This window comes from Equus przewalskii, chromosome 2 (genome assembly GCF_037783145.1).
Source record: "Equus przewalskii isolate Varuska chromosome 2, EquPr2, whole genome shotgun sequence".
NCBI classification, from domain to species: Eukaryota; Metazoa; Chordata; class Mammalia; order Perissodactyla; family Equidae; genus Equus; species Equus przewalskii.
Genome location: NC_091832.1, coordinates 50,923,566 through 51,045,461, shown reverse-complemented (window position 1 = coordinate 51,045,461; position 121,896 = coordinate 50,923,566). Strand labels below are relative to the sequence as shown.

The 121,896-nt window shown below is 54.2% G+C and overlaps 1 protein-coding gene across 4 annotated transcripts; it reads left to right on the top strand.

Moving 5' to 3' along the window:
• The first annotated feature begins 1,016 nt into the window (after nucleotides 1-1,016).
• On the top strand, nucleotides 1,017-80,847 carry GFRA2 (GDNF family receptor alpha 2). 4 transcript variants are annotated; one of them, XM_070611218.1, is made up of 10 exons: nucleotides 1,017-1,113; nucleotides 2,076-2,150; nucleotides 7,304-7,618; nucleotides 13,132-13,215; nucleotides 33,230-33,584; nucleotides 68,569-68,678; nucleotides 69,446-69,586; nucleotides 71,469-71,641; nucleotides 78,600-78,653; nucleotides 79,494-80,847. In XM_070611218.1, exons 2-10 carry the CDS (start codon nucleotides 2,111-2,113, stop codon nucleotides 79,614-79,616), a joined length of 1,395 nt encoding a protein of 464 aa, XP_070467319.1. In that variant the 5' UTR covers nucleotides 1,017-1,113; nucleotides 2,076-2,110; the 3' UTR covers nucleotides 79,617-80,847. The 4 variants fall into 4 exon arrangements, with proteins under 4 accessions (XP_070467319.1, XP_070467320.1, XP_070467321.1 ...); XM_070611219.1 differs by lacking the exon at nucleotides 1,017-1,113 and adding an exon at nucleotides 1,435-1,528; XM_070611220.1 differs by lacking the exons at nucleotides 1,017-1,113; nucleotides 78,600-78,653; nucleotides 79,494-80,847 and adding an exon at nucleotides 72,031-72,096 and having other exon boundaries at nucleotides 1,964-2,150.
• Nucleotides 80,848-121,896: the final 41,049 nt, after the last annotated feature.

The following is a 121,896-nucleotide window of genomic DNA, read 5'->3' as shown; positions in this document are numbered from 1 at the left end:
CGCGCGGAGCTGCGTGCAGGAATGTGTGCGCTAAAGCCGAGGGATGCAGGGCCGCTCCAGCGTAGCTGAGGATGTGTCAGAAGGGAGCAGGAGACTCGGGTGCCCGGTGTGCGCGGGTGTGTGCCCCATGCGCACCGCGGCGTGTGCTCCCGCGTGTCCACAGCCCTGCCACCTTGCCCCCTCTTGCCCGAACGTGTCAGCAACCTCACCTCTTTCAGCCCTTTCTCAGTCGGACGCTTCCTTTTTGGTGCTTCTGGGCATTTATTGTAAATTCCGTGACTAAAACACGCCGGTGAGCCCAGCCCATCGACAGATGGATCAATCGCCCCCTTCCTGGCTGAGGGAGGTGGACCCCACCCGAAGCCTCGGAAGCAGGAGCTGCCGCCTGCCTTGGGAGAGCTCCCCGGAGCCTAGCCCCAGCAGAGCCCTGGCCCGGGTCGGTTTCGGGGCGCTCTCGCTGGGGTGGGGTGCGAACCCCCGCCTGATCTCTCCAGCGGGGTTCCAGCAGGTTCGCCGGCCCGGGAGGAGGCGGTCAGGGCGCTCCGGAACCGTAGCCTTTTTCCTGCGCTGGGGGAGGGGAGACGAATAGGGAAGGAGAGTCTCGAAGGGCTGCGACGCTGGGGCGTTAGGGGAAAGTTCTCGGGCTCCGCGTGGAGAGCACACGTGTATGCCTGCGCGGGGACAGACCTGGGCGGGCAGGCTGCGCGGGGACGCTGGAGGCTGGCGCTGTAGGGGGTCCTTCTCTTCTCTTGCGCCTTCGGGGAGACGCTCTGCTTCGGCTCCCTGGCCAAGGACGAATCCGCCCGCGGAGGGTGGAGCCCCCTCGCCAGACTCGGGCCATTAAGTCGGGGTTTTTCTAGTGCCCGTCCTCCCCACGCCCCCGGGATGGCTCGGGCGCCCTGGACTCCACGCCCTCGGGCCTTAGCTGAGCCTCCCCAGGCCTCCGGGAGCCGGGGCCAAGGGCAGGGGCGGTGGGGGTTGGAGGGTGCAGCCCGCCCGCGGCGGGGGAGGGCGGCGGGGGGCGCGCTGCCGGGGGAGGAGGAGGGTGCCGAGGCCTCGGTGGGTTTGAGCCGTAGCGGCGGGGAGCCGGTCAGCTTCCGGCCAAGGCAGCAGGTCAGTGCGGGGAAGGGCAGGCGGCAGAGCAGAGGGAGCCAGCGGCGGAGCTCTCCTCTCGGCCAGCGTTCCCCAGCGCCACCGCCACCGCCGTGTCGCCGCCGCCGCTGCAGAGCGTCGCTGCTCCGCCGCGCTCCCGCTCCCCGCGCCGCCAGCCGCCTGGGAGCCGGAGCGCCGAGCCCCGGGCGGAGAGGGGCGCGGGCGCGAGAGCCGCGGCGAGGGAGCCGCGAAGGGGGAAGGGGGCGGGCGGAGGGAGGAGCAGGGAGAGAGGAAGGGGGGGAGGGAGTGAGGAGAGCGAGGGAGAGCTGGCGAGAGCGAGAGCAAAGAGCGAGAGCCGCGGAGAGGAGAGGAGGGCGAGCAGAGGGAGAGACACACACGCAGAGACACACGGCCACTGGAATTCCATTAGCAAAAAGTGAGACGAGCAAGGGTTAGCGGGAGAAGATTTTTTTGAATCTTTTCTTCGTCTTGGTGCGAAAGAAGCGACTCCGGTCTCTCGTCCTCGAAGCTCCCGCTGGATTGTTCCTTGGCGCTTATACCCGTCGGTGGATTTCTTTCCTATTTGCATTTTATTCTGACCCCCCCCCCCCCCCTCGCCGCCTCCTTCCAGCCCTCGCTCTCACCGCGCCTCTCCCTCACCTCCCCAGTCCCCTCCCGGGAAGCGCGGGGGAATTGGACCCGCGGGGACTCGCGCCTTCCCGGGCGAGCGAGGGAGGGCAGACCTGAGGACCCGGCTGCCGGCTTGTCAAGCGGATACACACACAGCTACGTGTGTGTTGGTTTCAGTGGGCGGGGGGCGTCGAGGGGCAGCCCGCCGCACTCCTTCCCCCACCTCTCCAGCCAGAGGCGAGAATCGCAGGACTCGGATCTTCGCCGGGTGGGCTAGCTGGGATCTCCGCATTGGATTTGGGGCTGATTCTCTCTGCTTGGCTATTATTTTTCTTATTTTTTTTTTACCCAAGGGAGAAAGACAAAAAAACTGTGGGATTTATTTAACATGATCTTGGCCAACGCCTTCTGCCTCCTCTTCTTTTTAGGTGAGTACCTGCGGGCGGCGAGGGCAGCTTGTCCGCCGGAGCCTGGGGGCCCGCGCGGGGCCGCGCGCTCGGGCGCCGGCGAGCAGCCGGGAACGCGGGGGGCGAGCGGGGCGCGGGCGGGCGGGAGACCGGCGGGGAGGGCGCCGCGGCTGGCTGGGTACGCACGCGGGGGATTGGGATAGAGACCTAGAACGCCCAGACCATCCCCGCACACGCTCACTCACACACACTTGCTCACTCACACAGTGATAGCGCTCATTTCCCTCAGAATAATGGGTTCAAATTGCGGCAACTTAAGAAAAAAAATCCAACTCTAGATCTGGAGGAGGGGGAGGGGAGAGGCTCAGGGGCAGGGAGACAAAAATCCTGGCAGTCCCACCTTTCCGTGGGCTCCCGAGGCACTCGTGGGGGAGGACGAGGGTTTCTCCTGTCTGCACGTCTGTGGGGGGTGCGCTGACAGCCATCCCCCACCTGCCAATCAACCTCTTGAAAATGCACCCCGATTCCCATTCTCCGACCCCTTCCGGGCGGCTCCACCCCCTGGAACACTTCTCAAGTTTCTCCCCACCGTTTGCCCTCCCTGTCGCCCAGACCCGAGGCAGATGGACGGGCGGGAGTGGAGGGTGTGAGCAGCCCTTCACTGCCTTCCCTTTGCTGCCTCTGCGGGGCTGGGACCCGTAGGCAGCTGGTGGAAAGAGGAAGGAGGGAGGCCAAAGTTTGCTTCCTCGGGTGAAGAAGGAGAGGGGTGAGGGGAAAAACTGGATCTGAACAAAGCCCCCTGCTCATTCTGCGAGCCCACTCCTCCAAGCGGAGGGAGGAGGAGCATCCTGGCGCCCCTGAACCAGGGCAGTCTCTTTCCCACCCAGAATTCCCAGCCCCTCGCCCCCTGTTGTGCTATGTGAAATCTCAGCTGCTTGGGAAACAGTGGTAAAGAGAGCATTCTGGGAGTGGAGGTGAGGAAAAGAGGGTGTTTGCAAGGTTGTGTGCTGCCCAGGAGTCCCAGGCACGGAGCTGGTGGGGAGTAGATGCTCCAGAGATGGAGGGGGGGAACTTGTCTCTGTGTGTGTGCGTGTGTGTGTTGAAGGAGCACACATCTGCTTCAGGGTGGGTGCTGTTCCAGCCTACCCTGGCCTGCTGTGTAGCCAGCGGTGAGCCAGGCTGTCCAGCTGGGTCAGGAGCACCCTCTCCCTCCTGGGTGAGGAGAGAGGGGAAGGCTGGGGAGCTAAGTGCTTGTCGCAGGAAGATGTGGATGGTCTAAAAAGTGCCCTCCTGACTAGGGCAGAGGATTCCAGTCAGTGCTGGTCAGCCCTGGCCCTTTGTCCGCCCCTTTCCTGTTCCCCTCCCTAAGGCCTAAGATCCCCAGCGGGCAAGGCCCTGATTTAGGGTGTGGCCTTCACCAGCCTGCCTCCCTCAGCGTGAGGGTGCGGGGGGCCTGAGGGGGGCAGCTGGGAAGGCGCTGGGGGCCCATGGGGTCCACTGTGATCCTGCAGCCTTTTCCGGTAACCTCTGTGAGTGGACTCTCATTCTGAATGGGCTATTACAAAACCTGACCTTTTCTCCCACTGCTGGTTTGAAAACCTAGCTTTCTGGGGCCAACAGTAAGCAGGACCAAGAAAGAAAGAAAACTGTATTTCAGGAAAAGCAGCCAGATTGCCTGCTGCTGAGCTGCACACATGCTGGCCAACAGGGCCCCCAGGATGGTGCCTTCTGGGGTCTCGTGCGGAGGAGGGCAGCGTGGGCCCCTCAGGCAGCTCCAGGCCCGGACCCCCAGGTTGCAGGCAGGCTTCTCCCAGCTGAGGGGGCTGAGGTGTGGACTCTGTTCTCTGGTGCACGTGTGGGTGTGTGTGGGGGTGTGGGCAGAGATGCCTGCCCGGGGTCTGCCACCCTGGGGGCTGAGTGGTGAGAGGAGGGTGAGAGCAGGAGAGGAATAGGGGCTGGTCAGCTGTCCCTCTGGTCAGAGCCCTTCAGTTCCCTTCCCTTGAGAAGCCCTTTCCAAAGCTGGGGTGAGGGGTTAACTGAGTGACCACAGGATATTGAAAGGCTCCGGGTTAGGCCCGCCAGGAAGGAAGGGGTAGGTTGCTGTCAAGGAAGCTTCAGCCTCAGGGCCCCTTTCCCAGCAAGGAGCCCACAGATGGGAGTCAGGTGGAGCTTCCACTTGGGGGAGAGGGTTTTCAGGAGCTTGAGACTTGGTGGGCACTTCCAGTTCTAGAAGCTTGTTCCCAGGAGCAAGGGTCTTCAGTGTGCCTCTCCCAAGGTGCTGGCTGAGGTCTGGGGGTGGAGAGGCCTCTCGGGCCCAGCCGTCCTGGCTGCCAGTGTTGACATTCTCGGAGAGAATGAGGTGGGGAAAGTGATGGGGAGCAGGGCTGGTGAGAGGGCCCACTTCCCACTGTAGCTCTTGGGGCGACAGTCGGTGCAGGAGGGCGGTTGTAGCTCTTTGTGGTCTCTCAGTCTCCCTGTGTCTTTAGAAGCTGTTCTCCCGGTGTCTTTTCTTGACGAGCTTGAGATTTCCCTTGTCTAGAACTTGGGAACATCACCAGGATACCTTCCAACCTTTACTCTCCTGGAATTCTTGGCCAAAGGCTCCGAGTTGCCATGATTTCTTTCTCTGGTTGGCTCGATTGGTTCCGGGGGTTATGATGCCAGCTCAAGGAGTCAGGGACAGGTGGCAGTCAGGGAGCTTGTGCGGCGAGAGGAGGCACCAGGCTTCTGCAGAGCGTCTCCCTGCCCTGGTCACGTGTGCCCACTGGCAGGATGGGGGAAGCCCTTGCTTTCGGCACAGGAGTCTAGGCTTCCGCAAGGACTGTCCCTTGGGGCTGTGGACCCTGTAGAGCAGGAGTAAATGTCCTCATTGCTCCAATCTCCTGGGCTGACCTCCTGACCTTTAAGCCAGCCAGGATGCGCCTGTCTCAGTCTGCTTCCGACAGACAGTGCAGACTCAGGGGCAGTCAGGGCGGGAGGGGAGAAGGCAGCTGGGGTGCTGGTGGGCCAAGTCACTGGAAGGCCCGGGACTGGGCCGTGCTTGAGGCTTTAGTAGGCTGCTGGCAGGCTGGTTAGGTGGGGGCAGCAGGTGCCACTGAGGCCGGTTAGCTCAGCTGTTCCTGGGTGGCCCACATGCACCCGAGTCCTGCTCGGGGGCCTAGGAATTTGCTGAAGCCAGGAAATAAAGGTGCTGCCCCAGCTTGGGCAGAGGACATCTCTCTAGCCAGTGCCTGGGCAGACGCCCTGCTGTCCATGCCCATACTACATGCTGGTTTCTTCTCTGGTCTCCACTCCGCCTGGCCACAGTCTTTAGCTCCTCCTGTCCCGAGGCAGAGGTGTGTCAGTGGGAGAGGGAAATGCCTTTTGCTCTGGACGCTGAGGCCTTCTCCTTTCCAGGCCCGCCTCTGCTCCTCTTCCACCCCTTCTCGTAGGGTAGGCCTGGTGGCTCCAGGAGTGGTTCTTTTCCCCTCTTCGGGTCTGTTGGGAGTGACAGGGTCGCCGTGCAGCCCTTGGCCTCTAGGTGTCGCTGTCTCCCTGCAGTAGCTCCCCCCGGAGCAGGGCCTCCTTGGGGGAGGAGTGAGAAGTGGTGGTTCTGGGTAGAGATGGGGGGATTCTGAGGGATTCTGAGGAGGGGACTTCTAGTGTAGGATCTTATTGTGTTTTGGGACAGGATGGAGTGGAGGAAGCCCCCCGGATTACTCCTTGGGTCTTGGAAGAGCCAGTCTTGGCTCTGGGCTATGGTCTGGGTCTTTTCTGGGGCAAGATCTGGAATGAGGGGCTGGGAGAGGGCAGGGAGCCTGGGAAGAAGTGTGTGTCTAGAGGGAACCATTTTGGGGTTGATGCTGAAAGGACCAGGCGGGCTTCTCCCTGCCTTTCACTTATGAATCTTCTTCCCCGACCCCTCCGCTCTGAGGACTGTGGGTTTGGGTGGGCTGGGGGCCTGGGGCGATGGATGAGAAGGGTGGACCGGTTCCTGCTTGCTCACTTTTGGAGGGGGAGGCTCCACGAGTGAGGCCAGGGGCCGAGGAGGAAAACGCTTTCTCTTTTGCAAGTGACTTATTATTTGGGTTTGGAAAGAAGAAAATAAAGGAGAGACGGAGGGGGAGAGTGTTTCAAGGGAGGGCAGAGAGGAGAGGAAGGGAAGAAAAAAGTAAGTAGGAGGGGATGGAGAGAGAACACAAGGCCATTCAAAGAGAAAAGGATGGCGAACTAGCCCTCTTAGGTGGAAGTCTGCAAGAGAAGTGTGTGCGAGAGGCAGGGGAGAGGCGCAGTGAGAGGCAGTGGAGTTGCTGGTCGGGCATCTTCTACAGCACTTTCTTTCGGCGGGCACTGGGTAGACCTTGTCCGCGGAAGGCAGCTGGTGTGAAGCTGGGCAGGAGGGTGTGGAGGGGCTGGGCGTGAGAGGTAGCTCCTCCCTCCGGGGGTTGCCTCAGACCACAGAGTTAGGCTGCTCTCTGAGGGTCTTCCCTTAACCTCTCGGAACTCTGAATGAATAGGCTAGGGGTTCGAGGGGCCTTTTCAGCCCGATGTGTGATCTTGAGTTGTCATCTCCCTTCTTTGGGCCTCAGTTTCCCCTGGGGTAAAATGTGGGGACTGGATTCTGTGTCTCTAAGGTCCTAGCAGGCTACGAAAGTTAAAATACTTTCTGTTGCTTTCAAGGCTCAACCCTGCGCCTTGGCCAGCCCTCTGGCTGGAACTGAGGTTGACAGGAGGCCTGGGTAATAGGAAGGTGAGAGTCCCCCGTGCAGCCCCGCGAGCCCTGCGGCTCCTGGCCCTCCGCTGAGGCTGTGACACTCTTCTCTCGCCTCCTGGCGCCTTAGATGTCTGTGGTCTTGAGCGACGGCTTTCCAGCTTTACTGTGCTGTGCTCCTGGGCCCAGGGCCGGTGCTGAGGAACCGCGGGGTGGAACCGGGGGAGCATCTGATAGAGCCGGGGCAGAATGGCAGCTTGACTCTGCTTTGGGTTTGGGGAGGGGTGGTGGTGTTTTGGGATCTTTCAGCAGCCCTTCCTCTGACCTGCTCTCTGTTGGGGAAGGCAGCATTGAGCTGGCCCTGATGTGCTTTGAAATAAAACAGGTATGAAGTTCCCAGAAGGGCCCGAGGCCCCAGGCCTGCATCTTGGGTCTGAGGTTGTGGCACCCTCATTCATGCTTGTCTTCCCTCCCCACCACCCAGACGAGACCCTCCGCTCTTTGGCCAGCCCTTCCTCCCTGCAGGGCCCCGAGCTCCACGGCTGGCGCCCGCCAGTGGACTGTGTCCGGGCCAATGAGCTGTGTGCGGCCGAATCCAACTGCAGCTCCCGCTACCGCACGCTGCGGCAGTGCCTGGCAGGCCGGGACCGCAACACCATGCTGGCCAACAAGGAATGCCAGGCGGCCCTGGAGGTCCTGCAGGAGAGCCCGCTGTACGACTGCCGCTGCAAGCGGGGCATGAAGAAGGAGCTGCAGTGTCTGCAGATCTACTGGAGCATCCACCTGGGGCTGACCGAGGGTAAGCCTGGGTGGGCCTCCCGGGGGAGGCGTGGTGCTGGTGGTGAGGGGTGTGTGGGGCCCGAGGTTCAGAGGGAGGACTGGCCAGCTCTCTGTCTCTACCTGCCAGGGGAACCGAGAACCCAGAGGGAGTAGCTGCCGACCTAGGAGGGCAGCTGTTGCTGGAGGAGGCTAGGAGAGACAAAGAAGGGGGAGTGGGGACAGCTGAGGAGGAGGGAGGGCGAGGTAGTGAGAGAAGGAGAGCAAGGCTGGAGAAAGGAGAGCGGAGCCGAAGTAAACCAGGGAAGGACGGATGGACGGATGGACGGATGGACAGGTGGAGGGAGGTGTGAAGTGGTAACCAGAAGGGGGATGGGGCGACGAGAACGGGGAGAGAGAAGGACGGGCTATGTGCATGCAGAGTGGGGCTGTGAGGGAGCAAACTGGCCCCCCACTCTCCCCACCGGGCACTGAGCTGAGGGCTGTCCCTTCTCATTCTTCCTGCTCCCAGGAGGCCTGCCTGGCTGGTGGCTTCGTGACCACCTGGCTGGCTCGGGCACCTTCTGTGGGGCTTGGAGCAGTGTGAGGGCAGCGGGTCCCGCATCCCTTGGCAAGCCTACTCCAAGTCCCAAGGCAGAACCTCACACCCCCTGCCCCCCAATACCCACCTCCCCCCACTTCCCCCCCTCCAGACGGGAGTGTGGAGGGTTTGCAGGTACTGTGGGAGGGTGGCCGCCTGGGCCAGATGTTCACTTTGTTCACTTATTAATTCAACAACTTTCATTGAGAGTTTACTGTCTGCTAGGCATTGTGGGAACAATTGAGAAGAAGCTAGGGCAGCCTCCGCCTCCGTGGAGCTCATGGCCTGGGGATGCAGATGGCTCAGGGACTTTTTGTCACCTGGGGGTGCAGCACTGGGTGCTGTGGGGGCACCGATGAGGGGCGTCTATACCCTTGTTACAAAATCTGAAGAGTCTTCCTGGAAGAGGCAGCCTCCAGGCTGAGACGGCAGAGTGAGCTGCAGTTGTGGTGAAGGGACATGGGGCGTGGGAGGAGCAGGGAGAGCTCGGGCAAAGGCCCACGTGTGAGGGAGCTGAGCTGGCTTACAGATGTGCCAGGAACTCAGAATCCAGGAGGGGGAGTTGGGAGTGGGGAGGGCTGAGGAGAGGTGGGAGGGTGGGGCGGGAGGGCGGCAGGGAGCCCTGAGAGGTCTTCCGTGAGAGGACCACTCTATGCGTCGGGATGACCTTCATGCGGCTGCAGAGGAGAGTGGACTGGGGAGGCTGGAGGCTACTGCTGAGAGGTGGGCCGGGGGTAATGGTGGCTGGAAGGGCATGGAGCAGGAGGGAGGAAGGGTGTAGAAGCCCTTTGGGAAGTAGAATCAACAGAGGAAGGGAGAGAGGAGCTGAGGACTGCACCTGTCCTGTGTATTGGACCGCTGGGTGGGTGATGGGGCCGTTCACAAGAAGCAGGGAAGTGCCAGGGGGGAGGGTGGGAGATGCCGAGCTTATTTTGGGGCCTGTGCCTCTTTTTGGCCGTGCCCTGTAGACAGCTGGGCATGCAGGGCTGGAGCTCAGGAGGGGGACCGGACACGGAGACTTCAGAGTTGCCAACAACCTGTAGGTGCTGCCCAGGCGTCGCACTGGGAGGAGGGCAGGGATGGAGCCCTGGGGCTGCCGACATTTACAGATGGGCAGGGAGGAAGGGAGCCTGCAAGGGTGTTGAGGAGGCTCTGGGGGAGAGGGGGGAACAGCGGGAGCCCTGGGGGGAGCTCACTCGCTCACTCTCACAGGGAAGGAGAATAACAGCCCCCAATACTTCAAGTCCAGCAGGAGAGGATGGCAAAGGGTCCCTGATGCCATTGGGGTGAGCTGCTTAGGTGGCTGCTCAGAGCAGAAGCCTGGTTAGGGCGCGAATGGGAGCTGTGGATGATGATGTGGACAACAGTGTCTAGAAGTTTGGTGTGAAGAGCAGAGAAGAACAAAGAATGCTGGTTTTTTTTTGTGAGGAAGGTTTGCCTTCAGCTAACATCCGTTGCCAATCTTTCTTTTTTTTTTTTTGCTTGAGGAAGATTAGCCCTGAGCTAACATCTGTGCCAGTCTTCCTCTGTTTCGTATGTGGGTTGCCACCACAGCATGGCTGATGAGTGGAGTAGGTCTGCACCGGGGATCCAAACCTGTGAACCTGGGCCACCAAAGTGGAGTGCGCGGAACTTTAACCACTCGGCCACAGGGCCAGCCCCGACTTTTTTTGTGAAGATGTGAGAGGATTGAGCAGTTTAAATTCTAAAGTAGGACAGTGGTGATGGAGATGCTGAGGTGAGGAAGGGCGAGGGGTGGGCCCAGGGCCCGGGGAAGGGGCTAGCCTTAGATGGCAGGAGCAGCACTGCCTCCAGGGGCTGGAAGGGAGGGAGAGAGTGGATCAGCAGTGGAGGCTGGAGGGTGAGGGACTCCTGACCAGTGGCTGAGGTGGTTCGAATATGCCCTGAGTAGAGGAATCAGCCAGGCATGTAACTGTTAATAGTGTCACCACCACTAGTAACAAAGTAGCTCCTCCGCCCACTTCCGGTGACCTGGAGTCCTAGACCTTGAAGTGAGCCAAGAGGGAAACACTGCCCCAGTGCCCTGCACTTTGCTCTTGGTGAGACGAGGAGTGTCTTCACCCCGAGGCTGACTGTCATGCACGGAAGATGAAGGTCCCTGACTCAGTGAGCGGGCTTCTTTAGTTTCTTATCTTCTTCCCGGCAGCCTTCAGTTTCACCCCAGGGCGACTGGGCACCAGGGTCGGGGGTGGCCGCATGCTGCAGAATGGACAGGGGAGGGGCCAGAGGAGCTGCCAGCTAGAAGAGCAGGTGGCCGCCTGAGAATCTGCCCACCCGAGCGGCTCCCTCGGGCATCACCGCATCCGAGCACACAGGACTTGCTGGAGAAATGAGGCGTCATGGGGGTGACAGTAAGCATACTGTGCATTTATGCTGCGCATTGCCGTGGGTCTTCATCGTCCTTTCCTCCAGGAATGCCTGACCGAGATGGCATTCCGAGTCTTGAGATGGTTTGTTGGCTCGTTTACTCCACAAACATCTCTTAAGCTCTGACTATGTGCTTCAGAGGGTGAGAGCACAAGACGCCGTGCTCCCTGTGCCGGCCAGCGTGCGGCTGGGGGACCCTTCCCCTGGCCCACTCTAGAAAAGCAGACGCCTGCTTCTCTCCTTCCTCAGAGCCCTGCCCTCCCCTGCCGGCATCCCACAATCCCCTCCCCATGGATCTGGGGAGGCTGGAGGTAGCTTCTGCCCAGGGCTGACCAGGGGACCCCCAGAGGCCTTTTAACCGCAGAGGGTGTTCCTGCCAGTGACAGGATCTAGCTGGGGGTGACTGGTCATGGTGCGGGGAGTATCCCCCTGGGGCAGGCTGCGGGCACTTCCTCCCTGCTCCTTCCCGGTGCTCAGCAGCCCGCCTGGGCCTGGGCTGGGGCCGGCTCTCCCAGAGGAGAGAACAGTATGGGTTTGCCCTTGGATCCGGGCTTCTCCTCGGCTCGACTGGAGACTGGGCCCCACCTTCTCCCTCGACCTGAGGCTGAGCTTGCTGCGCAGTGCAGAGTCTGAGGACCCGAGCATGTGGACAGAGCTGGTGGTGGCAGGAGTGTGGCCTCTGCTCAGCTGCTAGACAGTCCCAATTGCAAGAGGCCTCGAGGTCATTTGGTCCCACCTCCATTTGGGTGGGAAGCTGAGCTGCAGGGAGCTGGAGTGGCTTCCTGGGCCGCAGCAAGCTGGTGGTGGACCCCGGACTCCTTATCCAGACTCCCTTCCACTGCCCTGGGGGACAGCCTGTGGCCTTGGGCCCATCTTCACCTTCTGTCATCGCTGCTACCATAACCACCATGTGGTGGGGCTGTCACTGTGGGACTGGAGACAAGGCTTCTTGCCTTCTCCACAGGTGACACTGAATTTCAGCGTCACCTTGGTCCTTCAGAGGTGAAGAGCCAAGGGTTCTCCCCTGTGTCCTCTCCCAGGTCATAGGCCAGGAATCTGACAGCTGAGGTTTGGCGTCAGTCTGGCTGCCGGGACGCCCAAGTGGCCAGGTCTCGGATTCCCCAGTGGGGCGTTCTCCCGCGGGAGCGGGGAGTGAGGTGACTTAAATACGATGGCCCCTCCTAACCAGTCCTGGGAGAAGATGTTTTCCCCCAGAGACGCCCCTTGTCAGCCACACCAGCTGATCTGTGCTCAGGCATGGCCCACCAGATGCTGGAGGGAAGGACCAGCCCTGCTCTGGGCGAGCGTCCAGCGGGCAGAAGGCTGATGCTGTGAAAACTTAACCAACAGCAGTGCTTGTTTAAGAACAATTTGGTTTCAATAACACTTTTTATTTTCGGCAGTAGTATTCATTGTAGTTAAGTACTTGGACTCTGGGGCCAACAGCCTGAGTTTGAAACCTCGCTCTGCCACCTACTAGCTGTGTGGCCCTGGGCACGTTACTTGGCATCTCTGTGCCCCAGTTCCTTGTCAGTCAGATAGGGAGAATCATGGTGTCTACCTCCTAGAGAAACCCAGAGGATTAATGAGTTGGTACATCTAAAGCACTTCCACTAGTGCCGGCAGGTAGAAGGCACAGTGTGACGTTGTTTTTATTATAAAAGGGCTTCCTAAGCTCTTCCGTTATTTGGCCCCTAAAGATGGTAGTGGCTGGTAACCCAGCACAGGCTAGTGTGTAGAGTGGAGGACACTGAGACGTCCAGGCCCGTGAGGCCCTGCAGGCCTCGGGGGAGGTGGGACTGGAGAATGCCTGGGAGGACGGGTAATGGTTGGAAGGGCAGTGGAGGCTGGGGGTCATCACCTGTCTCTGTGCCCCCTCGCCAGGTGCCTCCCATGACTCCACTGAATTCTCCTCAGGGCGTCTCAGGGGTGTCTCCTTTCCCACTGATGCGTTGGTGGGGGGGCGGGAGTCCCTATTTGGTGCTGGGGCTCTGTGCCACTTCCTCTAGTCGCTAGCTTGCTTTCTCATTCGCTGAGCCTCTGATCACCCCGAAGCTCGAAGCTCGCAGTGAGGTGGAGAAGCCAGCAGGGGGTGGGGAGGGCAGGTGGGGGGCAGGAGGGGCCAGGCAGTTAGGAGCTGGGCTCCTGCCTCTGTGCAGCGGACCTGTAGCTACTCGAGCCAGGTTTTCTGGTGACACGGTGGAAGCAAAGAGGCCATTCTGTGGTGGGAGAGGATGCGGGTGTGAGGGCCAGGAGACTGGAGTCCAGCCCTAGCTCTGCTGGGAATAGCTGTGTGATCTCAGCAGCTTGCTTTGCCTCTCTGGGCCACCTCAGAGCCCTCCTGTGAAATGAGGAAGCTGCACTGGGCGGCCGTGGAGGCATCCCAGGATTCGCACCTGGCCTTCCATGGGCTATTCCCGGCTCCCCCCGCACCTTCTTCCAGAAGCCTGAGGAAGTCCTAGGAGAGGGCTGGGGGAGGGAGGGCGGGAGAGCCGGGGAGCGCCCTGCCGCTCTGCGCTGTGCGGGAGAGCCAGCTGGCGCGGGGCTCAGGCGGTCCTCTCTTCCAGGGGAGGAGTTCTACGAAGCCTCGCCCTACGAGCCGGCCACCTCCCGCCTCTCGGACATCTTCAGGCTTGCGTCCATCTTCTCAGGTAAGTGCGCTTGCACCGGGGCCGGGCCTCTTGTTCCTGCAGCGGGTGGCAGGCAGCGGGCAGTGGGGCCCGGGCCCAGCGAGCCCTTCACGTTTCTGGGCCTTGGGTCCCCCTCTGTAAGAGAGGAGACAACCCCCCCCCCCACCCAGGTGGTGCCTGGAGGAAAGCGTTTCCGGGAATTGCCAGCCTGAGCCTGCCTTGCACAAGGCCTTGAATCTGAAACCTGGTGTCACTCCCTATTTCGTCACCTGTCCTGCCTTGCTGGGCCCTTCTTTCCAGTTCCTTGACTCTTCTGCTTTGGAGCTCTTCTACTTTGGTTGAGTTGCTTAACCTCTCCGTGCCTCAGTTTCCTCAGTTGTGCCGGGGGTACCTACCTCGTTGGACTGTCGTGAGGTCTGATTGAGCCAGTGGTTGCACAGGGAGGGCTCAGCGTGCTGCTGGCATGCAAGCACTCTGGAACTGTTAGCTGTGGCAGCTGGTGTCACTGTCACCACCATCATTCTGCTCCGGGCTTCCCTGCCCCCCCCGAGAGCACTCCACTTCTTGAACCCCTCTGAGGACTCTGGTCCCAGGCACCCCCACGTCGGCCTCCGGTGTCCAGGCAGTTTTGTGGCAGTGTTTGAAGACAGCTGAAGTTCCTTTGCTCTAAACAGGTTCTCAACAGCAGGGCCATTGACACCTCACCTGGGTGATGCTCCCTTGTGAGAGGAACCGTCCTGGGTGCTGTAGGATGTTTAGCAGCATCCCTGGCCTCTGCCCGCTGGATGCCAGTAGCAACCCTCCAAGTTGCGACAACCAAAAAGGCCTCCAGACATTACCAAATGCCCCTGGGGCACAGTTGCTGCCAGATGAGACGCACTGCTCTAAACTGTGAAGACAAGGACTCTCCAGTGAGACCCACGTCCTTTCTCCTGAAGAATTCTCCAGGACCATGCTGCTCAAACAGTTTTTAAAATTATTACCCCGCTAAGGAGAAAAACAAATTCTCTCTAACTAGAGAAATACTGTCTTGGGCTTGGGCCGCCACAACAAAAGACCACAGACAGGTGGCTTAAACAATAGAGATGTATTATCTCACATTTCTGGAGGCTGGAAGTCCAAGGTGCAGGTCCAGCAGGGTGCGGGTTCTGTGAGGTGCTCTTCCTGGCTTGCAAATGGCCGCCTTCTCGCCGCATCCTCACAGGGCGAGGGGCAGGGAGTTGTGGGGGTGGGGAGAACTCTTCCTCTTCTTATAAGGCCGTGTCCTATTGGATCAGGGCTCCACCATAATGAGGGCGATATCTCACTTAAACTTAATGACCTCCGAAAAACCCTGTCCCCAAATATAGTCATGTTGGGGGTTAGGGCTTCAGCATGTGAAATCTTGGGGGCACAATTCAGTCCATCGCAAATGCCAAAGAATGACGTTTTGTCAGATAGTGTTGAGGTTTGGAGGGCCACAGACTACTGTAATAGCTACTTTTTTGCCTATCCAAGAAGCAATTTTTGTTCCCTTGGGGGTGATACCCTCTTTTCCTGTTGGGAATGCATGCTCTAAGGAATTGGGATGGGATGATATGCATGTCCTGGTGGGAGAAATCCTGGGCCCCCACGAAAAGGAAGGCACTGGGCAAAGAGCATCTGGACATGGTGGTGGCTGGGGTTGGGGTTGGTGCTGAATGGAATGGAGACTTTGGTCGGTGTGTTGAGCACCCTGCCCAGTTGGGTAACAGCAGACGTGTTGGGCTCAGAGCAGGTTCCCATCCTAGCTCTGCCTGTGGGCACCGTGATCACTCTATGGTAAGCCTTGCTCATCTGACAGGGCTGGACTGGATGGTGGGCTGACTGAGGGCCCTCCTAGCAGACGTTCTGATCCTCACATTTCCTGATTAGTTTTGGATAGAAATTCTTGTTGGACTGCTCCTTTTGAGACAGTGTTTGGGGCTCAGATGCAAGTTGAGGATATCATCGGCACGTGGATGCTATGCTGGGGATGTCTCGGCGGCCCCAGATGTACCCACTTCCCACCCTACCAGTAGCTCAGGTCCCACTGAGTGCTACTGCAGGGGTGGGAGGCACTGGGTTTACCTCCAGTAAAGAAATAGCTTTGGCTTGCTCCCTGAAGGTCGAAGATCAGAGGTCCTCACCTTAGCTCAGGCCGCTGCTGCTTCCCTGACACATATTAAGTATCTTCTTAGCAGAAAATCTTTATGTAATGGACTTGACACTCCACGGGACAAGGATGTTGACAAGACAAATGAGGAGATTACTGGGTCTGTGGCTCACTGAATTAGCTTCCTTTACCTGCTGCCCAGACGTAACTGGGCCCCACACGACCCTGGATCCCTGGGCTATGGGGATCTCTCCCCACAGTCAGAACAAGGCTCCGGCATCTCTGACAGTTCCCTCTTCCTCGGCTCAGTTGAGCCCGCTCCACCCAGAGCAGGCCTAGGGTTGGTGTGTGGGCAGCCCGGTCTGGGCAAACTTGGGTGTATCACTGGGTGGGGAGGCCCTGGCTTGGTGGGCTGTGGTGGCTACGCAGCAGCAAGAAGGCTGGATCGGGGGTCAGGAGGCCCGGATTCTGCTGCCTTCTCTGCCACACGTCGGCTGAGGCCTCCAGGCAGCTTCCTTCCCTGCTCCAGGCCTGACGTTTCTTTCTGAAGCAGGAAGACCCGAGCTGGGGGCCATGCTCCCCAGCTTTCCCCATCAGGGCGCACTGATGTAGCAGTGTTGTTGGCACACTGCGTGCACAGAGCAGCGGGGAGCTCAGGTGATCGCAGGCCTCTGCGGGCTGAGGGGTCAGTACCTGGGCACATGTGTCTCCACCTGTGGCTCACTGTCTGGGAAGGCCTGGCCTGGGTGACCCAGGATCTTGCACTGATGCTTTGGGCTGATAAGGCTGCAGCCTTGTAAGACTGTGTGGAGTCCCTTGGCACTTCCACCCCCCCACATTTAGCTGCATGCTGCCCCCTCCACCATGTCTGTGTGGAAACGCGGTGGGGGGGCTTGGTAGCCCTTCTCGGGGCCACAGGGACTCGGAGAAGGGTGCTGTTGTACCTTTGGGGCTCAGTTGCTACTTTTTCTTTGCCATCTACTGTCTGAGAATTCAGGGCCTCTTGGGACACCTGTTCTTCTTTATCTCTGGCCTTCCTTCGCTGTTGGAGTCCTTGAAAGTCCTACTGGGATTCTGTTGGCAAAGAAGGCTGCCAGGACTCCCTCAGCTCTCTCTGACAGCAGAGGCCCGGGGGAGGCGTGCTCTCCCCTGCTTTCTGCCTCGTTCAAGCTCAGGTACTGGGTTCAGGGACTGGGTCTGGGATTCCTGGAGCCAGGTTAGTCCCGAGTCCAAGAGCAGTCTGGCTCTGTCCTGACCCACTGTGACAGATGCATTGGAGGCATTCAAATGTCCTGCCTCAGCCTTCTAGGGAAGAAGGGAGCCTTCATGGAGAAGTAAGGTTTGTCCTGTTTCTAGCAGTTCCAACTGCCCTTGAAAACGTGAAGCGGAGTTTTGGGAGGCAGCCTGGTGCACAGGAAGAGCGCGGGCCTTGAGCTGCACAGTCCTGCATTTGAATCCCGAGTCATCAGCTTAGGGCTGTGTGGTCTGGGACCTCATTGTGGCCTTTTGGGGCTGTAGTGCCTGTATTTGTAAATGGGATCGCATCCCTGCTGGCACAGGTGGATCCACAGGTGGAGACACATGTGCCCAGGTACTGACCCCTCAGCCCGCAGAGAGGATGCAGCGAGAGTGGATCAGGCAGCGTGACAGGGAGTCGTCCTCACTCTGCCGAGAGCGTCCAGGGGAGGCAGGCTGCCTTGAGAGGGGCTGCAGGGGGCCGGAGAGCTGAGGTTGAGAGTCCCTCCATCCCCAGGTGGCCATGACCCTGTGAACACGGGATCCTGGCCGGTCCCAGCTGAGGAGGCAGCAGAAGAGGAACCAGGTGGAGCGAAGAGAGGAGGGCTTCTCAGGGAAAGAAGGGATTGTGCAGGCTGAGAGGGCGCAGGGCGGTGTGGAGAGTGAGGAGCCGGGGGCCAGCCAGCCGTTCCCTCACAACCGCAGGGCTGTGCCTCAGGGATGGGGCGAGGCGACAGGGCTGTCAGCAGGCACTGCTCTGCATCCTTGGTGAGGGCAGGAGGCCTCCAGGGCCTCCGCATCTGGTGTGGGCATCACCAGACACATGGGCTGGGAGCATATTTATGCAAACACGTCTTTTCCATTCTGTAGCTGGGAGGAAAGTTAGAGATCATCTGGGCCCACCCCTTCACTTGACAGAAGAGGAAACTGAGGCCTACAGAGAAGGTACAGATGTAGACCGAGGTTCAGATCCGGGTTCCCCTGCTGCCTGGTGTGTAGCTCGGGCAGGTGCCTCTCCTCCGAACCCTGCTTTCCTCCTGCACAGCGTGGGGCTCATAGGAGCCCTGCCTCTCAGGGCTTGGTGAGGACTAGGTGAGACACCACAGGCAAGCACTGGCCCAGTGCCTGGCGCATTGCACCAAATAGGTGGCCATTGGGAACTTATTACGGAGTGATTTCTCCACGGTCAGATGGCAGGCTGTGGCAGGGCCGGCCTGGAGCCTGGCATTTGGGGAATAGCTGCATGCCTTTTGGTGACATGAGGCTGCCTCTCACCCATGACAGTGCTTGATGGGGGAGGGGACCAGGCGACCTGCAGGGGATAGTAGGACCCTGGGGCTCCTGCTGAGTTGCTGTGGTCTTTGTGTGCTCCCCTGTGACTAGGAGGGGACACATGGAGGCTGGCAAGAGGCCTGGGCTGGGCTCTTTGTGGGTTGGAGGAAGAAGAGAGGGCGTTGCCCCCCTCAGTTAGCCAGCAAGCCTCTGGGGTGGGCCGTCTTGCTCCAATGGAGCCAGGAGAGGCCAGTCATGTTCTTGTTGGAGGCTCCAGTGGCCTCCCTCTTGGGGGCTCAGGAGAGGGGAGGCCTTGCAGATGGCCCCTGAGAGAGAGACACCACCCTCCCTGTTGGTGCCACAGCACTCTGTCCTTTATCGTGGCACTCGCTCTTATGTGTTGGGGCGCCGTGATCATGGGAGTGGGTCTCCCCGTGTCGGTGCTCCCATGCCTCCGCGTTCCCTTGGGTGCCCGCACTGCGCTGCGCTTCTAAAGCATACCACAGAGGATCCTGGAGTGGTGGGTGGGACCTGGACTCGGAGGCCTGCTGGTACTAGTGTTGAGGCCTGGCCTGGCCCTGCCAGCTGGGTGACCACAGGCTGGGTCACTGGACCCCTCTGAAGCTCATTTTTCTCATCCATAAAATGGAGCAGTTCGGCCTGCTCTGCAAGGATTGGCGATGATGCATGCACACTCCCGGCATGGCGCCGAGCACAGGAGCGCCCTGGACGGTGGCCACGGCCAGCACTGTCGGGGGCCGGAGGGAGCTAACGGTTGGTGTGAGGCGTTAGACCTGCACGAGGAGAGGTGCAGGAGGTGCAGGCCGGTCTGAGGTGTCCCGTGTGCCGCGTCTCGGGAGGAGCTGAGGTTTCGAGGAGGGGGTCCTGGCCGTGGTGCGCGCACTTCGTGGGAGAGGTGGGGCTGGGGCTGGGGCTTGCGGGAACGTCCATGTTGTTGATCAACATCGAGTGTTCCATGCAGTCCAGATACTATGTAAGACACTGCCTTACAGGGCGTCAGACCCATGCCCCGCTGCCTGGCGGGGCATGCAGACACCCACCTAGACACCCACGAGGTGGCGGTTTACTGTTGGTGGAGGTGTAGACCACGTGCTGCCCCGAGTGTTCAGGGGAGGCAACAGCTGCGGGTGCCTGGGAAAATCAGGAAGGCCTTGGAAGAGGAGAGAGTGGGATCTGGGAATGACATTCCTGGCAGCATGATGGCTCGGAGGCCTGGCCAAGCTCTAGGGGTGAAGGAATTGCATGTCCTCTGAGCCTGGTGGGCTCAGACGGCACTAGTAGAGACCCCTGTGGCAGATGGGAAATTGGCCTCTCTGGGGTCTCCTCCCTTGGGTCTCCTGCCCAGGACTTCTCCCGGACAGAGCTCAGCATGACTGCCTGGCCAGGGGGCCTGGGTCCCCGGGGAGTGGCTGAGCTGCCCATGGGTGGGGGAGTCATCCCCTGTGAAGCTCACCTCAGTGACCCTAGCCAGGGTCGGGGGTGGGGATTGGGCCTGGCTCAGCTCTGCTGGATTCCTAGGGCAGCCCTTCCCTTCCCTGGCTCCCCTGAGGGGTGCCCCCAGCCCCTCCTCCTCTGGGCTTGCTGAGCAGCAGACTGGCGAGCAGGGCTTTACCGGTTCAGCAGGTCAGGTGGCGCAGCTCATTCTAAGGCAGCCCCTGTGAGGAGGTGGTGGGGGCGGGTTTGGGCTGTAGGGCCGGGAGGAACTGAAGGAGCAGGCAGCCTCTTTCCCTCCCCCCATGTGGTGGCTCAGGCGATAAACTGCTTATCCTCAGGTTGTCTCCCTGAGCCGAATGCAGAAGCGTGTTATTTAAATTTCAAAATCACATTCTTCTTCTAACAGCTGTCAGAGGCTCTGAGTGTCAACGAAAATTGGGCTTCAGCTGCAGCTCTGTCACCTCTTACACCTCCCCTTTCAGGGAGAGTTCGTCTGATGGCCAAGGAGAGGGTGGGGGTGGAGAGAGAGGGACTTTGGGGACAGGAAGAAGAGGTGGTGGGACCAGGTGACCAGTAGCCCTCGCCATTCTGGTCAGCGGTGGGGACCAGCTGGGAGGAGGCCAGCTTCCCCATCAGGGGGCCCAGGCATCGCCCTCTTGCCTTTGACTTCCTCCTTGCTCCCGCTGGTGCCCACTCTCCTGTTGGGGGTGGAGGGAGTTGCTGGGACTAAGGTGTGAGCAGGGTGTTGGTGACTTGTGTCCAAAGAAGAAATTGCTGTGAAATAAACAACAGGAGAGAACAAAATTTAACCCCAAAGACAGGCTTTTTCATGATAGATTTCCAGGTGCTGTGGCTGGGGTGAGGGTCTTGGGGTGAAGAGGTTTTCTGGTAGCCTTTGTATAACATCTTCTCGGGAGCACCTCCTGCTCCCCTGGGGTCTCTGGGACAGGTTTTGCCAGCATGGGGATGTGGGTGCTCTGGGCTGGGCCCCCCTGCTCTCCAGGAGCTGCTGAGAGGGCTCCACAGGGTTCGGTCCCCTGAGGATGCCCCAGGCGCAGCCACCAACTGTGCTCACCTCATTGATCTGGCTATAAGGCAGGTTCACTTTATTTAACCGCCCTGGGAACGCCCTTCCTGGCCATGTCTGTCAACATACTCCTTTAACCCCATGGTATGAAGAGAAAGGAACAGAGCAGACTGGGGTCAGAGTGTGTATGTGTGTGTAGTGTGTGGTGGGGAGTGTAAGTGTGTGTGACGTGTGTGTGTGGGGTGTGGTGATGTGTGTGTGGTGCGAGTGTATGTGGGATGATATGTGTTGGGGGGATGGTGTGTGGAGGGTGGTGTGTGTGTGTTTGTGGGTGGTGTGTGTGTATGAAGTGGTCTGTGTGTATGGAGTGTGTATTGTGCGTGTGTAGAGTAGTATGTGTGTCGATGGGTGGTGTGTGTGTGGGCTGATGTGTGTGGTGTGTGTGGGATGGTGTATGTTGGGGGATGGTGCATGGAGGGAGGTGTGTATGAGCAGTTATGGGTTTTTGGCGGTGGCCGCCTCCTGCAGGTGGATAGGGAAGGAAGGTAGGCAAGGATGGAGAAGGCCTGAGTGGGACAGTGGAGAGGGGAGATATGGCCCTTCTCTCAGGGGAGCAACCGCTGCCCTCAGCCCCCTTTCTTCCCTCTTAGGGAAGCCCTGGGAACAGTGGTCCAGGGATGAATACGGAGCTAGAAAGGCCATCGTTGTCTGACCAACAGGAATAATTAGAGGGCTGAACCTTTATGTGTGTGTTTTGGGGCTTCCTAAGGCTGATCCTCTGCAGAAGCAGTGCGTGTGGAATTCATCCCTTGGCTGTGCCGAGCATCCTTGCCGTGCCTGCCATTCTAGGTGCTGAAGATACGTCACTGAGCGAGACAGAGGAGTCTGCTGCTCTTAGGGAGCTTATGTTCAATTAGCCTGAGACAGAGAAAAAAAAGAAAACAAACCAGCAAACAGCTTAACACAAAAAAAGTAACATAGCGATGAACACTAAGCAAGGATTAAAATAGGATGATGGGAAAGAGGCGACTGTGGCCTGTCTAGATTGGGCATGCCAAAGCATGACTCTCAGGAAGGATCCAGGCCTGGGTAGCTCGGGGAATGGCAGATGGGACAGCTAGGGAAAGGCCCCCAGGTGGGGACATGTATGGTAGAGGGCGGGATGAAGGCCGTGTGCCTGGGACTCGGCGAGTAAGGTGGAGGCAATGGGTTGGGAGGTGGGCACAGAGGCAGCCAGGCCAGATCACTGAGATGCTGCAGGCAAGTTACGGAGTTTGGAATTCATTTTAAGGATGATGAGAAACCTTTGAGGATTATAGACACTTGAGCGGCACAGTATGATTTATGCTTTTGAAAAGATTACTCTCGCGCTGTGGGAGAGTGGATCGTGCGGCGGGGAGGGGTGCGGCAGGAGTGGAGGCAGGGAGAACGACTGAGAGGCCCATGTCCTAAGATGGAGGGGAGATGGGGAGGATGCACGGGCTGGGATCTGTTTTGGGGTGGAGTTGAGTGGATGTGGGGCTGGAGTTAAGGATAACTGATAATCTAGGCTTGAACAACAGAGCTACTGCCATATGTTAGGATAGAGGAGAGGAGGTCAGGAACAAGCTGGGGGTGGGAGCAGAAACCGAGTTCTCTTCCAGCCACGTTAGGATTGAGATGCTAGTTAGACCTCCGCCTGGAAATACCAAGTAGGCAGTTGGATGTAAGCCTGGAGTTCTGGAAGGGGTCAGGGTTGGTGTCTAGATTGAGAGTCATTAGCATGTAGATGGTCTTTAAAGCTGTGGACCCATGAGGTCACCTAGGGAGAGTGTAGACGGAGAGAGAGGGAGGCTGGGCTCTCCACACAGAGGAGGCTGAGACCAGGGCCAGTGAGAAAGGGGAAACCAAGTCAGGGGTGCCAGGGAACCAGGAGAAGCACAGGTCTCAAGACAGAGAAAGTGGTCAGCTGTACCGACTGCAGTCCAGAGGTCAAGAGAGAGAAGTTTAGAGAAGTGACCAGCAGATTCAGCAGCCTGGGGGTCACGAACGACCTTGACTGGAGTATCCTTAGTGGGGGGGTGGGTTGGAAGCTGCATTTGGGAGGATGGAGGAGAGAATGTGAGGTGAGAAGGTAAAAATAGCAACTGTAGGCTGCTGTTTGGAATTTCCCTGTGAAGGGGAGAGTGAAATAGGGGGATGCGGGGTCATGGATGGCTTTGCTGTTGTATTTGTCACCTTCTGAGACCGGCGATGATGGTACGCTGTTGGATGCTGTTGGGAATGATCCCTTGGAGATGGAGAGATTGAAGGGGCAATTTGAGGAGTGATCTCCTTGGGAGGGAGGAGGGATGGGACCCAGGGCACAAGTGTCAGGGGCCCTTGCTACCTTGGAACAGGGAGGCAGAGCTGGGCGCACAGTCCAGGTGACAGGTTGGTCTTGTCGTGGTGAGAAGTGAGGGAATTTCTGTTCAGAGACAGAGTAGGAGGGGAGTGGATTAGCCAGGGCTGGTGGTTTGTGAGCAAGATCGAGGAAGAGAGGCGCTGAGGCAGTCGGGGTGCTTGCTGGGTGAGGAGGAAAGCGAGCACAGGGTGGGGGGATGGTTGAGGAAGAGCAAGTCGGGGGGTCAGTGGGGTCTGGGGAAAGTTGAGGGAGTGGGGTACCAGAGAGGGAGCTGAAAGGTGAGGAGACGGTGGTCTGAGGGGGCTGACGGCAGTCCCTTTCTGGCTGGGGGGATGCTGGTGAAGGCGAGGGCAGCTGTGACATGGCAGTGGGGAGCGGAGGCGTGGGAAGAGGTCTCTGCAGGCGGGAATGCTGAGTGTGGAGTGGGAGCCCCTGGGAAGGGGAGGCAGGGAGGACAGCGAGCCAGGTGTGAGGTCCTCCCTGAGAGGGCAGTGGGTATGGGGGGGGGGCGTGGTTGGCAGAGACAGCCACAAGGAGGGGCAGGGCTGTGGGCGGGTGGCAGGAATCCCACAGGAGGAGAAATGGCCTAGAAATGGCCCTGAGGAGAAGGCAGGAGTCCCACCACCTCTGGGCCTGGAGGTCACTGTCCCTGAGCTGCCCAGTGGTCACTTCTTTCAAAATCAGTATGCTAAATGACCAAATCACTGATTTTACCAAATTTATTGATGTACCAAAACTTGTTTCTTTTCATTATTTTCAAAGTTTTTAGAAAGTGACGTTGAATGGTTTTCATGGCTTCTGGAGATTTTTGCCAATGGTCTTCACAGCTGTATTTTCAGATTTATCCACTTGTTTGGAATCTAAGGGCCAGGAGGTGATAGAGACTTGTTATTGCAAGAAAAGTGTGTTCCATAATCAAAGAGAAAATATTTAGCTTGTGATTAGTGCCCCAGTCCTACATTTGTTCACCACAAATAAAAACATGCTGATGGAGCATTTAGGTGAATTACATCAATGTGAAATGCCTCAATTTGGGTTTTTAATTATTATAAATACAAGATTAAAGCTGATATGCCATCGTGGGAATTGGCGTGAGAATGGTAAAAATCCTAACTGTTAAAAAAAAAACCCACTAAAACTATATTTAAAAGTAATTGGGGCCCCAAAAGTGGCTGGAAAAAGTCCCTTCAAATGTGAAAGCATAAAATTTAAAATTTTTAATTGCTGGAATCACAAAATTAAGACACATTTGCCTTTTGAGGAATTGGAGAAAGAATTCTGCCAGTGGTTAAAATTTGACAAAATAGAAAATGATATTCAAGAGTGTCCAAATTGATTTTTTTGAGTTGATTTTCAGAGGATTTGCCATTCGTCAAATTGACTTTTGGGGGCTTGGCCCGCCTCCCCAATACCACTGCCCTGGAGAGTCTGGGGGGCCGCATGGGGCGTGGCGCTGGAGGTGAGGGAAGCTCCCAGAGAAGGTGGGGCTGTCAGGGCGCCTGGCCTAGGGCTGCCAGGGCCGGTTTGAGAGGTGGGAGCCGCGGCCACGCAGAGCAGTAGGGGAGGAAGCTTGGGGTCCACCGGATCCCTGTGCCTTGAGTGACAACAGAAGGCTGGCGGGTGAGGCATGCTGGGATTGGCCCGGGCGTTTCCCGAGGAAGCATGGCATGGGGCTCCTGGTCACCACGCCCAGTGGTGCAGGGACCCAGAGCTGAGAAAGGTCGTTGAGGTCCTGCTTTCCTAGCTTCTGGATGAGTGGGGCGGCGGGGGTGGGGGGGCGATCTGAAGGCCTCGTCTTGCTCACCAGCAGGGAGACTGGGGACCCTCTTATTTTGGGGGCATGGTGTGGGAGGCTGCAAGAGGCACAGGGCCCGGCCTCTTCTGCTCCAGGGCGCCGTGAAAAAGGAGACATGGAGGGGAGAGTCTGTCCCACTGGGGAACACATCTTCAAACAAGCATTTGTTGCCTGTTTGCTGTGGGCCAGAAACTGTGTGAGGTGTTTTCACCTACATTCTCCTGTCTAATCTTTTGCGTAGTCTTGGTGGGACGGGTGTTGGGTACCTATTTTGCAGATGAGGAAAATGAGGCTCAAAGAGGTTGCCTAACCTGTGCACACTTGCTGTGCTAGTCTGTGGCCCAGCCAGGTCCTCTACCTCCCAAGCCACTGCTGGGCCAGAGTCCCCACTCTTTGTCACCAGCTCAGCCCCGAGCAGGGAGGAGCAGAGGTGCTAGTGGGTGCTCAGTAAGCAGCCTTTGTAAAAGTAAGTGAATCTTGAGGGACTCCTGGGCAGGGATGGCCCCATGAGGGCAAGGGCTGTGGAGGTGATGGTTGGGGTGGCTGCAACCCAACAGGAAAGGCGGTGTCCTCTCGTGGAATCTCTTCTCCTGGCCATTCCCTCTTCCTCACCACTCTTCCTCCCTTCCCTCAGCCCAGTTTAGATGGTGTTTCATCTACATCTCATTGTTGATTGCTTTTTTGCTCACCCTTACGCCCCTAGTTATTTGGGTTCAGTTGACTCTCCTCCTTTTTGAAACTCTTGTCTTGGCTTCCGTGACACCAGCGACTCCTGATTTTCCACCACCTTGTGGTCCACTCCTTCCCAGTCTCCGGTCTCCAGTCAGTGATGGCACCTGGAGCTCCATCCTGACCCCTTTCCTCTTCTTTATCTTCACTCTGGACCCAGGCAGCCTCGTTCAGTTACATGGCTTTAAATAGCCTCTGATGTCAATGTGGTCAGTTTGTGTCTCTAGCCCCGGGCTCTCCTGAACTCCAGACTCACTTGTCCTTTTGTCTGTCCAACATTTCCTCTTGGACATCCAATAAAAGGCATCTCAAACTTAAGTGGAAAACAGACTTATCCATTTCTTCTTCTTCCAAGTCTTTCCTGTTTCACAAAATGCTTCCACTATCCACCTGGTGCTCAGGCCAAAACCCAGGAGTTTTCTTTGATTTCTCTCTTTCTTCCCATTCAATAGCCAACCATTCCTGTTGGCTTTATGTCTAAATTATGTGCAGAATGGACCATTTTTTGCCATCCTTGCAGGCACCACTCTTCTGAAGCTGCCACCACTTGGTCTCCCCGTTAGCTCCCCTCTCCCCATGGTACTCTGACTTCCGTCCGTCAGCCAGTCAGTGAGCTCAGGTGATTCCCTTCCTTAAAACCCTCCAATGCTTTGCATCTTAGAATAAAATCTGAAGTTCTTACCCTGCAACACAGGGCCCCACAGAGCCCCACGTGGTCGCCCCTGATGGTCCTTCTAGTGTCCTCTCCCTCTCCATTAAGGAAACTCTGGCCACCTTACCCTTCCTTCTGACCTCGAATATGCCAAGCTCATGCCTGTCCCAGGACCTTTGCACCTGCTGTTTCTTTTGCTTGGAATTCTCTTACCTTGGATTTTTTGCATGTTTCACTCCTGCTTGTCATTCTATCTCAGCTTGGATGTCACCTCCTAGGACAGGCTCTCCCTTATCCCCTGATCATTCTCTTCTGAATACCTTTATTTTATCTTCTTCATAGCACTTATCAGCACTTAAAATTACCTTCTTTCCTTGTTTTTGTGTTTATTGGTAGTCTTCCTCTCACTAGGGTAGAACCCCTGGAGAGCGGGGACTCTCTTTCCAGCTCACAGCTGGATCTCTAGGGCACTTGGTCAGTCCATAGTAATATCTGTTGCCTGACAGCTGTTTGACCAAAGGGCTGTGGGTGATGTGCGTGGAGGAGGCAGGTATGGTTGTGAGCCCTTGTGTGTGCGTGTGTGCTGCTGTGTGCACACGTGCTGTTGTGTTTGCACAGGGCTGGGGCAGACTCCTTTTAGCCCTCTCTCGGGGACAGTGAGGGATGGGGAGCGTTCTCATCTCCTCAGGCCTCAGTCTTGTGCTGCTGTGTGTGGGGGGAGGGGGATGGGAGGAGACCATAGAGTTCAAAACCCATCATTTTTCAGGTGAGGAAATGAAGCCAAGAGAGGCCGGGGACTGGTCTGCAGTTTCACCCAGCTGGGAGAGGGACAGACGGAATTAGGGCCAGGTCTCCGACTCCCACTTTAGTGGCAAAGCTGTAGAGCATGCCCCAGGGGCCCAGGGTGGGCTTGGGGTGGACATGGCCTCTGGGAATGGGATTAGGGCAAGTGACCAGCCTCACAATTTCCCGGAAAGCCAGAAGGGGAGCTGCAACGCCCTGGGCCCCCTGGCTTGGAAGGGTCACGGAATGGTGAGCATCTTCTTTCTGCTCCCGAGGGAGAGGCCAGTTTGCAGCTGGAAAGTCTTCCTTGAGGAGCCCCTCGCTCGGGTTGGGGGTGAATCCCCAGGGGACATGCTCTGGTGACAGCAGAGGCCCATGAGCTCCCTTCTGCCCAGGGTGGGTTGGCGGACTGAGTGCCGTGTGGGTGTGTGCATGTTTGGGGCAGGCCGGGGGCAGCTCAGCCTCTCTAAATCTCTGGGCCTCCAGCTTTGAAGGCAGCCTCAGGGTCACAGAGAGCTGGCAAAATCCCGATTCCTGGGCGCCAGCTCCCAACTCGCAGGGTCTGAGGTGGGGCCCGCGCATCAGTGGGTGACAGGCAGTTCCAGTGAGTCACAACGAGCCGAAGTTGGAGACCCTTGCCTCTAAATGAGTTGCTTGCCTCCAAGTGCACGCACCCCGCTAAATGCTGGCATGGGGGGTGCAGTTGGGAATAAATATCCTTATTTTAAAAGCAGCGCATTTTAACATGTATTAGAAAAATTAGATGTTATCATTTAGGACAAATCTAGATAGGTATTGAAAAATTTAAAAAGTGGGTCAGTTGAAGAAATTTAAAATTAAGGGATTTAAAGAAGAAATTAATTAAATATTAGTACGGGTGGTGCTGGCAGCATGGCCGAAAGGATGCAGGCGCTGCCTGGGGAGTGTGGGCTGGTGAACTTGGTGCTGCAGGGGTGCCAGCAAGCGTTCAAAGGACGTCATTTGGAGGATCTAGGGGCAGAGGGTCATTGGCTCAGGGCAGCAGCCCAGGAGGGAGGAGGGGAGGTGGGCGAGGCTTGGCTGGGGTGAGGGAGCCCTCTCCGGTGGCCCACCCTCTCCTGCCCTCACGGAGGGCGGCCAGGGGAGGGATGAAGAAGCCAAGTGTGTCTCCAGGGGCTGGCGCTGGGAGGATGAATTCACTGCGGTTTGGGAAGGTGCTGGGCGTGGTCAAATCCTGCCTGCTCCCCCTCCGGTGGCTGTTCCCACTGACCCCTAGGCCCCTCTGGGCTCCTCTCAGCAGAGCCTGTGGGTGGAAGTCTGGGGGCTGGCCCGTCCAGGCCCGGATGACTTTCTAGCTGCTGTGCCCCTTGCCGGCCCTGTGGTCTGTGCATGGACGGGGCGGGGCACCTGGGGCCTCCTGTCCACCCTGGGACGTGTCAGTCCAGGGCTGTCACCCAGCACCTCCTCCGCGCCCCGCCTGGGGCCTCGGAAGATGCACACAAAACCTCCTGGACCTGCGTGGCCCTGGTGGTGAGGATAGGCAGGGAGAGCTGGGAAGGACACGCGCTCCCCACTGGGAGAGCCGCAGCCCAGGCCGCTCCCGGGGCCTTTCCCCGACTGCAGCGGGCTGCTCTCAAGCCCCCTGGCCTGTGGTCTACCCTGGGAGGATCAGGGGCTGGGGGGGGGGAGCATCTTCCTGGTAACTAGGCAATTGCTGTTACTACCGCTACATTTTTTGTATTTTTCTTTTTCTAGGAAATTTACCAAGTTTTGGCGCAGGGGTTTACATTTCCCACCTCCTTAGCAAAAGCTTTCACCATTCAAGCTCCAAATGGCAGCCACGAGGCTGTAATTACACCAGCATTAGCTCAGGACTGTGCTGAGAGGGGTGGGCCGAGCAGCTGGGGATGGGAAAGCAGCCGGGGCCCCAATTAGCCGCTGTTCCCTCTGCGGCTGTCACCCTACTCCCTTCCGGGGTCCCTCTCATTCTTGCTCTCCTCCGCCTGGGCCCCAGGCTACTTCCTGACAGGTGGAGGAACAGCCAGCTGGTGGGGGAGCCCTCCCATAGAGGCAGTGGCACCAGAGTAGCCTTTGTGTGGACGGGGTCCTCGGGTCCTTGCTTGGCCGGGGCAGAATGCTTTGGCAGCAGCTCATGACCGGCCTGGGAGGCCACACACCCTACTGTGGCCAAGAAGCCCTCGCTTGGCTCTTTAGCGTCATCTCTTGTGGTCCCTCTTTCAGTTTCTACCTCCAGGCACGCTGAATTGCTATCCGCTCCTCCCAGGCTGGCCCTGCTCTTCCCTCTGCCTGGGGCCCCTTTCTATCTTTCTGCCTCCTCTGACGCATCCTGTAGGTTTCAGCAGAAGTGTCACTGCTTCCATGACCCCATCTGGGCAGGATCCCTCCCTCTCTGCTCCCACAGCACCCCACCTCCCCGACCCACAGGGGCCTCTGGGGGAGGCATGGGGGAGGCCCTCAGGAAAGGTCTGGTAATGGAGTGAGTGAGGAAACAAACCTTGATTCCCTTTCTGCCTTAATTCCCCTTTCATTTTTACGACGAGAAGAGGGAGCGCTCCTCTTTCTGCCTCTGTAGGGCTGCTGTTGGCCAGGCAGGGTGCTGGGGTGATGGCTCAGTCTCCGTTGGGCCGGGCCCCGCCTGAGGCTGGTTGGACGTGGTCTTGTGCTGGCCGCTGTTGCAGCTCTGTGCTGGTGTGGCTTCCTCGGTGAGATTATCCAGCGTTTTTGAGCACGTGTCGTGAACTAGACACTGTTCTAAGTGTACTTATTCTTTCACTCATCAAATGCTTATTAATCACCCACCATGCACCAGACGCTGGGAGCTATGGGCACAGCAGTGAGCACAACCAACAAAGGCCCTGCCATCATGCTGCTTACATGTGATACAAACAAACCAATGGGCAGGTGAGTATACATTATGGCAGATGGTGATGGGTGCCGTGGGGAGTAGAGGTCAGAATAGGGGGTAAAGTGTTGTTATTATGTATAGGGTGGTCAGGAAGGACTACGGACAAGGTGAAATTTGAGCAGAGACATGAAAGAAGTGAGGAAAGGAGCCATGTGGTCATGGAGTGGGGGAGAGCTTTCCAGGCAGAAGAGGCAGCAAGTGCAAAGGCCCTGAGTTCAGGGCATGTTCCAGGAAGAGCAAGGAGGCCAATGTGGCTGGAATGGAGTAAGTAAGCGTGGGGAAGGAGTAGGAGGTGAGGTCATAGAGAGCAGTGTTGGCTAATAGAAATATGATATGAATCACCTATGTAATTCTGAGTTTTCTCGTACCACATTAAGAAAGAGGGGCTGGCCCAGTGGTGTAGTGGTTAAGTTTGTGTGCTCCGCTTTGAGTTTCTGGGTTTCAGATCCTAGGCATGGACCTATGCACCGCTCATCAAGCCATGCTGTGGCGGCAGGTCACGTACAAAACAGAGGAAGACTGGTGTAGATGTTAGCTCAGGGCCAATCTTCCTCACCAAAAAAAAAAAAAAAAAAAGTAAAAAGAAGCAAGCAAATTAATTTGGTAATAATTTTTTTCTTAAAGATTGGTACCTAAGCTAACATCTCTTGCCTATCTTCTTTTTTTTCTTTTTCCTTCTTGTTCTCCCCAAAGCCTCCCAGTACATAGTTGTATATTCTAGCTGTAGGTCCTTCTAGTTGTGGTGTGTGGGACGCCGCCTCTGCATGGCCTGATAAGCCATGCCATGTCCGTGCCCAGGATGCGAACCTGCAAAACCCTGGGCTGCCACAGTGGAGCGTGCAAACTTAACAGCTCAGCCAGAGGGCCGGCCCCTACAATACGTTCGTTTAACACAGTATTTCTAAAATGTTATTGCTTCAACATGTAATAAAAGTTAAAAATTATTAATGAAATGCTTATATTATTATTTTTTCTTGTTAAGTTTTCACAGCCTGGTGTGTCTTTTCAAAATCTGGTGTGGGCATCTCATTTTGAGCTGGGCACACTTCAAGTTCAGCGGCCGTGTGTGGCTAGTGGCTCCCATATTGGTCAGCACAGACGCAGCTCCTCCCTCGCAGGCCGTGCCTCAGCCTCTGAACGAGACGGGAGCCGATGGAAGTTTTGGGGCCCAGGAGTGTTACCTCTGTGCCTTCGGTGCCAGCAGGCTTGCTCCAGCTGTGATGAGAGGACGGTTTTGGGTGGGGATGGAGTGCGGTGGGCGCAAGGCAGGGCAGGGCGACTGGGAGGGAAGCTGTCCCCAGTGCGCAGGACGGCGGCTTGGACCGCGGCTGTGGCAGCGGTGGCAGTGGGCAGCGGTTGGATTCTGGATGTGCTTTGAAGGTAGAATGGCCAGGTTTTTGGATGGGGCGTGTGAATGAGAGGAGTCCAGGAAGCCCCAGGATTTCCGGCCTGAGCTCCTGGCAGGGTGCGGTGGTTGTCACAGGGGCGAGGAAGACGGGGCGCCGCCTGGGGGAGCCGCGTGGGATTGGCTTTGGGCCGGTCAAGGTTGGGATGCGGCGTCAGCCTTCCCGGTGGGGCTGGCAAGCAGGCAGTGGGACACATGAGTCTGGGGTTCAGGGGGAGGGCTGGGCGGGGAGTCGACAGCTCACTGATGCGTTTAAGGCCGTGGGGTGAGCCGAGGGCCCTGGGGAGGGGTGCCTGTAGGGAATAGGGAGCTGGGCCCTGGTGGGGAAGATGGACCCGGCAAAGCAGGCTGAGAAGGAGGGGGCAGGGGGCAGAAGGGAGAGGGGGCCGTGAGGAGGGGCCAGAGGGGCCACCAGCTGTGTCCAGTGCTGCTGATGGGCTGAGGAAGTGGAGGCCCCCAGGGTCCCTGACCACTGACGGGGCAGGCAGATGGGAGAGCACGGAAGGGGAGAAAGAGGCGGCTGTGTAGATGACTTGTTTGAGGGGTTTTGCCTTAAAGGGGAGCAGAAAGATAGAGAGGCAGCTTAGTGGGGGTGTATGGTCACAAGGGGGCTTTCTCCCTTAAAGGTGGGCGATGTAATGGCTGAGGGGCATGAGCCAGTACGTGGCAAAGCTGTCATGCAGGAGAGAGAAAAATGAGTTATCTCATTCGTGCCCTCAACAATGCTGCGCAGTAGGCACTCTTTTGTAGACGGGGACACTGAGGCCAAGCGAGGTGCAGTCACTTGCCCAAGGCCACACAGCTAAGTAGTAGTGGGGCCGAGTGGCACGCAGATGCTTCAGTTCTGAACACCCAGTCTGCACCGCTGTGCTCTTCTGCCCCCTGGTTCTCAGCTGGATTCGTGAGCTCCTCCAGAACGGGCTCCTCTCATACTTCTCTGTCCAGCACAGCCCCTCACAGAGGGGGGACTCCATAGATCTTTAGTGACCAAGACAGCAGGACACCGGGAACCGTGCTGGAGAGGCCCGGGCGCCAGGGCTAGCCGTGGTGGGGGGGTGCCCGGCATCCGCACACTGCACCCCGGGTCCTTCCCACTGCCTGGGGCCTCCCCTGGAGCGGGGGTGCTGAGTGAATATTGGGAAGCACCTGTTGGGTGGATGAGCAACAAGTGAAAATGCTCTGGCTCCTCGTAAAGCCTCACCCGATGCTCTCCCTGGCGTACTGTGGTGCTGGTGTGTCCTGGGCTCCTGCTCTGTGTGCTGCCAGCGCGCTGGGGGACCTTGGGCAAGCCCCTTGCCCATCAGCGCCTCAGTTTCCTTCTCTGTGAAATAAAGTGGTGGGTTAGATGATCTGCCATCGGCTCTCACCAGAATGTCTCAGGGCGCATGTGCATGCTGGGGTCCTGCCTCCCACCCTGTCTATCATCAGGATGGGCCGGAGACGCTCTACAGCTGGGAGTCGCTGGCAGTGGAGGCCCTGTGCTGTGTGTTCACCTCAGAACAGCTGAGACTTGTGGGGTGGGGCAGTCCCTACAGAGGGAACCTGATGGTCCCCAGGAATCCTGCTTTGTGCCCAAGACGGTCCACTCCATGGACAGTGGCACAAAGTTCAAAGCCATGGCAGTGAAGCCAGGGTCCCAGCATCCAGCACAGCTACCCTCTGGTCGTTCTGTGCTAGGCCCTGTTCAGTCCTGGCCCCAGCTCACGCTGCCGGGGCCCCCAGCCTGGAGCTTCCTGTAAGGGTCTCTACACTAACTAGTGGCAATAGCCCTCCATCCCCAGGCATTCTGAAATGTGTGGGGACAGTTTCACGGTCACAGCAGTGGGGGTGGGGATGGTGGCAGTGGGCTGCTGAAGGTTCCACGATGGGAGTTGTCCCTTCCCAAGTGTCAGCAGTGCCCCTAACGAGAAGGCCTGCTCCAGCGTGCTGCTGCTGCACGCTCAGCTGCCACCCCATTGTGGGATCTTGAGCCAGTGGCTTTATCTCCCCATTTCCCACACCTGTGAGCAGGGCCATGGACGCCGAGTTGCTTGCCCCTTGTGATAAGGTTTCAACAAGACTTTGGATTAACAATCCTCATCAGAATAGGTCATCACATGTGCAGCTTCCTCTCACCAGGCGCTGCCCCACATGCCTTCTGGACCCTCATACAGCCTTAGGAGCTGGGCCTGTTGGGTGGTCCGCAGGGGAGGACGCCAGCGCAGAGTGCACTGAGCATGCGCGGGGGGCGCTCTCCCGGTGCCCCGCGGGCTCTGACCTCTCTCTCTCTCCCTGCTCCAGGGACAGGGGCAGACCCGGCCGTCAGCGCCAGGAGCAACCACTGCCTGGACGCCGCCAAGGCCTGCAACCTGAACGACAACTGCAAGAAGCTGCGCTCCTCCTACATCTCCATCTGCAACCGCGAGGTCTCGCCCGCCGAGCCCTGCAACCGCCGCAGGTGCCACAAGGCGCTGCGCCAGTTTTTCGACCGCGTGCCCCGCGAGTACACCTACCGCATGCTCTTCTGCTCCTGCCAGGACCAGGCATGCGCCGAGCGCCGCCGGCAGACCATCCTGCCCAGCTGCTCCTACGAGGACAAGGAGAAGCCCAACTGCCTGGACCTCCGCGGCGTGTGCCGCGCCGACCACCTGTGCCGGTAAGGGCACCGCGCGGCCAGCGGGTCGCAGGCGTTCCTTCCCTGAGTCCCCTGGCCCGTGGGTTATGGTCCTGAGCCGGGCAAAGAGGGTGGCCGGACGTGTGCAGAACGCGCTGCCGTCCGTCCCTTCATTCAGCACAGGCTTATTGTTTGCCTGCTGCGTGCTCAGCCTCCTGCTAAGCACATGGGGAGGCCAAGAGGAGCAAGCCAAGGAGCTTTGATTTAAATTCCTAGAGCCGGAGAGCCTGGAACAAGAGGGACCATTGGTGAATTTAGTCCCACGTCTACAGGAAGCCCCCCACCTAATATCCCAATGAGGTCACCTGGCAGTCCTGAAAGGGCTCTCGGAAATCACCAGGCAGCTCCTCCACACCCAGAGCTGAGCCAGTCCAGTGTTGGGGTGGAGTGTGGGTCTGGAGTCTGACCGTCCTGGGTTTGAATCCTGACTTTTCCGTTTTCTAGCTCTGTGACTTGGAGCAGGTTTTTAAAATTTCCTGAGTCCTGTCCCTTTACCTGCAAAACAGGAGTGAAAATACCCACATCACAGGGTTATTGTGAGGATTAGGTGACATAACGTGGGTCTGAAGCTTAGCACAGAGCCTGTCTTATAGTAATGCTCAATAGATGGAGACTGATTATTAGGAAGGTGTTTTTTTTCTTTGCTACAGTGAGTTGAAATTCGCCTCTTTGTAATTTCATGTTTTTGCTGTTTGTGTGGTTAAGCATTTATCAAGTCCCTCTTGCATCCAGCGCTCAGTTCCAAGGCTGGTGTGCAGAGGTGAATTGATGCTCTCTGAGGAGCACCCAGTCCAGAAGGGGAGACAGACAAGGAGAGCAGTGGTCCCAGTGCAGTGAGATGGGGGCTGCAGGCTCCCAGGGGAGGGAGCCCAGGGGAGGGCCGTCTGCCTTGGCCGAGGGGTCCAGAGGAGAGGCCTTGAGCTGAGCCATGGGAAATGAGAAGGAGAAAGCTGGGGAAGGAGCCAGCAGAAAAGCACGGGAGAAGGCTGGAGGGTAGGCGAGAGGCTGGGCTTGTGGGCAGCTGCAGGTGGGGGCCGTGAGGTGGGGAGGCCAGAGGTGAGGCTGCCGGAGGAACAGATCGCAGTGGGGCAGAGATTCAGATGTTGCTCACTGCATGCCCGATGCTGGTCTGTTATACGCTTTGTCCCATTTCCTCCTTGCAGCAAGCCCACGACGAAGTAGGCACTGTTAGGATCTTTATCTGCCAAATGAGGACATAGAGACATAGAAAGGGACTTGCCTAAGGTCACCCCGCCCATACATTTCAGAGCTGGGACCTGGTCCCTTCTGCTTTCTTTCCAGTAGAGCATACTGGCCTGGGCTAAGAGACTGGCTGTGGGGATGGAGGGAAGTGTGTCATTTCAGAGGTGAGTGGTAAGTAGACTTGTCAGGACTGGATGACTGGCTGAAAGGTCCCTGGAGGCAAAAGCCATTTCTGTCTTGTTTACTGCACACCTCGTCCTGCTCCTCGAGCCTGGCGTGTGGCGAGTGCTCCACAGACGTTACCTGAGCGGATAACTGAATGGTGGCCGCCATGTTTCCTAGGCGAATAACTGTGGGGCGACGAAAGCATTCGGTTGGGGGTGTTGGATGGGCAACATTTGAGGTGCCTGGGGGGCTGTGCCATGCCGACGGCAGTGTCGGGGGGCGCTTGGACTTGTGGAATCCTGGCAGGGCAGCTCGGCCAGAGCCTTCCTCGCCTGGCACTCCGTGAGAGCGAGTCTGTTGCCGGGCTGTGCGGCACGCCCCATGGCAGGCTCGTGCATCCCTGGTGCTGTGTGATGTTTAACAGGCTCGGCTGTGCTGTCTGATGAACTGTCGCCGATGACAAGGGGCAGGGGTTTGAAGCAGGCTTCGGTTAAGCAGGGATAGCTGCTTGCTGGGCCCGGGGTGTTGGAAGCCCTGTGAACTCTTCCCCGCCTGCCCTTTGGACCCGGGTCCGTGGGGGGAGCGTGGAGGCCCCTGCTCCAGCCGCGCTTCCAGCTGCTCTTGAAGCTGAATCTGCACCTGGACCCGGCGTGCAGGCCCTGCCTTTCGTCCTTGTCCAGGTCACACCCACAAGCCTCAGGACTGTGGGCTCAAGACCAGGCGGGGCTTTTCCTTTGAAAGCCTTCTGATACGGAGTCTGGAAAGCCCGGAGAATCTCTTGGAATGAATCTGTAGAATTTGGCTGAATTCTCTCACCCTAGCCTTGCAATGAACAAGGAGCTACTTTTTTTTTTTTCTTGTTAAACAAAATCTTTTAGTTTCTACTCTCTCAGCGTATACTCATTGCAAGGATGGTACGGATTGTGTGGGTGTGGTGTGGTTGTGGGGCTGTGGGGAGGATAATTCTGTTGTCCTATAAACCGTCTGGAAGAGGCCCTCTGAAATGCCCTGCTCTTCTCGCTCTGCCAAGAGGATATAAATAACTCCACGCTGGCCCCGTGCCATAGCCTGGGCTGCAGTCTAACCTCTGGGTGCTGAGGCTGTGTATAAATAGATTCTAGCCTGGGGCTTCCCTGGCTGCCTCGGCCCCTTCGGGCAGTGGATACTGTCCTTGTCCCAGAGAAGGCAGAGGGGTGGGGGCTCCCCTCCCTTAAGACTGTCTGCAGAGAGCAGGGAGGAGTCCCTTCGGCAGAGCCCCCCTCTTGCCTAGCTTGGGGCATACTTAGTGTCTGCAGGCAGTGTGGATGGACAGGTCTGGGTTTCACTCTTGGCTCCTTGGGTTGTCCCCCAGCTTCTTTTGGACTCTCTGTAGGATCTGTTGGCTCCTGTTTGTAGTGAGTTACCTCTAAATGGCAGGAAATGATTATTTGCCTAGGGGTGGATGGGCTGTGGGGCTTCCAAGCCTTCACTTCTTCTATAGGAGAGGTCTTGAATGTCTTGAAATCACATGCCAAGTTTCATGTGTATATTCTAGAGAGAAACTTGTTGTTTTCAGTGGGTTCTCAAAGGGTTCCTTGACCTCCCAAATCTTGAGAACCTCTGCCTTCTGTTGAGGACCAACTTGGGTGGGCTGTCTGGACGTTTGTGAATGTGCCTCCTGGCTCCGTAGAGAAGAGGGCTGTGATTGATTAGTGATGCCTGCCATGGGCAAGGGAGGGGCAGAATGGATGGCCTGGTGGAATCCAGCCAGTCATTCCTGGGGCCAGTGGGTCACGGGTAACAGGAGGAATGGGGTCTTGGGGCCATTCCTTTATTCATTTATTGACAACTGTTTATTGATCTCCACTCTGGGCTAGGCCCTGTGTTGGGACTGGATAGTTAATGAAGTAGGTAGAGGTCCTTGCCCTCAGGGTGCTTACAGTCTACTGACAGGACACTGTTTATCGCCTCTGCAATGGGAATAGAGCCACACAATAAACTCGGTGATAGCGTTTCCACTCAAGTTCTCTTGAAACCCCAGTTCTACTCTGCTACCTACCAGGTCTTCCCTGGGTCACTCTGGTGGCACTGGAGAGCAGCCCCTTCTTGGTGAGATGAGCCACAGACGGATGAGCCTCACTCAGGGGCCTGCCTGATCTTGAGCAGAGCTCAGAGCCCAGCAGTCCCATCCATCCTCAGAGCCAGGCTGTGCCCAGGGGTGCCACGGGGTGAAGAAGTCACTGTCTTCCTGAAGAAAAGCTAACTAGCAAGATTGCCAGTGGAGAGAGACTCTCTGTGTGCCGAGGTGCCGTGGGATCCTCAGCCCTGCCAGAGATTCTGAGGCCCATCTGCCCCTTGGGGATCCCATGCTGGCTCCTGCTGCTGGCCCCTGTAGGCACCCTGCTCAACCGTGAGCTCTGGGCCATGGGTGCCCAAATGACTCTTCCTGGAATTTCCTGTGGCAAGTTGAGACAAGGCTGGAATGTTGAACATAACTTTACTAAAAGCTCTGGGGGAAATAAACACAGAGAAGCAGTAACCTAGATATCTAGTTTACAAGATATGGTTTACCCATCTTTCCTCCCTGGCCACTACAGGGATAGCAGCATGGCTGGGCAGAGAGTAGCTTTAATCTTTATCATCCAGGCTCCTCTATGGGCTCCATAAAGCTCACACCCAGAGAGATGAGGTGCATTCCTTGTTCAGGTAAGGCTCCCACTTGTGGAGTTCTGCGTGTGAACACACTCCATCGCTGGATGATTGGTAGGAGGAACGACCCATCTGGGGAGATGCCACTTATGCAGAGAGAATCAGAACCTAAGTCAGACAGGTTTGTTCATACCAGAGGCATCACTGCACTTGGGTGTGTGTGTGCTTACACAGGGCAGGGCACACTTCCAGCTGCCTTCATCTTCCCCTGTTCCCACCGGGCTCTTTGATTACTTCTGCTTCCACTCATCGACCTGGGTTCTCTCCTTGCTGGTGTCTTAGTCTGCTGGGGCTGCTCTAACAAAATACCATAGACTAGGCGGCTTAAGCAACAGACATTTCTTTCTCACAGCTCTGGAGGCTGGGTGTCCGAGATCAGGGTGCAGCGTGGTTGGGCTCTTGGTGAGGGTCCCCTTTCGGGTTATGTCCTCACACGGCCTTCCTGGGGGCGTGCACGAAGAGAGAGATCTGCTGTCTCTTCACTTTTCTATAAAGGGCTCTAATCCCATCTTGAGGGCTCCACCCTCATGATTTAGTAATTTCCCAAAGGCCCTGCCTCCAAATACCATCACGCTGGGGATTAGCAGTTCAACAAATCAATTTGGGGGACACAGACATTCAGTCTGTAGCACCTAGACTTACCCTTCATTCAAAGCCCGTTCGATGCTCATCTTACTGAGCCCTCTCCTGGCTACTTCTTCCACTGATGCTTTCTAAAGCTTGTCTCTGTCCTCACGTGGCACTAATCGTGTGGCTTTCCTTTAATATTTTGTTTATTTTCCCAGTTAGGTATCTGCTTTTTTATATTCTTATATTATGACTGTGTCAATTTATTTATTTAACAAATAGTTATCACATGCCAGGCACTGTGCTAGATGCTAGGTATTGACTGGAGAGCACGTATAGATGGTCCCTGCCCCCTTGGAGCTTGTAGTCTGTTAGAGGAGATGGACGGTACTCAAGTAAGTAGACTAGTATATAACTGACATTTTCGAAATCAGCAGGATGTGGAAATAGAGAATAATAGGGAAGGAGGGGGACCTGCTTGGAAAGGGGGGTCAGGAAAAGTTTATCTGAGGAGATGACCTTTACACTCATACCTGAGGAATGAGGAGCCAGAGAAGTAAGGCAGACGGGAGAAAGAGTGTTGCACGCGGAGGGAGTGGCCCGTGCGGAAGTTTGGTGGAGGGAAGCAACTTGGCATTGCTGGGGACGTGAGAGGAGGCTGGTGTGGCTGGAGCAGAAGGGGCTCAAAAGGGAGGTGCCGGAGGAGGTGAGGGGCAGGCAGGCCCTCGCAGCTCACAGCAGAGTTTGGATTTGTTCTGAGTCTAGTTGGAAGGAAGCTTCCGAAGCCCAGCAGTGATATTATTAAAACTGTGGCCCTGGCTGCTGTGTGGGGAATGAGGAGGAGGCAAGAAGGGCCTCGGAGAGACCGGGAGGAGGCTAGTTTAGTCGTACTAGAGAAGATGACGGCAGCCCAGCCCAGGGCATGGCCATGTGGAGAGAGATGAGTGGGTAGATTTGAGATATTTGCAGATGGAAATGATGTCTCTCGATGTGGCAGCAAGGGAGACAAAGGAACTCAAGGATAACTATGGGCTTCCGGCTGGAGCAGCTCGGTGGGTGATGGTGCCACTTTCTGCAGCAAAGGCTCAGTGGGGGACAGAAAGCAGGGATTCCATGTTAGCCATGTTAATTTTGAGAGACCTTTGAGACATTCCTGTCTGGAGCTTGACTGGAGTTGTAAATTCTGAGGGTAATTAGCATATTTATGGTATTTAAATCTGGGGGAATAGGTAGGCTCTCCCAGGGAGAGGCTGGCTTGAGAGGAGGCACTGAGAACATGCCTGGCCCCCTGTTGGTGCCCGATGAGTGTTTGGTGATGTTATTATGGCACCCTGGTAGTCAAAGGAGATTTTTGAAAAAGAGGGCATGACCAACTAGGCCAGATGCTGTTGAGAGATCCGGAAAGATGAGGGCGTGCACTGGATTTGGGAGGTGGAGCACGTTGGTGACTTCTTCTGCAGCAGTTTTGATGAAGTGGTGATTGCAGAAACCTGCTCAGAGCTAGAGCTAGTTTGTCAGTTGGTTGGTCAGAGCTTCCTGGAAAGATCCTTGTGGAAAGATTGTGTCCAGTGTGGAGACGTTGCTCATCTGCCCCTTCAGTGGAGAAGTGACCAAGCAGAACCTGACACCGGCTTGGCTTTGGGAAGTGTCGGGTAGAGGTCTCTGCTCCTGTGGGCCATCCCAGGTGCTCCGCCATGCTACTCTGTGGTTCCTAGGACTACAGACTTGGCCAGAGTCACTCTGTGATTCTGAGGCCCCCAGCCTTGGGGGCAGCCCATGGTGTGCCTGATGGTCTTTGATGCTGAACCATATGCTTCCATGTGATTTGGACCCCAGACATTCCTACCTCCCACGTCACTGGGCTCTGAGGGGCCACGATATGGGCGCCACTGACTCAGCTTCTCTAGCCATGGCCAAAAGAGTCCTTGAAATGTGGCAAGAGACCTTCTCTAAGCCTGTGTTCTTCTGAGCAGCCTAGGTGGCCTGCTGTCCCAAAGAAGGAAGCCTGGGGCTGCCTGAGGAGCCTCACTTTCTTCATGGGGAGGCACTGAGCACAGCTGAGAGTGCTCGCGAGGTGCCCTGGGGTTCCTGTGCTGGGATTCCTCTCGAAGGTTCTCAGCTGGTGGGATGTGCCTGTTCCTGAGGCCAGCCGGAATGTGTTCTTTGTCTTCCTGGGGCAGTGTCCACAGGGTGAGGCGGGCCTGCTCCCCTCTTCTTAGATGGCCTTAGCCTGATGGCCTGGAGCCAGCTGTCGGCCTCAAGGTCCTTCCGGGGGCTCTCTTGGAACACTCAGAGACCTGCAGGTAGGTCTTATCCCTTTTCCCTGGGTCTCTGAGGTGGGTAACATATCACAGCACCGTGGGTGCCCTCCCTGTTCCAGCAGAACCAGGCCATTGAGTTATGGTGAAGGAAGGGGAAGATAGTTCCTTGTCGGAGTGGGTGGGAGGTTTGGGCTGGCCTGGCCTGGCCGCCTTGCTGCCGTCCAGCAGGAGTGCTTCTGAGCCTGCAGTGTCCCTGTCACCGGGCCTGGGGTGCTCTCCGAGCAGCGTGACGGCTCCGGAACAGCCTCCCAGCCGTGTTCTCCAAAGGGAACAGCCTCCCAGCGGCGTTCCTCAAAGGCAACAGCCTCCCAGCCGTGTTCTCCAAAGGGCGCCAAGGGGCACGGGGTCCCGTGCACTGCACAGGTTCTGTGGCGGCGCAGAGCCTCCGTGCTCCCTGGCAAAACAAGGACAGTAAGTCCTTCCGTGAAGCTTGGTAACCCAGTCAGCAGGACCTCCCCGAGCTCCATTTTTAGGTGCCCAGTGCCTGGGGCGCCCTGAGCTGCCCAGGCTCGTGCTGCCTGCGGGGCGGGGGCCCTGAGGCTGCAGGGGCCGCCGGGAGGGCGTCTGGGAGGAGGAGGCTGTGTGAGGAGTGGCCCTCGGGCCCTCACAGAGGGCATGCGTGTGTCAAAGGGACAGGGCCAGGGAGGAAAGGGGGAACCAGCTCATAAAAGCCTTGTGTATTCTGCCAACGAGTCTGATTTTCTCTGCGAGACAGTGGGGAGCCATAAGGTCTTTTCAGCAAGAGAGTGCCGTGATCCCGGCAGTGTCTGGGGGAGATGGCTTTGGCCGCTGTGCGCGCCATGTCGGAGGAGCGTGAGGGGGACCCTCTGACACGGGGCCGGAGATCAGGTGAAGGCAGACGGTGAGTGGGGAGGCCCTCGGGGGTCAGGTCTGGGGCTTCCCGGGTGCGGACCTGAGGGGGAGGAGCCCAGGGTGATGGCAGGGTCTCTGCCTGGTGACCCGCGGGCAAAGCCAGTACGTGAGAGAAGAGAGGAAAGGGGGAGGTGTGGGCAGAGAGGGAGGATGTTTGGGTTCCAACCTGTTGTTTGAGAGCCTCTGGAGCATGCAGGTGGCAATGGCAGTGAGGGGTGTGTGTGTGAGGTGTTTGTGTGTGAGGGGTCAGTGTGTGAGGGGTTAGGGAGGGGCCAGGGCTGGAGACGGAGATCCCGGGATTCAGCAAGACAGTGCGGGAAGAGCGTGGAGCGTGGGGCCTGGTGCCCAAGCTCATGGCCAACACCAGTCCCTTCAGGGAGCTTATCAGCTGGTTTGGGGAGGCGGGGCTCGCCAGGGGCAAGGTTGATATGAAGGAAGGGCCTGCTTAGTTACCTGCTGTCACGGTCGACTGCTTGCTGTAGCCCTTCAGCTGGGTGGCTGGAAAGCCATGGGAGGTGGTGTGGAGTCAGGGTCCTGCAGCTGGCCCGGGATGGAGGCTCCAGGAGAAGGGGGCAGGAGGGGAAGCAGGGCTGGGCGTGGCTTGCCCAGGCAGGGGGGTGTCCTGCTCAGAGCAGAAGGCACTGGTGAAGGGAGGAGAGTGTGTGCGTGTGTGTGAGATTGGAGCTTTGAGATGCCCTGGGGAGGAGCTGAGCAGATAGTGTCTCCCCAGCCCCTCCTGGCCCCCCACCTGTTGGTCCCCAACTCCAGCGGACTCAGCTTGTTTCTCCAAGCTTGTGGCTTAATATGAGGAAGAAATAGAGTCAGGTGAAAAGAGTCCTGGACGAGGAGTCACGCTAAACCCAGCTCACCTGCAGTCCTGTTGCTGCCTGTGCCCATAGCTAACTCTGATCTCCTCAGGAGCTGGAATCAGTGACCCTGTTAGAGGTGAGTGCCCCATCCCAAGAGGTACAGAGCAGAGGACAGGGCCCCTTACCACGCCGCGGGTGAGGGTGAGGCCAGTGATCTTTTTAGGTTGCTTCTGAGCCCGTGTAACAGGGATCTCCTGTCTCTAGGGGTCAAGTGATGGGAGTGGATCATGTGATCCAGGAGGCTCCCTCCCTCCTCCCCTCCTCCCCTCCCTCCCTCCTCCCCTCCCTCCTTCCCTCCCGCCTCTCCTCCCTCCCTCCTCCTCCTTGCTTCTTTTCCCCTCCTCTCTCTCTCTCTTTTTTTCCTAATTTTCAAAATGAAATTCACTTTACTGTTTCTGCTGACTGTAAAAGCTGTATGTGCTCACTATAGCACATAACTCAGGCAAGACAGGAAGCTATATTAAAGAAAGTAGAAATCATCCACAATCCTAACACCCTGCAATAAGCCACGATTAACGTTTTGGAGAATGTATACTTCCAGTCTTTTTAAATATGCATAAACATGTTTTAACAAAAATGATGTCATGCCGTACATGCTGTTTCGTAGGCCGTTTCTTCTCTGAATACGTTGTTAGCGTTTCTGTCTTTGTTCACGTCTCCGTAAGTGCAGGTTTGCTGGCTCGAATGGCGGTCTGGTTTCCCCTATGGGTTTGGGTCCTGCAGATGACTTGCAGAATCTGTCTGTGTACACGCGTCCAGTCGCACTCCTCATGTGTCTGGACAGGAGCCTGCGGACGGTAGGGGGCAGCACGTTCTAGGCTCTCAGGGCTCTCTGAGAGCCCTGGGCTCCAGTGCAGAGGTAGGAGGTGAGGGGCAGCGCAGGGGAAAGCAGCAGCCTCTTCACGGCGTGGGCGTGTCTCTGGGTGGTCTCCATTTGTGGGTTTGGGCCATTCCCGCTGGGGGGTCATTAGGAGACTGCGCAGGGCGAGGACTGTGATGGAGCTGGTGAGGTTCGGAATGGAACACGCGGAGGCCTATTTCGCGGCCATCCGGAGACAAGGACGGATGATGCCCAGAGTGGAAAATTTTAGGAATCGGTATGTATGATGGCAGCATTAAAAAAGCAGCTGGCTGGTATGCTGAGAGGGCCGTGGGGTGGAGCCTAGAGGCTGGGAGGGCTGGCCTGGCCTGGAAGGAAGGCCTGAGGCTGTGGTGCTTCCCCCCATTGGGTTTTCGTAAGTGTTTTGTTTCTCTCGGGACTTCTAAGTAAACCAAGCAAGGATCATTGCCCGCTCCCTGCTAATCTTCCCCTGCTTCCAGCAGAGATGATTGGAAATCCCTGAAAACTCAACAAATAGTAGCTACTGAGTGGTAACCAGGGAGCGCAGGGGAGTGAAGCTGCCAACTCTGCCTGCTGACGGGAGGAGAGGTGGGTGGGGCGGGAAGAAAGCTGGGCAGGTGAGCAGATCTGGGCCCCCCCACCTCCATTGGAATCTTGTCCCCAGAAGCCCAGGGAGGAGGAGGCACTTTGGTGGCCAGGTGGCCATCTCTTCTGCCTGTTCCTCCTGTTGCAGGCTCATTGTATTTTAGTGGCTTTAATGATGGCCTATGTCTTTAAGGAGGCTGGGCAGTAGAGGACGCCTGAGAGAGCCAGACCAGCATCGAAGGGGCCCTGGGCAGAAGGTGGGAAGGGGGAGCCCTGGAGATCCTGCCTCCCTGCCCTGCTGGCGAGAGGTGGCTGGAGGCCTGGGTGCAACGTGTATAACGATGGGGCCGGCAGGGGTGGGGCCTTGGCTCTGTGTGCCCAGCCTGCCTCTCGATGGGCGGGAGGTGTGCTGCTGTCTGGAAAGGTGGCAGCTGTGGGCAGAGCAAGACGTCACTGCGCCTGAAAGGTTTCTGGGCGGAGCCCCAAGCTTCCATGATTTCACCTTGAAACACAGCTGGAGGAGAGCTTGAAGCTCATCCCAACAGAATTCCATTTTATAGATGAAGAAGCTGAGGCCCAGAGAGGCGAAGTCATCTGCCCAAAGTCACATGGCTAGGGAGTGGCTGGGCCCAGGCGAAGGGTCAGGTCGTACCTCCCTAGGCAGCGCGAGGCATCTTGGCATGGCAGAGGGTCAACTGGAAGGGAGTCAAAAACCAGGGTCCCAGACTTGGGACATGGAATGTCTCTGAGCCTCATTTTCCTTATTTAAAAAAATGCACAGAATCAAATCTGTTCTTGTCCACCTCCTGGGGCCATGGTAGAGAATGAGAGGAGATCTGTGAAGGCTGCGAGGAATCCGCCCCGCTGGCGGCCCTCCCCTGTGTTAAAGTGTGCTGTTTCCCAGCTCAGAGTGCTGCCTGCAGACCTGGGGACAGAGGTGGGCAGCGACGGTGGAACCCCCGGAAGGGGAGGGGCAGATGTTGGGAAGCCTGGGTGGTGGGGCGCACGCAGAGCCCTGGCTGTGGCTTTTGGCTTCTGGCTGTGGATAGAAGGGCTCAGACCTGCTGGATCACGGGCTAGACCAGGCCTCTGCTTCCTTCCCTTTCCTTCCAGCTCTTTCCCAGGAAGCCCCAGACAGGCCTGAGCCCTGTAGCCCTGCCAGAAGCCCAGCTGGTCCGTGGTGCCCTGAGCGCTGGGCAGGAGGTTGGGGCCGTGGCGGTGTCCATCACTGGGGGCCCAGGTCCACGGCCCCCTCTGTCACCCTCCTGTTCTCCACAAGGGCTCAGGCCTGCACTGCTCTTGTGCCCCTGCCCCTCTCTCCCCTTTGGATCAACCTCTCAGAGGTCAATGGCAGAAAGGAGGGGAGAGAAACAGAAATGATGATGACTTTGATTTTTTCCTTCTGCTGGAGCCCGGGGAGGGTGGTTGTTTTGCTTCCTGGACCTCAGCGGAGAATTCTCTGCCAGACAATCATCTCGGAGCTTTCATTGCTTTCTGATGCTCCTCTAACTGCACAGGGTCGGCTATTAAATGGTCATCAAACCTCAGCCTCTATCCCATCAATAGTCATAAAGTTGGGGAGATAAAAGCCATCAGTTTTCCATTATAGCTGAAAGCAATACTGTAGATAGCTATTTTCTGAAGGCCGCAGATAGATGTATTTTAACTAGAGCAGGGTTTCCAGTGGCCCCCAGCTTAGCCGTGGGCCCTGCTGCGCCTGGGATAACCCGCCAGGTGGTTAAAATGGAGGAGGGGCCAGGGCTTTCTCTCTCTCCGTCTCCTCTCTCCTTAGAGAACTGAAAGGGCACATCCTCAGGTGTGGGGTGCTGGGCAAAGGCCGTGGTGCTCGGACTATGGGCTTTGATCCTTCCTTCTAACCAGAGACTGTAGATAAATGCAGGGGTTGTGATGTGCTCATTCTAATGAGAAATGACCCTCCTCTTCCTGATCATGGGCTGAGGGCAGGTGGGGGCTGGGCCCAGGGTAGGTGCCTGGTGATTTGCGGGGAGTTGGGGGAGCGGGAGGGGGTCTGGGCCTGTGGGCCGGGTTGTGTGGAACAGGAGCGGCTGCACAGAAGGAACCTGGGAGGATGGTGCTCCTGACATACGGTCCCTGTAGCTTCTCATAGATGAGCAGGCCATTTGGAAATGGATTTTGCAATCAAACAGCCTGGCAGTGAGCAGGCATCAGATAAGTCCTCAGAATGAACTTTTAAAATGCTCAAATCCCAGGGCCCTCCTGCCTCTGGTTCCAGAAGAATGTGGGCTGTGAGACCCCCTGCCTCGGACCCCTGCAGCCTCCTTTCTTGACACTCCTTCCTGGCCAGCCTCCCTGGAGCCTGGACGGGTCCCTGGCCTGTGCTTTGCCTGCGTCTGCGTCTGGGACCTTGCGGGGACAGGCCCTGCTGGAACAGCCTGCTAGGACACGGGGAGTGCCCTTTCCCCTTAGGAGACCCTTCCAGGTCTCTGCCTCTTTGAGGCTTCTCTGTCTTCCAGGAGTTGTGCTCTGTTCCCTGTGCTCCAGCACCGCTTTGTCCCAAGCCCGTCAGAGCTATTCTTAGGATGCATTGCACATGTCAAGTGTGTGGATTTTACTCTACGAAGATCTAGGGTCAGATCACATTTCCTGACTTTTCTAAATGGCTACGGGTTGGGTTCCCCCTCCCCACCCTGGCTGGCAGGAAAGGCAGGCCCAGGCTTCACCTGGGCGTGGCTCCAGGACCCTAAGCTCCAGGCAGTGAGCTGCAAGGGGCGGGGCAGCTGACCTTCAGCTTGTGGTGTTGCTCCTCCTTCCAGCCTCACTGTGGGACCCTGTCCTTCAGCATCTGCTGGGCTCCCCTTTTCCCTACAGTTGTAAACTCCACTTACCCCAGACTTGCCCAGAGAGACCCTCCAGGCACTTTCTTCAAGGCCATGGGGCCCCCTGTTCAGCTCCTCCCAGCAGTCCCTCCTCGGGGCCCTAGGGCGGTGGGGCCCAGGTTTCCTCCAGCTTGGGGAAGCAGCCTTCTCCCCCACCCTGTTGGGATTGTCTGCTCTCTCAATCACCAGGCCCTGGGTGCCTCCAGCTCTTGGCCTGCCTTCAGGAGGCTTCTGAAAATCAGGCCACGTTAGCGGCAGGGACAACTAGGCTTCCAGACCTCAAAGTCCTACTTGCCTTCTAGAAGGGGCACGTGGGTGGGGCGGCAAAGGGAAACCACTTTTCATCATTTCAGTTGTTTCTTCTTCTGCTGCACCTTTAGGAGGGTGAGACACAGCTGCCGTCTCCACCAGGTTGTCCTGCATGCGCGTGCCCCGTGCGTCTCTCTTGGTGCACCTCACTTGTTCATTTGCCCCTGCATCCAGCCTGGGCCTGGCACAGCACGGGCGCAATAAAGACTTGCTGTGTCCTTGAATGCTCTTTGTCCCCTTAGACACTGTGGAAGATAACTTAATCTCTCCTTGATGACACAAGGGGACGGTGTGGCTCTCCTTGACTCCCAGTTAAGTCGCACAGGTGGAGTGTGGCCTTCAGGTGTTACCGACTTATGTAGAGCTGTGTGCCCCCATGCTGATGAGCCCCGGATACTGTGAATCTTGACTCACTGTGTTTTGCTCTTCTGGTATGTCTATCTCCTTCACTGTGTTTGCTGTCACTTCTTGCTGAAGGTTTTGTCTGCCCCTGGGAGTTTCCTTCAGTTGCCCTTTCTCTTTCACTGGTTTTCCACGGAATAGAAAACCAGAGCACCCATGTTAGAATTATGTGTGCTGTGAGAGCCACTGGACTCTAAGTGAAGAGAGAGAGGATTTTCTTAGGAGTAGAATATCTGTCTAGTGTACAAACTTTACACCCTGTGTGGGCGGCTTCCTCGTTCTTGGCAGGCTGCCAGATGAGTGACCTACAAAAGTGCTGTTACGGTGGAGCCCTTTTAGATTAAAAATATATATTTTAAGATGACTTTGAAAAGGGACAAGAGAGTGTATTAAGGCCTTTTGGAATTAGAATTGGCTACTGAGATGGATAAGGATAGGGAACTCTGTTTCTCTGCAAAAGAAAATGACCAAATCTTCATTGTCTGTTTTCCTTGATGACCTTGGGTAACAACACAGTTTCACTGTCTTTTTGTCACTGACTGTGGGCTCGGGGATTCAGATGGGGGCGGTTTTGGTTTCAGGGGTGGGGTTGTGGCACTAGCACAGGACCTTGTCTCATCCTGGAGCTGTGCTTCCTCACTGTGGGATGGTGAGCACCCGGGTTGGCGATGGGGACAGTAATGCCCATCCTGAGCAGGGGTGCTGTGAGGACCAGGTAGAGATAATGCAGAGTGAGGGCTTCTTTTCAAATATGTGGAGGTGAGAGCTGGGATAGTGTCAGCCGCTTGATGGGAGGGACCAGCCCTGGGCCAGAATTCCTGGCTCCTACCCCTAAACTGGTCCCATGTCACTGGGGAACCTCAGGGACACTGTGTAACCTCTGAGGGCTTGCTCCTTTGTCTAAACAAAGGGGCTGAGTGAAATGACACTTGTCTCAGAGTTTGTGCTTCATAATCTGTGATTTGCCTTATTTCTAGAATTTGGAGCAGGGGAGGAGGGGAGTATGTGATCTGAGGAGAACCGTGAACTCAGGGCATTAGTAAAGTTCCTGCTACCCAGTGAGGTCAGAAAACTGAGGCTTTGCACTGCGCCCTGTGACTGTCAGTTTGCACAAAAGATGTGGGCGGTGAGTGTTTCGGAGTACTGTGTGTGTGTGATGTGTGAGGGTCCAAGGAATAGCCGGGGAGATGTGGGCCTGTGAGGTGGTGCTTGAGTGGCTGAGCTGTCAGGAGGGGCTTCTCGCTTTGCGTGGCTGTGCAAAGCCCAGACTCTCCCCTCTGGCAGCAGACAGGAGCTGAAGGAGGGGCTGGGGTGAGCCACGCCCCCTCTGGGCAGCAACGACTTCGTTTCTGCAGTGAGGGGTCTCCAAGGTCTCTCTTGTGCCACAACTCTGAGAACCCAAGAAATACCTTTACAATCCCTCCTCCTCCCGTCGAGGGAGAACGTGGGGGTCTGCCCGATGCCTGTTCCCTCCTTGGATTTTCTGAGTGGGGTAGTGAAAGACAGGTCACCTGCAGAGCATCCTGGGCATGGCGTCTCTGTTCTAGATGCACCAGGTCTGAGGACAGGTCTGTGGGCCCATGGGCTGTTCTGTGTGGCATATGGGCTTCCAAGGCCCAGAAACACGGGGGGGCCAAGCAGGCTGGGGTGGGACATGGCCCCGTAATTCTTGTGGCTGGAAGAGCAAAGAGGAGAGAGTCATTCCCTGGTGATTCCACCCACGGTCACTGAGCCCTTTGGGAGTGGCTGTGGGAAGAGGGGAGACTGGGTGTGTGTATCCTTTGGGGCATGAGTGTGTACTCAGATGAGGGTACATGAGTGAATGAACGTGTATGTAGCATGAAGGAAGAATTTTTAATGTGAGCAGGTCCATGTATTATCTGTGGATTTTGTCAACATGCTGCCCCAAAATGTTTCTGAACTGTTCGTGCTACTTCTGTACAGAAATTGCCTTCTTCTTTAATAATAATGAGACCAGGCTCTCCACAGCTGTAGAGGGGGAAATCTGTGAGTGGAAGGCGGGGTGGGCGGGCCCCTTTTGCCTGGGGGTCTTTGGCAGATGACCACTGCCCTGCCCACTTGTGAAGGGGCGGGCAGCCCCACTCCGCTGTAACGCTCGGGCTCCAGAGGAGATCTCTCTGCACTTTCTGATGCCCACAGCACAGCCGGGATCAGGCTGAGATGTGTACTGACACACAGATAAAGGTTCAGGGAGATGCTGCAAGGTCAACACAGAGAGTAACCCGCTTCCCTGAGGCTGCCGTGCTCTCCCGGCTGCAGCCCGGCTGCAGCCCGGCTGCTCTGGTCCTGTTCGCCCTGTGTGGTAGCTCCACTGGGATCTGCCCAGGCACAGGCCTCTCTGCTGTCCAGACCCCAAAGAGCGTGGCTGCTGGAGGGGACCTGTCCCTTCCCCTGTGGTTGACCCAGGGAGTGCGACCCGCTTGGGAGACCAGGCCAGCCCCAAAGGACCTGCCCTCCAGGCGGGAGAGGTGGGAGGGGCTTTCACGTTGGGCGCTGCATCTCTGTGAGGGGTTTTCATGTTGGCCTCACAGCTTCACAACCCTTTCAGGTGGGCGCTATTATCATTTCTCTGTGTTCAGAAAAGGAGACTGAGGACCAGAGATTTTAAGTGACTTGCCTAAGACCACACAGCTTATAAGGTGGAACAGAAGCCTGAAGCAGGACTGACTCCAAAGGCTGGGTTTTCACTGTTGTTCTGTGTCGTCTCTGGAGGTGTGGCCTGTGGCCCATCTCAGTCAACTGTGGTGCTTCTCAAGTCACCGATTCCTGGGTCCCTCCTGACACCTAGTGAAACAGATACCCTGGGTTTGGGGTCCAGGGATCCAGTTTTCCCTGGCTCCTTGGGTGGTCGTCTTCACAGTGAGCGTGCAGACACCCCTTGGTGCTGGCCTGGCCCCGGGGCCCCTGCCTGGATCAGCGCATGGTAGGAGCCTGAGGAGAAGGTCCTGGTATGGGCAGCCTGACAGACGACTCCACTTCCTGTGATCCGCCGCCAGGGGTTTCTTGCTGACGTCTTCACCTGCTCGGTGTTCTCTAGAGCTCTTCCAGTGGTAGATGGAGTAGGCCTGGGCTGGAGTGGGGCCTGGGTTTATCTGCCACTAACTTGTGAGCAGCATCCAGACACTTTTGTTTTAATATCTAGCAGGACTTTTACTGTAAAGATGACCCATGCTGCTTGTCCTTCGGCAACCAGGCCGAGTGTTTGCCAGGAATGCAGACAGTTGCTGGAAATGGGATGTCTGTGCAGAGACCACTGAGGTGGGAATGGAACAGATGGATGGCCTGAGCCTCAAAGACTGGGTTAGGCCCAGCGTGGAGGCTGCTGCTTGTGGTCAGACAAGGAGTGGGGGCACTCACTGCACGGGTCTAACTGACCCCCTTGCAGCGAGTCAGCTGCCAATGGTGGCATCCTGCATGGCCTCTCTAACCCCTTGCTGGAGTGTGCCTGCCCTGGTGGGACATAGGATTGGAGTCTGGGAACCTGAGGAAGTAAGGCCAAGGCCCTGCAGTGGTCCTGCCCTGGCAGGACACAGGGAGGGGACAGAGCACAGTGGGAATCGCTCTCCCAGGGCCTTGCTGCAGGGAGCTGGTCCTGGGGACCTGGTGGCCCAGGGGACTTGATCCTCTCCCCATGGCAGCCCCTGAGGGCCAACCCAGAGAAGGCCCCCAGCAGGGGCAGGGGAAGCCCTGCCTGTCTCCCATGTGGAGCTGGGCTCCGCCCCGGGTGGGCATCAGAGACTGAGACCCTGGAGATTAAAAACCGGTCCTTGGAGGAGAGGTCACCCAGGCTGGACGTGCCGAGGGTCTGAGCCTGCATCTGAACCCAGCTGGGGTCGGGGTGGGGGTGAGAGCCAGGGGAAGGTGATTGATGTGCGTAAATGGGTAGGACAGTGTCCCTCCAAAAATTCATGTCCACTCGGAACCTCAGAACGTGGTCTTGTGTGACTAGGGTCTTTGCAGATGTAATTAGTAGAGACAAGTTTGCACTGGATTAGGGTGGACCCTGAGTCCAGTGACTTGTGTCCCTGTCAGAAGAGGAGAGCCAGCAGACATGCAGGGAGGGCCCCGTGCAGATGGAGGCAGAGCCAGAGCGATGGCTACAAGCAAGAATGCCATGGATCGCGGGATCGTGGGAGCCACCGGTGGTGGCTGGGGGAGGCAGGAGAGGCTCCTCCCCTGGCACCTTCAGAGGGAGCACAGCCCTGCTGACACCTTGGTCCCAGACTTGCAGCCCCCAGAACTGTGGGAGAATTAATTTCTGTTATTTTAAGCCACTCAGTTAGTGGTGAATTGTGCCGACCTGGGATGCTAACACACTGAGGCGAGGGTCCCGCACTTCTCCAGGGATCATCAGCCAGAGAAAGGCTGGCTGGCTGCTGTTACTCTGGCCCCCAAGGCTGGCGGTCCTGGCAAAGTTCATGACAGGTACGTCCTGTGCCAGGCAGGTAGGAGGGGACTTACAGGGCAGGTGCTGCTCCAGAAAGCCTGGGAAGCGCTGAGGCGGCTTTCCGAGGGGAGGGGGTGGGAGGGGCATGGTGGGTGCCAGGGCACTTGCTTGGGAGGATGGGCTGAGGTCAGTTCTGGATCAGGGTTTACTGGGCAGAGAGAGGAGCTGGAGAAAGACCATGATTTCAAGGGCAGACACCAAGAGCAGGTGCACTGTAGGCCTGTAAGGGGCCAGCCTTCCTTGTGGCCACAAAGTCCAGTGCCCTCTGGGTGGAGCCCGGGCATGACTCTCAAGGAGAAGGGGGCCAAGCATGCTCCAGGCCAGATGGTGCTGACTCTGCCCTCCTGACCATGACCGTCACCCCACTTTGGGGCCTCTCTTGACTTCTGCTGCCACCATCATACCCACCCCCAGAGAGTGATGGGCATCCCGTATGAGAACAGAAGCCCAAGCCCATCTACCCGTCTGAGAGGTCAGCTGGTCTCTGGCTTGCCCCACAGACAGGCCTGGGGTCAGGTCCCAGCAAGCACCTCCCAGCCTGTGACACGTGTCGTCTCTCCCATCCTCAGTTTCCTTCTCTCTGAAGTGGGGGATTTCGTGGTGCCTGTCTCAGGGTGTTTGTGAGGATTAAACACAGTAGTGCTTTTAGAGGTGCTTAGTGGACACACAGGAAGCACTCAAAATTATTGCTCTTACTATTTAGTATTAGTTTGCTAGGTTTCAGTAAATGCAAAGGCAGGACTGAAAGGAACAATTATAGAAAACATAAATAACATAAAAATCCTGGTTTCCATGACACAGGTCTCAGTTCCCGAGTGCCTGGGCTGGCTCCCCCGACCCTACAACCCCCTGGCTGGGCGCGGGCTTCTGTGAAGGTATCCCCGGCCTCTTCAGTCGCCTGCTGCTGGCAGCAGCAGCCCGTTCCTTGTAGTGGGAGCAAGGCTGCAGGTCTTTCTCCTTGACAGGAGCTGGGTTGGAACGACCCAGCTCTGAGGTCTCAGTTTTTGGAAACTCAGAAATCTCCTTTGGGCTGGACTAGCTGGTATTAATCCTTGGGTCCTCACATTCTCCTGGCTGGCTGGCTCTGCTCTGAAGACGCAAGCTTGGGTGGCATCCTGTTCTCTCTGTGTCTGTTGCTCCCCCTCTACTCCTTTCAGAGCGGGTCTGCTATATGAGGGTGGGTGGGAGCAAGTCCTAGCCTGGAAGCCTGGTTGTCTAGAGATTGTGCCTGGGCCATGACTGCATTGCCCTGGCATTGCAGCCTAGTCAAGAAGTTGACTGTGTCCCACAGGGACTGCCACCAGGAGTAACACTGTGATGCCATTATGTGTACTGCCTGCATTTGAGCCTGTGGGGTGGGGCAGGCGGCCAAGGAGACTATTGCATCCTATGCTCACTCCCGAAGGCCCCTTGGGGTATGATTATTCTTTATTTCATTCATGTTTAGTTCTGTGCACCAGCCTTGCCGTTGTCCTGGCGTCCTGGACGCCTACATTAAAATGGCAGCTTTTGCCTCTTGCAGATCCTTTGTCTGCGGGTCACCAGCTCCCTGATCTCAAATTGCTATTCCCAGTTTACCTGCTGGTTTGGGGGGGGCTTTGCTTAAGGCCTTCCAACAGCATGTTCATCTGTCCACTACTTGCAGACCTACCTCTGCAGAGGAGTGTATCCTCTGGGTGTTCAGAGAGTATTCCTCTTATCAGCTCTACAACCGGTCCACTTTCCTCATGACTACAGATTCACATATGTCGAAACTCATTGTACCCCGATCCAGGGCAACCGTACACTCTAATGTCTCTTTCCTTTGAGCACCAACATCTCCACCACAAGCAATATCCAGATGAAATTCAGGTTGCCTGTGAGGTCATCCAGTACATGTCCTTTAGGACAAGGGGCAGCAAGAAGGAACATCACAAAACATGAGGTGCCATGGAAGACCGTCTGTGGGAGGACACCACCATGCTTTCCTGCTGGACACGTTACCTTCCTGTGTAGGAAGCTGGCTCCCTGGGGCCCAGGGTCAGACGTCATCAGCCTGCTTGACTGTTCTCCCTTAGGCTCTGTGCCTCTTAGCGTGTAGCTCCCTTGTGTGTGCCTCTCTTTGAGTAGACCTCCACCACACGTGGCCCCTCTTGTTTCCTGGTGGGTCTGGGCCGTAGTTTGTGGCTTCCCACCCACTGTGCCCACCAGCTGCCGTTTCTTCTGTCCTGTTTGCCTGCCTGCAGTGAGACCTTGTCTGTTGAGTCAGCCCTGCTTCTACCAGCTACCGTGTGGATCTGCCTTGGCTGACACACTGAGGTGGTGCCCCCCTACCTGGTACCCCGATGCCGACCACAGGAACAGGATTGAGGAACTGGAGTTTGTTCTCCAGGAAGTGCTGCATGTCCAGTAGTGTTATGGCCAACGCACTTGATGGCCTACTGGGAAGAGGACTGAGGGAGTGGTCTTAGGACCTACCTTCCGCTTCAAAATTCCCTTGTGGGGCTTAGAGCTTTCCAAGTAGACCTTGGGATCTCTGTCCCTTACACTCACCGGATAGAATGAGAGGTTAGTGGTGAACCCTGTCTTGTTCCATTTGGGCTGCTATAACAAAAATACTGTGGACAAGGGGCCTTATAAACAACAGAGATTTATGTCTCACGATTGTGGAAGGTGGAAAGTCCAAGATCAAGGTACCCGCAGATTTGATCTGGTAAGGGCCGCTTCCTGGTCCGCAGACGGCCGTATTCTCACTGTACCCTCACACAGTGGAAGGGGTGAGGGAGCTCTCTGGGCTTCTTTATAAGAACACTGATCCCATTCTTGAGGGCCCCACCCTCATGACCTGATCACCTCCTAAAGGCCCCACCTCCTAATACCAGCACATTGGGGATTAAGTTTCAACATATTAATTTTAGGGGGATGCAAACAGTCAGTGGATGGCGGGCCCCTCAGGGGCTTTCTTCTGTGCAAGGCATAGGTGCCCTGGAAAGGCTTGTGTTCTTTGCATCCAGACTCTGGAGCGTCACTCTAGATTCTGCCTCCAGAACCTGCTCATCTGTACTTTCCCAATGCTGGATCCACTTCCTGCTCTCCGTCGCACCGTTGGCCATGGTGGCTTCCCTCTCCTCCTGTGTCTCAATTTTGAGTCAGGCTTTTCTTTCCTTTGTACCTTGCTCCTGTGTCCTGTCCCCCATCCCTTGAACCTCAGCCTTGGAGGGTTTGTGAGAGTCAGTGGAAGCAGTGAGAGATATTATGTGGCCCCAGCACCTGCTTGTTCTAAGGTAGATGCGTTCAGATGCTCGATGAGCTGGCTGAGAGTTCTCAGTCCTCACTTGGCATTAGGCCTTCGCATGGGAGTCGCCATCTTTCTTCTGCCGCGTGGGATGGTCCACCTGTACACGTTATCTTCTCCTTGGATGAAGCTGGAGGCTCCAGGGTTCTGACGTTTCACTGATTTATATTGGAGGTTTTCAGAGGGCCAGTGACTAATCTGGTGGAACCCAGTGACCATCCACTCCCCCTGAGATGTTTGCCCTGTTGCCTCTGATTTCCACCCAGCCACTCACGGAGGCACTGGTGGAAGCTGACCTGTTGTGAGAGTGCAGCTCTGTGTGATCAGCGCCGCCCACACAGGAGGGACATGGCATCCCCCCACTGATGTCAAAGGGATGCCTGAAGTTGTCCCTTGTCTTGGAGTTGGAAGGAAGAAGCGGGGAGGACCTGCCCAACGTTCAGGGCTTAGGGGAGGGCCTGTGGCTGGGAGGCATGAGGACTTTCTACCTGAGGGGCTATGCGGCCTTGCATGCGTCTGTCAGGGTGGCAGGGCCTTCACATGGCCATGCAGGTGGGGATGCGTGTGGGCCAGCGGCCTGCTTGCAGGTGAGACAAACGGGCCACGTTCTCTCCTCCCTGGATACTGCATTCTGTGTGCTTCACCTTAAGCTGACAGGTTGCAACCCCCCCAGTTTATAGATTTTATTTTTTTTAAAACGCTTTTTGTAAAACACTAACCTCAGCGAAGAAGAAAGAAGGAAGAAAAAGAAAAAAAGCTGAGTTCAGCAGCTGCAGTTTGCTGTATTTTTCATCTTGCATCAGCAAGTTGGGACCACAAATAATCTGGTCTTACATGCTTCAGCAGTGCTGCCGCCGAAGACTTCGCGCTCCTCCTGGGGCAGTGTATTCCTGGGAGCCAGCGTCACACGCCTTCCCCAGCCTGCTGGCGCAGGTGGCGGGGAGGTGGGTGGCCAGGCAGGGCGTCCATGTGGGAGGAGGAGCTCAGAGAGGACCACTAGCCAGCCAGGGAGTGGGTAATTAATTTCTGAATGGTTTCTGGAATCAGCTAAACATTTCCTTTTAACCAGTTTCCCTAGCCTCACATCCTTTGTTAGTTCAGGAAAAATGTCATTTATAATGGATGTTGCCTTGATAAATTGTTCCCGAGAAGCACAGTGTTCTCATTAGTCTACATAATGAGAAAGACTCCTAGTGGTGGCATAGCTGCCCAGATGTTTGCCTGATAGGAAAAGTATTTGCCTATGCAGCTGGCTCCAGAAGGCCTGGACTGGAGGCTGGTGGGGAGGGCCCAAGGCCCCTGCAGCCTCCATGGCTCTGAGGGTGTGTCCTCCCAGCACTCTGAGAGCAGACCCCGGCCACACCTGGTCCTTCCTGCTGCCTGTTGGATCCGGGTTGCAGTATGCGGGCTTCTCGCCCACTGCCACACCAGCCTCCTGCCTCTGGCTGTCTGCACTGGGAGCTGGTCTGTTGAGTCAGCTGAAGAAGGGAATTTGGGTGCAATAGTCCTGCTTTATTCTCTTTTTTATTATTCCTAAGGAGAAAAAGCATAAACATGTATGCAGTGAATTCTCTTTTTCAGAAGTACTTTTGTGTGTGTGGTTTTGTTCCAAGCACTCTTCTGTGTGGGTGTCAGAGCCGCTCAGGCACCGAGAGTGCAGTGATGTTTCCAGGATTTATGGCTTGTAAGTGGCAGGCATTGTGACCCAAACACTGTGCCCTGTCACTGATTGCCTTTGCCCTTCTGCTTCTTTGAGAATGGACAGTTTACCCAGGCTTTCTCCTGGGACCCATTGGATTTTCCTCTGCAGGTCCCCAAGGCACTTCTTCATCTAAGAGTGGTGCTTAAGGATACATGTTAATTCTTCCAGGCCACCGGGGCCTCCTTTAGCAAATGGCTATTACGGGAGATATCAAAGATACTTTTCCAAATTCCTAACAACCACCAGGCAGGATCTTAGGAGGGGGAGGAAGACAGACTTACCAAAGGGCATTTTTGGGGCCTGAGCTATCTTGGTGCCTAAATTAATGCAATGTTGATGTATTTTGCGGTACTGCCAGCTGAAAATCTGCTTGTAACTTTATTTTTCAAGAGGAGGTATTAGGAGAATTTTTGGCTTTCTTCCTGCTTAGAGAAAAGTCTTCCATGCCCCCAGATATAGTCTCCATTCATCCATCCACCCACCCACTCCTCCATCTATCCACCCATCCACCCACCCACTCATCCGTCCATCTACCCACCCACTCATCCATCTATCCACCCATCCACCCACCCACTCATCCGTCCATCCACCCATCCACTCATCCATCCATCCATCCATCCGTCCATTCTTTCCTCCATCCTTTCTTTCCTCTTTCCATCTAATGGCTATTGAGTCTGTGTTCAGTGTCAGGCAGTATTCTGGGCATCGAAGATTCAAACATGAATAAAATGGTTTCTGTTCTGAATGAACTTGTAGTTTAATGGGAGAAACAGATATAAAAAATATAAATTATGGTTGGTAGTGCAAGCACAATAATTGGAGTCTGTGAAACATGTTCAGAGTTGGGACAAGGCATTCACAGAAAGTTTTCTGGAAGAGCTGGCACCTGAACTGGGTGTGGAAGGGTGAACTGGAAGAGGTTTTTAAGGAGGACATGGTTGAGAGGAGCACCACAGGATAAGGGTCTATGAGACGTCATGGCTGGGGAGCGTGTGCTGTTCCATATTGCTACAGGGGTTTGGAGCGGGAGAGAGGAGGAGCAGTGTGAGGAGAGAGGAGATGTCAAGAGATCACCGGGGTCCCCATGGTGGGTGAGGATCAGGGTGGCAAATGATGGGCTGTCAAAGCCCAGGAAGTTCTCCTTTGGGGGCATTAGTGGGGATGTAGTCACTAGAGTCAGAATGGGCCCCTCAAAAAGCCAAGGCCAGCATGCAGGCATGGCCCTAGGTGCTGTACGGGAAGCTCAGTTACTCTTGCCAGAAATGAGTAGACCTTTTTCGTGGGTGAGGACACTCACAGATGGGTGAGTCACTTGCCCAGGTCGCACCTCTTGTAATGGGCAGAGCTGGGGTTTGAACCCAGGTGGCTTGGTGCCTGGGAGTTTGCTCTCAATCACTGTGCCTCTCCCGTTGGTCTGCAGTTTAGGATAAGTCTCCACCTCTGGATTTTTCTCCGTAGGTTATGTTTCAGGAAATATGATTTGATATAAGAACCTCTCTGAATCTGTGTGACAAGGTGCCATAGAAGAATAGGGTTTGGGTGGATTGTGAAGGCCGAGAAACACATTCTGTGGAGGTTGAAGGGAGGGAAAGGCTGGAAATAACAATGGTGGGGAGGGGTCTGGGTCTCTGAGTAGGCGTCCTCAGTGTTGGAAATGGAGAGAAGAAAGGTTGGAACTGTTCCAACTAAGAACAGGAGAACTAAGCTATTGAGAGCTCAGGGGTCAGCGTCTTAGGACTAATTACTGGGGTTAGGAAGACCGTCTGAGAGGCCAACCACTGGCAACTGGGGTCTTGCCTGCTCCTTGGCCCCCACAGGATCCCCTGCCACCCTAAGACTGGAGGGAGGTGGGCCTGGAGCTTTTTGCTCTAGAGCAGGAGGGAGGGTGGTGGTGGAGAGAGAGGGAAGAAACCTAACCTCATACCACCAGCAAGACCCATATCAGCATTCAGAGAAAGTTGAAAGAAATCTTTCAGCTGACCGGCTACCTAGCTCAAGGCTAACCACACTCTTAACACAATAATAAGTCAATCCTCACTGAATAATTAAATAGAGAGCCTTCATAAGTATTGACTTAATGTGACAGCAAGTCTATAGTGACTCGGGGTTTGCTTATGTAAACACAATCTCTTGTTCAGCTTACTTAGCAGTTCAATGAAATAGAACAGTCCTTCAATTAAAATCAAATGATGCATATGTTTAATTCTCTCCTCTTACCAGGTAATAATAGGTTTGGAACATAGGTGAAGGGATTGGGGAAAAATGGAGAAGAGGGTATCTGCTCATCTGCCTGTGTTTTCAGAGGACATGAAGGAGTCTATCCAGTGATGGCCTCTAGAAGGAAGCAGTCTGGGCTCCCATCTCTGGGCCCTGGGTGGGAGATTCATGTGGGCTCAGATTGGCTTCTGCCCCATCCAGACTTTCCTGACCCTCTCAGGCTTGGGTTGGCCACTGTGGTTGGTGTGTTGGGCCCTCAATTGTGGCCTGGGTCTAATTGATAGCTTCTGGTCAGCTGGGGTCCAGTGGCTCCAACCACAGCCCTCTCCAGGTCATTTCCTATGGACACCCTCATGGCTCACCTGGAGGAGGGAGGGAATGCTGGGGGGCACCCCACTGATTCCCTGGGATGATGCCAGAGAGAAGTAACCCTCTCAGGTTCTGTGGCTGCAGATGCTGGGAGAGGGGGAGGAGGAGTGGCTGGGAAAGAGGTGGCTGGGTGGGGCTGGGTCGGCGTGGAGGAGGGCAAACCCACTGGCTTTGGAGTCAAGATTTGAAGCTCAGGCTTCTGGCCTTGCTGCTGTGATATTAAGGGAGCTAATTAACCTCTCTAGGCCTCCATTTCTGTAAAACAAGGATAATCACGCTGCCTTCAGAGAATGGTTGTTGGAGTGGAACATGGCGATGGTGGTGGAAGCGCTTGGCATGACGCTGTACAGATGCAGGGGTGCTGGTAATAGATCAGAGAGATGATGTCCCTTTGGCCTGACGGGAAAGAGCTCATGCCTTCCACACGGTGTTCCACTTGAGGCAGTGCTTGGCAGAGTCCCCTAACGTCAGCAGGAGCAGCGGCGAGCTTGGACCGGCCACCCGGTATGTGCAGGCTCGTCCAGCACGTGTGCATGCGGGCTTGTTGGCCATCTCGTTCGATCCTCGCCACAACCCTATGAGGGAAGTACTGGCATTATGTCCATTTGGCAGATGAAGAAAGGAGGCCTGGAGAGCTTTAGTGGCCTATTCAGGGTCACACAGCTAGTGAGTAGCTGCCAAGGTCTCAGCCCAGTCAGCGTGATGGCAGAAGGTGGACCTCATGCTGGGTGTGCTTCTGAGGGGAGCTGGGGTGGAGGGGAGGGGTTCTCGCCGAGTTCAGGTCCTCCGGTGGGAGGAGATCAAGCCTTCCTATGTGAGCAGCCTACCCTGAGGCCTTGGTCATGTCCGGGGGGCTCTGTCCACGTTGCCCAGCACGGCACCAGGCTCTGTCTCCAGCCTGCGGCCTTCTGGAGTCGGGCTGCCCTGGAGAGGGGAGCCCATTCTCCGAGGCGCTAGCTCTTCCACCGCCTCCTTGTCTTGGGGCAGCTGTCTGGGACCTCTGTCCTAACAGAGGATCAGCTGAATTCACTGATGCTTCTGTGACCAGTGACGTTTTCTCTAACCGAAGGCTTAGAAAAATCATTGTTTATAATAACAGGATTTCTGAGGCCTCTTCCAACTAAACTTAAAGAAATAATTATAATCTTAAAGCAGCTGTATTAAAAGAGAACATAATGAACACTATATTTTATTAGCATCTTTTGAAATTTACTTCTGGATCTCGTCAGTTCATACATTTACCATTTTCCCCTGTTTTAAGCAGGGTGCGTGAGCTGTATAGTCTCCTGCTTTTTTATTCCTTAACATGATTTCACGTTTGAATATTCATATATTGGCACAATCTCTGTCCTTGTCATTTTTAATAGGGATGCAGCTTTCTGTGGCTTGTACATCTGAGCCGTTCCTCTCTGGGTAAGCTGGGGAAAGATCCAGCCCAGGTCGGCCTTCCCTCGTGAGTCTGACCGCCCTCCATTTTCCAGGTTGCTCTCGCTGAGGCGCTGCTGCAATCCTGGCTCTTTCGCGTGGCTTAGACCCTTGGTGGGTTTCGTTTTTGGTCTGTGTCCTTTTTAGTCTGTGCCTTTTCCCGTTGCTTTGAACTTGGACAGGAACATCATATAAGATCAGAGAGTGAAGCTCAATAGTAGTCAAGAATTTTTCTGTTTTAAGTAACAGAGACCCAGCTTAAGCTAGCTTAAGAAAAATAAAAAAGTAGTTTATTGGCTTACAATAAAATATAGAAAGGGCAGGAGTGTTTCCAGGATTCAAATACCAATAGGCCTCTCTCTCTGGTTTCTCTTCTCTCTGCAGGGTAGCTGCATATTTATTCTTAGTGTGACCATGCGGCTGGAACTATGGTCTCAATTTATCTGGCTCACATCGTGCTGATTCCTTGCCTTCTCCATTAGGAAAACCTCAGGGAAGGCCCCTGTTGGCCTGGCTTGTGTTACGTCCTTATCCCTAGACCAGTGAGTGTGCCAGGAAGAGACTTGTACGGTTGGGGCAACATGGGTCATGGGTCCACCTGCGGCCCAGAAGGGTGGCGTGCTATGGTGGGCAGCCTTCATTAGAACTGCCTGGCCAGAGGAGGAAGTTCCCCTCCTTCAGTCCACCCCCAGGGAGCTGCTCTGTTGGGCAGGAGGAATAAGTATCCACCATAAACTTAGAGAATAAACAGGAGGGAAGGAGCCAGATGGGTTCTGGATTTCATGAGACAAGTGGTGGCAGTCTCCTGGAGGAAGAGAGGGAAAGGACGGAGGCCCGGGCTGTCTGTGGTGGGCCCTGGCGGTGTCAGAGAGCAGCCGTGTGGGTGAAATCCATTTTCCCCTTTCTCAGTGTTGCATAACATTGAACCCACTTAACTAAGCCCTGCACTGCTGGAGGGGACCTCAGAAAGCCATTCCAGAGGCACTTGGGTCTATTAAAGCCATTTTCTCTGCATTCCCATAAATTGTCTGTGAAGCCCATCATGAGTAATTTGCACTTCTTGGGAGCCCTTTTTCCCCCTCCATGAAATATTCAAGTGCCCTGTTCATTTGCATGAGGCAGTGCTGGTGGCTGCCTCTGGAAGTGTTGTTCGCAGTGGTGGCTCATGGCAGCAGAGCTGGAGAGAAGACCCTGTCCTCCTTGGTAGGTGCCTGACCGTGGTGTGCTGGCTGTAGGGTGTGTAACTGTGAGAACTACCTCTCGGAGCTGCTGTGTCCTCACTGTGAAATAGGTTACTTTGTGGGATTGTTCAGCAAGTTAAATGAGATAACAAAGCCTGGCACATAGTAGGTCCTCAATAAATATCAGCTCCCTTTCCTCCTCCTCCACTTCTCCATCTAGTAGGAACCCATTTGTTTCCATGGCAGCAGCATAACAGGTATATCCTGATAAACGGGAGCTTTGGGAAGTTGACGAGAACTTCAGACCAAAAGCACTGTGTTGGCAGCACTAGAATGCTTTGGGGTCCTGGAGGAGCCATTCGTCCAGCGTTATTCTAGGCCAGACAGATTTGAGAAAGTGTATGTGTTTTGGGAGGGTGTTTACAATCTGGAGCAAGAGTGTCTCACTGAGAACAGGTGCCTGGACTTTCTCTTGGTTAAGACCAAAGCACAGAACTGAGAGGTGTGTATCCAAGTGTAGTTGTGTCTCTGTGGGGATAGAGGGGGGTGTGTGTGTGTGTGTGTGTATGTTTGTGTGTAGAAACACGTGCATCCTGCTATGTAACCGTGAGCCTTCTCGGGCTGCGGCCTGAAGCCTTGCTTTCCTCCATGGCTGGGCCATGCAGTGGGGATGTTTGAAGCTGAGACCAGGGAGTGGGGTCTGAAGTGTCCCCACCAGCCCAGCTCTGCAGCCTGTGCAGGTGCCATATCCCCACACTTCAGCCTGCCTCGGAACCACCTGGAGGGCTGTTCAAGCACAGATTGCTGGCCCTGCCCCAGCAGTTTCAGAGCCTGTCTGTCTGGGGTGGGGCCTGGAGGATTTGCATCTCCAACAGTCCCGGTGATGCTGCTGCTGCTGGTCGGCGGACCACACTTTGAGAGCAACTGACCTGTAGGAAGTCCCCCCCCACCCCCAGTCTGGATGATTTCTGCTTGTGTGGGTTGATCTTTGCACACCCAGCCTTGCCACTTTTTCCCTTTGCAGGAGCACATCTGCCCATCAAGCAGGGTTGCCAGATCTAACAAATCAAAGTACAAGATATCTAGTTAAATTGAATTCTAGATAAACAACAATATATGTATAAGTATGTCCCAGATATTGTATGGGACATACTGATGCTGAAAATAGTATTCGTTGTTTATCTGAAATTCAAATTAACTGGATGTCCTGTATTTAATGTGACAACTGTTTAATCAGATTGGGAGTCAAATGTCTCTCTCCCTCTCCTGCCACTTTCCTGTGATTGAATAGGCCACAGCTGCTGCTGAGACAAGCCCAAAGAGGGGTTCTGTGTTTCCGGCAGATCCACCTGCTGCCCTGAGCTCATTTGGCAGTCTTTCCTTGATCTCACTGAGACGGACTTGGCTTATGTTCACGTTGGTTCTCTTGCTGGCTCTGTTTTTCTTTTTGTCTGTCTATCTCTTTCTCTCTTATGCTTTCTTTCATGCCATCTCTCTCATGGGTTCTCCTAAAGGCAGAAATCTGCAAAACGATGGGGTTGATCCAGGAAAACTCTGTTCCCGGCAGTAAGAGCAGAATCTGAGACGGGTGACCTCACGGCGTCTGCAGGGAAGAGTGGCGTCGGGCCTGGAGATGGCACAGAGATCCCCAGCTGGCCCGCCGTGCCTGTGAGAAGGATAACATTTGCCTTGGAGACTGCACCTACAGGACTAGGCTGGGCACCTTCACATGGCTGGGTGGAGTGGAGCGTGGGTGGGCTTGAAGGAAATTGATACCACTTGGTCTCTGATGCTGACAGAGGGAGCTGGCTGTGTGGACTTCAGCCTGTCCTGAGGGGTGGAGAGAACCTGAGTGATCAGAGGCCTCCTGGAGACTTGGGTGCGGCATCCTCCTAAATGAGCCCCATTTATCACTCACTTGCCAAGGCCACCGTGAGGCTGAGAATGGAGAAAGGGAGGAACAGAAGGCCTAGCCGCTCCCTTCACTCCTCTCTGCTCTCTGCCAGCTGCTGGTCTCGGGCCTACTTCCAGCCCTCCCTGTGCTCTGAATAGAGGCCTGCTTTACAGGAAGTAGGCCCCAGCCTCAGAGGAACAGGATGGCCCTTCCTCATGGGTCGCCCCAGGGTGCGGGGGCCTTGTCCATGTTGCCCGGCTTCGGGGGCCTGTCCTCCTCCCCTGTGTCCTCTACGAGGCATAGAGAGTGACGTTGGGGTGGGGAGGCCATTGTTCGTTTGGGTCGCAGGGTGACTCTGCAGCCTAGTGGTGAGGGAGATATGCTCACATTGTCCTGTGTGGGACCCAGACCACCTTGGCAGGTGAACAGGTGTTTTTCCTTCTGGATCAGACACAGGAAAAGTTCCCTGGGTGGAGAAGATAAAGGGTCCTGCCTCCTCTCTGTGCCCAGCTCTCTCACCTAGCCCTGTGAGGGAGATAGGCAGGCAGGGATCACCCCATTTGATAACTGGGGACACTGAGCACAGAGACATGATAGGCCTGCCCAAGGTCACAGAGCGGGTGAGTGATGGACAGAACATGGCCATGTGACAGGCACTCTCTCCCCTTCCAGCAGCTGGATCTGCCCTCTCCTCTCCTCACTGTGGGGTCCCACTGGCCCATTCACCTGGCGTCTGATCTGTTTCTCCTTCTGCTTCCTGGCTTGCTTCCTCTGCCCCACCTCTCCTCCAGATGGCCTCATCTCTGTGGGCCATTGTACTCTCCTTCTTCCTGCCTTCACCCCTTTTCTAGCCTGGGCCAGTGACATTTTGAGGGGCCTCGTGGTTGGGGAAGGAAGGCCCTCAAGGTTCCCAGTGTTGGTGACTGGAGAACCAACCTTGCAGAAGGGGAGTGAGGCCCTGTGTGCAGGGAGGGGAGTGGAGGCTGCCAACGCCTGGACATGCAGCCTCAGGTCTCTGTGGTGGGTGGCATGCTCCCCTGGGAAGATGGCTCTCATGGAGCCCTGGCCCCTGGCCTGGTGGGCACTCTGCCCTGACCCCCTTAGCTGGGATTTCCTTTCTGACATTGCATTGACCTGTGTGCATTCCCCTTCTCAGTCTGCCAGGCATGTGGCGGGGGCTCAGTACATATTTGGAGAAGGGACGAATGGGTATCTGTCCCCTCATCCCTGCCTACAGGGTTTTGGAGGATGTGGGTGAAGAAATGAGTAGAGTCTACCACTCTAGGAGCATATGTTCCAGTTGGAGAGACCAAACAGGGCGCCATCAGTACATCTCTATGCAGTTAAGTAGGAAATCTTCTGGTCCAGACGGTCTGTGCAGCTGGAGTAAAGAGATGGGAGGCATCTACATGGCTGGGTGGTTGGGAGGACTGGAGGGAGGGAGGGAGTCAGCCTGTGTGTCATCAAATGGCATTGAAGTGGACTCCTGTATTTGGCTAAGAGATGGTACTTGGACGCATCTTTGGTGGGAGGAGATGGTAACTAGTGGCTTTGCTTGTAATCTAGCAGCCTCCTTGCCCCACACCCTGCAGGAGCTCAGTTCTGGTTTTATGCTGCCTACCTGCAGCCTTCCTCAGTGCTGGGGCTGACTGTATCCCCTTGGCTCCTTCTGGAGGAAAACATTGGCCAAAGCAAACAATGAAGACTTTGAAGGTGCTGTATTTGTTTCCTGTGGCTTCTGTAACAAAGTACAGGGTGACCTCATTTTATTACACTTTGCTTAATGTGCTTTGTAGATATTGCATTTTTTCCAAGACCTTCCACTAGCAAAAAGATCATGACTTGCTGAAGGCTCAGGTGATGGTTAGCAGTTTTTAGTAATAAAGTATTTTTTAATTAAGGTATGTACTTTGTTTTTGATATTGCAAGATACCAATGCATAATGGTGTTGCACACTTACTAGATTACAGTGTAGTGTAAACATAGATTTTTTCTGCACTGGGAAACCAAAAAAGTCACGTGACTCCCTTTTCTTGGGATATTCACTTTATTGCAGTGGTCTGGAACCGAACCTGCAGTATCTCTGAAGCATGGCTGTTCCACAAGCTGGGTGGCTTAAAACAAAAATGTGTTCTCTCACAGTTCTGGAGGCCAGGAATCTGAAATCAGGGTGTTGGCAGAGCCGTGATCCCTCTGAAGGCTTGGAGAGAGGCCTTTCCCTTGGCTTCTGGTGTTGCTGGCAGTCCTCGGCATCCCTGGCTCGTAGGCGCATCACTCGGGTCTCTGCCGGTCCCCACAGGCATTCTCACTGTGTGTCCGTGTCTATTCTCTTATAAGGACATCGGTCATTGGTTGGAGTGCCTGTCCTAATCCGCCACAGCCTCATCCTGGTTACGTGTGCAAAGAGCTTGTTTCCAAGTGAGGTCATGTTCACAGGTACTGGGGATTCGGACTCAGCGTATCTTTTGTGGGTGACAGGTTCTACCCACGACAGCTGCTTAGAGGTTTTGTTTGTTCGCCTCCAGATCCCCTCTACCTGTTAAAGCGCCCGTCCCCTCTCGGTCTCTGGAGGTCTGGGCTGTGGCAGAGACCACCCCCTGCTCATTCTTTCACAGCACCTTCTCTCATTTGCTGGGCGAGTGGGACACATACTGGGCTTGCCATAAGACCAAGTCTTATTCTGCAGGGGCTGAAGGCTGGGTGGAAATGCTGCTTTTCCCTGTTTGGGGCTGGGTGGTGAGGGGATGGAGGGTGTATTCATGGGCAGGAGGGAGGGCAGAGACACTGGCAGATTTCCTTTGGACAGAGACACAGAATGTTGGCTCTGGAAGGACCTTAAGGGCTTTTGCACAGGGCGTGGGACCTACCAGAAAGGACGCCCACCTTGTTGGAGCTCTGGGCCGGAGTCCTGGCTCCGCGGCTCAGGCGCTCTGTGATCTTGGGCAAGTTACTTAGTTTCTCTGAGGCTCGGTTTCCTCCTCTGTAAATGGGGTAATATTAACTACTGCTTGTCAGGTCTCACAGAGCTCAGATCTCAGAGAGTTTTTGTTGAGGATTAAGTGATAAAAGATGGATGTAAGTACCTTTTCTCAAATCATTTTTTATTGTGATAAATTATACTTAACATAAAATTTACCATTTTAACCATTAAGTGTACAGTTCAGTGGCATGAAGGACATTCACATTATTGTGTGACTGTCGCTACCCTCCATCTCTAGAACTTTTTATCTTGCCAAACTGTGAAAATACCTTTTAAACTATAAACGGAGAGCACTTTTTATTCATTTGATAAATAAGGAAACTGAGTTTCCCAGAAGCAAGGAGTTCCCTCAGGCCCCCAGTGAGTTAGGGCACAGCTGGGTGAGAACCCTGGCCCCCTGCCAGTTCGTGTGGCCCTCCTCTTATTCCGTCTCCCGCACCTCACTACCTCTGGGGCTGCAGGGGTCCAGGACACACAAGGCACTGGGGGGGTTGAACCCCTCTGCAGAGCCTCCACCCTCTCCCAAACCCCATCCCCAGGACCGTGAGGCCTCCAGGCAACCCGGAATTTGTCCTGTGCTGGGATCTACACAGCTGCCTGCTTTGAGGGCGTTCTTCTCAGGCTTTTCCCAAACGAGGAGTTCCAGTGGAGGAGTAGGGGAGCTCAATTTGGGGTGACCTTTGGGATGGCTTTGTGAGGTACCTCATGGTGCGGGCAGAGCTGGGCAGGGAGTCACGGCTGGGTTCTGGTCCTTCCTGTCACTACCATAGTGTTCATACCGAGCACATACTTGTAGAGTTCCTGCTGTGTGCCCATCACTGGGAAAACACCAGTGAACAGACCTTATTACTCACGGCTTGCAGTGCTGTGAGACACAGATGATAGGATGCGTGAGGACCCCAAGGTAAAGGGCGCTCGCCTATAGGAGGCAATGACGAGAGGAGAGGTGGTGGCCCCAGCCCAGGCCGATGGTGACAGCCCATGGCCACGGTGCTAGGTCAGGAGGAAGAGGAATGGGAATTGCCATGCAGGTTAGACATGGGTTCCGTGGGCTCCATGAGATGCCACATCCAGGGCCGGGGGCTGGGGACAGACCGATCAGACGGCACCTGCCTTCAGATGGCTCGTGTCGGGGGGGCAGCACAGGGCCATGCACACGTAGTTATGAAGCAGTGTCGCTGGTGCCAACAGAGAGGCTATGTCACCAGGGGAAGCAAAGGCTGATTCTGCCCATGGGGTTGGGCAAGCTGGTGGAGATTTCACTCTGACTTGATGCAGAAGAGACTGGTCAAGAATGTCCACGGAAGTCTCAGCCGAAGGGGACACTCGTACCTCCCTGGGGGCTGGCTCCTGTGACCCTCAGATGATCCTGTCAGGTGGCTGGAGTGGCATTGTTGTACCCATTCTGCAGGTGGGAAGAGTGATGTGTTGAAGGACATGGGCAAGGTCACCCAGGAATGGAGCTGAGCAGAGATTGGAGCCCAACTTTCCTGGCTTGGTCCCAGGCATCCTCAGCAATCCCACCCCAGGTTCTCTGTGTTCCTCTCACTTAGAGATCCACTCAGAGCAGGCTGTGCCTAATCTGTGTGCCTGGCTCTCTGCAAGTCCTGTCCCCAAGGAGATCCCAGCCTGAAGGCCCCCAAGGCTTGGTTCCCCTGTGTTCCTCCTCTCTGCCTTCTTGCCTCCCTCCATCCTAGGAAGCTGTGGGGAGCAGCCCCTGTGCCGCAGAGGAGGCGGGAGGGCAGCCAGACTGAACTGTTCTCTCCCCACACCAGGTCCCGGCTGGCGGACTTCCATGCCAATTGTCGCGCCTCCTACCAGACGCTTACCAGCTGCCCTGCTGACAATTACCAGGCGTGTCTGGGCTCCTATGCAGGCATGATCGGTAAGCTGCCCCCTGCGCCTGGGCTCACAGTGGCTCCTGGCTGCCCCAAGCTTAGTGGGCAGGGGCTGAGGCCCAGCTCAGGCCAGTAGGTGGACAGCCTGAGCTGGCCCTTCTCTGTGGCAGTTTCAGACAGAGCTGTGATGGAAACCAGAGACACCAGCTCTTTATCACGGGGAGAGGAGGGCCCCAGGGGCCTTAGAAGGCTTTCAGAATAAGAAGAGAATGTAACGTTTATTGCACGGTTCTGATATTCCAGGTACTGCACTGAGAGTTTACAGGGACTGTCTTATCTGATTCTCACCACAGCGCTTACTAGGGAGGTGTTAGTATCTCCATTTTGCAGTTGGGGAAACTGAGGCTTAGAGAAGTTGAGTAAGTTGCACAGGTTCACCTGGCTTGTAAATGTTGGCACTGGGTTGGAAACCCAGGATGTGAGCCTCAGTCCCCCTGACTCTGGAACACATGCTCTGCTTGGTGGCAAAGGAGAAAGCAAGAGCCCTTGCTCTGTGGCGCGCGGCGGGGAGCTCCTGGGTGTCTCCTCTGCCCCGATCTGTCCTCTGTGCCCATGTCCCTCTGCCCCCGCTGACCCCGTGGTCGCTGGGATGGTAGCATTCGGAGTTGGGGTTATGATTGGGATGTATGTGTGTTCAGTGGCAGGTGGGAGGGAGGGATGGCCTCAAGCCTTGCCTCTGTTGTGTCTGGGTCTGGTCACCCAGAGAGAAGGCCTGACTGCTCCTCTCACTTTGCCTCCCTTCCGCCCTGCCCAGGGTTTGATATGACACCCAACTACGTGGACGCCAGCCCCACGGGCATCGTGGTGTCCCCTTGGTGCAGCTGTCGTGGGAGCGGGAACATGGAGGAGGAGTGTGAGAAGTTCCTCAGGGACTTCACCGAGAACCCGTGCCTCCGTAAGTCCCCATCCCCAGGAGCCCCTCACGCCCCTCCTGTCCCAGAGGGGCCCTGGAGGCCTGCCCTAGCCACTCCCTGCTTCCTCCCATGCAAGGGCCAGTGATCTCCACGAGGTGTCTCCTGCACGGTGTTGCCTACGGAGACCTTGGGTTTTGTGCTCTTGGAGATTCACACCAGAGCTGTCGGTAGGCCAACCTCAGTTTACCAGGGGAGGCCTGAACCTATGTCAAGTCAAGACCGAAGGCTTCTGGTCTGTTCCAGCTTCCTTCAGGGACAGCCCTGTGGTGAGGATCTCAGCCGTCTGTCACTTCTCCCTTTAAGGGTCTAGCTCCCCTGGGAATCGGTGACTTTCTTTTCAGGTCATCACACTCCTAATCCAAAGGCTAGGGAGAGGGGAGCCACAGCTCTGTCTGCCTTGACCTTTCCAGTCTGACACTCTTGCTCCCCACACCCTCCTGAAGACCTCTGCCCCTCTCCTTCCCTCCTTTCTTCCTCCTGTCCGTCTGTCCATCCTCCCTTTCTGTGCAGCACCAGGGACTCAGAGGCACAAGTTACGGTGCCTGTCACTGAGCAGCGTGCAGTCTGATGGTGGTGCACCCTCAGTGGGTGACTGTGGTAACAGCCGGGGCTGAACGGTGCGAGGGTAGAGGTCTACACAGGGTGCTCCAGGAGCCCAGTGGGGGGATGCCCATGTCAGAGGGCCTGACGGTGGCTCAGAGGCTGACCCGTTGAGGGCTAGCTGAAGAGGCAGGGAGAGCGTGTTGCCTGGGCAGAGGGCGTTGCGGGAATTGCAGGCTCCTCAGCCTTGCTCTGGTGGTGACTGGAGCTGTCTGGACAGGTTGAGGAGGCCTCCTCATGAAGGGCCCCCCAGACCTGAAGGCATTGGGATCTTAGGGTCCTGCAGGTGGCGGAGGTGGTGGTGCAGGCCACCGAAGGGGTGTCAGGAGGTGGTGTTGTGGTCAGACCTGCATTTCAGAAGGCTCATCCTCTGGGTCTGGTGTGGAGGGGGTGGGGTAGGGCTGTGGTTCTGATAGGTGACCAACGCAGACTCCGCTTGGAGGGTGTAGTTGCTGCGCACGGGAGCGGACAGTGTGACTGTGAGACAGAGCAGTGGCAGGGAGGGCGGGAGGAGAGGTCTTTAGGAGGTGGGGTCAGTGGGTGGTTAGGGAGGCATCCTGGGGACTTGGTGGGGAGAGATGACACCTTCAGTGACACAGTGAGAAGGAGCGATGCTGGTTCAGGTGCGGATGTGATGACTTTGAGCTGCCCTGGGACTTGGAGGTGGACGTTTCTGCAGGCACTGGGTCACAGGGTCAAGTCTTGGGGACAGAGTTTTGTCTACAAGGTCCTCAGTGAATTAGTGCTGATGGTATGGGAGTGGGTGAGGCCAGCTGGAGAGGAGGGCTGAGTCTGGGGCTCTTGGAATGCCAGTGGCGAGACCCTGGAACCATCTGAGGTGGCAGAGCAGCCAGGAGAAACTGTGCCTAGGGGGCTGGGTTGGGGCACTTCTGGGGGGGAGTGTTCCGCAGACTGAGTGACACAGAGAAGAGGGCACTAGCTCGCCACCCTGGGCGTGGCCTGCCCCTCCTTCCAGGCTCCCACCCTCCCACTTCTTCCCATCCTCTTCTACATTCCTTGTCGCATCCATTTCTTTCTACTCTGGTTTTTCTGTCTTTTTCAACCTCTTTCTTGCTACTTTCTTCTCTGCTTGTGAGACCTTAGTAGGGATCTGAAAGGAGCTTCAGCAGAGCTAAGTTTGGACAAGCTACACTCTGTCCCCAGCTCTGGGCTATTCCGGGAAGCTGGCGGTTGGGTGGTGAAGGGCAGGAGTGATGGAGGTGGCCCCTGATTGCCTGCATCTGCCTACTCTCTCCCCCACAGGGAATGCCATCCAGGCCTTTGGCAACGGCACAGATGTGAACCTGTCCCCGAAGAACCCCTCATTCCAAGCCACGCAGGCCCCTCGGGTAGAGAAAACGCCTTCTTTGCCAGATGATCTCAGTGATAGCACCAGTCTGGGGACCAGCATCATCACCACCTGCACATCTATCCAGGTGAGCTCTGCAGCTGGGGAAGGGAGCCGGGGGCGGGCTGAGGGCCTGGAGAGGCACCATGCTGTCGGGGGTGGGTGTGGGGAATTAGCAGACTGGGGGCCAGGGATGGGCACATGAGTTCCTCCCGGTGGATTGGGACCCAAGAAGCAGGGAAGAACTGATGGGGGCTTGTTTTTCATGGATCCGTTCACCAGACATTCACTTTGCAAGTGTTAAACACCTGTTCTATCACAGGATTGTATTAGATAGCATGGCGGGGGGGCAGAGAAATGTCATGGTTACCATTTATTAGCCATCTAATAGTTACCAGGTGCTGTGCTAGTAGACTCTCTACCTATTTGAGTGAATTCTCACACAGTGAGGTGTTGGTATTTTCGTTTTACACACAGGAAACTGACCCAGAGGGTAGGCGACATGCCGAAGGTCACACAGCTGGTTAGTGGTGGAATAAGATTTCAAACCTACATCTGACTCCAAACCCATGATGTGCATTTGTTTGTTCACCTATCTGTCTGTCCATCCATCCATCCATCCATCCATCCAACCTGTGTTATATACACGTTGTGTGCAGGTCTTATGTGAGATGCTGGGGAGACATTGATGAATGAGGCCAATGCAGACCTGGGGTTTGTGGTCCTTATGGTCTTGTCAGGGTCAAACCATTCAGCAAGTATCGGACATGGACTGTGGTCAGTGCCACGATAGGGGACACAAGTGGATGGCACTGTGTGGGGACACATAGGGCTCCCCGCTCAGGCTTTCTCTCTGCTGAGCAGCCCTCAGGCCATCATGCCATTTGCTACAGTAGATTCTTTGCTGAGGAGGTTGGTTCTAGTGAGACCACTCTCTCCCCTCCCTCTCTCCTCTCCCCTCTCCCCTCTCTCCTCTCTCCCCTCCCCTCTCTCCCCTCCCTTCCTCCCTCCCCTCCCCTCCCCTCTCCCCTCCCTCTCCCCTCTCCCCTCCCCTCCCCTCTCCCCTCTCCCTCTCCCCTCCCCTCTCTCCCCTCTCCCTCTCCCCTCCCCTCTCTCCCCTCTCCCCTCCCCTCTCCCCTCCCCTCTCCCCTCTCCCTCTCCCCTCTCCCCTCCCCTCTCCCCTTCCCTCTCCCTCTCCTGTCTCCCTCTCCCCTCCCCTCTCTCCCCTCTCCCCTCCCCTCTCTCCTCTCCCCTCCCCTCTCCTCTCCCCCTCTCCCCTCTCTCCCCTCTCCCCTCCCCTCTCCCCTCTCTCTCTCCCCTCTCTCCCCTCTCCTCTCCCCTCTCCCCTCCCCTCTCCCCTCCCCTCCCCTCTCCCCTCTCTCTCTCCCCTCTCTCCCCTCTCCTCTCCCCTCTCCCCTCCCCTCTCCCCTCCTCCCCTCTCTCCCCTCTCCTCTCCCCTCTCCCCTCTCCCCTCTCCCCTCCCCTCTCTCCCCTCTCCCCTCCCCTCTCTCCCCTCTCCCCTCCCCTCTCTCCCCTCTCCCCTCCCCTCTCTCCCCTCTCCCCTCTCCCCTCTCCCCTCCCCTCTCCCCTCCCCTCTCCCCTCCCCCTCTCCCCTCTCTCCCCTCTCCCCTCCCCCCTGCCCTCTCCCCTCTCCCCCCCTCCCCTCCCCTCTCCCCTCCCCTCTCCCCTCCCCTCTCCCCTCTCCCCTCCCCTCTCCCCTCTCCCTCTCCCCTCCCCTCTCCCCTCTCTCCCCTCTCTCCCCTCTCTCCCCTCTCTCCCCTCTCTCCCCTCTCCCCTCTCCCGCACACACACTCCCCTAGAACAAAGAGTTTGAAAGAGGACCTAAAGCAGAAGATCAGGGAGAGCAGAGGGAGAGAACAGTGAGCTCGTGGGTGGTGGGAAACAGAGGGGTGTTTCAGGCAGGAGTTGGGACTGGAATTATCAGGAAGGTTGGTGGGGTCTGCAGTATGGTCAGTGCGGGGCACAGCCGAGGCGTAGGTGTGGGGGCAGGGGAACAAGGCCTGGCTGTGTCGGGGCAGTGAAGACACAAGGCTCCTGGGGTGCATGTGGACGGTCACTGTAAAGTTTCAGTCACGTAAGATGAGTCAGTTCTGGAGTATGGCAATGGGACTGTAGTTGACGGTATTGTATTGTGTACTTGAAATTTGCTAAGAGAGTAGACCTTAAGCATTCTCACCACAGAAAAGAAAAAAAAAAGGAAAATGATAAAGGTGGGAAGTGAATATTTCACTATGGAAACATATGCTGGGTCATGAGGTTGTGCACCTTAAATATATAATTTTTGATGGTCAATTATAACTCAACAAAGCTGGAAACAAACCCCAGTGGGCATTCCCAGTGGCAGGATGAGGGCTTGGGCAGGGATGGGGCCTGAGGGAGGTGTTCAGGTCCCCCGGGCACCCATTGCACCACAGGAGCGGGTGCTGGTGCCCGTGCTGGTTGGGAGGGCCCCCTTCCCTCCCTGGGGGCCTCCCTGGTGCTGTAACAGCAGACCTCCGAGTGCCCTCCTGTCAGGCTCTGCATGGGCCCTTCCGTGCCCTGCTCCCCTCCATCTGCCACCCTCCTGATTTGGGCTGAGGTGCCCGTGTCACCCTTGGGCAGCTCCTGATAACACAGGGTGTGTTTGAGTGGCTGCAGCGGGGGCTCAGAGGCCTACTGCGCAGACAGTCGCCAGCTCGGCTTCATGCTAGAGTCGCGGCAGCTCGGCAGGTCAGGCCTCTGCCACCTGTCAGGTGACCATGCTCTGGCGTGGTTCCACCCACATGCCCCTCAGGGTGGCTCGCCTGGGAGACGCTGCCTCAGCAGGTGGCTGCAGACCGTCCCCAGGACTCTCGCTGTGACTCACCGTGGGCGTGGAAGTGTTCAGAGCAGCGGCCTCGTGCCCCCACTGCAGCCCCAAGTGCCTGATGGCTCTGACTCCCCTTTTTTTGGTTCTCTTTCCCCTCAGCACTTTGCTAGACCGTTGCCTGGTTTCTTTTAGCCCAAGCCTGGTTTTCTGCAGACTCACCATCTGGGGGCTTGTCTTACACTTGGTTTGATCCAGTGGGGTCAATGCACCATCTGTATGTGAGAGGATGTACCGAAAGTGCCTGGTAAACTGAGGAAGCCTACCTACAGGTTAGGTGTTATGAGTCCTGGGGGCTCGGCTGATCTGGAGGAACAGCAGGCCGTGGGTTTGGGGAGAATGCAGAGACTTGTATGCCAGCTGGGATGGGGCAGGGCTGAAACCTGGTGAGCAGGTGGAAGCGGTGAGTGTCTGAGGCCACTGAAGGCTTTTTGGCGGGGCGTGTTGTGATGAGAAGATGAGCAGTGCGATTTGGGAGGGTAATCTGACAGCAGGTGGAGACTGGTTGGCAGGGGAGAGACTGGAGAGTCAGAGACCTGCCGGAGAGCCGTGCTATAGGTGTTAGATGGTGGCGGAGGATGGGAAGGGTTACCCAGGGCGGCAGGGAGTGGAGGGGGCAGAAGTGTGAGAAGAGGTGGGTATGTGCAGGAGGGAGAAGGCCGAGGGCACTGAGATTTGGAGATGGGGCCGGGACCAGAAGGAGGGGACACGGGAGAGAGCTGGCCAGCAGGTTCTCATGGAGACGACATTAGACTTAGTCCCAGCACCTGTGCCAGACTGGCCTGGCTCTGGGACTGCCAGACCCGACTTTGGGAGTGTGGATGGAGGTGGGCAAGGAAGAAGAGGAAGGCAGTAATTTCCTTCCAACTTCCCGGGCAAAGGGCCTCTCTGGGAGAAGTTTCTAGAAGGTTGAACCTTGACCTTGCTGCCATCCTTCCTCCATGTCTGCGTCCCTTCCCCTGCTTAGGTTCCCCAGTGCTGTTCATTGCATGGCCCGTTCTTTTGTGCTTCTGGTGGCACCCCACAGTTGGGTCAGCTCTTCCCACAAAGTCCCGGTGCCTGCCTCTGCGTCACAGGATTTGCTGTTAGATGTCCTGCCTCCTGCCATCCCAGCAGCCCAGGCCTGTGCCCTCTGAGACCCTGTAGAGCCCCAAACCCTGAGCTCCCTCGAGGAGATGAGAGCTCAGAGCAGGGTCGGGGGCAGGGGCTGGAGTGACCCACTCCTGTTCCTCTAGACTCATTCCATCAGAGTCCAAGAAAACCCAGAGATATGGGCATTGAGGGCCGCTGTGGGGGAGGCATGGCCTTGGGGGACAGCCTGCAGCCTGGGGGCTGAGAAGGATACAGCCGCTCCCCATCCCATTGCCTGACCCAGTGCGGAGGGGACCAAGGGTATGTGTCTTTCTCTCACTGGAGCATGAGCAGGGCTGGGGCTCACCATCCTTGGAAGCCCTGCGGGAGCAGTGGGAAGAGTTAATGCAGAGGGAGGGAGGCTGTGAATCTGAGTCACCTGTGGTGGTTTTGGCATTAGGTCCTGGAACCTCTTTCTCCCTGCACCTCCCCCACATGGCACTTTCAGAAAAGGTCAGCTGACTGGCGAACACCCGCACTGTTCTTTGTGCTCAGGATTTGGGAGGGGTCTGGGTTTGTGGCTGGGGGAGGTGACTGCAGCCTTCACTGCTTGCTCTGTGTTTCTGAAGTCAGGTGTCCACCGTGGGCAGAGACTTCTGCCTGTGCTCTGCCTCCTGAGCTGTTAGGTGGAGGAGGGGCAGGGGGCGGCCTGGGTTTCACCTCATAGCCCGCTCCCTGGGCTGTCTCTGCTTTTCTCATAGGCTCTGCCCTAGGATGCAAAACTAAGCTTGGCCTGGCTTCATGCCTTGTGGAGCTAAGGAACCCTTGTGTTTGTGCAGAGCTCTGCTGTGCACGGTCTCCTGTAATCCTCACAGCGCATCAGTGAGGCCCCTTTGTCTATCCCTATTTTCTATAAAGACCAAGGACTGGGGCGCCAACAGATGAACCGACTGGCCCTTCTCTCCCTGCCCTCCCCTCTCCCAGCCCCCTCCCCTCTCCCCTGCTCCTGCCCCTCCCCTTCCTCTCTTCCCCGTGTTCTTTGTCTCCCTTGGTGCTGGTGCTGCCTTTCTCTTTTCTCCCTGCTTCTCCCTTCCTCTTGTCTCCTCTCCACCTCTCCCTCTTTCCTCCTCCTTCTTGCCCCATTCTTCCTCTCTGATATCTGTGTCTCCCCTCTCCCCACGTAAGAGGAGCCTGTAAATCCCCCTCTCTCTGAGGAGCAAACTCCAGTTGGAGGCCAGTTGGCTGGAGCGTCTGCATTCAGACACTCCTCTCCTCCCAGGCTGATGTGCCAGCCTGTGGAGGGCTTGGTCCTGGGGCTCTGGGGCCTTGCCAGCTCCTTTGTGCCTGGGTGACATGGGCGCCGCCTGCCAGAGTCACAGGTGTCCAGGTCCATGTCAAGGACCTTGGGCTCCCGCGGAACTGCCATCCCGTCACAAAAGGTTGTATGGCCAGGCCTCAGAGGTCATCTAGTTTAGTTGTGTTCTCAAACATTGTTTACTTTTGAGCAGTGGACTATTTTTTAAAACAATTCTGTCCCTAACTCCAACATATAAAACAAAAACAGAGCGGCTTTGGTACAAGCGGGGTGGGGCCCTGGCTCCCGGCTGTCTGCCTGTGTTCTACACAGCCCCGCTCTTTAGTGAGCAGCGTGGGGAGGGGTGTACAGGAAGAAGACATGGACCCCGGGCGGTGGGCTGGGGGGCAGAGACAGCCCTGTTGTACCTGGAACAGTTAGAGCAGGAAAGGCCGCCAGGAGAAACAGGAGCAGGGCCGTGTGGCACAGAGCCCCGCAGGCTGCAGGACGTCCCAGGTGGGGACCTGGCAGTTGCTCAGGGAGGCAACAGTCAGATGGAAGCCAGTGCTGACAGCATGGCCTCTGAGGTGGGCGGGCCAGCTCTGTTCCACACGGGCCTCCCACAGCACTGGCTGGAGCTGCCCTTGGTCCTGGGCTCCAGAATCCAGTCCTGGGGTCCCAAGGGCCCTTCTTCAGGGACGCAGGTTGGTGGCTGCCCAGACTGGATCTTGGCACCCCGAGTCACCGGTGCTGTGGTCTTGAACAGGATCCTCCTGGGTCGGGTCTCTGGCTCCATTCCTACTGTGCTCCTCATCACCACGGTCACATCTCCACTGTCGGTGGTGACTCTGCTCCTGGCTGGGGCCTCTGTGCGACAGCTGGGGCCTTGTTTTGCTGACCAGATGCCCCAGGTGGCAGATGTCTGTGATGTCGAAGGGATTATTGATACTTCTGGCCAAGAGCAGTGATTTAGGCATGATTTCTTGGGCTCCCCATTTGCTTCCGGTGGCCAGAGCTTCCCCCAAAGTGCCTTGGGAACCAAGCCATTTGAAGCCAGGCTAGAAACACCATGTCCCCCAGCTGCCGCCCATGGACCACTGTGGTGATGATGATGATAACAAAGGACTCTTCTTCATGTGCACCCTTGGGTCCTGCATCCAAGTGGTTATGTCAGGAGTGCTCATGCCAGAAGAACCCTGGGATCGTCAATACGCCAGCCTTCCTTTCTCATTCCTCACCTGGACCACAGAGCTCCCCAGGGGCCACACAGTTCTTTAGGGTGGAATGGCCAACACCTGGCACTGTTGCCGGATGTTTGCCTGCCATGCACCAGAGGCAGACATCACTAATCACTCAGAGTTCTATTCCCCACTGAGCCCAGATGAGGCTCATGATCCTCCTGGAGCTGCACTCAGATGCCAGTTCTGATCTGTTGCATTCATTCATTCATGCATCTAGTAAAACGTGTATTGAGCCACTGTTAGGAGTCAGACAGTCAGTGCAAGGAAGAGAAGATGTGGTCTCTGCCTTGTCAAGAGGAGCTCTGAGTATGTAGACAGGCATGTGAATGGCTTATTACTACATAATGCTGTCAGTTGAAGACGGGACCTAATCACTGAGAGTGTCAGGAAGGGGCCGGGGTCTTTGTGCTGCGTGGGGTTGAGCCAGCACTCTTCACATGTACCCTGTGTTTAATGACGGCCGCGGTGGATGGGAGGGCCACAGAACGTTTGGTCTCATCCGAATCATGGGACAAAGCCTGGCCAGAGACCCAGCCCTCGTGGCCCATCCTAACTAGGGCCTTCTCTCCCACAGGAGCAGGGGCTAAAGGCCAATAACTCCAAAGAGTTAAGCATGTGCTTCACAGAGGTGAGTGAGGCCAGGGTGGGGACTGGGTGCTGGGGACTGGGCCAGAGGGGGCTGTTTCCCAGGCGAGCCTTCAACTTGGAGCCCCAGATCCCACTGCAAGGGCTGGGCCAGCTGAGCTTCTGGCCTGGGTGGGCGCTCATTGTGCTGGGGGTGGGAGGGCGGGTGCAGAGTCTGCATTCAGAACCCTGGGCTGTCTCCTTGGGTGGGAGACAAGTGGCTGCTCTGAGCAGAGGCCCTTCAAGCCTTCATGACTCTTAAGTCAAGTGTACCGAGCGCCTGCTCTGCGCTGGTTCTGTGAGATCGAGGAGATAGATGGGGAAGGACACAGTCCCCTCCTGGAAGGAGCCCCAGCACAGGAGTATGCCTCTGCCTCCATGTGTATGGTATGTGTGTAACTCGGATGAGAGGAGGGGGCAGCAGGAGAGAGCGCAGATGGAGGCGTGCGGGGGAAGCTCCGGGAGCAGGAGGGGTTCGAGCACGTTTAGGAACAGGAAGATTGGAGCTTCTCTCTCCTCGCCTCTCAAGAAGCAGGTCCTTGTGGACCCTGGGCGCTTCTTGAGGTCTTTACACTGCACCCCTCCTTGCTGGACACAGACCTTCTTCCCGACTTGGCAGCATCAGCTGAGGCGGGGCGAGCAGTCCACTTTCCTGGGGACTGCTGCCCTGTCTGCCCGAGTGCGGGCCCAGCCCAGCTCTCTAGAAGCCTGGCCTGCCTCTGAGCGAGCACCAGGAGAACAGCCCTGGGTGGACTGGAGGGCAGGGCTTGAGGAGTCCCCTTCCCAGTCCCTTTCTTTGTCTGACCCCAGCCCTGCTTGCTGTTTGTGGTTCTCTTTGCTGCAGCTCACGACCAATATCATCCCAGGGAGTAACAAGGTGATCAAACCTAACTCAGGCCCTTGCAGAGCCAGACCCTCGGCCGCCTTGACCGCTGTCCCTTTCCTGATGCTGAAGCTGGCCTTGTAGGCGCTGGGAACCGCGTCGAGATTGCTGAGAGCTGCACAGACGAGGACCCCCACCTGACAAAATGGAAACACACACACACACACACCTTGCAAAAAATTTTTTTTTCCTACCTTGTCTCTGAACCTGTCTCCTCCCAGGTTTCTTCTCTGGACAAGTTTTTCTAAACCAACAGACAAGCAGGTGGGCAGCCTGAGAGCTGGCCTGGAGGTCCCCTGGTAGGGGAACCCAGGCAGAGGAGGGCATGGGAGTCTAGAAATGCCCTCACTTCCTCCTGGCATTTTCCTCTCTGGACCCTGCCGACAAAGGAGACCAAGGTGCCCCCCTGCAGCCCAAGAGACTGTGACTGTGCTGATACGGGCCGGGCCGGGGCAGGACGGCTACAGCTGTTCTTCTCAAGCTACCCGCTTGGGGGTCCCGCCAGGGGCTGGCAGAGGGTGATGGGCAGCAGAGCAGTGACTGCTCCCCAGGGGTCTGGCTGGGCACCTTCGGTACTTCCGCTTGGCTTTGTGGATGGAGTTTATTTTGGCCTCCCTCTCTGCGTGCTGAGTGTGTCTTCGTCTGACCTGGGAACCCCCAGGATGCCTGTGAGGGGCCCCCGAGCATAGCGCCTAGGGGCAGGGCCGCTCTGGGAGGCTTGGGCGCTCTGCCCCTTGGGGACCCCCTGGGAGGAGAGAGCAAACGGGGCAGCACTCAAGCCTGTGTCTTCCTCCTTCAGGGCAGGAATTTTGAAATCAGAGCGAAGTGATCCTTTGTTGGCTCTTTTGGTTTCTCGCGGGTCCATTTGGCAGGTCTCCCTTCAGGGAGAGTGGCTGCTGAGAGGGGCAGAGAAGGCCAGCTGGGACGTCTACCTACTGCCCCACGCTGTGGTCCCCCTGCTCCTCTCGTCCAGTTTCTCTGTCCTGTTCCCAAGACGTCTGCCAACTGTATGTACATAAGAAGGCTCCTTCCTCAACATATATGTATATACACATCCATATACATATATCGTGTGGTTTCCCCTTTCTTTCCTTTTTTTAAACTATCAGAATAATACCCCAACAGATAAGCGAAAATGTATTATTGTAAAGTTTATTTTTTTTAATAATGTTGTCTATAATGGGAAGAAAAGGAGATTGATTCCCGTGTCCCTGCCTGGGTCGGGCTGACGGGGCTGTGCAGGGGCCTCCCGATCAGTATTCACGCTTAGCCAAGGCTCCAATAAATGTGCTGGGAAGCTGTTTCCTCTGCCTCACTCTGGGTGTGCCTTCTCCTCGGTTTGTCCTTGGTCCCGTGCCACCTCTTGGCTGCTTACCTGGGGCTCCCACTGGCCTTGGGGAGTGTGTGTATGTGTGCGTGCACGTGTGTGTGTGTATGTGTGTGTGCACGTGTCTCCATCCATCGTGTGTCCTTGGTGTGGGTGACGGAGCTCTGTGAGGAGCTGGTTTTGTACTTGGAGGGTCTGAGAGTCTTGGCTGTGCCGAGCCCGCTGGTTGTCATCTCCCACCTCCTGTTCCCAGTCAGAGCCAGTGCCCATTGCTCCCAAACTGGAAGAGAACGAAAGTGGCCGTGGGGATGGAGGGAGAGACAGATGGATGTTATACCTCGACTGTGTTTTTGTTTTAAGGCTGCCTGGGTGGTCCTGGTAGGCGGCCTTGTTACTCTCATGGAGAGTGGGGTGGTGTCTTCCCGGTGGAACTTCTGGTTTATTTGAGGTATGTGATCGTGAAGGCAGGGAGCTGGACTCTTGGGTCCCACCAGAGAAGACAGCTGTGGGTGTTTTGGGATTGGAGTCCAAAAGAGCAAAGATTTTTTTTTTGGTCTGTGTCCGTTCCTTCTTTCCACTGGACTCTGGGCCTGCTGTATTCTCTTGGAGGGATTCTCCCCGGAGAGGATGAGGATGGCTGCCAGCTAAGTGTGTATGTGTGCATGCACATGTGTGTGCGGGCTTGCAAGTATTCACGTGCGTGTATGAGAGTATGCACACGGCAGGAGGGAGGAGGGAAGACTGTCAGGGGAGGGGATGTCCCCACTCTTAGCAGGGCCTTCCGGGCTGCACATGATCCCATCCTGTCACTATCAGGAGATGGCATGCTATTTTCCAGGCTCCCAATCCTAAATCCCCTCACATGGCTCTCATTTCTGATTGCACACACACTGGGAACATTGGTCCATGGTGGTGATCACCCTGATGTACTGTGTTCTGGCCTCTGCATAGTGGGACAGTGAGACAAGCCAGCCCTCATCCTGAGCCACCACTGGCCTTACTGTGGGTGGAGAGGGCCATGGAGTCCACTTGGGAATCTGTGTTCTTGGCAATTGGCAAAGCTGGTTAACTTCAAAGGCTTTGGGGGAAGGCAGCTCACAGAATCCGTGGGGGGAGGCGGGCCCAGGGGAGGTGAGGGGCAGGAACTTAGGACATCTGAAGGGGACACTACTGCCTGTGTGATGGATGACACACCAACCATCACTCGCCTGGCTAAATTGGGTCTTTGTGCTGACCTCCTGCCGCACTTGGGTGGGAGAGGAGGGTATGTCACGTCTGGCATCCCTAATGGGAGCAGCCCTTGGATTGCATAACGGGGGAGAGAAAATTTCCCCAAAGGAAAATAGGGACGCCCTTATGAAAGAGGAATGGATGCTGGTCAGCTTTACTTTGCCTTAGAACACCTCCCCATCCAGGTATCATATAGCTGAAATTTTACCATTAAATATTCATTGCTTTGGTTGAGACGATCCGTGTTCTCTGTGATTCTCTCAAAATATGTAAATAAAGTTGGGAAAAATAAAATGTTACCATCTTAATGCTAGTTAGTTTAATGGTTTGAATGAACGTGGTAACATTAAGACACTTGGACCTAGAGCTTGAGATTGTGGTTGAAGGGCGGAGAGGAAAAAGAAAGGAGTCAGGAGCAGGTTGGTAGGGCCACCAGAGAGAGATGTTAAATTACCTTAAATTATGTTAGGGTTCTTTGGGGGAGTTAGCCACATACCATATAGGCCCACTGTGCCTCCAGCCCAGAGTCAGCAAAGTCTATAAAATTCGCTTTCTTTGCCACTAGCCCCTGGGGCTTCTTGATCGGGCCTTGCATGTGTCTGCAGGGCTGCCTTGTCCTTGTTTTCTGGGCTCCGGTACCTTGTTGAGACTGAGCCACACAGGAGTGCTTCTCCCCTCCGGGGAACTTTCAGCCTCGGACAATTTTGCTCAGCCAAGAAGTCAGCCATCAGCTTCCCACTTGGCTCTTGACCCTGCCGCCCTCCTCTCACTGCAGCAAGGATCACTCAGACTGGGCTAAAGGCCTGGCGGAGACCCCCGGTGGCAGAGGACTAAGGAGGGCAGTTCAGAAGCTTGGGGGAGTCAGCATTGAGCGAGCTGTGCCCTGGTGCTGCAATGACCTGGTGGCAGGCCACACAGCTGGGCTTCTGCCTTGTTGGAGAGCAGACACGGGGTCGTGATCTCAGTTCCCTGCACCCCAGGCCCTGCCTTCATAACCTGCTTGGCAACACAGGTTTCCCAAGACTGAGCCCAACCATGTTCTCACGAGTCCTTCCAAGACATGAGCCCTGACTTGATCCTCAGGTCCTAGTCGGGTCCTGCTATCTCCACCAGGCTTTCCTGATGCCAGGCAGCTGGGGCCTGCCAGGATGGCCATTTCTGTCCTGCTCCTGGGCTCCTGCCCATGGCTCACCTGTTCACTGAGATGTCCACCCAGGAGCCCTGGTTTAACCTCCCCAGTGCTGGGTAACTGCTGGTCCCTGGGCTCCCAGAGACTGATGGTCCACTTGCAGTGGCGCAACTTCGTGCCAGAAGGCCTTGTGAGTCTGTGTGTGTGTGTGTGTGGGTGTGTGTGGGTGAGTGTGTCCGCGTCCCCGTCCCTAGTCCCAGCCCAGTGTCACTGACCTCCAAATGCCTGAATAAGACAAAGTCTCCTTTACTCACATAAGGGCAAGGCCCCAGTGTTAACACTGCCAGGTGGAGAAATTCTTTGCCAGCCTTTTCTAATCTGTGAAGTGAGTTTAAATCGGGCCCTCCCTCTCAAGTCGGCTAGGATGTCAGGGGATACAGTGGTCATATTCTGTATTAACACAAATAAATGAATTCATTGCCTGTTGTTCACTCTTTTAAAGGGTCTCAGTGGGAGTAGATATTTGTCTTTTAAAAATAGATTAAATTTTTTAAGAAAAGCCGAAGTCATTTGGAACCCAAATGGTGGGTACCGTCCTTGCTGGTGGATTCAAGTGGTGGAAAGGCTGGTTTCTGGTCATCTTGTTCAACCTTGATTAACTCATCTACAAAGTTCTATTAGATGATAGTTAAGGTGCTTCTCAACTCTAAACAAGCTGTGGATGGGTGGGGGAGGGAGGAGAGACAGAGGCGAGACAGACAGGTGAGATGGTTTTCCTGCCTAGCACCTCCAGTGTCCTGAGCAATGGGAGCGCGCCAGTATGCCCGGGGAACCACCTCGCACTTCTGAGTTCTGATGTATTTTCTAAAACCCCAGCATTACACCTCCTACGTTAAAACAAGTGGGTAAATAGAAAGGGCTGTGAAATCTTCACAAAGACGTTGTCCTCAAAGTCCAGGCTGTGCAGAGCGTCAGTTAACCCGAGCGTCATCTGCCACGTTCCACTTCTAGAGGGAAGTACTTATTTTGTGCAGTACCTTCCAGAGCAGAAAAAGAGCAGTGAACATTTTAGAAGGATTTTAATAGCGTCACTCAAACCACAGGTAGATATTTTAAAATAGGTATATTTAATATTTAACTGATGCTTTCATGGCTCTCACCATGTGCCAGGCCCTGTTCCAAAATTGTGTGAGTTCTAAAAAACTCCCTTTGTCCCCACTGGGATGCAGTGAGGTTGGTGCTGTATCCCCATTCTGCAGACAAGCAGACCGCAGCATAGACAAGTTCTTATCTTGCCCAGGGTCGTACAGAGGGAAGGTGGCAGCGCTCAGATGCAAGCCCTGGCGGGTGACTTGTTGCTCTGTGCTTTAACTGCCATGCCAGGCTGCCACCCGAACTGAGCTGCCACATTTGTGCCCTGCCCTGTGCTGGCCTGTGGCTGCCCAGACACAGGCAGCCACTTTCCTGGGAGCTCCAGTTAATCTGGGCTTCATTGCTGCGTTCTTCTCTCCCTCTCCAAGGTGAGCAAGTTGTGTAAATAGCTCATTAAATCCAGTATGGTGTGGACTCAAGAAAGGAGAGAAGCACAAGGAAGATGCTGCTGCAGAGGTGGCCCTGCCCCGGGGCCTTTTGGTGGGGGCGTGGAGGAGGGCATGAGCGTCCCACCTCACCGTTTGCCATCCTGATCTTGCTGGGGTGGATGATGGCCTTGTCAGGAGACAGCTTTGACTGGAAGCTGGCCGCTCCAGGAAGGAGGCTGACCAGCTGGGAACCTGCTTGCCTGACTCTGGACTGCTCTTGCCTTGGGGGCACCATGGTGATGAGGGGTCAGGCGGACCTGGATTTGAATTCCAAATATGCTGCTCACCAACAGGGTGACCACGTACAATCTGAGCTTCACTTTTATCATCTGTAAAATGGGGATGGCAGTCCCTCCTCATAGCAACAGTGTTGGGATTAAATGGGATACCTACCAGGTTCCTGGCCCACAGTGGGGCTCAGCTGCGCCCCTCCCCTCCCCCAGTGGGTGTACCACCATGGGCCTCTGTGGATCCCCAACACCTGCCTGGCCTGCCAGGGCTCCTCCTTTTGACAGGGGAAGAGCTGTGCTGGGTTCCATCCTTGAAGCTTCTCCCTTCCTCCCCCTGTCTGTGACCTTGGAAGCTTCCATGGATTCTCTGTGGCAGACACAAGAACACGATCATTTTCAGGCTCCTGGACTGCGCTCTTGGAAGCATTGCCAAGTAGAGTTAAGAGGGCAGGAGAGATGGGGAGAGGAAAAAGGAAACTTCCTTGTATTTGTAAAGCAAAGTTGATTTGATCTGCGAGTCGCTGGGGACAGTGGCTACATCCGAGTGTCATGCGTCCCCTTCATTGGCCACCCTCTCTCCGTGCATGAGGCAGAGGATGTGCTGCTGCAGTGAGCACACTAGCTCAAAACTGGGAACAGGAAGTGGTGATTGGCATGGGAGCTGAGGGCTGCGTCAGCATCTTTGGGAGCCAGGCTGGTGTGGGTCCCTGGTGGGGCCAAGGCAAGAGCAGAGTGGCTTAGCTACATGGGTTCCCAGGGACTCCCTGCAGGGAGAGAGCCCCAGCCTCCCTAACTCAGCTTTTGGGAAGGAGTTCTGTGTCACCTTGACGTTTTCTGAGCAGAACCATCTCTCCTCTGTGATTCTGCTACAGAAAACAGGCTGGCAGTGAGGTGAGCGTCTGATGCCATGTCCGGGTCCATGGCCTCTGCCAGAAGGCTGGGGCGTACTGGAAAGGAGGGCAGGGATCCCGGGTTCAAGTCAGCTAGCGACCCTAGCTAAGTCGCTGAGCCTCTCTGTGCCTCACAGAGGTTGCTCTAGATCAAGGATTGGCAAACTTTCCTGTAAAGGGCCAGGTAATAAACGTTATAGGCTCTGTGGGCCATGCCATCTTGGTTGCAGCCACCAGCCCCGCCCTGCAGCTTGAAAGCAGTCAGAGGCAGTACGTAAATGACCGGGGCTGGCTGTGTTCCTGTAGAACTGTGTTTACAAAACAGGCCCAGGCTGGACGTGGCCCGGGGGCCGCAGTGTGTCACCCTCTGCTCTAGATGGTCTCTGAGACCAACGTCTCAATCCTGGGCTTGACCACAGAGCTTTGGTGGCAGAAGCAGTGATGGTGGGTGATGGGGCTGAAATCACCTTAGGTTGGAGGAAGAGAGAGGGCAGATCGCCACTGTGACAAGGGCGTGAATCACCGCCCAGTGGGTGAAAGAGAGCGCTGGGAGAAGAGGTCCTGCGTGGGGCGGGGTTGCGAGGAGAGAAGCTAGGGGCCTGTGGGCCGCACACACGTGGCTGCAGGCTGGAGCAGGGGGCTGCACGTACGATTGTGAAGTTGTGCTCTGCACAGAGTGGTGGGCCAGGAGGGCCAATGGGGCCGAAATTCAGCTGTGCTCAACTCATCCATCTGTGTGCCCGTCCTGGGCCTTGGCCCTGAGGAGCGGGCATCGTTCCCTGGTTTGCACAAAGACACCTGTATGTGCTGGAGCAGGACCTGTGGCCGAGAGTGAGGGAGGCCGCTGTGGAGGGGTGGGAGGGGGAAAGGGTCATAGGCACACAGAGAAGGCCAGGGCACGGCAGTGGGGCCTCCAAAAGCCCTGTCTGGCTGTCGGCAAGTCACTTAACCTGCTGGCCTCACTTTCCTGATCTACAGAGAGAAGGGTCAGAGCCGCTGCTCTCCAAGGTCCCTTCCACCATAGGATTCTGTGATTCTCTGACTGCCAGCTAGTTCTGAACTCACCAACCCGGCACGGAAGGACTGGGAAGGAGACGGAATTCATCTCTCCTTCAATAAACACTGCCACCCGCTTGGTTGCTCCAGTTTTTCACTGAACGTCTCATGCAGGGCCATGGACTCCTGCCGTGGGGCTCATTCTGGGTTTGGCTGATGGTGGCACGCCTCACGCTTTGCCCCATTCACTCTCCTCAAAAGAGACCATTTCCTGGAAAGTCACAGCCGCCAGGCCACGTGGAGCAAGGACGGACCCGTCCCGGCCTCCCTCCCTGGAGAGGGCACTCTCGAGTCACAGCCTTGACCTGAGTGCTGCTGAGCAGGCCAGGGTCTGGGGCCTCCTATGCTTCACCACCCAGACAGAAGTGACTAATTCTCGTCTAAGAGTTTGCACAACCGCCATGGCCGGCACGATTCAGGGAGCCGATGCTCTTGCAGCCAGAAGAGAGGCTTCTGGGAAAAGGTGCCCGTTGATTCTCCTGGGCCTGCAGTGGACTGCCTGCCCTCCAGCCCCGCCCCCCGCAGGAGGTTGACAGTTTATAGTAAAGGCTGCAGCTCTCACCCTGCTCCATTTAAAATCCAGAGTCCAGCCTGGCTGGCCAAACAAATCCTTGTGGGATGACACTTTTATCCTCAGTGGAAGATGAAAGGCCTTTTTTTCAGGGACCCCAGCAATCTGAAATCACTCTTAATTCTCACTGTGTCAGAAAGCGGGTGAGTGTGAGGCCACGCTGACATGAAGGACGAGTGCTAAAACACCGCCTCCAGGAAGCGTGTGTACAGCGTTTCTCCCTGGACTGTGAAGCCACCTTCTTTTCCAGAAGGAGGACATGCGGCCTGACTGATGCTTGGAAATGGTGCAGGCGTGCTATTGTCCGGGTGACGGGATGACCCCTCTCCAGCCCCTCATACTCGCCCAAACCGTGCCTCCCGCTGTCCAGCCTCAGGGCAGCCATGGAGAGGACAGGTCTCTGGGCGTCAGCGGGCAGCACGTCCTCCACACCGCCTGCGAGTTGGCCTGGCAGAGGGCCCCACTCTGAGAGCAGGCCCGGGGCCTTCTTTCCCACGCATCTAGGGCACAGCTCAGCCTGGCCCGGTCCTGGGCCTCTCCATGTGGACCCAGCGTGAGATCTGATAGTGTCAGGACAGTGGGAGGCCTCTGGGTGTCCCTTCTTCTGGGTAACTGTGACTAATTGCAAGGCTGATTCCGGTGAAGACAATGCTCCGGGGATCCCTCAGGGCTCTGTGCTCTCTGGGACCTCTGACTTCCACCCTGGGGTGCTGCCCCAAGACCCTCCCTTCTCCTCTCCTGGCTCCACCCTCTGTTGTCAGGCCGGGGCTGGGCCCTGGACACCTTCCCTCATTGCTGGAGCCATTCCAGAGCCTGCGCCTTGGGTGGCAAGTGTAGGTTTAGCGAGGAATGTGGACTCTGGGCATGGCTCTGTTGGCGCCACAGGTTCCCTCACGCCAGGTGCCGTGTCCCTTGAGGGGTTCAGCTGGCCACAGATGTGGAGTCGCAAACACTCTCCCCCAGGAGCATCATCTTTTGTCCTCCTCTGGAGGCCTCCTCTGCCAGGCTGGGCTTCTCAGGGTCGCCTCCTGCACAGGCATTTGATCAGCACTGTAGGCCCTGGAGAACAGGGGCTTCCTTCCTCCAGGTCCTCTGCTTCAGGTCAGCTTCCTGGTCCTCTCAGCGGCTGGACATAACTCAGCAGCATCTGGGGGCCTGTCTGCCCACAGCCCCTGGACTCACCGCTGGCTGGTCCCATCGGGGTGGTCCTGCCTCTGTTCTCCCACCGTCCAGTCCAGCCCCTTAATAGGGCCCTCTCCCTTCCCTGGGCAGTGGCGTTGACAGCAGACACTGGGGAGGGGAGGTCTCATAAGTCAGTTAGGCTCCGCACCCCCACAGGGCTTGTCCTAGGACTGCCACTGCCCCCGGGTCAGCCTCTTCAGACTTCACATGTGCTTTCTTGCATCCCCATCAACCTGGGGCCAGACTCCTCTCACCTGAATCACTTGGGAGGTTAAGGGAGACTCACCTAAGTGAATAAAAATCTGAACTATAGAATCTTGCTTAACAAATGTGGTATAATCTCTCTGAGTAGGAGAGAGCCCTTGGAATGGCCTGGAAGGCCTGTGGGGTCTGGCCCAGCTGCCTTCCCTACCTCCTCGCCACCTGCTCTCCCCTCCACTCTGCTCCACAGAGCGCACATTGGCCTCCTTGCTGTTCTCCAAACATGCCCCGCTGGCTCTCACCTCGGGGTCTTCACAGTAGCTGTTCCATCTCTCCAGGATGCTCTTCCAGTCATTGTAGCTCCCTCCCTCTCTCCCTCCCTTCAGGTCCCTGATCACATGTCACCTAATTAAAGAGACCTTCCCTGTCCAGGGCACCCCTCCCTGCCCCCTACCTCAGGGCTTCCCATTCCCTAACACTTTACTGTTCCGAAGCTCTTATCCCCTTCTGAGAGACCACGTACATGCACATATGTTTGTGCGCAGGTGCATGCATGTGCGTGTGTGGGTGTGTGTTGGGTATTTATGATCTACCTCCTTCCACCAGAATGTAAGCTCCAAGAGGCCAGGATCCTTATCTGTTTTCTTTTTTTCCCCACTGCCGTATCTTTAGCACCTAGAACAGTGCCTGGCAGAAAGAGGGACTTCAGCAAATGTTTGTTGAATGACTGAAAGAAAGTAGGTATGGAGTTTCAGTGGGTCCCAGGAGAGTGTGCAAGTGGCACACTGAGGGAAAACAGAGTTGGGGAGAAACAGAAAGAATCTTGAACTAGTGTCTCAAAGCAGAAGCTCATAGAGTGCTGGTCTGGGGCAGCTCTTCCTCACTGTTGAGGCCAGTCCGGAGCCTACCCCTTATTCCAGGCCACCAGCACATCCTCAACAGCAGGGCTGAGGCTAGAACTCTGGACTCCGTTTCCTAGCCTGATCCCGGTCCTCCTGCTTCCACCCTGCAGAATGGCTCCTTCTCTTAGGCGGTTCCGTGCATACCCTGCAATCTCATTTGAAAGGATTAATTTGCTCAGCAAACTCTCTTCTGGCAGGTAGAACAACAGGGACTTTCGGTCGAGCCACGAAGCGCCATGGATTTAGAGCTGGGTGGATCTGACGAGGGTGTTTGCAGAGACCCCCGTGGGGAGAGTGTCTCGGCTGCGGATGGAGACTCAGGCATCTGCTTAGGCAAGTTCACTTGAGTCCCTCTGCAGGAAGCTTATCCCGGAGGCAAGCTGGCAGTCGTCTGGGTTTCTCCATCCTGACCCTCCAAATAACTGCCAGTCCTGGTTTACCCACCCTCCTCTCCTGGTTAAAAAAAAGATGTTCCGGCACCAAAAAGCCGGGCATCTGCAAGTCTCCTTCCGAATTTGCACCAAGTGTGTGTGCTTGCTCTGCGCTGTGGCCAGGTGTCCTGGTCAATGACGTGGGAAGTTAGTAAGGAAAGATCTCCCCCATGTACGAGGCTGGGCGCAGAAGGGTTAAAGAGGGGCCTCGACGGAGAGGGCCAAGAAGGCTGGCAAGGGGTTATTTACTAAGCGCAGCTACTGGTAATAAAAGGGGACAATCGCGTTTTGCTTGTCCAGGTATGGGATTGAGAGAGGCCGTTACAGAGGGATGAGGAACTTGTTAGAAATCACCAGGCCGTTTTAACCAGAGATCAGCAGCTGCCTCTCGGAAGGGGGAGGAAATAGATACGACCTCAGGGGGATGACAAAAATCGAGAGATTCCAGTGTGCCCCAGTGAGCACACGTAACTGCATGAAACACCTGTTTGGGTGAGCAGCCTGCCTCTGATGACCACCACCCCGCAGCCGGCGATGGATGGAGACTAGGGCCCAGGGCCGGAGGCAAACGTCCCTCTGCTGCTGGCCACAGAGCTGCTGACTTTTAAAGACACGGGAGAAGGGAGGGACCGAGAACGGCAAGTTCTAGGTCTTAAGTGTCTAAATTTACTGACAATCTTACTGTGAAAAATACTCAGCGTTTGCATTATGCCATGCTCTCCTCTCTGGGAGGACGCGTGGGAAAGCCCGCATGTGGCGCTGCCGGCTGGACCTCGGCAGATCGGGTCAGCTGGTATCAGGACGGACTGGCCACATGTGTTTTCTCTTTCCTATGCCCCACCTGCAAGGAGGGGTGACGGGGTATGTGTATACCACTAGGTGTGTGTAGGCACACACGTAGAGATTTCTCGTTGGCAGAACATGGAGGTGGGTGGAATTGTTTACTCTTTCACAGTTCTCTGAACCAACCTCTGAGTTCCTTTGTGGGAAGCTGACTGACCAACAAGGCAACGGGAAGTGAACCATGGAACCGGCCTCCTTGGCCTGGCCTGCATCCACCCAGCTGCTTGTGGTCTCAGGCGACCATGGGACCACAATGGGGCCTGGCACAGGCCAGAGGAGCCCACTTTGCAGAGGGTCCTGCTGCTGCTGTTCTGTCTCAGACTCCAACGGAGAGACTGGCAGTCCAGGGCCCTTTCCCTAATGGCCCCGGGACGGCATTCTTCCTGTGATAATTTGCAACTGGTGAAGAATTTGCTAAGCCCCTCATCTGGCTTTTAAAAATGTCATAACTCAGAGCACACAAATTCAGGGAGAAGTCGGACGCATGGACAGAAAGAGAAAAGCATCCACAGAGAAGGCTGGTGGCAGGATTTCCCTTCTCGCTTTTCTTGGCTTCTCTGCGCACAGTGGAGATCGCCTCATAAGAGAAAATGGAGGGGCCTTTGCACACAGCGGCCCTTTGGACGGGGTCTAGGATGTGTTCATCCTTTGGGGAATTCTGTGTGTGGCCCTCGGGGCTGTAATGAAGTGGCTATGTCCTTGAGATGGAGGGCAGGCAAAGGGCAGAGTGGCCCTGACAGGTTCCACTCCACTGGGAAGTAGTCTTTAGTGGGGGTGCCTGGCTGCCTGCTGCACCAGGATGAACAAGGCCTTCTGCTGGGCCTGGAGGAAAAGGTGTGAGGGAAAAGGTATCTGCCTGGGAGTCAGGAAAGCAAGGCTGTGGTCCCTGTCCTGGTCTCGGACATTGCCTTGTGTCGGCCTCAGTTTCTTCCTCTGTCAAAGGAGTGGTTTGGACCAGGGGATCAGGCAATCTAGAATGAGTGGGATGAGTGAGAGCTGTGGGTGGCCAGCTCAAGAAGATGAGCTGTCCCAATGTGGGCCGGTTCAATTTCCAGGTCCTCCAACATAAGCTCCAGCTATGTGGTCTTGGGAAGCCACCCAACTTCTCTAAGTCTCAATATGTCACCTGTAAAGTGGGTTAAGTGGCACTTACTTTCAAGAAGTGAGAGAACTGAATGAGCCCATGTGCATGGAGTGCCCAGCGCAGGGCCTGGTACGTGGCAGGCTCTTAAAAAAGCAGGTTCCCTTCTCATTGCTTGCTTCCTCAGCTCCCACGCCTGCGTTCGTCTTGCTCAGCTGCTGCACCAAGTGTGAGAAGTGGAAAGCCACGTAGGACGACTGACTAGTTTGACTCCCGTGTCAGCGTGTGTGTGGGGACACATTTGGGCATTCTACTCTCACTTTTGGGGGGATTGCTATAAGTCACAGCCATTTGATAAAGGTTTGCCTTGTCTGCAGACCCCCCGGGAAGACACTGCCCTGTATGGGTCATGTCTCTGAAACAGGGATATCCATGGTCTTCGATTTTAGTGAGAAAAATGGAGGCTTCCTTGATGTTAGACCCCTCTGGAACAGGCCGCAATGCCCTTTTTGCCTTGGTCACCAGAAAACTCAAACACTGTGTAGGGCCCATAAGGTCTGAAATACTTGTGCTACCCAACCCCGCTTACCCGTGCTTCAGAGAAAGCTTCTCTGCCTCCCCGGGCCTGGGAAAGAGGCCCCTCAGTGCTCACGGCATCCACGCTCTCCTCCAGCACGGCCAGGCTGATGGGCTCATTCCCTTTCTCTCAACACACACACACTCACACACGTGCACGCACACACAACTTTGAGTTCCTTGAGGGCAGGGAGTCTTCACAGCCGCATGGAACACCCGGGATCGGGCATTCCCAAGGCGCTCCACGAACGCTCCGTGAGTGCAGAGATGCGTGAATGAACAAGCGGCAAGTAAAGCATTTTAGTTCAGGCGTCAGATAGAATCATCTTCCTGTTCTACTCCTTGGGTTTTGATCTTTTACAATTATTGTACACCTTTTATTAAAAACACAACTTTAAAGCTTTTTGGAATTATGTTGAGTGAGGGACATAAATAATGCACAAATAAATAACTACCTTTCTCTCCCACAATGCCTTCTTGGCCAACTCCTGCCAGCGAGAGCCTTGTGCTCAAGAACATGGACTTTGGAGGGAGGCAGGACCTGCACTTTCCTGACTCTGTCACTTAACAGCTGTGTGAACGTGGGGCAAGTCGCTTTGCCTCTCTGACCCTCTGTTGCCTTATTTATGAAAATGGAGGCAATGACATTTCCCTCATAGGGTGGTGGGAGATTGAACAAGTGAAGAGAGCGACGCAGTCCTTGGCCCATAGGACGTGCTCAGCAGACGCTTGTCGGGAGGGGAAGGGAGTCTCCGGTGCAGGCACGCACGTCACGTGCCCTGGGTGTCCTGCCGTTCCCACTCGGCTCTGACTCCTCGAGACCAGGCACCATGCCTGAGCTCCTCCTGTGTACTCTGACCTCCTGGCTCAGTGCTGGGCACATTGGCCCTGCAAACCCCTGAATAAACTTCTGAACACCAGTGGAGAGAGCGTGCAGGCAGTATCAGTCTGGCCGCTGGACTCCCAGCACGTAGATGTGGGAGGGGCCTTTGAGGTCAGCTGGTCTGACTCCCATTTTACAGTGGGAGAGATTGAGGGCTAGGTGCTGGCTGGCCAGGCTGGCCCGGACCCCGGGCTCCTGACGTCAGGCAAGAACACCTTCCCCTCCCCAGGTGTTGCTCCACCTGGCCATCGGTGGAGACACTCTCCGGGACAGACTGAGCCTGGCCCAGGAGGTCAGCCCTCCAAGCTCGTGTCTTTGCGGCTGTCCCGAAGCTGCGGTAGGGACCCACGGTGTGGTGCAGACATGGAGCTTTCTGTTTCCAAAGTGCTGTTTCATGGCCCTGATCTCATTTCATCCTCGCAGGGACTGTGTGAAGTAGGCCAGCTGGTGTTTTCATCTGGAATCTCTGTGAGAAGCTTGAAGGCCAGAGAGGTTAAGTGATGGGGGTAAAGCCCTCAGCCAGTTAGCGGCCGAGCTGGGGTAGGAGCTGCCGTCTGGGGCCTGGCTCGGTGCTCCTTGCCCTGGGCCTGGTGGGAATACCGCTAGGGGCTGTGTCTAGTTTGCTCTGAAGATAAGCGCCTGAATCCCAACCAGTCCAGCTGCGGAAGCCGAGAGGGCCTGGCCTTCTGGTGAGGCCGCCTTTGCTTTGGCTCATGTGCGATGGTGGCATCAGGGAAGGCTGGGGCTAACGCTGAAGGCCTTATTCTTCCTGGGGGCCGAGTTCAAAGTCAAAAGCTCCGACAAGACAGGCGGTGTTGTCAAAGGTGCTATTGATGAGGCGGCAGGGGTCGGGGAGGGCCGCGGGTGGACGGTAAAGACTGACGTGGCCTCGAAGCTGTGTTGTCTATACACACCTCCATTCAGAGTGGCTCCTGGACACATGCACGGACTGGCATTTAGAAACTTCTCAAATGCGAATCCCAGCATGAAATGAAGCCCACGTTTAAGGGCTTTGAAAGCATAGACTATTTATTCAGCAGCTCTGTTTGCAGTCCTCACGGATTCACAATCTGTGCGGGGACTCACGCCACACTGCTGAGGCTGAGTGTTAGCCCTCAGCCAGAAGAGAAACGTCTCTCCACGGACAGAGCCAGCCTCAGCTCCCTGGGCCCCAAGACAGAGGAGGACAACCCGGGAGTGCTATTGGCTCGAGGAGGCAGGTGGGCACCTGGTAGGGGGAGGTGATCTGCCTGCCACCCTCCCTCTGCCTTGATGACCTACTTCAAACCCCTGTGGGCCAAGAGCCTGAAGTGCAGGAGATCTGTTCATTCAACACTGTTTATCTGGACCCTACTATGTGCTCACTGCGTGGGAGCACAAGGCGGAACCGCCTGGAAAAGTCCCCTGCGGCTGAGCTGGCAGCGTGGGCTTCCCCTTTCCATCCTTGGGCGACTGGTGCTCATAAATTCTTGCCCCTCAGCCCTCTCTGTGCACCTTCCCATGGGGTGAAGACAGACTTGGCAGCCCCCCAGCCCCTCAGCAAGATACCTAGGTCTTGGCCTATCTCCTTTGGGCCGGCAGGCTGTTATCTAAGGTTTTCAACCAAGTCTGTTGTAGGGAGAAAATCCTGGCCGGATTCTTGGGCTAATGCAAGCAACTTTCTCTGCAGTCTCCTTCTGGAGAATGACTCAGGCCTTAGGGGGTGTTTCTTCCACTTCTGTTGGGGAGCATTTGTGCTAATCATTTGCCGTCTCAGTTGCATAACGAGGCCTTTGTCAGCACTTTTCCGATGGGACCTTATGTGAAGTTGGGATTTGCTGTTCAGTAAGCATTTCTGATGAATGTTCCAGAAAGCCCAGGGAACTGTAATTGTGCTTCGGCCCTGCTGGGCTCTGCATGCCACTGGGCGCTAAGCCGGCTTCCAAGACTTTGCTGTGTGCGCAGGAGCTCTCTGTTGCTGAGGCAGCTGCTCCTAAGGCCACCCAATCCAGGAACTCCCCGAGGCCGTCTACACTGGTGGTCGCTCCCTCAGCCGAGGCAGGAGCGTTTACTGGAAGGAGCAGAGTGTGGTAGGAAGGGAATGTGAGCCTCTGCCCAACCAGGGATCCTCTTGTTAAATGTAACACTCAAGCTTCAAACCTCATTAACGGCAATGATAGTAGCTACATGAATTGAGGGCCTTTTAGACATTTACCTGTGTTATCTTATTTAATCCTGTCAACAATCCTTTGAGGAGGTGGTATTATTCTCTCCATTTTACCTGCATGGAAACTGAGGCTAACAGAAGTTTGATACCTTATCCAAGGTCACTTAGTTGTGGTAAGTGGGGGTGGTAGAGGCCTGGGATCTGAACCTGGGGCCCCCTGCTTCATGCTTTGTTAGCTCATCTATTTTTACAAATACGCGTTGGATGTTTTCTACATGTCCAGCACTGAAATACAAATGAAGCTGAGTCTAACGGGGGAGGCCTTCACGGAGGCATACCATGAGGGCATAACCCAGGGGAAGGGGGGCAAGCAGAGAGTGGACAGAGCACACAGCACTGGAGTGCTCCCAGGAGGGTGACTAAGCCTCAGAGACTCTTGGCATTCAGAAAAGGGTCAGGGTGGCTTCATGGCAGTGGTGGGGTTCTTGAACTGAGTCTGGAAGAATGGGAAAGAGATGCCAGGCAGCCAAGGGGAAAAGGGCATCTCAGCAGAGGAAGAGCATGTGCAAATACACAGAGAGATGAGAGCCATCACTGCCTCTGAACATCTTGAGTTGTTTGGTATGGCTGGAATATGATGGGCCCAATGCCAACAGCAGGTTCATATGTCTGGAGGAAGGCTCATATGGATGGAGGAAAGGGCCTAAAATGGAAAGACTAGGGGAAATTTCATGATTCTCAACATCTTGCTGAGGTCCATCTCTGCTATCCATAAATGCCTTTCTCTGTAACCTTTAAAACTTAAACTTGAGCACCATGGCAGAGTGAGCTCTTCCCTTAGACTCTCCCCTGCTAAGAGACAATGAAAAGGACATTAATAAACCAACAGATGAGGTTTCACAACATTCACACAACACAAAAAGACATCTGAGAGATCTATGCAGCCGTATGTCTGAAGGTGGAGGTGCTGGACTCCTTGGAGGAAGTGGAAGGAAGTAAGGGGATCTTCTCTCCCTCCCAAATGGTAGCAACCCAGTGCATGGGACTATGCATGGCTCTGAGAAAAGAGGAAGGCGGGGTGGCTCTCCATGGGAGCCCCTTTGCTCTCCAAATTTCCTCACACTCTGTGGGAAAGCCCCACACAGAGGTGGCTAAGCTATTGTGGGGGTGTCTCCATCAAGCCAGCACCCCAGGAAAGCAGACAGTGAGGGCAGAGCAAGAACTCCCCCACATTCTCACATAAAAGAAAGCACCCTTCCCACTGCCCAGTGCTCTAGCTCAGCCAGTTGGCCAGAGCAGCCATGCATAGGTTAGAAAAGCAGCAGCTGTGAGCGAGCGAGCTGGAATCACAGACAAGCCCTGTCAGCATAGATTCTAAGGACAGGCATAGATGCTAGGGGCCATGGTGGGCTCAGAATACACAACTGCTGACCTCCCCCTCCAGTGGTGGCAAATGGAATCTGTGACCAGATACTATCACTATGCAAAGGCACAAATCCATGCCATCAAACAGTATGAAGAAATATATTAATAGTCCAGACCAGAAGGAAAATGACAAGCACCCAGAAATCAACCTGAAGACACAGAAGTTTACAACCTAAATGACAGAGAATTGAAAATAGCTATCATAAAAAACTCAGTGAGTTATAAGAAAATACAGATCAATGAAATCAGGAACAAAATTAATGAACAGAGAGAATTCTTCACAAGAGATTGAAACTATAAAGAAAAACCAATTAGAAACATTGGAGATGAAAAACACAATGGATGAGATAAAGAAAAATCTGGACTCCCTGAATAACAGAGCTGATATTGTGGAAGATAGAATTATCAGTCTGGAGGACAGAAACACAGAAATGCTTCAGATAGAGGAAGAGAGAGAACTAAGAGTAAAAAGAAATGAAGAAATATCTCACTCAATTAGGAAGGGCAACATAAAAGTTATAGGTATTCTAGAGGGAGAAGAGTGGGAGAATGGAGCAGAAAGCTTGTTCAAGGAAATAATAGCTGGAAACTTCCCAAACCTGGGGAAGAAGCTGGAATACAAGTATAAGAAGTTAATAGAACTCCTAATTGTATCAGTGTAAAAAGATCTTCTCCAAGGCATATAGTAGTAAAGCTGGCAAAAGTAAATGACAAAGAAAAAATATTAAGGGCAGCAAGGCAGAAGAAAATAAGTTACAAAGGAACCCCTATCAGGCTTTCAGTGGATTTCTCAGCAAAAACTTACAGGCTAGAAGAGAGTGGAATGATATATTCAAAATTCTGTAAGAGAAAAATTTTCAGCCAAGAATACTCTATCCAGTGAAGATATCCTTCCGATATGATGGAGAAATAAAAAACTTTCCCAGATAAACAAAAGCTGAGGGAGTTCATCACCACAAGATCTCCCGCTACAAGAAATACTCAAGAAGACCCTCATACCTGAAAAAAAGAAAGGGTTTAAAAATCCTTGAGCAAGGAGATAAATAGGCAGACAAAATCAGAAAATTGCAGCTCTCTATCAGAACAGGTTAGCAAATAATTATAACATTAAAGATAAAGGGAAGGAAAAGAAAAATAAATATAATCTTGTCATTTTAACCACAAACTCACAACACAAGATGGAATAAGTTGTGATAACAACAACTTAGAAGGGGGAGAGGAAAGGGATGGAATTGGCTTAGACTAAGGAAGTAAGAAGCTATCAGAAAATGGACTATCTCATCTATGAGAGTTTTGTTATACAATCCTCATGGTAACCACTATACAAATAATCAGAACAGAGATACAAATGACAGATAAAGAGAAAGCTGAGAAAACCACCATAGAGAACTACCAAACTGAATTGGATGTCCAAAATACACAGACAATAAATAAGGGAAATACAGGACAACTGGAAAATGAGTGATAAAATGGCAGTATTAAGTTCTCATATATCAGTAATCACTCTAAATGAAAATGGGTTGAATTCTCCAATCAAAAGACACAGAGTGGCAGGATGGATTAAAAAACAAGACCCAACAATATGCTGCCTCTAGGAAACACATCTCAGCTGTAAAGACAAACACAGGCTCAGAGTGAAGGGATGGAAGATGATACTCCAAACTAATAGCAAACAAAAGAAGCAGGTGTTGCCATACTTAGACAATGTAGACTTCAAGGTAAAACAGGCAATGAGAGACAAAGAGGGGCAATATATAATGATAAAAGGGACACTCCAGCAAGAAGATGCAACACTTATAAATATATATGCACCCAACACAGGAGCACCGAAGTACATAAAGCAACTACTAACAAACCTAAAATGAGATATTAACAACAACACAATAATAGTAGGGGAACTTAGCACCCCACTTATATCAATGGATAGATCATACAGACAGATAGCCAACAAAGAAATAATGGATTTAAATGAAAAAACTAGACCAGATGGACTTAATAGATGTATATAGAACGCTCCATCCCAAAATAGCAGAATACACATTCTTCTCAAGTGAATATGGAATATTCTCAAGGATAAACCATATGTTGGGAAACAAGGCAAGCCTCAATAAATTTAAGAAGATTGAAATCATATCAAGCATCTTTTCTGACCATAATGATATGAAACTAGAAATCAACTATGAAAAAAGCTGGGAAAGTGACAAATATGTGGAAATTAAACAACACACTCCTGAACAACCAATGGATCACTGAAGAAATTAAAGGAGAAACCAAAAAAAATATCTGGAGACAAATTAAAATGAAAATACACCATACCAACTCATGAGATGCAGCAAAAGAGATCCTAAGAGGGAAATTCATAGCAATGCAGGTCCAGCTTAACAAACAAGAAAAATCTTAAATAAACAATCTTAAACTATACCTAACAGAATTAGAAAAAGAAAAACAAACAAAGCCCAAAGTTATCAGAAGGAGGGAAATAATAAAAATTAGATTGGAAATAAGTGAAATTGAATTAAAAAAACAGTACAAAGGATTGATGAAACAAAGAAAAGATGGCTCTTTGAAAAGATGAACAAAATTGACAAACCCTTAGCCAGACCCCCTAAGGAAAATAGGCAAGACTCAAATAAATAAAACTAGAAACGAAAGAGGAGTCATTACAACAAATACCACAGAAATACAAAGGATTATAAGAGAATACTATGAAAAAATGTATGCCTACAAATTGGACAAGCTAGAAGAAATGGATAAATTCTTAGACTCATACAACCTCCTAAAACTGAATCAAAAAGAAATAGAGAATCTGCATAGACCAATCACAAGTGAAGAGATTGAAACAGCAATCAAAAACCTCCCCAAAAATAAAAGTTCAGGCCAGATGGCTTCTCTGGAGAATTCTACCACACATTCAAAGAAGATTTAATACCTATCCTTCTCAAACTATTCCAAAAAGTTGAAGAAGATGGAATACTTCCTAACACATTCTATGAGGCCAACGTCACCCTCATCCCAAAGCCAGACAAGGACAACACAAAGAAGAAAAATTACACGTCAATATTGCTGATGAACGTAGATGCAAAAATCCTTAACAAAATATTGGCAAACCAAATACAGCAATACATTAAAAGGATCATACACCACGATCAAGAGAGATTTATACCAGGGATGCAGGGATGGTTCAACATCTGCAAATCAATCAATGTGATACACCACATTAACAAAGCAAGGAAGAAAAACCACATGATCATCTCAATAGATGCAGAGAAAGCATTTGACAAGATCCAACATCCATACATGATAAATCTCTCAATAAAACTGGTATAGAAGGAAAGTACCTCAACATAATAAAGGCCATATATGACAAACCCACAGCCAACATCATACCCAATGGGGAAAAACTGAAAGCCATCCCTCTGGGAACAAGAACAAGACAAATATGCCCACTCTCACCACTCTTATTCAACATTGTAGTGGAGGTCTTGGCCCAAGTAATTAGGCAAGAAAAAGAAATAAAAGGAATCCAAACTGGAGAGGAAGAAGTGAAACTCTTGCTGCTTGCAGATGATATGATTTTATATATAGAAAACCCTAAAGAATCCATTGGAAAACTATTAGAAATAACCAACAACTACAGCAAAGTTGCAGGGTACAAAATCAACTCACAAAAATCAGTTGCATTTCTATATTATAAAAATGAACTAGCAGAAAGAGAACTCTAGAATACAATCCCATTTACAATAGCAACAAAAAGAATAAAATATCTAGGAATAAATGGAACCAAGGATGTGAAAGACTTATATGTGAAAACTATAAGATGTTATTGAAAGAAATCGATGATGACATAATGAAATGGAAAGGTATTCCATGCACATGGATTGGAAGAATAAATATAGCTAAAATGTCCATACTACCCAAAGCAATCTACAGATTCAATGCAATCCCAATCAGAATCCCAATGACATTCTTCACAGAAATAGAACAAAGAATCCAAAAATTCATATGGGGCAACAGAAGACCCCAAATAGCTAAAGCAATCCTGAGAAAAAACAACACAGCTGGAGCCATCACAATCCCTGACTTCAAAATATGCTATGAAGCTACAGTAATCCGAACAGCATGGTCCTCGTACAAAAGCAGACACAGAGATCAGTGGAACAGAATTGAAAGCCCAGAAATAAAACCATATCTATGGACAGCTAATCTTTGACAAAGGAGCCAAGAACCTACAATGGAGAAAGGAAAGTCTCTTCAATAAATGGTGTTGGGAAAACTGGACAGCCACGTGCAAAAGAATGAAACTAGACCATTCTCTTTCACCATACACAAAAATTACCTCAAAATGGGTTAAAGACTTGAAGGTAAGACCTGAAACCATAGCACTCCTAGAAGAAAATAAAGGCAGTACACTCTTTGACATTGGTCTTAGAAGGATCTTTTCGAATACCATGTCTACTCGGACAAGGGAAACAAAAGAAAAAATAAACAAGTGGGACTTCATCAGACTAAAGAGCTTCTGCAAGGCCAAGGACATCAGGATCAAAACAAAAAGACAACCCACCAACTGGGAGAAAATATTTGCAAATCATATATCTGACAAGAGGTTGATCTCTAAAATATATAAAGAACTCACACAACTCAACAACAAAGAAACAAGCAACCTGATCAAAAAATGGGCAAAGGATATGAACAGACATTTTTCCGAAGAAGATATATAGATGGCCAATAGGCACATGAAAAGATGCTCATCATCACTAATCATCAGGGAAATGCAAATCAAAACTACACTAAGATATCACCTTACACCTGTTAAAATGGCTATAATTACCAAGACAAAAACGTAACAAATGTTGGAAGGGATGTAGAGAAACGGGAACCCTCATACACTGCTGGTGGGAATGCAAACTGGTGCAGCCACTACGGAAAATAGTATGGAAATTTCTCAAAAAATTAAAAATAGAAATACCATACCACCCAACTATCCCACTAGTGGGTATTAATCCAAAGAACTTGAAATCGACAATTCAAAGAGACTTATGCACCCCTATGTTCATTGCAACATTATTCACAATAGCCAAGATGTGGCTATTATATATAATGAGCCAAGTGCCCATTGATTGACGGTTGGATAAAGAAGATGCGGTATATGTATACAATGGAATAATACTCAGCCATAAAAAGGATAAAACTGGCCCATTTGCAAGAACATGGATAGACCTTGAGGGTATTATGTTAAGTGAAATAAGCCAGACGGAGAAAGACAATCACTGTATGATTTTACTCGTATTTGGAAGATAAAAATAAACACACAGACAAAGAGAACAGATTAGTGGTTACCAGAGGGGAAGGGGGTTGGAGAGTGGGCATAAGGGGTAAAGGGGCACATTTATATCGTGACTGATAATAATAATTTACAACTGAAATTTCACAGTGTTAGAAACTATGATGACCTCAATAAAATTAAAAAAACCCACAAAACTTAAACCCCATTTTGCACACCCTCTTTGGTGTGTGTCACAGAATTCCACCCCCTGCATTAAGCACTTGCAAGCTGCTGAGCCCTGCTCCCTTCTGGGGTGTCTGGGAATCTACACCTCCTTGTAAAACCCCTTCCCCAGTGTTAGGTCATAGGAAACACACGCCAAACTTGTAACTTGCCTTCCTCTGCGTCCCGCCCCCCACCTCTTCCCCAGTGACACTGACCAATCCTAACCCTAAATTGGATGTTCAGGAGATTATGAAATTAGATCACAGGTTTAGGGTGTCCTGCTAAACTTCCTCAATGCTCCTTACGTCCTCTCATAAAACCTCAAATAACAGGAGTGGACCAGGAACAACTGGGGTGAGTGCTGTGCACAAATACTGTCGTAGCAGGAGTGGCTGGAGACATGGTGAAGTCAGACTTCACCCTCCCCCCTACTCATGCCGTCACACACATGCCTCATGACCTCAACCTTGAGCTGGGGCTCCTTCTCTCTCCCCGCCCCAGCCCCCGCTGGTGCTCTTGGTCGGGCAGATTCAAGATCATGAAAAAGTCAGTGCTCCCAAGGTTAGTCTACACATTTAGTACAGTCCCAATAATATACCACGGGTTTTGTTTTTCCCCAGAACTAGGCAAGGCATTTTAAAATTTATATGGGAAAATAAACAAGCAAAAATTCTGAGAAATAACTAAAAAAAAGAAGAGCCACAAGAAGAGACTAGCCCTATCAGACAGTGGGGGACACCACAGCTCTCAATGAAACCAGCATGGCCTTGGGGAGATAAAGGGACCGATGGACCAGAACTGATACAAGAGGTTAGTAAATGATACAGGTGACATCTCAAATCAATATGGGAGAGAGGAATTTTAAGTAAAGGATATCAGGACAACAGAATAGACATTTTTTGAAAAAGTAAATTTGGCTCCGTACTTTCATGCCACGCATTGGGAAAATCTCCAAGTGGAGTAAAGATTTGAACGCTAAAAACAAACATGAAAGGGCTATAAGGAACCATGGGGATCACCTTGCATAGGGTCGACCTTGCTAACTATGATTCAAAATCTAGAAGCCAAAGAAAAGATGGATAAATTTGACTATATAAAAATTAAAAAGTTTATGCATGGTCAAAACACCATAAGCAGAGTCGAAAAACAAATGACAAACTGAGAAAAAGTATTTGCAACTCATATCACAAAGAACTAATTCCTCTAACACGAAGAAGAGTTAGAAATCAAGAGAAGATCCATAACCCTACAGAAAAACGGGTGAAGGACATGAACACTGAGCTCACAAAACAGAAAGGCAAATGTCCTTCACCTTTGAATAGAAGGGACACCTGTCCGTACTGAGAGAGATGCAAATTGAAACTGCGCTGCGAGAGGCTGTTTCTCGCCTCTCAGATCTGGCAAAGATCCAAAACCTTGACAAAAGTCAGTGTTGGCAAAGTTGTGGGGAAGCATGCGGTTTCTGCCACTACTGACGGAGTGGGAAGGGCAATAATCTGCGGAAGGAGCGCTGATCACGTCTACCAACATCGCAAATGAATTTACCCTTCCACCTGGCGATCCCACTTCTGGGAATCTGTCCTACAGACACACTGCACAAGCACGAAACACACATGTTCAAAGTCATTCATCACGGCACTGTGTGTGCCCGCAAAAGACTGGAAGCAGCCGGGTGTCCAGCCACAGGGGGCTGGGTAAATAAATTACTGTGCATCTACTGTGAGGTGGTAGGAAAGAAAGAGGAAAACCTCCATGAGCAGATATGCAGAGCTCTCCAGAATATTTTTGTTAAGTGAAAAAAGCTAGGTACAGATCATGTAAGTAACATATCTTTTGTGAAAGAAAGAGAAGGAAAAGAAATATATATATTCATTTGTGTTTCCATTTGCATAAAGAAACATGGGAAAGGTAAACAAGAGATGGATCAAAGCGCTATCTGCGGGGGATTGGGGAGTGCAGAGCAAGGCTTCTCTGGGTTTATCGTTTTGTTAGGTCTGGGATTTTGACGAATATAGATGCATTACCTGACTTCTCCTGGAAGTCGGGTTGTCCTAATCCAGCCGGATCACAAGATCACTTGGGTTGCCTGTCAAAATTAACCCAGATCCCAGGTCTGTGTGTGTGGTGGGCCCCGGCCACGTGCCTTTTCCCACGAGCACCAGGTTATCCTGCGAGGGGGAGGTTTCGGAAAGTGGTGGAGTTCATCTTTGGCTACAGGGAAACCTGGAAACCCAGGTTCCAATGTGAGGGCACGAGGGTCTTGCTCTTGCCCTGGGGCTCCTGCTCCGCTGCCAGCAGGCTGGTCCTGCACAGGAGAGGCATGTCTCCAGCAATCAAAAGCAAGCTGTCGGATTTTATTTTCTACAATTTGCATTACGAAAATGACAGAAGTTTATTTTTGTTTTTAAATATGAAATTATATTATAACATTGAATACACTTTTTCAAACTTCCCCCTGCCCTGCCCCGTTCCCCAGGGAATTCTGGGAGTCTGATGGACATCCCTGTCCACCCGCCTGGGGATAGCCCTCGCCCATCCCCCAAACCTTGTTCAAGAAAAACTGATGAAAGATGCTTAAAAAAGATCGATCCCTCTGGTCCTTCCTCCCCTTCCAAAAGCACCCTCCACTTCTGTAGAGGACTAATGTAGAGGGAAGTCCCCGCCCACAGGGGTGGGCTAGGGGTCACCATGACAGCCTGGTGGCCCTGGGGGGATTTCTTGGCACTAGGCCATCTCCCTTTTCTCTACTTTCTGGAGCTCTCTCCCCGTCCCACAGGCTGTGTGCCTCATGAGCAGGTCCTATCTGTGGCCTCACCTCCTTGCTGACTCTGGATCTAGGCATAGACCCTTTTCTTTCGGTGGGTTTTACTGCAAATCTCCTTGGGGGAGCAGCAAGGACTAACCCAAATAACAACTGTGCAGGAAGTACAGAGACTGGCGAAAGGGGACGGTGGTCTTGGTCCCCAGGTGAGTTTTGAGGCTGTCTCTGCGATGCTATCTGGAAGTTAGGGAGATGTTTGTGGAGAACCTGTGCTGAGCATCGGCCCTGAATCCCTCAGCCCGCTGAGCATGCTGCCGGCAGGACGCAGGAGAGGCTCTGGGGGCCACGGCCAGGGGGCGAGAACTTGAAAGCTGTGCTTTGAGCCAGAGGCTGGCAGTCCACAAGGCTGGCGGTCCTCAAGGCCAATGATCCTCTGCAGCCCGGCCCTTCACCCACCCTCTCCTGGTTGCCGTTTCCCAGATTTGACTTTTCTTTGGAATTTGGAGGAAAAAGTCTATGTCTTTCCTGTTTCTCCCTGAATTCCCCAAGGAGCAATGAGAGCATGCCTTGAAAAACTTGTGGGTTTTGATATGCTGTTAACAAGGAGGAATTCTGGGCCAGAAATAAAATTTGCAAAACCCAGCCTGTGGTAGGTATCGGGTGGGAGGTGTTGGCAAGAGCAGCTCCCCCACCCCAGCACCCCGCCCTGCCTGGATGCCGCCTGCGACCCCCACACCCCGCTGGGCTGCGTGTCTTCTTGTGGGAGGGAGGAGACTGGGGGCGTGCCCCTCTGTGGGCCTCAGTTTCCTCCCTGGTGAAATGGGAGGCTGCTCTGGGTGGTCTCCAGATTCCCTCCTGGCTGGAACTTGCATTCCTGCCTGGCACCCGCCTGTCACCAGCACCTCTCTGCAGCGAACGTCTGGGGTGAAGGGAAGCCCCCCTGAGAAGCAGCATCTCTCGGCCCCTTGCCCTAGCGGACAGAGCAGCTTTGGCTGGACTTCCTACCATGGCGGGGGCGGTTTAGTTTGTATTGTCAGAGCAAAGAATGGATGGCGGGGAGGCTAAAAGTGGAAGCTCCACGGACGTGGGGCCAGCCCTCCAGGCTGACTGTGGGATGCACGGTGGAGGCCCACTGCCCTGCCCAGCCTTCTCTGATCTGTTTGTGGCGTGATTTTGCTCCCTCAGCACCGAGAGAGAATAAACAACCTGCTGCACGCCCCACCCCTTCTGGAAACAGCACTTTTTCCTCCCTACACTATTTTCTTTAAGTGTCTCAGGAGTTCAGGCCCCATTTCCTGCCGCCCCCTCACTCTCTCTTGACCAGATAAGGAGCAGCCTGTTCTCCCAGGTGCTGGAGTCACAGCACTGGGGAGTCCAGCCGAGGAGCCCACAGTGGAGGGGCCGGCATGCCCACCCTCTGTCTGCTGCCTTCCTTTTCCCTCCTTCCCTTCCTTCTGCGGATGCTCCAGGGGGTCAGGGAGCGAGGTCTGGAGAACCTTCACGGAGCGCTGGGGAGCTTCTCATGTTTGCTGGGGCCCAGAGGGCCCTGCGATCAACAGATGGACCTGCAGGTGTGCGAGCTACTGGGAGGGCACTGCCGCCCACAGGGAGGATTTCGCAGCAGCCGAGGAGCTCTTTGGACATCCCTACTTTCCTTCGTACCCCTCTCCCAGCCTCTTAGGGTCTCCTCTTTCTTTTTGACCCAGTCTTCCTGTTTCACAACTGCTGACACAAGCTACTGTTTCCTGAGGTCCCCACCACAGAGCCCTGCTCCCTGCATCATGCGCTCATTTGTCCTCTCAGAGGACACTGGGTGCCTGTACGTTAGAGGCCCATGGGGGACAGAGCAGCGAAGGGTAGCCAGCCCTGCCGTTGAGGAGCTGATTGTCATGTGGAGGAAAAGATGGCGAAGCAGAGTGGACTGAGCGATGACGCCTCAGGGTCTGCACAGAGTCCATGCCTCAGCGAGGCTGCGCTCTCTGCCTTCCCACGAAGCTTGTCTCCCAAGGTTTGGAGGAGAGGAATGAATGGAAAAAGCACACAGTAGGGTGTGGAGTCCCCAGGGACAGATCGACTCCCTCCAGCATCACATCTCACACAAAGGAGCTTGTTAACCTAGAGTTGTGTGTCCCCAGAGGGACCCTTCCTTGTGACCTCGGCTGCTCTAGCCTCTGCCCTTTCCTTCTGCAATCGTCAACCCACACCTCATTCCTGAAAAGTGGCCAAATCCCATGCAGACGATCAGCAGATGGTGTGTATGTGGGGGCGTGTGAATGCTGTTTTTGGAAGCAGGCCTGCCTAGGAGGCCAGAAGCTGGACTGTGACGGCTCTTAACTAGCTCTGTGACCTGGGGCAATTCCTCAGGCCGGGACTTCAGGTTCCTGAGGAAGGAAGGCAGTGCGGTCTGCCCCGTCTGCTTCCTGCAGAAGCTCTGGGCCACGTTGAGAGGATGCGCACTCGTGTGTGACACCCTTTCATAAGGCCCCTCTAGGTACCAGGGGCTGCTCTTGCTTATCCCGACTGGCTCCGTAGCACAGGGCTCGCGCCATAAGGCAGGAACAGACTAGGAACCGGGGTTCCCTCCACCCACATACCCTTGGATCCCTCTTCTTCTGTGAGTCCCTTCCTGGCTCCAGTGAGCATTTGCTTCCAGCCCCAGCCCCTGAGGAGGATAGCCGGGGTCTGGCAGCTGTTCCCAAAGGCTAGAAAATCACCCCTTGAATCTCCGCCTATGACTGAGGAGTGCAGGAGTGTGTGGCCCAGCCCCCTGGCTCTCTGTCCCTTTGACGGGGGAGTGCAGGAGTGTGCGGCCCAGCCCCGTGGCTCTCTGTCAGGATGTGTCACTGACCCTGTGGGTTCTGCTGAGGTCGCCTTCCAGACCTTGGCCTGAAGGTCGCTGGTCTGGCTCCCTCTGCCTTAGAGTTTCCTCCTGGGGCACTTCCTTACCAAGTCCCTCCCACGTGAGTTCCGGCCTAGAGGGTCAGGGTCTGCTTTACCTGGTTGGGGCGGGGTGGGGGAGTTTCTGGAGATAATGGACTGTTCTATTTTAGGGAGGAAGGAAGAGTGAAGAAGAAGGAGAAGTTGTTGAGCAATTATTAAGCACCTAGAGTATGCCAGGCGCTGTGCTAAATGTCTAATATTTCACCCGATCCTCAAAAAAATCTGTACGATTGCTACACAGAGGGTCTCTGACTTAGGATTTTTCATTTCACAACGGTGTGAAAGCGATACACATTCAGTACACACCGTACTTGGAAGTTTGAACTTCGCTCTTTTCCCGGGCTGGCGCTTTGGGGGACAGTCCTGTCTTGTGATGCTGGGCAGTGGCAGCCGCAGCTGCCAGTCAGCCCCGCGATCACGAGCGTGAACAACCGATACACTGACAGCCACCCTGTCCCCACACAGCCATCCTGCTTGTCACCCTCAGCGCAGAGTTCAGTACGTTACAGGAGACGTTCAGCACGGTCTTATAGACGAGGCTTTGTGTTAGAGGCCTCTGCCCAACTGTGGGCTGAGGTAAGAGTCCTGAGCACGTGTGAGGCAGGCTGGGCTACGCTGCGATGGTCGCTAGGTTAGGTCTATTACGTGCATTGTCGACTTAATGATATTTTCAACTTCCGATGGATTTACCAGGATGCAGCCCCATTGGAAGTCGAGGAAGGTCTGTGCTTCCTGTTTCATAGCTGAGGAAACTGAAGCTCAGAGAGTTTAAGTAACTCACTCGGGTAGTGAAATTAGCAAGTGACCTTTGAACTCAGGTTCCACACTCTTTCTGCTTCATTCTGTTGCCTCCCTGGTATGCTGTGGTTTTGGGGTGTCTGAGGCTGGCTTAGGGGAACACCTGTGAGCAAGGCATCCCCCTGGGCTGGCCTGGGCCTGAGTGCAGCCCCCATAGTCATAAGTCACATCCCCGAGTGTGGGACAGGCTTGGGAGCCTTCTGTTTCTCCTCTGGAGGGCAATGCGCATGAGTGTGTGTGTGTGTGTGTGTGTGTGTGTGTGTGTGTGTGTATAGAGGGCCGGGCTGGGGAGGAGGGTAGCCTCTCACCCTAGTAAGAAGGTTTAATTACCAGCTGCCTTTCGAGGGCTTTGAAGGTGACAGGCTGGGGAGAGCAGCTCCCAGCCTCGTCTGTCATAAGTCACTCTGACGCCAGTCAGAGGCCTTTTGTCTCCCCATCTTCACTGTTCATGGTGAGGCTTCCATCTCAGCCAGCCACCGACACCCTGCTACATCTCCTGCCAGCTGGAGGGGTGGGAGGGGGCAGCTGCTACCTTCTTTTCTCCCTTCTCTATCCAAAGAGAGGAGGGACCCATGTCCTCCTGGGGTGAGGAACAAATGATGAACATAAAGCCATGTGACCTGGAGCCGCTCTCACTTTCTGCTTTCTGGGCCCGTTTCCCCTCTGTAAAATGGGAGGAGCCCACCTGCCTGGCCTTCTTCATGGCCTTGGCTGAGTGGGCACAGAAGCGTTAGCAGGAGTCAGGCCCGCAGAGGTGCCAGGGCTCCCTCTGTGCCTTGCCTTCCTACACCAATGCCAGAGTGGCCGGCCTTCCCCAAGGGGCCCATGGGGTGAGGAGTAGAGTCCCCACTGCAGGCGGAGTTCCCCCAGGACAGGGCGCCCCCAGCCGCTGTGTAGTCTGGCCTGCAACTTCCCTGCCCCTGCGCGCCTCTCCCTGCACAGCCCTGTAAATCGCTGAGGCTGAATTCTGCACACATCTCAGTAGAAGAGGAATTATTTGCCAGATATACAGTGTCTGCGAGAAGGGCCTCTTATGAGTCAGTGTTCAAATATGTTGCTGGCTCAATAAACAGAGGTTTGTTGTAAATTAAGGGAAGGGAGCAGGGTGCCTGCCCCGCTCTTGTTCATCTGCTGCTTGCTATTAGCAGCGCTCTCCCCGTAAGGAGCGCTCAGTCCCTGGGAGCCGCTAGGCAGGTGCCTGGAGGGCGCTGTGTTTACGGTGCAGCTGTTGGGCAGTTAGAGCTGCACAGGTGGCCAGGAGAGGCAGCCCTGGGGCTCGGCTGGGCTTCCCACAAAGGAACCTGGGCTGCCTGGCATCCTTTGGTGAAATTAAGCCCGGGGTGTGAGGGGCAGTGGGAGTCGGTGAAGGGAGGAGCAGCTGGGCAGGTGTGGACCGATCTGGAGAGCAGGCTCCACTCTCACCGCCAGGAGCAGGTGGGCCTGCTGGGGCCGGGCCGTGGGACCTGGGCGGTCCGTGGGCAGGCCGTGGCAAGCTGTGGCTGTGTGGCAGAGGCAGCAGGCTGCAACTGGGGCTTCCAAGATGCTGAGCTCCGCGGGTGAATGAGGCTGTGGTGGGAGCAGGGAGGGCTCTTCAGGGAGGACTGCTGTGGGGCTGAGGGGACCAGTGCACGGAACCTGGGCAGAAGCCCAACCAGGCTGCGGCTCCCTCAGAGGGACCCTCTCGGAGCTGGCAGGCAGTGGGTCTTAGCCCAGGAGGCATTTTCGGGCAGTCTCACTGCCCAGCTCTTTCCAGGCAGGCCATGTGGGGCCCCATCCCACCCACAGCCCCAGATTCTGAGCCAGTCCTGACTGAGGCAGTGGGACGTGCCCTGGAGTGCTCTCAGTGCCTTAAGGAACCAAGCTGTTGACACTTTGGAGGTTGAAAGAGGCTCCAGGGTGACGTGTCTGTCCTCCCCGAGAGCAGTGTTGCTATGCCATAGAAGTTTCCCACATGACTGAGGATATCAGACTTAACAGGGGCCCTGGATAGTGGCTGTTCAGCCCCCAGTTTACAGATGGAGACCTGAGCCCCACAGTTAAACAGCTTCTTAGCGGCAGAGGGTGTCCCTCCCGGCAGAAGGGTTTGCAGGTGACATACTGGAATGTGCCTGGCATGTGGAAGATACCTAATACGTTTTAGTTGAGTGAATGAACAAATGGAGGGAGGGGTGGTCTCTAGTGGTGGGTGAGGAAGGAAGAGATTCAACCAGAGCTCCAGATCTTCCCCACTTTTCCCCTCGCTCCCTCCCCACCCTCTCTCAGCATCCTGGCCTGCAAAGACAGTGACAGCAGCACCAGGGCACACTAGAATCCCATTGGAGAGGCTGCCTCTAGCCTGAGGCCAGCGCCTGCGCAGGCATGGTGGCGAGGGCTTCAGGATCAGGCCCTCTTGCCCCCATTCTGCGGCTGCAGGCTGGCTGGGAGCTCTGGACACCCCTTGCACCCTGGGGCTGCAGAGCTGGCTGGAGCACATGCAGGCCCGACGGCTTGGGGTCCTGGCCTGGGTGAGCAGGAGGAGAGGATAATGTTTTCTGCTCCCGGCTTCAAAGGAGAGAAGAACCTCTCGGTTAGTGGCACAGATGTTTGTCCCACAGCTGATTATGGTCACAGCTCCTCAATGGAGCTCTTCCGAGAGTGAATGCCTGGCTGGTCACTGATGGCAGCAATGATGCTGCGTGCTCGAGCGGGGACCTCAGCAGCATTGCCCCTTCCTCCCGTCTCCTGTGCCCCTCCCCAGCAGTGAGGCGTCGTGGTTAGCTGTAGTTCCTGCTCCACTGCTCTGAGGGCAGCAAATCCTCCTTATGGCAGGCGTGAAAGGCACTGCAGGCTTGTGGGATTGGAAGAGAGCTCGCCTCAGTTCAGCTCGGGGTCGGGGAGCGCCTGTTCGGAGAACTTTTTTTAAAAATTGAGATTTTGAAAAATCTCAATTTGAGACATGTTATATTAGTTTCAGGTGTACAACATAATGATTCAATATTTGTATATATTGTGAAATGATCAACATAATAAGTCCAGTTAACATCCATCACCTCATATAGTTATGATTCTTTTTCTTATGATGAGAACTTTTAAGATCTCCTCTCTTAGCAACTTTCAAATATGCAATACAGTATTATTAACTGTAGTCGCCGCGCTGTGCCTTACGTCCCCGGGACTTCTTTCTTTCATTGCTGGAGTTTGTACCTTTGATCACCTTCACTCCCGGCTCCCAGCCTCTGGCAACCACCGATCTCTTCACTGTATCTACGAGCTTGGTGTTTCTTTTTTTAGATTGCATACGTGAGTGAGATCGTACGGTGTTTGTCTTTCTCCATCTGACTTAGTTCACTCAGCATGATGCCCTCCAGGTCCCCCGATGGAGAACTGTTGATTCTAGAGGCCTCCATCCAATGTCCGCTGTTATCTTCCCAGGTTTGATTAGAGGTCTGCGTCCCCACTGTGTCACTTTTCCATTTAAACTCTTATTCGGCTAAGTCTTCTCTACACCCCTTGAGCCCAGGGTTTCTTGTGCGTGGTCTCCACGTCTTGGAACTGGGGGCAGCCCCACCAGCACTGCATGGTGGAGCTGGACAGCAGGGCCCTGTCCCCAAGGCTCATTCCCCAGGCCTGCCCTATCTCTTAGCAGCAAGCCTATACTAGTCCTCGACTAGACTTCTCCAGACGTCTCTGACCTTCACTCTCCTACTCTGGAGTCACTTCAGTGTGGGCTGTGTGACACAGTGGGAGGTGCATGGGCCCGGGACCCGAGACCTGGCTCTGTGGCGTGATCTTGGACAAGTCAAGGAGCCCTCTTGCATTTGTTTTTATCGAATTTAAAATAGATACTGATTAGCTTCACAGGGCTGGGGTAAGGAGGGTGTGACCGTCTGTTTGTAAACGTACTTCGCAACATCTAAGCCAGTCTGCGAGTATTGGTTATGATTCACTTGGCCCCTGGGATCTCACCATTCTAATTAGCATTGGCTAGCTGACTTGTTGGAGGAACCAGGCTGTGAAGGACAGACCCTCCCCTTCCCTGTTACAAACCCCACTCGAGGGAGTGTTGGAGTGGGATCTTGGGGCAGCCTCTAAGACAAATGCCACTGGCTCGCACTTGGCCCTCATTAGGTCCTCATTCCACATAAGCTTGCTGACGGCCTATTGCGAGTCTCAGCGCAGGGCTACATCAGGGCACAAAGCAGACACATCGGTCCAGGTGCACTGCGAAGAAGCCACAGTGGGCTTAGATTTCCTGGGCGAGGAGCGAGGAAGGGCAGGAAGGACTTTCAGACTGTTACGCGGGCCTGACACCTGCAGAAGGAGATGAGGCAGAAGGGGATCGGGGTAGAAAGAGCTTCTGACAAAAATGCAATTCCAGGAATGGGTTGGTCTGGCTAGCGGGGGGTCCTTGAAGCAAAGTTGGCCACAAGAGGAGACTTGCATTTTGCCGACTGAGCAAATGCCTTAGTACCTGCCGTGCTTAGCTGCTGGCTGGGACCAGCCCGCGGGAAGTGTGGCCTCGAGTGAAGGCAGTGGTGGATCCCAAAGGGCAGAGCTGAGACTGGGGGTCAATTACACTTCTCAGAGCCGAGAGCGGAACAGCACATTTTGATGCCAAAACAGACAAAAGTTCTCATTGTCATGCAGCAAGGGAATATAGACAATACTCACCAAACATAACAAACAAACAAACAAATAAAATGGTATGTTAAAAGTTTGTAAGTACTATACAAATAATGGGGTGGTGTAAAGGAGACTGGGAATGCCAGGGTGGGGAGGGTTATAACTTAAATAAGATAGGCAGAGCAGGTCTCATTGAGAAGTAGACATCCGAGCCAAGCCCTGAAGGAGATGAGGGCATTTAGCTATGTGGATATATGGGGAAGAGTGTTCTGTGAAGAGGGAACAGCCAGTGCAAAGGCCCTGAGGTAGGAGCCTTATGAAGAACAGCAAGGAAGCTGGTATGTCTGGAGTGGAATGAGCTAAAGAGAGATTGGTAGAAGAGGGTGTCTGAGAGGGGTGGGCCTGTAGGCCACTGCAAAGACTTAGCTTTTACTCTGAGTGACATGAGGAGACTTTGGAGGGTTTGAGGAGGGGAGTGACTTGCTCTTACATTTTAAAAGGATCAGTCTGGCTCTGAGTTGAGAATGGGTTCTAGGCAGCTAAGATAGAAGACTGGAGACTAGTCGGGAAGTGATGACATCAGTTCACGTGAGAGATGGTGGTGGCCTGGAGCAGGGTGGGGTCGGTGGAGGTGGTGAGAGGTGGGAGGTCTGGATGTGTTGTCAAGGTAGAACCAATGGGATATCCAGACAGACTGGTGAGTGAAAGAGAGGACTCAAGGATGACAGTGACATTTTTGGCCTGAATAACTAGAGGAAAAAGGTGCCAGAACCACAAAATTGGGATGTGGAGCTTTTAGCCCAGCAAAGAAATTTTACCCAGCCAGTGTGAGGAGGAGGGAAGGAAGACGGGGGAGGGAATGGGAAACGCGACATAGAGCGGCGAGCGTAATTCCTAACATAACATCAACTTACCATGATACACGTGGATGAAACTCACGATTAAAAATACAGAGACAAACTGGATTAAAACCACAAGATTTTGGAATGTATTTTCTACACGAGGATGGAAATAAAGGGGTAGAAGCAGATACAACAAGCAAACATGAGCAAAAGAAAATTTATGAGAAAAAAAGAGGAACATTCTGGTAAGAGGAATAAAAGATCACAAAACTATAAAAATAGTGAAAAATACATATTCCCCCCAACATACCCTCAAATATATGTGTGTGTTACTCATACACATTCACACAAATATAAAAATAGCTATAGCAACATAAGGAGAAATAGATAAATCTACCATTTTAGTTGAATATTTTTAGCCTAAGCCTCTTATATATAAGTTGATAGAGGAAGCAGAAAAAATTTATTAAGTATGTAGAAAGTTTGAACAACTTATTTAATAAGCTTATAATATATAATTAAAAATATATAATTTTATGCCTCACAAACAGAAAATACACATTCTTTCGATTATATGTAGCACTCACAAAAATGACAGTAAATCTGGGCACAAAGTCACCTTTGATAAATTCCAAAGAGCTGACATGACCCAGACGACTTTCTTCGACTGCAATACGATGAAACTGGACGTCAGTGAAAAAACCCCAAACCAAAAACATGGATGTCTGGAAACTAAAAGATGGCACTATTAAAAAGTCTTTGGAATAAAGAAGAAATAACAAAGATAATTGCAAAGTATTTAGCCCAAATGAATGAATAAGCCACATGGCAAACTTTGTGAGACACAGATACGGCAGCTCTTCGTAGAAAATGTGTAGCCTTAAACCCGTCTGTTAGAAGCCGGAGAAGACTGAACACGAACAGGTCTCACACTCACCCCAGGAGGCTGAAACGGTGCGGACGGAACAAGCCCAGAGACAAAGAGGGAAATCCCAGATATAAAGGCAGAAATAAACGAATAGCAAATCACAATTAAAAATCACAGAAGCTTAGCAAAGCAGAATGTAGGCCTTTTGAAAAGATTAATAAAATAGACAAACCTCTGGCAAGACTGAGAAAAAAAGTATAATAATAATAATAAGAATAAAACTGAATGGAAAAGGAAAATGAAAGACAATAGATTTTTTGAAAAAATAATATTATGAACAAATCTTATGAAACACAAATAAATTTGAAAAGTTAGATGAATTGGATAGCTTTCTGGGAAAACGAGAAATGCCAAAATTGGCAAAGAATAAAAAAAACTCGAACAGACCAGTAATGAGTAAAGAAATTAAAATCATAGCAAATTCCTTGAAAGCCCCAGGCCCACATGGCTTTGCAGCTGAGTTCCACAAGGCTTTGATGGAGAAATAACCCCTGTCTTGTGGCAGCTGTTCCAGAAAATAGAAAAAGGAAAAAAAAAGGTTGTCTGATTCATTTAATGAAGGTAGTTTAATTACAACTCTTAAACTAGACAAGGACAGGAGAGAAAAAAATTATAGGCACATTTCACTTGCAAAAATAGATGAAAACAATACTAAATAAAAATTAGCTAACTGAATCTAGCAGTGTATTAAAAACAACGCTGCAATCATGTGAGGTTTACGTGATAAATGCAGGGGTGTTTAACAACAGCAAGTCCACCAGTTCACCACCTTAATGGACCAAAGCAGAAAAAAATCCCTGTATGATTAGCCGAAGAGTTGCAAAGAAGCGTTTGATGAAGTCCAATACCTATTTAATAAGGATAATAATAATAATAAAAAAAAATTCAACACCTGTTTATAACAAAAATCATCAGTATAATAAATTTCTCAGCAAACTAGGAATGGAAGGGAACTTCTCTGACTCTGAAGGCCGCTTACCCCAAACCTGAAGAAGACCTCTCATCGTGAGCTATGGTTTATCTTTGGGTCTGTTGTTGTTAGATAAGTAAGTTTTGTTTTTTCCAATGTGTCCCCATAGTAAAATAGAAAGTAAAAGCCGAATTTTATTTAAGCCACGTAAGGAGACAGGATCTCATGGAACCCAGGGCAGAAGGTGTGGCCTGACTCGCAGAGGGCCCAGAACCCCTTGAAATGGGGGTTATGTGCCACTTTCCGTCCGTCCCCCTCAGGGACCTCGTGTCCTGTCATCTGTGTGCACCCCTCTGCTGTGCCCATGCTCTTCACTGCCTTCCTCTCCGTCTTGCTCGTCCTGTCTCCCTCCAACCCCTCCAGATCCGTGAAAATTCAGGACTTGTGAAGAAGTTATCCTGTGCAAAGTGCATGAAAATTTCACCTCCTTAATTCAAAGAAGCAACAGAGACTAGCTGGTGTTCTTTGACCCAAGTTTGAATTCTTGTAGAAAGGACTCTGATGGCCTCAGCCAGGGCCAGGCGTCCACCTGCTCCAATCTGTGTGGCCAGTGATGGGGCAGTGAGAAGGGGTGGCACGGGGGCACTGAAACAAACCTGGCTGGAGGGCCCATCCCTGTGAGTGTAGGGTTGGATCTTAGAAAAGGCCAGCTTCTCCAAGTTCACTCTGCACCAGTCTTAAAGAGATGCAAAGAACAAACCTTCTTAAAAGCCAGAGTCTGGCTGAGGAGGGCTACACGTGACTGCCATGCGAGCTGGTCCCAGGACAGCTCCAGCTAAGAAGCTGACTGTGTGGAAGCCACGTCCCGTCGTCTGCCTGGTCATTTCCGAGGACACACAGCTAGTTCTAACTAGGAAGAGGAAACATAAAAAAAATTCATAACAGCTTAACACCCTCCAGGCCGAACCCAGCAGTTTTATTTTCACTTGTTCAGGAGGGGGGAAAAAGTCATTGCTAATTCCACAATTACTTCATCCCAGAGTACTTGTGAAAAATGACTTCAAGTGTAAAATATTGTCTACTAAAGAATTAACTTTACAGATAATTTGGATTCAATTATCGGCTCAATACTAAAATTTGCTGGGAAAAGCGCAGGCAATATTTTATGACTGCCACATGATGCAGCGATTGTGAAATTAGTTATTAATGACTTATGAGAGAGACACTTAAAAAAGTCAACTGGGGGAAGGAAATATATCACTTAGGCTTTTATGGGCCAGGCGAGGACAGGGGCTCCTCCTCATCCGTTTCTCCGGTGATTCTAGTCCTGCTGACTGAACCTCCCGCCCGGGCTTCTGTCCTTCCTTTCCCCACACGTGTGATCTGGGGCTCGAATCATACGTGAATTCCTTGGGAGCAATTAGAAGCTGAAGGTTGCTGCCGTCCGTCATGGCGAGGGGCACACGGTCTTCACCGGCCCTGAGAGCTGGGGGGGACCCCTCACCTCTGCTCCGTGCCGTCCATTATCTCTGGCTGGCACTGAGTGCACACCGCATGGACTTTTACAACCAGAGTGATCTGCAGGCAGTTTATTACTGTGACCTCCCACCTTAACCTGCTGCCTAGTCCAAGGGGGATTTTGTGAAGTCCCCTGGGCTCTCCTTGGGGGTGAAGATGATATGCTTTCCTTAGCTCTTTTAAAGTTATTGCCGAAGCTACCTTCTAAATTCAATTTAAATGACGTTGGTTCTTCCCTCTCCAAAGTACTTACTGGCTCCTACGCCACGCCCAGCACCATTTGGCCTGTGAGGAGTAGGATAGCTGTCTAAAATATGCTCCAGGCTCGCCGAGAGCCTTGAACATCAGGAACGATCTGTGAAGCAATGCAGTGACAGCACTTTCCAAGATGGGGAAATCATCAAATGGAGTGGCGGACACAAGTCGGGGCCTGATGCAACATGTGGCCTGCACGGCGGTGCCGGGGACAGAAAGGGTCCTCGCCAGTGGCGCAGTGTGGGAGGGCCCGATTCTGCAGTGTGAAGGGGAGGCCCCGTCAGGGCACAAATACTGCGTTAGGCCCACCCGATGCCAGGAGAACTCTATGCGGCTCTCGGTGCTGGAGACACAAAGCAGACCAACGCTTCGTGCAGCTCATTGTGTGTGTGTGTGTGTGTGGGCAGGAGGAGATGACAACAGTCAATGAATGTTTAATAAGTAAATTATGTAGTATATTAGAAGGTGATTGCTGTAGAAGCAAGAACTACAGTGCGATAGGGAGTGTGGAGGGTGGAGGGTGGACGGGAGTGGGCAGGGAGCGATTTTAAATATGGTAGCCAGGGTGGGGCTCGCTGAGATGTTTCTCTGAGTAAAGATTTCCAGGAAGGAAGTGCGGGATTTCGTTTTGTGGATCTCTAGGGAGAACCCTTTTCAGGCAAAGGAGCAGCCAGGCCCCGGGCCCCAAGGCAGGCGTGGACGTGGCTGGCCCAGGAGTAGCAGAGAGGCCCTGTGGCTGGAGCAGAGGAAAGGGGTGGGTGGAGAGAAGGAGCAGAGGAGCCTGGAGACTTACTGAGGCTGGACCAAGCTGCGGGCCCTGTGGGCCGTGGTAAGGACTTGCTTCCTCCTCTGAGTGACATGCAGAGCTGGGCGAGGGTTTTGAGCGAGGAGGAAGATAGTCCGAGAGACGTTTTCAAGGCATCCTTCTGCCTGTGGTCTTCTGACTCACTGTAGGGGCAAGGATGGAAGCTGGAGCTTGTCAGGAGGCTCAGGCAGGAATCCGGGTGAGGAGGCCGGCGTGCTGCAGTGGACGTGGCGAGCAGTGGTCAGCTTCTGGATCTCTCTTGAATTATAAAAGTGTGTAGGGGGATGCAGTGTGAGAGAAAGAATTTCAGGCTGCTCCAAAGCTCTCCCCACCCATCCTGATAGCTCTGGGGCTGGAATATAGCTTCCCTGAGGACAGGCGCATGAGTCACGAGGGGAGAGACAGATGGCTGGAGTGGGCGCTGTCCACGAAACCCAAAGACCCCCTCCCCACCCCCCTCCACCCCCGGCCTGGTGCACTCCCCCACAGCTGCTGTGAGTGGTGGCTGCTCAAGGCCCACAGCTCTCTCCTCTGGAGCTTTGCCCTCAGCCAACGGGAGGCCCTCACCCGGGAAGTTACATCTGATCCCCTCCCAGCTAGATGACTGACCGGTGTAGGGGACAGAAGCCCAGCTCCCTTGCCTGACACAGAGACCAACACTGGGGTGCAGTTCCTGCCTGACCCCTCTCTGTGGACAAGGCTGGCTCGTCCTCCCTCAGGCGCCGGCCTGCGCTCCCTGCTCAACTCACGCTCCTCACCCCAGAGCCCTGCAAAATCACTTACACAGCAGTCCCATCTCAGGACTCGCGCTCTTCTCCAGAGCCCCCCACAAACCTCCTACCCTCAGTCCCATCTCAAGACTCGCACTCCTCTCCAGAGGCCCCACAAACCTCCTACCCTTAGTCCCATCTCAGGACTCGTGCTCCTCTCCAGAGGCCCCACAAACCTCCTACCCTTAGTCCCATCTCAGGACTCGCGCTCCTCTCCAGAGCCCCCCACAAACCTCCTACCCTCAGTCCCATCTCAAGACTCGCGCTCCTCTCCAGAGGCCCCACAAACCTCCTACCCTTAGTCCCATCTCAGGACTCGCGCTCCTCTCCAGAGCCCCCCACAAACCTCCTACCCTTAGTCCCATCTCAGGACTCGCGCTCCTCTCCAGAGCCCCCCACAAACCTCCTACCCTTAGTCCCATCTCAGGACTTGCTTCTAGGGAGCCTGAGTGAAGGTGGGAATCTCTGACAAAGTGAGGACATTCGTGTAACTGCCACCCGAATCAAGAAAGTGTCTACTGTCACACCCCAGAACGCACCGATGCCCCTCTCTGAAGGTTGCGGTAAATCTGACTTAGAATACTATAGATTGGTTTGTCTGATTTATAATTTTATATAAATACAAGCATACCGAATGCACTCTTTCTTGTCTGATGTCCTCTCTTGAAATTATGACACTTCTCCATGATGTTCCGTGTAGTGATAATTCACTCTCCTTCCTTGTTTTATGGCATTGTGCGAATAGACCACAATTTCCTATCCAAGCTACTGTGGATGGACATTTTGGGTTAGTTCCGGCTTTTGTCTATTACAAATAATGATGTATGAATATTCTTGTACGTGATGTTTGCTGCCATAAGTGGGGTGTGTATTAAAGCATGGGATTTGTAGGTCACAGTGTATGCAAATACATTTAGTTTTCATAGATACTGCTAAGCAGTTTCAACAGCGTCTGTACCGGCAGTGTCTGAGCGGTCCAGTTCTTTGACGTCATTATTCACATTTGGAATTCTGTTTTTTCATTTTAGCAATTCTGCTGGGTGTGCAGTCATGGCTCATGTTGGTTTTAATCTGCATTTCCCTGATGACTAATAAGATTGAGCAGGTTTTTATGTGTTTATTGGCTATTTGGATATATTTATTTTTCAAAATGCCTGTTCACGTCATTTGCCTGTGTAAAAAAAAATGAGTGGGCTGTTTTTCTCTTCTTGACTTTTGGGAGTTCTTTACGTATTCTGGGCACTAGTGCTTTGTTGATTATTACAATCAAATATCATTTCCAACTCTGGATTGCCTTTCTCTTTGTTAATGGTTTTTTTTTAAGAACAGTTCTTTTTTTTGTGAGGAAGATTGGCCCCAAGCTAATATCTGTTGCCAATCTTCCTCTTTTTGCTTGAGGAAGATTGTCGCTGAGCTAACATCTGTGCCAATCTTCTTCTACTTTATGTGGGATGCTGCCACAGCATGGCTTGACAAGGGGTGGCAGGTCTGTGCCAGGGATCCGAAACTGCAAACCCCCAGGCTGCTGAAGTGGAGCGCGTGAACTTAACCAGTACGCCACCAGGCCGGCCCCAAGAACGGAAGTTCTTATTGGTAATATCAGTATTTCCTTTATGGCTAGTACTTTTTGTATCTTGCTTAGGAAATCTTTGCCTAACCCAAGATCTTGAGACTATTCTACTCTGTTTTCTTCCAGGTTTTTGACCCGAGCATTGGGAAGGATGGAGTTGCCAGCAGTGGAGATGGGAAAGAGTGGGCTGATGGGTTTCTGAGGGGCGGGGGGTGCAGTTTGGATGTGTTGAGTGTTAGCTGAGTGTTAGCGATCCAGGTGGAGCTTCTCCCAGGCCCTCAGGGATTAGGAGATGTAGGTAAGAGTTCAGGAGTTAGGTCCCCAGGGAGAGGGTGTGAAAGCCTTAGAAGAGAGACCAAGCCCCAAGCCCTAAGGCACGACCGCACTAAGAGCTCTGGATGAGGAGGAACCAGAAAAGGACGCTGAGCGAGAGAATCCCAGAGAGAAGACAGGAGGAAAACTAGGGAGGGTGGGGCCCTGGAGGGCTGGGAAGG

What these genes read in the sequence shown, in the direction of transcription:
- GFRA2 (XM_008535460.2), top strand. Translation starts at nt 7,207, where the DNA reads ATGAAGTTCCCAGAAGGGCCCGAGGCCCCAGGCCTGCATCTTGGGTCT. An exon ending in CACCGAGAACCCGTGCCTCC is followed by an intron (nt 69,587 to 71,468) that starts GTAAGTCCCCAT and finishes TCTCCCCCACAG; the next exon opens with GGAATGCCATCCAGGCCTTT. An exon ending in TAAGCATGTGCTTCACAGAG is followed by an intron (nt 78,654 to 79,493) that starts GTGAGTGAGGCC and finishes TCTTTGCTGCAG; the next exon opens with CTCACGACCAATATCATCCC.